Source organism: Chelonia mydas, chromosome 5 (genome assembly GCF_015237465.2).
Source record: "Chelonia mydas isolate rCheMyd1 chromosome 5, rCheMyd1.pri.v2, whole genome shotgun sequence".
NCBI lineage: Eukaryota > Metazoa > Chordata > Testudines > Cheloniidae > Chelonia > Chelonia mydas.
Genome location: NC_051245.2, coordinates 116,900,948 through 117,045,126, shown reverse-complemented (window position 1 = coordinate 117,045,126; position 144,179 = coordinate 116,900,948). Strand labels below are relative to the sequence as shown.

Here is a 144,179-nt window from a genome sequence, read left to right as displayed (position 1 = left end):
TGCAACTGGCCACAGAGGTAAAGAGAGAAGTAAACAAAGGCCCCACTTATTGTCATTCTCAACACATCTGATCACTCTGCTTCTGAAGCGATTGAGCTTTAGAAGCAGAGTGATCAGATGTGCTGGGAATGATAGCATGGACAGTCAAAACCAGGGGGATCTGTCCAGAGATAGCCATTGGCTATGTCTGATGCTTGTTCTTGCCACTCAGTATGCTGCCTGGAAGTCATATTGCGACTCCTTAGGGGAACTATCCAAGCGGGGGTGCCTGGAGCTGAGACAATGGCTTGCACTACTTGCCTGAGAAAGGATTAGAGGATCAGGTCATACATAGATGTCATCCAATAAATAGGAAGACATTTATATTTCGATTTCAGCATGTCCATTTTTTCATGGCACAGCAGCAGAAGAGGAAAATATAACAACAGGATAGGGAAAACTCCTAGCACAGCAATAACATGAGCAGATGACTGGAAAAAAAGTCAAGGAAATACACAATTAGCATGCAGCTCCTCACATTCATATTGATGGCTCCCCACAGTCCTGCTCATTTTTTTTTCCAGCAAGATCATTTCAAGTGGTGGAATCCAGAGAGCAGCTGGCAGCATCTAGTCTGATTCACATGCCCTCAGATGCAACAGGCAGGTTTATAGCTAAACCAGTGTCCTTTGAAGATTAACGGTATTTGTCCAAAAGCATCTTGACAGGCTCAGCAGCTGAGTGAGATGGAACTTTCTGCTTGACAGTTCTCACCATCATCAAATATGTGGATCACGATTCTAACATATCATGTCTCAGACCACAGTCCGAGTTTCTTTCCTTTGACGTAGGTGGACAGGCATATTAAAATTTCCCACAAATTTCCTCCCGTACGTTGGATTTTTTAGATGTTTTAAAATCTAAATTTGCTCTCTTCATTAAACAAAACACAAAATTCTCCAAATCAATCTTTATTTTGTTTTGGTTTTCTACTAGGGCAGCTATTGTGACAAATCATCCTACTCTTACCTGACATGACTGCTTTTACAAAACTAGTTAGGCATAGTTATTACCAGCATTTAGTTCTATTGCATTACAGCTCCTAGAGGCCCCCATCAAAGATCAGGGCCCTGTTGTTCTAGGGGCTGAACAAACATATAGTAAAGAGACATTCCCTGCCCACAATTAAGGACAAGACGCAACAGGTGGATGAAACAAATGGTAGGAGCAGAGCAGAGAGAATGAGGTCACAAGATGAGCACATTTTCACAGAGACTAGCTTTTGCCGGGGACAGAACAGGAATGGAGTCTTAGAACTTAGTAAGTAATCTAGCTAGGTATGTGTTAGATTATGATTCCTTTAAATGGCTGAGAAAATAGCTGTGCTGAATAGAATGAATATTCCTGTCTTGTGTGTCTTTTTTGTAACTTAAGGTTTTGCCTAGAAGGATTCTCTATGTTTTGAATCTAATTACCCTGTAAGGTATTCACCATCCTGATTTTACAGAGATGATTTTTTTTTTACTTCTATTAAAAGTCTTCTTGTAAGGAAACGGAATACTTTTTCATTGTTCTAAGATCCAAGGGTTTGGGTCTGTGGTCACCTATGCAAATTGGTGAGGATTTTTACCAAACCTTCCCCAGGAAGTGGGGTGCAAGGGTTGGGAGGATTTTGGGGGGAAAGACGTGTCCAAACTACGTTTTCTCAGGAACCCAGATAAAGTTTGGTGGTGGCAGTGGAAGTCCAAGGGTAAAATAGTTTGTGCCTTGGGGAAGTTTTAACCTAAACTAGTAAAAGTAAGCTTAGGGGGTTTTAATGCAGGTCCCCACATCTGTACCCTAGAGTTCAGAGTGGGGAAGGAACCTTGAAGTACTCCTTTTCTTTTTGCGAATACAGACTAACACGGCTGCTACTCTGAAACCTGTACATACCATGTAGATCACCTGCAGCCTCGCTGCCCTCACATGACAGTGTTCTGTAGGTATAACCCATGCTTGGTCGTCCTCTGATGACCAGACCACTTATAGAGGTTTGTATTGATGCCCCAGGTTAGGCTGCCTACAGGGTTGACCCTGCGACTTCTGGATCTAAAAGCATGAACCTCTGTCACTTGAGTTAATCAACCAGGTCTCTTAGCCCAAAGGCAGTAGTGGACTCAGACAACCTCTAAAGGGGGGCTTAAGCCAGTAGAGGGAGACTAAGAGATACACTATATTAGCATAGGTTACACTAGCATCATGGGAGAAGCCAGTCTTAAGGCAGGATTAGGAGGAGAGGAAGATAATGGCTCCACCATTTTTACAGGAACGTGTTCCACCCATAAGGGGTGGCCTGGAAGATAGCATGGAGGTTCTTGAGGGAGAACTAGGCTAATAGGGGGTGACTATTGCAAGAGGCTGATAATGTGATAAGATGTGTACATTTGACCAGTAGGCTGGAGCCAGGCTGTGACGTTCCTTAATAGGGCAACCAAGAAGCTTGTATTTGATGAGGTGGAGCTAGGGGAACCCCTGGAAGGATTGAAAGAGGTGGTGATGTAATTGAAACTGTGAATAAATATCTCAGCATCCACAGGCTTGGGAAAATGTGGAACTCGTACATTGCTCACCAGCCTTTCAGGTACAACAATAAAAAGGCCAAACAATGTTGATGACCCATTGAGGAACTGCACACACTCGCAAGGCTTACCCCGGAACTGGGTGCAATAGAAACCTCTCATCAATAGCATTACACAATGGGAACTGTTTGACCCAGGTCATAGCAAAAGAGCTTTCCAGCAAGTTGGAAAACAATATAAAAGGGGGGGAGTGATGTCATGACTGGGCCCCACACCTGGAAACACCTGAGGAAAAAGACTGAACTGGGGGAAGTAGAAGGGATGTCTAGCCTGTGTATGGAAGCATGATGGACTGTTTGTACTATTTAACAGTGAGTCACTGCTTGATTCAAATCCTATCTAGTATATAAGACTTAGACTGCAATTTTGTTTATTTCTTAGGTAACCATCTTTGATCTGTTTGCTATCACTTGTAATCACTTAAAATCTATTTTCTGTAGTTAATAAATCTGTTATATATTTTTTACCTAAAACAGTGTGGTTCGAGTGAAGTGCTTGGGGAAAAATCTTAGCTCAGGAACGAGAGTTGGTGCACGTTCACTTTCCTTTGTAGAAATGATGGACTGGGTAATAACTCATATATACTGATCAGGCTTTTGACCGGGGCAGGACGGTACAGCTCCGGGGTCCTGGGCTGGGGAGCTAGCTGGAGCCTTTCTATTGTTGCTTCATGAGTGGCTGGCAGAACATTCATGAACACAGCTGGGTGTGGCCCCTGCCAATGGATGTTTGTGTGAGGGCAAGCTTGGAGGGCTTTGCAGCCTGTCACAATGTCACAGTGTGAGAGGAAACCCAGACCGGTAAGACAGAGGGCTCAGTGATACCCCTGGTCCAGGTGGCACCCCGGGATGGGGGGTATCACAGTCTGTCTGTACCAACACCAATATTCTGAGCCTTCCAGTTCCCCTTCGATTACCATTTTAAACCATTCTTTTAAGTATAATAAAAACATATTGCAGGCTAAATCTTGACATGGCAAGTGCCAGCCTGAGAGTGTTTTATCTTTAAACATTACAAACAATATCCTGAATGAGTGGAATGTAAAAAAACAAAAACAAACCGTCTGTCATACTCAGTGAGGTTTTGTGTTTCGCATTTGTCTAGTCATATTTTTATATTTACAAAATACTAATTTTCCGTGCAAATTATATCCTTTGGCTAAATTATAACACGGGATGCCTTAAATACATTGGGATTTAAATATTGCACCGTGTGCTGGTACAGCACCACCATTTTAATGAGGGTTATATGATCAGGAAAGGTCATTAAGAGCATGACTGTCAAAGCGCATGGCATCCAGCTACGCACACAAAATATCAGGTGTGGCTTTGTGCCTAATTGGCATGTGCATAAACCAGGACTGTGCAGGCAAACTGGGGATATGCACATGCAAACAATCAGTTAGACATATTTATGTATGCATGTCCCCAGTTTGCACATACAGCTGTGCTCCCAAGTTAGGTGCAGAATTGCGTATGAATTTCGTGCCCAGTTGTGTTTTTTCATCATTTGAAAACCAGGTTCCAAATGTCATTAAGTGAATCATAGAGGTAAAAGATGGAAAAGCCCTTACAGTTCCTATGAACTGATACCCCTGCCCTCACAGGAATGTCCCTAACAATGCTCAGAACTGGCCACACTCTGGATCTGCTGGTTGGGTTGGGATTGGAGATTGAAGGAACAGATGTTATAGCCACAGCATTGTCCAATCATTGTTTCCTGTGGTTTGAAGTTGGGGCCAGTTTCTCCTGTTGGGGATGAGAATCAGGACCACCTGGCGATGGGGAGGGGGTGGAAAAGGGGAAGTTTGCTCCAGGCTCCCAAAATGACAGAGAGATGGGTAGGCCTAATTTGAGTGAGTCATTGCAACCTGGCTCATGGGTTCACAGCACCACTCAGATTTGCTAGTTCAGGGAGTGACTCACCTAATCTGGCAGGGCCCAGATCCCACCATCATCGCTGCTGGCATCATCTTGCTGGGCCCAAGGCAACCTGCCAAGCCAAGAGCTGGGAAGTAGGAGTGGGATCGCGGGCCAGGGATACCTCTCCCACTCGCAGTGGGGCTGGAGCTCAGGGGGAGGTTGGACTAGAAAAGGTCTCACAGCTGTACTCAGGGTGGAAACCCTCATCCTCTTCGGGATGACAGTGACCCCTCAAGCCTTGGCCTTCTCTGACCCCCCATCTGCTCCCATCTTCTTAACACTTTCATCTCCATGGTAATTTTTTTGGAAGGGTGGGGGCCTCCATTTCAGATTTTGTCCCAGGCCCCCCAAAACTTCTGTGCAGCTCTGCTGGGGATCTGTTTGGGGCTGGGGATCTCATACAGCCCGAGTGCTCCCAGACAGCAGTTAGGATGAATAGCATGTGGCCAACAGGCCTATAATCTATCAATGGCTGAGCGCAACGTCATAATGATCTCTTGTCCTGGTAGCATGACCCACAGGCTCCCTTTTCCACAGCTACATTCTCGCAGCCCACAGCAGCTTATGGATGACCTGTAAAAGATACAGCCGGAGGGAAGGCAGGAGTGGTGGAGAGAGAAGCCTCCTGGGGAAGCTGAATGGTTGGTGGTCAGAAAGATTTTCACAAGTCCCTGACCTTGGAATTCATCTCCCATCTTAGTCCAGAACAGCCTGAATTGCTCTACCTTCTGGCTACTTGCAAAGCCCGTATCTCAGGGCAGGGTTTTGTGGCCAGCTGGGTGTCCTTTAGGAATTGGCACAGTGCAGTGATTTTCGTATAGGCTGGGGATAGTGATGCTATTTTAGTTTGCCCTGGTTTTAGTGAGCAAAGACAGCGGGTGAAATCCGGGCCCAACTGAAGTCAATGGGAGTTTATCCAGACTTCAAGGGGGTCAAGATTTTACCTTGTCTTCCTAATTGATTGCACAGTTGCAGAGTGTGGGATTTTCAAATGTCCTCAGCATGGACCTAAATCTGCTCCCAGTGATGTCAGTGGGTGTTTGACCATTTAGCTTCAGGGGAGCAGAGTTAGTTTGAGCTGAGCGCTCGAGAGCCAACGGATGGACGTTTTGTGATTGTTTAAATCCAGATAAATACATTTTCTAATAGAATGTTTTAGCTGCTTTGAAATACTCAAAGCAACAGCACCTCCACCATTAATGTAGGGATATCACTCCACAGTTTAGCAGACCTGGCAGTCAGGAATGTTTTAATAATCAGCCTCAATGTTCCCTCTCTTAACTTCACCCTCCTATTTATAGCCTCCCCTTTCCACTCTCCAAATAACTCCTCCTGCCCTGGTATTTACACCCTTCAGTCATTGTGTATGCTGTCATGCATGTCCTCTCCAGAGTCATTCCACAGCAAAGCTTTACTTAATCCTATAATCTGCCATCATTATTCAATCCCTTCCATTCACAAACGATAGGAAATGGTCAAATTATGCAGGTAATTGGAGACAGCACTCAAGTGTTTGTGCTGATATCTGATGGATCATGTTCTGAAGGGCCTTCAGCAGCGCTGCCCCAGTTGGCAAGGTTTTTTCTATCCCCCATGGCAGAATGCAGTGTTTATTTCTTTAGAAGTCCAAAGAGGTGAAAGGTCAATGAGCAACTCTGGATTTTTAGCACTTCTACCTTAGCTGGAGCTGGAGGAGGTGCTTTAAGAGCAGACCATGAGGTGGGCTTTTTCCTGTGACTGACAGGCATTTGGTCAGGCAGGTCAGGAATGTTAGCTATTTGCAAAGGGCCTCCATGGCTGGAATTTCGAGCATTCTCCAGCGGAGGAAGAAAGTTACATTTGGCCAGCAACACACAAGCCAAAAACTTCCTTCATATTTTCAGCAGCACGGATAACCAAACTCCTATACGTCCCTGAAGCTTCCCTTCCTAAGGCCTCTATTTATCATAAACATGACAACACAGTGAAGATTTTTGCACGTGAGTGCATGGGAGACGAGTGAATCAGCACATCATCAGCTGTGCAAACTTTATCAAATGCCTTATGGGAAGAGCCCATCATAAAATTGCACCAGAGACTGTCTGGAAACAGGTGTTCTGCAACAACATTGCAAGGGCAACAAGGTTGTCTTACACAGGGTGGTCCTTAGGAGTAAACCACCAGGCAGTGGCGGACATGAAGGTAAAAAAAGGGGTGGGGCGGGAGAAAGAGTGGCAAGTTATTCCCTAATCTTTAAAGGGGTTAATGCTGTGGATTCAGTGTGAGTTGAGCACAATAAGCATCTTGCAAAATCAAGCCCTTAGACAACACTTACAAGGGGGAAAAAAAAACTAATTCCAAGGACAGTTATACAAGGGCAGTACATAAAAGGCCAAATCCTACTCCTAAATCTGATTTAGGGCCCAAAATTAAGAGAGGTAAATTCCAGATTTATAGTTTAAAATCAACTCTTATCTAAGTATAGTTGCCATCCAATAGTTGTGCATGTTGTAATACACCATACGTTCGATACTTTCCAGGGCAGAGTGAGTTCAGAGAGTAAATGGCAGCCTTAATGCCAAGCGCCTTTGGGTAAAATCGTAACCCCATTTCAGCCAATGGGAGTTTTACCATGGTCTTCAAAAAGAGCAGAGTCAGGATCCTGGTTTTAGTTATGGAGGTGTAAATCTGGAGTGACTCCACTGACTGCAGTGAGGTTACTCTACATTTATACCTGTGTACATGAGCCAAGAATCTGGTCATTAATGTTATTTTTATATTTCATATTCTTGGTTTTTAGGCAGTGCAAATAAAATATCACAAAGAGACACGGCTCCTGGGATTAAAAGCCTTTGACGTTGGTCATTGATTTAAATCCAGCCCAGTGTAGCGCCATCTCAAGGCCTATGGGAAAAGAGTTGATGGCCCACTTTAGTTAGAATCATAGAATATCAGGCTTGGAAGGGACTTCAGGAGGTCATCTAGTCAAACCCCCTGCTCAAAGCAGGACCGATCCCCAATTTTTGCCCCAGATCCCTAAATGGCCCCCTCAAGGATTGAACTCACAACCCTGGGTTTAGCAGGCCAGTGCTCAAACCACTGAGCTATCCCTCCCCCACAAGTTAGTGGACAGAAAACGGAATTACCACCTTAGCTGAGCACTAAATGGACCCCTATAGCAGTCGTGATGGAGACACGAAGGACAGCATGGACATAGGGAAGGAACTAACCTCGAAGTCAGAACATCTCTGCAGGTCAGGACAGAAGTGCATTGTGAAGAAGCTTGCCTTGCTGGTCCTGGGCTGAATTGGTCTGTGGATAATTAGTGGGAAGACCAAAATTCATGAAAGCACAAGCAGCAATCACTCTCCTAACAAAGGGCAGCACCCTCAGTTTGCCTTTCTTAAAGTGTCTGGTGCACTTAAAAAGCCTGAGAGCAAAATTCTGCTCTTGCCTCAGCATTTTGATTATTGATCCAGGTCGTCTGATCTTTAACGACTTGAAAATGCTCACTGCTGCTGAGCAGACTGGGTTTTTTTTTTTTCTTTTTACAAGAGTGCAAAGAGAGATTTGGAAAAGACCAGAATAAAATGGTTTCCTCTCATGTTGGAATGATTGGACTGACTCGGGGAAGGAGGCAGAGGGGTGGAAGGATACGGCGTACTTTACCACCAATTCTAATTCAGCTCATGTTGGCCAACATTTGTTACCACTTGATGGCTGATCATAGGCCGGTACAAAGTGAGTTTGTTGGTCTCGGTCCCATCGTCTGCTGAGAGGCATCAGTTAAACCATCACCACCACAACCACCATTATTCGTGGATCCCCCTAGCCGAGGAGGCTAAGGACTGAGTGGGCACAGAGGCTGAACCATCCCTTCTCCCTCAGTGCCATGGAGGAGATATATTGCCCAGCAGCATGGGGAAATGTGCGCTGCCACACACTATGCTGCGTCTGACCTGTGGCTGACCAGATGATTCTAATCTCCAGTAACGTCAGAGAGACTAACACCTTTCCCCTACCATAGGGCCTCAATTCAAAGCCCTTTCAAGTCCTTGGGCATCTTTCCTCTGCCTTCAGGGTTTTGAATCAGGCCTGCCATCCCATTCAATTAAAAAAATCAAAATCTTTTCAAAACTATGTAAATGAGAAGACTCACAGGTGGGCTGAGACCTGGTAGTCCAGATTTTAGTCCCCTTGCATTAAAACGCCTGCTCTAGAAACAAAGCCCCTCAAACACCGAGTTTGCCACTCTGAGGCTTTTGATTATAGTAGCACGGCCAGGTGCTGTGATGCTAAGGCCTTTTTTCTTGTTCCTAGGCTTGCCTGTGTGAAGCCTGTGTTGCTTTGTGGCCTGTCCGTAAATAATGGCATGGATGCACAGTAATACTGCTGACTTCAGCGGTTGCACTCCAAATTTCTGGTCCCTCCAGTGCTGCTGTACTGTAGACTGATTGTCTTAATGAAATGCCTGCACTGTATGCCTTGCATACCAATCATACTCGCCTGGCTCCACAGAAGAAATGGGGAACACATTTCCATACAGCACAAAGAGGGAAAACAAAACAGGAAACACAGGGCTGGCAGCCTGACAGCTTAGGCTGCATCCTACACAATGCCCAATAGAAAACACCCCACAACAACTTGGCAGCTGGCTAGTGGAGGGCTGCTTTGATATGGTAACCAGAGTCCTTATCTTCCTCAAGGCTGAAGGTTTCATAGTGGAGTCTGTGAAGGCTCTCTCTTCCCATGTATGAAATGAACATGCCTGTTACAGAAAACTAGGGACCATAGCTTGGTGATGCTTTACACTAAATGGACATGGATTAATAATCCCATCTGACAACCACGTGTCTAGGTAAAGAATTCACTGCACTAGATGCCAAAGAAAGGCCTCAATAATTCACTGCTTGCAAAGTCCTTCGGGTCTACAGCACATGTTAGGGCTTTATTATTCTGTTCCTTCCCTTACTGTGCTGTCAGGGCAAATTCCCTCCTCCCTCCTCTTGTATTTCTACAGCCATGGCACCGGGGAATCATAATGAAAACAGACCTCAGGACTGGAGGCTGTTCTCAGACCTTCCATCTTCTTTCTCATGAACTGAAACGAGAATGTGTCTGGCTGAATAACTAATACAAACCTTCTTATGGAAAATACAGCACTCTTATTGCAGGGAACTGATTTAGGGCCCAATTTGCACAGGAGCTCAGCAACTGCAGCCTCTTTGACTTCAAGGGGAGTTTGAGTGCTCTACCCTTTCAAAAATCGAGCCCTCACGTTAGATCCTGCATGGTGCTGAGCAGTCTGGCCACTATCTAGCAAAACATCTGCTTAACTTGAAACACGTGCATAGTCCCATTGAAATCAATGGGAGCACACGTGTTTCTAGTTGCTTTGCTGGATCAGGGGCCTAATGCTGGCGAATCTTCAGACATATCACAGTTAAAGCAGAAAGCCATTTACTTTTCATGTTTTTATTTTTTTCACCCTGACATCTGCCAACAGTGAAAGCTGTTTATGTTTCACCCTCTTCCTAGATCATCATATTTTGAGCCCTGACCAAATTCCAGTCGGTAATTTCATTCTGCTTTCCTATAAACACTGTCCTGTGTAGCTTCAGTTGCATATAGCATCTGTGTCTTTTTGCCATGTAGTGCTGCAGTGTGCAGTGAAGTGGTTGCTGTCTTACACCCCAGAGGTGGCTGCATTTTTGAGGTGGGTAAAGGGATCTTTAGGTTATTATCTGTATTACAGGGGCACATTAGAGATCACTTCCACGAGCAAGATTCATTCATCATTCTGAAGTCTCTACAAACACATAATAAAACACAGTCCCTGCCATGAAGAAATAATAATAATCCAGATAGACAAGATAGGCAAAGGGTGGGAGAACAGAAATACTACCTCCCCTTTCAAAGGGGGAAACATAGATAATGTGCTTTCAAGGACACACAGAAAGTCTGTAGCAGAGCCAGGAATAAAACCTATATCTCCTGAGTCTTAGTCCAGTGGATTAACCATTCGCGCATCATTCCTCTCTACAGCTGAGCCCTAATGTTAGTTGAATGGGAATGGGTCTACGGGTTAAAAGCAGTATTATAAGTGACTGGTTAATTTTAGTGCTGCCAAACTCCCGTGTAAAAGTGCTATATTCTGTCTGTGCAAATTATTATTATTCCTTGTGCTATTATTACAGCATGTGAAGTCCAAATGTTTGTAACATCACGATCATTTCTATAGCATCAGAATGCAGTGCCAGAAAGGGCTGGTTAGTAGGGAGGGGGAATAGGCCCATGGAGGATCTGCATTGCAAAGGAGAGTATTTGGGAGGAATCTAAACTGGGGAGTAAGCATCTTGGGGGTGCACTTGGGAGCAGTTTGCCTGAGGGTCTGGATGGGGAGAGAAGCATGTCTTCTGTGGCCTATGCTTGTAACACACCAACCTGAACTGGGACCCTGCCAGCGAGCCCACGTCTGGCAAGGCTGTAAATCGTTCAGCAATCTAGAAGTACCAGAACTAGGAGAGCAGGGGGGCTTGGCACCCCCATAATGGAAATATTGTGAGGGCTCCAGCCCCCGCAAACTCATGCAGTCCTGCGGGAGGGAGACAGAAATGAGAACGGGACCCAGAGGGGCTGGACCAGTTGCTGCCGGGCCCAGGATTGGGCCAGGGAGGAGGAAGACGGACCCAGAGTGGATTGAACAGGCCCAGGAACAGATAGGATCCCCTGGTACCTTCATTCTCAGCCAGGAGCCAGCTCTCCCCTGACAAGGCTGTCATCACTCCCCTTACTATCTCTCTGTGTCCCCATTCTCAGGGACCGTCTGCCCTCTCCTAGCAAACTTACAGCACAATTCTGGTCTGTAAAGCAGGACTGCCACTGGGCTGGGGGTAAATAAGATCAGGATCAGGTTAGGGCTGGTAGAGAAACCACAACTAGAGGGAAACCCACCTGGTTTTGGGTTTCATTACAAAGGCTCATTCAGCTTAACTGATGAATGATGGGACCTGCCTTGTTTTGCCCTCATATGCTTGAGTTGCACACAACATTAGCTAATGAAATCATGGTTTTCTTTATTAAAATCACACACACGTGTCATTATTAGTTCATAGCAAACCACATGGGGCTTCACAGTAAATTTATGCTCAGTATGATTTTTTCCTCACTGCTAATGAAAAGCACACTCTTGTGTTTGGAACATTTCCATATTTTTGGACAATAGAGTTACTCACTGAAGGTGGAAATGGACAGCGAGGTTGCTTTAAACATTAACATTACTAGTAAAGCCACTTACTCCATAGAGGTTTCAGAGTAGCAGCCGTGTTAGTCTGTATTCGCAAAAAGAAAAGGAGTACTTGTGGCACCTTAGAGACAGTGGCTGGATCTCTTGATGATTACCTGTTCTGTTCATTCCCTCTGGGGCACCTGGCATTGGCCAACGTCAGAAGACAGGATACTGGGCTAGATTGATCTTTGGTCTGACCGAGTATGGCCGTTCTTATGTTCTTAAGTCCTATATAGCCAAGGCAGTGTATACTTTTACCATGTGCTCGTTGGCTGATGTAATCAAGGATGAGGAGTCTAGGCTACAACTCACCACTTAACACATGTTAAAAGCATACACTGTCTTGTGTACACTTGACTTTTAGACCAGGCTAACTCACACCTTCTAACAACAGAACTTTACATCCTAGTCAAAACAAACCTGTAGGAACATACTGGGCCAGATCCTCAACTAGTATAAATATTTAACGCCTTTAAAATCTCTGGAATTACATTGATTTACACCAGTGGATGAGCGAGTTCACAAGGTTTACAATTTGCTTACAGAAAAGTAAGAGCAGGAAAATAAATTGTGTAACTCCACTCGGTTACACACCACTCTTAGCTCTGTCACAAAACTCCTGTGTCTTTAACAACCACAACTGCATTTGCAACAGGGGTCAAAGGCACCTTCCAAAGCACAAACACTGGCTGCTGTTTTGCAATCTGAATTCCCTAATGATAGAAATGTAGCTCTATCTCTGTCTTCCCACATCCCAAGCAACATGCTTTAGCTTCCCCTTCCATGGCTGTTGCAACAGTGCAAATATGAGACATGTGAATGAAATCCGTCTAATTCTATTCCGTTATCTGACATCACTTTGGAAATCAAAGGTCAGATTCAGAAGCCAAGGGAGCCTATTCTCAAAGTCTGCAACCTTTCTAGAATAGTATGTCATTCACTAAAAGTTAGACCATCTTCTAAGGACAGCCATAAAATAAAGAACTTTGCTTTCTTCTGAACCTTTTTGGGTTTCCAGAATCAAACCTTTTGTACAATTTCAGAGCACTTAATTACGTTCAGTGGGTGGTTCATTCAATGGCTGGTTTCAGCCCAGCTCCCACAAAAAATCATATATATTTTGAGATTTTTATATTTTGCCTATACATTGTTAAATGCTTATCCTGTGAACATTCATGATGTTTTGCTGAGTGAAATGGGCATGATTATCTTTCCACCAAAGGCAGCCCGGTTGCACCAATATTGAATTTAATTACCTAGAAACAGTCAATAACTGGAGTAGTCATTTCCTGCTGGCCTCTACCAATCTCAAGTAGTAGGGTGGATGCAACCAAGGCTCTCCTCATTCCAGGAGAAAGTAAGCAAGCATAGAGCACCCTGTTACACCCTGAGTACCCACAAAATCATAAAAAACTCTAAATGTTCTTACTCCCCTGCATGTGTGTCATCATCCAGCTTTTAGCCATCCTTTGAGCCTCATTTCTTCATCTATCAAAGGGAGATATTAATTCTTCTCTAGCTGACAGGAGAATAATGAGAATGAGCTGGATAGTACTTGTAAATGCTTTGAGATCTTCAGGTGAAAAGCATAAGAGAAGGCCAAGCTGCATAAGAAGAAATAGTCTATTGGGCCAGAAAGTTTGTATTTTATAGGTTATTTATTGGTCCAATAAAAGGGACCACATTATCTACCTTGTAGTATATAGATAGAGGGTCGTATCCTTTTAAATGGCTCATGAACCCTCTAACTGTGCTCACCATAGTCTGTGTTTTAGAAGCTGCCAGAAACCAGCCAGGGCTGCAGTGGGTTGTGTATAATTAATAAACACCACTATTTGGAACCCAGCTGTGGTGGTCTGGTTCCTTCAGGTTGCTGTTGCCATGAATACCACACCATAAACCCTTTTTCTCAAGGCCTGATGTTCATTGCAGAAGGTTCCTTTATTGAGGAGGCCTACAGTAGTCGTGAAAGGGTGTGATATTTAAATAGTCACATTCCACACCCTACATCCTGCTGGTAGAACTCTCTTGATTTTAATTTTGATTAATAAACAGGTTTACGCATTCATCCGTATGGCTTTAGACTGACAGCTATTTTTGCAAATCGCTTAAATATGAGTTACGAAGCATACGAATGGCAGAGCCTGTTCCTTAAGTGCGTGCCAGCGAGCTAGTTGGGAATCTGTAAATCGTCGGGAAAAAAGTATGCAGGGTCACCAGATAGCTGAACCAAATATCACTTAATTCATGTAAACAATTCTGGCCACTTAAGATGAATTAAGTCTTGCCCTCTGGGGGTCACCCCATGAAAACAAGAGAGTATAAAGTAAACTGGATATGAACAGCATGATATTTATCAGCAGTAATGATCCTCTGGATTTTGCTGATATGGACTAGTTTATATCAAACCAGTGTTTTACATTCCTAGCTTCCCCCTTATCAGTCAAAGTAAATAATCTTCACTCAGTAACCTGTGAAAACCTTTATTTTAAAAGGGATGATTTCCACAGATCCTTCCTTCATCTCCCGGCAGTGGAAGTAACACAACTCATTTTTCCCTGCCCACCCCCAAATCTCAGGTGTCTGGATCATGGCCTACTGTTCAGAGAATATTGCTACCCTTCTCCTCACATGCACACAGGAGTGCGAACACATGCCCCCCTCACCTGTAGCTGGGTCGGTAATTGTTGTTATATAGCAGCAGTGCCTAGTGGACGTAACTGTGCTAGGTGCTGTCCATACATGTACCGTACAAATAGAGGAGCTTGCAATCTGGATAGTTAAGAGAAGCAAAGGGTGGGAAGGAAAACAGAGGCACTGAGAGGTGAAGTGATTTGGCCAAGATTATAGCAGGTCAGTGGCAGAGGTGGGAATAAAATCCAGCGTGAAAACCTTGCCTCCTTGAAGTCAATGGCAAAACTCCTACTGACTTCAGTAGGCCCAGGATTTTAGCCCAGATCTCTTAAATCCCAGTGCAGTAACCTATCCATTAGGTAATGCTGCCTCCCATCAGTATTTATTTAGACTGGGATTTTCAAACTGCCTAGCACTGGCCTAACTCAGCTCCCACTGAAGTCAGTGGGTAACTCTGTGCCCAGGGAAGTCAACCATTTAGCAGAGGTGGGCCATCACTTGGCCCTTTTGAAAACCTCACCCTCCGCCTTCCTCTGTGGCTCCTTCTTCTTAAGGCCCCCTTCAAACACTCCTTACCCAAGCCACATTCCAACTGACTTCGTAGTGGTGAGTCTCCCCACCCCAGGTCAGTCATTTTTAAGCCTTGAGCCACCTTGAGTCAGGAAGCTGTATGTTTTCTTAATGTGCCTCTTTAAGAAATGCCATCTGAGGTAGGCTGCTTGCTCGCGGGATAGTGCATTAGCTCGTATCTGATGCTGGCATCTCCCCCGACACAAGAATTTTTAAACAAATTAAGTGTCGTCTGCTAGCGTCCAGCAACAGCCCCAACTCAACCCTCATTGTTAACAAATGGCAGAGAGGTCTAGAAGGCAACAGCAGCTGGAATGGCTCAAACTCATGCACGTTTTTGAGCAACTCCCTTGAATTGCCAAGTGTGTATAGATATAAAAGATCCTGAGACGACACTTGAGGAGAAGAGAAAAAATTGCAAGCTTTTTAACAACAGGGAAGAACAAGCCATCCCAATACCCAGAAACTGGGACGCTGGGACAATCAGAGCAATGAAAAAGCACAGGGTTTCAAGCTTTTCAGCATCCTTCAATTAGGTAGTGGTAAAGTGCCACCTATTTAAAAGTAGTTGAACTTCATGTTAAATGTGGGTGGGAAAAGGGAAGGCTTCTCCTTGTTTAAATTGGCTCTTTGAGCTCTTAATAAATGAAGTGCACCTAAAACAACACAGTCTTTTAGCCTCCATCTGGAAAAAGCCATACCATGCAATGGGCATTATTCCTTTTGAAAACAAAAAGCCTTCTCTGAACTTGTCAGAAACCCCCTGAAGAAATCACCATCGAAGCTCTGCGTGAAAGGGTTTCAGTCCTCTCTCTTTCTTTAATTTTTCCCTTCCCCGTCTCCTGATTTCTCAAATCACTCCATTTCACTGAGTGTTCCAGAGAGTCCCATGCAAGGCTGTAGGCAGCTCAATGTTCAGCTCTGAGCAGCTGATAATGAAGAATTATGTAGACAACATGGGGGGAGTTCGGAGAAGAGCAACAAAAATGATTAAAGGGCTGGAGGATTCTTATGAGGGAAAAGTAAAAGAGCTATATCAGGGGTGGGCAAACTTTTTGGGCTGAGGGCCACATCAGGATTCCAAAACTGTATGGAAGGCTGGGTAGGGAAGGCTGTGCCTCCCCAAACAGCCTGATCCCCGCCCCCTCCCACTTCCTGCCCCCCTCAGAATCTCTGACCCATCCAACCCCCCCCCCCCCCGAGCTCCTTGTCCCCGACTGTCCCCTCCTGGTACCCCCCCACCCCTAAATGCCCCCCCTGGTACCCCAGCCCCTATCCAACCCCCCCTGCTCCCTGTCCCCTGACTGCCCCGACCCCCTGACAGGACCCCTGGAACTCCCACGCCTATCCAACCCCCATGTTCCCCATCCCCTGACCACCACCCCCTGAACCTCTGCCCCATCCAACTGCCCCCTGCTCCCTGTCCCCTGACTGCCCCCCAAAACTCCCCGCCCCCTTACGATGCTGCTCAGAGCAGTGCCGGCATCTGCGCCGCCCGGCTGGAGCTCACAGCCCTGCCGCCCAGAGCGCTGGTGGCATGACAAGCTGAGGCTGCAGGGGAGGGGCCGGGGGCTAGCCTCCGTGGCCGGGAGCTCAAGGGCCGGGCAGGACGGTCCCAAAGGCTGGATGTGGCCCGCGGGCCGCAGTTTGCCCACCTCTGAGCTACATAGGTGGCTTGCTTGGGCAAGCGATGAATAGAGAACATGCCAGCCATGTAGCACACAGATATCTGAAGGGCAAACACACCCAGGAAGGGAAAGAATTAGACAGGACAGTGCTAGGCAGTATAATTAAGATCTCATCTACACGATGTTAAAGCCCCATGGTCATTTGTGAAATACTGTGTCCACGCATAGGCCACAAGTGATCTGACAACCAGTTAGAACAGACTGATTTTCAACTGGTTTAACAACGGGTTAAACCTAAAAAGTTCAACTTGAACCAGTTTAGTGTCAGTGTCCATGCAGAGTACCAGGCGGCTGAAACAGTGCAACTAGTCCTCCCACTCCTGTCCCGCGGTGGGGCAATCTCCCAGCATGCAACGTATCCCTGCTCAATGGAATCCTCACCCAACTGCTGAGGGCAGGAGACAGAACTAACAAGGAACTGAACTCACTCCCACAAGAGAGAAAAATGGCCACAGGCATCATCACTTTCAGAACGAAATGTATGTGGACACAAACACCTCCCCCCGCACTTAGGTTCATCTCAATGAGCTCTCCCTCGTATAGATTGGGAGAAGCTGAGATACTACAGAGCTGGGGGCCCTGCATACCTCGACAGATAGATCTGTCTCTTTCCACGCAGGTGGTCTCCCTTCTCTCTCTCTCTTTCCTCACAGTAGGGCCAGCTTTCAAGGAGCTCCCTCACAATGGTTTCTGTTGCTCACACAACCATGCTGTTGTCCAGAGCCAGGCTAAGGATTTTGGGGAGAGCTAGTAAGAGGATCCATGGGGGTATATGTCATAGGTAATGGACTCATTTTACAAAGAGCAGACGTGAAGGTTGCCCTTGGCCACCTGCTGCAGAATCAGAATCAGCTGCGTGTTCTTTTTTACACCTAGCATAAGATTTACCTTTCCAAGGCTATCTGCGTATGCACTTATTTGCTCTAAAAGCTGAAAATCTTCATTCTGTTCCTCCAGGTCAAGGGCCTGTGGCCACAAGCTTCATGGGCCCTAAGAAGAGTTGTGCCCAAGATTCTCCCTGCCCTTGTCTTCTCCTTCCACCCTCTGCTTTCCCCATCTCTGTCTGGCTCCCCCTTAATTTCCCCCATCTGCTAGTCTCCTATTTAACCACCCGTCCCAGCCCCCAGGGGATTGGGACTGCAGGACTGATCATATAGCTGCTGCTTGGCACCTCTGGGCCACCTAAGAGACTTCCTCCACTCAGCACAAGTCTGTCACCTCAACTTTTCCTGCTCTGAGACACACACAATGGGAGCTGGAGGGGAAGCCAAGCTGGGTGAGAGCTCTGGGTGACAGGCTGGCTGGCCAAGAGGAGGAGGAGGAAAGGGAGCCTCAGCTGCTGGCCTCTCGCCTGCCAGTCTCCAGGAAGCAAAAATTTACAAAAAAATATCATAAAATGTTGGCAGCCAGCCAAGAAAAGCCAGAATTATATGGGCAGCAAGCCAGGGAACAACAGGAATGAGAGGGTCTGGCCAAATGCCACAGGTTAGACAGGTCTTCCATAGGAAACCATCCTGCACCAGCAAACAGATGGAGCAAATAGATGACCTAGTAAGTCTTTGCAGCCCTAACTTTATGATTCTCAGGTCCTTCTTCTCTTACGTTAAATAGATGGCACAGCACCTCCCTGTTCTCCAGACTTGGGCCCTGCACCAAATGGGCAGACTTCTGAGAACCCATGAAGCTCATTGCAGAATCTGGGCCTTAGTATCTAAACTCTAGACCAGTGGTTCTCAACCTATTTACCATTGTGGGCTGCATATGCAGCCCAGAATGTGTTATATGGACCGCATCCAATACTACCTGTATGGCCCTGGGGATGTCACATGGGCCGCAGCTCTGTGCTGATTGGGCAGCAGGTTGAGAACCACTGCTCTAGCCTACTTCTCCAAATTATTGTTCAGTTTGGTGCCTAGTGCACGCCTAGCCTGCACGCCCTGCATCACTGCACATGTTGTTTATTCAGTGTTAACAGACTTCAATATAAATAGTCCGACTTCCCCAGAAAATGGTTATCCAGGTCTAAAAGAAATCCCAGAAGTACCACAATGTTTTCATGAGGCTTGATTTGTACAGTAATTGTTTATGTTGGCTTCCTGCTCGTTATGTCACGGCAAGGCAAGCTTTATGAAGCCTCTTTACGTTGCGCTCGACATGTCATGGAGGCTCCGTCGTTAAACTTTAAATATTACATATAAAGGACTTTTGGGGAAAAAATTGAGATTGTGCCTATTTTGCATCTTTATGAGGTGTTAAAAAAGCGTGAGAGGATTTTTTTCCCAGGCATGTCAACTCTGGTTTTGCTGAAGGACTCAGCTCACAGTATATAGAATGTTAGCTTTCTACCTTAATTGAAGGCCTTGGGTAGGTTGCTGATTCTTTAACAAAGACCTTTTTTGCACGAGTGTTAACTAGTCAAAGTTAAACAGAGGTTAAAAACAAACAAAAAAGGGTTTTAAGCAATCTGAGGGCTGAACTACTCACAAACGGGCACTAAAATAACTAAATCAGTTTTAGTCCACTCTCTTTCTTATTGTGGTGCAAGTCTGTGTGTAGACACGCTGATTTTGGAATCTAAGTGTCCTATTTCAGTTTAGTTTTAGCTGATATTTTATCTACTTCATCCAAATCAAAATGGGACACACATTCTGACATGGGAGTCTACACACAGACTTGCACCACAATAGTAGAAGATAACTGAAATTGATTTAGTAATTGTGTGTCTGTATAGAAGGCCCAAGTAAAAATCCCATCCCTTCTCAACTGCTTAACTTTCTCTCCCAGCTGTTCTAATGCCATCATTTCACAAGCTCTTCTGTCATCATAGTGTGTCTTAGATTGTAAGCTTGTTGCGGGGTGTGTGTTTGTACAGGACCTAGCACAATGGGGTCCTTGTCCATGACTGGAAATGTTAGGTACTATGTAATGCAAATAATAAACAAAAGGCTAAATTTCTATTGTGAAAATCTAGCCGAAAAAATCCCAACCACTATCAGGCCGCCTTTACAAATGACAGAGCAGGAATAGAAAGCACATGCCTAATTCTTTCCCCCATGCTTAAAAAACTCAACGCTATGTAACCAAGCCTACCATTATGCTCGCGTAACTCTCATTTACGCATTGTGGCTCTCTATCCCCCTTTCATGGCTGGACCACATAGTGAGATTTATGAGTCTGCTACTGGCAGTGAGCTAACAGAGCTGGGTTTTCTTAGCTCAGGCAGTAGAGGCCTGTGGTTTTAGAGCCACAGGTTCTGAGTTTGATCCCCCCCGTACCAACAACCCACCTGGGGCATCACGATACACTTGCACCCAGGTAACCCCTTCAGAGGCACGAAGACCACCTGAGATTAAAATGCTACAATCATGGATTTAAGCAGCCCAGAATAAGGGCCAACAGGGGTTTGACAGTCTGGAAGAGGAAAGAGAATACAGAGCTACACTCAATGCCAAAAACGAAAACATTTAAACTGGCTTTGATTTTAATATGATTCACCAGAAATAAACATCCCACAATACTGCTAAATCATCCCGGGGCTCCAAAAAGCAAGTGGATTGCCCGGGGGAATGGAGCTGATTGCACCTATATGCAGACATATTTGTAACAAATTGTCCCCACAGGAGAGCTCCCCTAAAAGGTCTTCTCACATACTTCATATTATACATGCCAAACACTTCCCTATAGTAGGTATAATCTATAAACCTGTATCTGAACTTGACATACCATTAATTTGCCAAGTAGTGTTGGCTCCATCCGTAGTTAAGAGTTATGAGAATGTACTTTCATTTAATTAGGGGGAAAAATAACTAGATTCCCTAGTCTCCCACATATACACCTCTCCTTACAAGGAGTTTATTACAGGCAGGGAGGGAACATGTTGTGGGAGCCTCTTGTTAAAGTGTTGGCAGCACCGTCACTGGTCTGGATTTACTTAGGACGATGTAGCAGACAATATGATGGTTTAAGATCACAATATATTTGTCCAGCTCTATTTTTATATTGTAGGGGTTTTTTCCTGGTAGCTTTAGAAATACTTATGAGGATGAGCAACTGTGTCTAAAAGCCCGTAAACGAAGAAAAGGAGAGGAAGGGATATATCGTATGACAAGGCATCGTCTCTGAACGTGAGGTAGCTGAGCACTTGAAAAGACTTTTGTGACGCTTTAGAAGGACTTTCTTCTAAAACTGGACAGCTGAATTAACTCGTAAAAACTGGATGCAGTGGTTGGAAATTGAGTAGATTGTAATGGTAGGTAGCCTCAATTACATAGACTAATCCCTAACGGCAGGATTGGAAGACTAAAATGCGATGCTGGGAGGCTCCATTAGTATTTATATAAAGCTTTGACCGTCTCTTAGCTCTTGTCTACGCTGCAATGGATAATCGTGTTTTAGCACATGGTAAACACCACTCTTGTCGATTTTACGTAGACAAGGAACAAACATGTGTCACTAGTTGTGTTTCACCCTAAACAACACTTGGCATTTCTTCAGTGCCTTTATTAAGGACTTATCTACACTACAATTTGCAATCTCATTAGTTAATGTGCTAAAATATTATTACAAATTCTAGTGTAAACAATCCTTTAATAAAGACACTAAAAGGATGCAAAGTATTTCATTTATATAAATGTAATTCATTATGTCAATAATGCAACATGTAAAGAATGAAAATAGTTTTAAGGCAACGTCACCACATTTTATGATTAGAATGGACAAAACAGAGTTCTAGGTACAAAGCACCTTCATGGCTTGGCTAAGGGTAATGTCCTAGGGTAATAAGTCTTTCCTAACTGTATCTTGTATTATTCTCATATATTTCAAGGAATTTGTGTGCGAGCGCGTTTAAACCTCTCAAAACTATGGTGTCCCCTTTAACATCACTCGAGAACTTTTGTGCACATAATTTTATCGAAAAATTGTTTTAGGCGGCGTTCAGATAGGATGGTGCTGCGAGCCCTACAAATATAGTTGAGAGAGATATCTACTCCCTCTTGATAGCTGTACATGCTTCAACAAACATTTAAAACACAGTGCTGGTCAATATTGTTTGAAGTTTATGCAGATATTTTACGAATAAACTATTGGCTCTTTGATGTGCAAATTACCTTGCCTTTAAATCGGAGAACTTTTGATGGGGAAGAATTCCCTACAGCCTCTTTGCCTTTTGAAATGCCTTGTGCCTGCGCTTAGCTCTACTGACCAATAACTGGCTGGGATGCCTGTTTGTAGATGTGACCCCAGGCACTGAACTCTAGATCCAGATCTGAACTTTAAGTGTAATTTGGATTTGTGGTTTTAGTGATAGGAGCCAGTCGTAAAGTTCAGCTCTGTTCCAAACTTCATTACACTCTGCTCTGGGTTTTCAGGTTAGGCACATCTCTAGTTATTACAGAATCTGAGCTCTTCAATGGATATCGGAGGTCACTGATCAAGAGGCAGGGTTCACAACAAAAGAGATGCTGCAGCTAGAACACGATGTAGATTTGTGTTTTTACAAACTATAAATTTGTACAATTAATAGCTTCAGAAAAATTTCCCTGCCTCATCATGAAAGTATATATCAAGACAGCTGCAGCTATCCACTCCATCTAGAGTAAAAACAGGGAACATGGAACACAATAGAGGTAAGGAAGCTAAACATTCAGTGAATGTTCTGTTTTTTTATCTTGCAAAGAAATCTGTGGCACCCCCAAGAATGCCCTAACTCAGGGGTTCTCAAACTTCATTGCACTGTGACCCCCTTCTAACAAAAATTACTACACGATCCCAAGGGCTTCAGCCCCGGGCAGAGGGCCTGTAACCTGAGCCCCGGGCAGTGGGACTCAGGCTTTGGCTTCAGCCCCAGGCCCCAGCAAGTCTAACGCTAGCCCTGGCGACCCCATTAAAACAGGGTCGTGACCCACTTTGGGGTCCTGACCCACAGGTTGAGAACTGCTGCTAACTATTTCCATTTGTCCACAGAGAACTCTGATGCTAGGGCTGCTGCCAAATAACTGAACTGGGAAAAACATTTTGGTTATTGACATGCAAATGACCTCATCAAACATTTCACCTCATTAAAGAACTCCCATGCTTACAACTGTCTGAGCAAACACCACCACATTTGAACTTGGGAAATATTTGCTTGAGCGAGACATACAAGTATGTTAATTATGTTGGGAGAAACTTTGGAATTTTAAAAAGTCTCCCAAACCCTTTTATAGGATTCCTAGAACCATTGTTGAAAAAAAATTATTTAGCACTGTATTTTAACACAACTGGAGACAATTACACAACCGCCTAAAGAAACTGAGAAATCCAAATGACAGATTTCTTGGTTTCTCTGCCAAAATAAGTGACATGAGAACCATCAGAGACAGGAGGTTGAAAGAATCATTCTCTTCCAAACTCTTGTTTTCATTTCCTTTGCTTATGGCAGCTGTGATTACATTAGCTTCCAAAAGAACTAGGCAGTTGGCAATTCAGAGTTCTCAAGGATATAGGACGGTAATTTCATTAACATACAGCACCAATTACATTTTTAAAAAGCCACGTGCTCAGTTCCTCCAGTGGAATCTTATAAAATAAGTTTTGCACTCTATTAACTTTAAGCAAACCGCTGTAGTTCACCTTTACGTAGTGAAAAGCCACCTGTGTAACAAGTGCTCCTGGATTAATCTCTTTGATGCATGAGATGTAATTGCTGTTTCAAGTTCAAAAATTCTAGCTTCCAGCATTGGCTAGCGTCACTCTGGAAATGGACACTGGTTAGAGGACGTAGGTGGTGACTTCTGCCCATTGTACCAGCAATTAAAATCTACATAGGGACCATCACTTGACGAAGAAATAGAAACATCACAAAACATTCATCATGCACGCTAGGCTTGTCAACCCTTCTGTCTTTTGCAAACGATTCTTGCTGATTCAATTTTTCCCATACCTTTTCCAAAACTTTCAGTCACCCACATTTTAAAATATTTGGGGGGGATGAGAGGTGTTTGCTGCTGTCTTCTGGACCTCATTCTGGGACTAGAGTTGGCTGTTTCATCAATCGGCTGATCCCTTTTCCCTTCCTTCCATGACAACCCACCAACTTTGAATTTCCACCATCAGTCCTACCGACTCCCACATGTGACATCAGAAATGCCTGCAGGAAAGGAGGAAAACCACTATTATACCCAGATAGTGCGGTGCCCCCCATTTCGCTGCAGGAGACACTGGAAGCTGGGAAGACTCTTCAAGTGCTGAGTCCTCTATCATGCCTACCTCCTCACTAAAGCAACCAGCAGAAGGGAAAGCAGATCTGGGAGCCAGGAGAACAGAGATGACATCCTCCCCAAACCTATTCCCCTCTTTGGGGAATCACCCTTGTTCTCTGAGCACTGACAGGCATGCACACCAAACATTGTACACTCATTGAGAAAATTTTATTAGTGGCTTAGCGTGGAGGGTCTTTTCCCCCCGTTAAGTTCAAACAGCCCATCTTCTAGTTCTCATTGTAGTTACATGCGTGAAAAATCATGAGTTCATTGGTTCTCAACCTCAGAAAAGAATATAGCTGTATGTGTTTTGTACAAAGTACGCGTAAATACCCGTCCCTTGTTTAACTGACGCATGATCCCTGGACACCTTCTCTAAGCCCACCTGCCCGCTCTCATCTCCCCCACTTTCACATTGCCCCTGCATACCTGCTAAACATTACAGGTGAAAATCCTGGCTCCACTGAAGTCAATGGCAAAACTCCCATTGATTTCACACACACTGGCAACTTTACGCTCTCTCTGCCTCCTTGGTGCTGAATTCCCTTTTTCAGGAATCCTTCTTAAATCTACATACTCTATCCACCTCTGCACAATAGCCTCATGACAGTATTCCAACACCTGTTACGTAACATTCCAGAGCTTTACACTGACTGATAAACCTCAAGCAAGTTATTATTTAGGCATCTAACAACATGGAAAACCGCCTCTCATGAACTTTACTTATGGTCCATTACATTGTTATGCACACTTGGGCGCACACACACAAACAAGTAATTTGGCATACAAAGGTCCCAAGTTCTTTAATACAAAGATCTCTTCTTCACTAAAATTTATTTGATGGCAGACCATGGATTTTCATTAGTATTTAATAATTCATACGAGTTTATATTTGGACAGGTGGTATCTCTTCTTAAAAGTAGCCATGTATGAGATGTCCAGATATTTGGCTGGCTTAACATAATGGAGGTTTCAGTTGTTTGACAGATTATATATTTGGTCTCATTAAAAAAATTAAATTGTACCTTAGCTCCAAGTAACTACTGTTGATGAGATGAAGGGTAAATAATTGTTTAGATACCCTCAAAAATGTCTCTCTCTCAGTGCAAAAAAAAAAAAAAAAAAAGATTTCTTTTTTTAAAAAAATGTTTACAAAGTACGCTATATTATGCATTAAAAAAATCCCTTTGCATTCCACAATGAATGAGGAAAAACACTCCAACACCATAAATACATCTTACAACACACTCTTGTGCTTCAGTTTAGCCTCACGACTGTGTCTCTTTTAGAGCATTAAAGACATATCCTACGTTAAGGAGCTGACCATGAATAAACTTGGGACCTCTTGTGTATGTTACCTATTTCAAGACCACACTTCAAAAAAGAAAGTTAACTACCTTGTGACTAGAGTACTGTTTATTTCATAATCTAAACAAACACTGTAATACAGTCTATGCTTTTCTACTTTCCTGTGGACATTACAATGAGCATCTTTTTCCTAATTAAAATAATCCACCAACACAGAGAACAAGTGTGCTCTCACACCAGTGAAGAAGGTAGGAAGAGTCAGGATTTCCATCATTTTCCCGTGGCCTGTATTAGAAAAATATTTTTGTTTTGTTGTAGTTATGGTATCGTAGCTAAGAATACAAAGACTACAGCATGTTTTTTTCTCCCTGCACAGTTAATGTCCATCACAAGCATGCGGATGGTGATAAATATTAAGTGTCTATTAAATGAAATGCGTTCTTTTTTTAAAAACAAGACTAAGGGTCTACATGTAAATGCAGTGAAGCAGGTATACGCTTAATTAATCGGAGTTGATTTCAACTGGCACCAAGACAAAGCATATTCTGACAGTCTAGTTAGTGTAGTCTAAATAAGACTTTCCTAGTGCTACTTATGAATTCCATTGCAAGGCATCGGCTTTCTACTTTCAGAAAGTATAAGAAAGGACGAGGGCTATAGCATGGCCAGTTCTGCATACATGGTTGGTGTTGTGCGTGGGTGCGTTTTCTGGAAAAAAAAAAAAAAAAAAAAAGAGTTCTGTAGTCCATTAGTATTTAAAAATGTCTTGTGAGTTTGTTACTTTCCTTGTGCCCAGCCCTCTCTATGTGGTTTTCAAGCCTGTTATTGTTCGTCCATCAATAAAAATTCTCGGCGGTTCTTTTTGATCTTTCAGTTCCTTTTTAAACCACGGAATGATCATTACTGTGTACTCCAGCCAAGATGGTGTGATTGAGCGACGAAGCAGAGCGGTCAGAACCCTCGGTGGGGCCGTTGGCACTCTCACTGCGCTGACAGCAGAGGATCTGTTTGAAGGTAGCACTCATCTCCTTGTCCCGGTAGGAGTAGATGATGGGGTTCATGGCAGAGTTGAATTCAGCAAGTAGCAGGAAGAATTTTTCATAGGCCAGGACATTACACTGAGGACAGCAAACATCAAGGAGCAACAAGACTAATCCTGGGGTCCAGCAGATTATAAAAGCACCTAGTGAGAAAGAAAAATCAAATATCAATGCTTTAATCACATAAAAGGCTGTGCAAATGATCTGACCAAAAGCAGCAATGTTTAATTTTATTTTTCTACGATAAATATACTCCCAGCAATGATTTCTGAGAGGTTTCTCTCTTAAAATCTGAAAATAACGTTTTCTGGCAGCACTTCAAACCAGAAGAAGAGCCTCCCCTCCCCTTTAAATATCCCCTCCTTGGCAAATATATTTCCATTTAAAGGTGATAATGAGGAGCATTTTTCCACTTCAGCTAGAGACCTTTGATTAAATCTTGCTCTGGGGAGACAATGCTGCAATTTACTTCACAAGCTAACAACAACAAAGACAACCCTTCTGTTAGCACTGTGAATGAAGCAGCAGAAAGAGAGAAGCGATGCAGGGAGTAATTCTCAAGGAAAAGAATTTGTTTGGGTCCTGCTAATCCATTTCAGGCCCATTATGTAACAGAAAGTACTAAACATGCCCTCTGTGCACTGAAAGGTAGTCGGTCAAAGGGCTTTATTTCCTTTCTTAGAGCTCTCTTCAGCAGAAATTCAGAAGCTCCTAAGGCTTCAGTAGCACGATTGCCAAAGAATCTTGCATTGATTAAAACACTTTTTCTCCCCCCCCCCCCCCACTTGCAGAACAGAGTGTGGGTAAAGCTCAGAACAAAATTCTGTATTTAAGTGCAGGGATGAAATCAAGTAGCTATTATCTTAATAGGGACAGTGAGTTTAGGTATGGCACTCTCTTACTGAGCACTTCAAGATGCTTCCAATATATACATAGAAGAGGAAGTTCTGACATGAAAATATTTGACAGAGAAAATGGGGGGATTTCAATGCTCCTGAGATTTGCTGGACTGACATCAATGGAAAAATAACGTCCCTGCGTATAGACATATTTAGCACAGCAATGACAATACAAGCTTCCGTATATCGCCCTGCACATTCTATTCTGTTTAGGTTCTTATACTGCAGCCATCACTATGGTATCTGTTAGCGTACCCCCATTGTGACTGGAGGGGTCAACTCAAGGGGGAAAATAGTTTACTATGCATGGCCCGTTCATCCCACAACCTCTTTGCTGTGTCCGCCAAGAAGGTGTCAGTTATTCTCACCTATGGCAAATGGTGGTTTTGTGCAATTTGGACACCTTTCCATTGGGAAACAGATAGGCCATCAAACTCATTTCACACAGGCCATTGTTCAGCCATAGACCTTGCTCCAACAGAATGAAGGCCCCAGAACACTTATGCGAAGACTCAGGGTTGCACTGTTCTCTTGTTACCTACTTTTATAGACATGCTTGTATGCTCGGTGCCTCTGGGTGAAATCTCAATTATCTTTTTTCAAAATGGTTGAGTAAATAAATGCCATGCACTGACTGCACTATCCCCAGATCAATCCAAAGCAACACCACAATTTAAAGGAACTTTCAGACACCATTCCTCCGCAGGCACCTCCCATTCAAACTTCACCGAAAGACTGAGGCAAAGGCAACCTTCATAGCCCGAAGAATCACTGATGTCCGGGGTGACATGGAATGACTTCCAGGTCTGACAAATGGAGGGAGGACTGTAAAAGGAAGAAGGTCAGAATGGATACTCAAAGAGCATGGGTGAAAGGGCACTGCATCCACCAAGAGGATTTTAGTGTTGGTTTTTTTTCAGGGAACGGGTGCTTTGCAAATATTGTGGCTATGCATAACAATAAAGTAGCCATGAGACCTTATTTCTCCACCTGTTGTAGCTCTTACATGATGCATCTGGTCTAGGATTCAAATGAAATATCTTTGTGGCAGAGACTGTCTCGCTCCATGTTTTGAAAATACCTAGCACGTTTACAGGTTTCAGAGTATCAGCCGTGTTAGTCTGTATCCGCAAAAAGAAAAGGAGTACTTGTGGCACCTTAGAGACTTGTTAGAACATTTAGGGGGCTATCACAACAAGCAAAAATCATCATCATCATAAATCTGTCTTCTTAAAGAATAGGAAACAAAGGGTAGGAATAAATGGTCAGTTTTCAGCATGGTAAATAGCGGTGTCCCCCAGGGGTCTGTACTGGGACCAGTCCTTTATTCAACATATTCATAAATGATCTGGAAAAAGGGGTAAACAGTGAGGTGGCAAAATTTGCAGATGATACAAAACTACTTAAGATAGTTAAGTCCCAGGCAGACTGCGAAGAGCTACAAAAGGATCTCTCAAGACTAGTGACTGTGTGATAAAATGGCAGATGAAATTCAAGGTTGATAAGTGCAATGTTATGCACATTGGAAAACATAATCCCAACTATACATATAAAATGATGGGGTCTAAATTAGCTGTTACCACTCAAGAAAGAGATTTTGGAGTCACTGTGGACAGTTCTCTGAAAACATCCACTCAATGTGCAGCGGCAGTCAAAAAAGTGAACAGAATGTTGGGAATCATTAAGAAAGGGATAGATAAGATGACGGATAATATCATACTGCCTCTATATAAATCCACAGTATGCCCACATCTTGAATACTGCGTGCAGATGTGGTCGCCCCATCTCAAAAAAGATCTATTGGAATTGGAAAAGGTTCAGAAAAGGGCAACAAAAATGATTAGTATTGAATGGTTGCCATATGAGGAGAGATTAATAAGACTGGGACTTTTCAGCTTTGAAAAGAGACTACTAAGGGAGGGGGATATGATAGAGGTCTATAAAATCATGACCGGTATGGAGAAAGTAAATAAGGAAATGTTATTTACTCCTTCTCATAACACAAGAACTAGGGGGCACCAAATGAAATTAATAGGCAACAAACAAAAGGAAGTATTTTTTCCACACAAAGGATGTTGTGAAGGCCAAGACTATAACAGGGTTCAAAAAAGAACTGGATAAGTTCATGGAGGATAGGTCCATCAATGACAATTAGCAGAAGCTGGGAATGGGCGACAGGGGATGGATCAGTTGAGGAGTACCTGTTCTGTTCATTCCCTCTGGGGCACTTGGCATTGGCCACTGTTAGAAGACAGGATACTGGGCTACATGGACCTTTGGTCTGACCCAGTATGTCCGTTCTTATGTATGTTCCACTATCTGTGCTGTTGTATGTTCCAAATTTGGAATGGCTTGGGTAAATATGACATAACTGATTTACAAACAGTGAACAATTATGCACAACAGATGAACGGTACCAAACATTTAACTGTGATAGAATTTTTTTTTCCAAAGACATGCCTCATGAGAATAAACCCTTTGAGAAGATGGCATACAACACTATTAGCTGCTTGGACTCAGAGGGAACATAGTCTCCTACTGTTAATGTTTGGAATATCAACAAGAAAAAAATGTATAATATGAGTAAGAACAAGATTATGTCATGGAGGTCAGAGATTCCATGACTTTCAGAGACCTCTGTGACATTTTCCACTTCAGCCCCAGCACGGTGGGGCCCCCGCAGTTCTCAGCCACGGAGGGCAGCAGGGGGCCTGGAGCTCTCAACCACTGTGGTGGTGGGTGCTGGACCTCCCCCATTCAGCAGGGCTTGGGCTCTCATTCCCTTTCTCTGGCTGCAGTTGTCCCCCCGTCAATCCTTCCCCGCTATTATTTTTAGTAAAAGTCACAGACAGTTTGCGGGCTTCCATGAATTTTGGTTTACTGCCTGCAACTTATCCGTTACTTTTACTAAAAATATCTGTGACAAAATATCAACCATAATTATGAGAAGATACTGCAGGAGTGAAGTACAGAACATAAAGGACCATCCTGAAATAAAGTGATGTTTATTTAGGTCTCTGCTTCAATGCAAGACGTATAGTAGTCTCATTCACACTTTACATCAACCAGTCACAATCTGTCAGTTTGGTCAATCATTGACGAGAGTCTATTTTTCCTCTACCCATATATGTGGTCTTCAACCAATGGCTTTGCTTACACTAACAATGTGAGAGCCAATGAAAGAACAAGAGGCCCTCTTCTGAAGAAACAGACATCGCTGGAAGTAGATCTGACAAGTGTGATTGAGAAAAGAGAACACATTTTCAGGTTGATGGATTTTGGGGTTTGTTTGTTTTTTAAGCAAAAGCAGACACATTGCAGATCCAAAACCAAATGAAGGTAAATGGACTTCAAGCCATTACCCCAGCATGCACAAGTCAGGCTTTCTGCAAGGGAAGAGCACTTGGTCTAGTTTTACTCGAGTTTCACAGATGTTTTTATTGCAGTTACAGTGTGAAAACAGAGCCCTGTTTTAGCTGGAAACCTGTCCAGTACCAACTGCAATATAATGTTGTATTAAGCTTCACTTTGATGAGATTATTGGAAACTCAGAGACTACTTGTTCCCTTAGAGCTCAAGTGAGCCCAGCCCTGTAACAGACTATTCCAAGCTAGTCCCACCTGTGGCACTGGCTTCCCCGGACAAAGGAGGGGCAGTGCCAACGTAGCTGGCCCTGAGTGGGAGAGAACATATGACACCAAAGAGTGGTGCACGTGTCACATTCCTCCTCTGCTTGTAGTCAACACACCCAAGAACTCCCAATGGGCTGCTGTGTCTCTCTGCTGCCCCCTACTGCTCTGGTTTTAAGCCACAAAACAGCCTCAAGCCTTCACATTGTCCCACAGTAACCCACACGCCAAAGAGTTACGTGCTAATTTTTAAGTTACCAGACTGAACGGCAACTCTTTTAAAAGTTCTCCAATTAGCAGATGATGCATTTCCTAATTAGCGCTCTTTGCCCTTTTGCCTAAAATGGGATAAGATTACATTTATTCCATGAACATTCATTTTCTCCTACTTTACAACTGCAACATAAAATAGAAGGTGTCTGATCCCTGCCAAGTCACGCACCACGGTGATTTGCCTATTCCCAGTTTTCCAAGCTCAACAATTCCCCTGCTCCTCCCCCCTTAAACCGGAGAGGAATATCAGCACTTCTTGCGAATATAAAAATAAAGTGTGTTTCGCTTGGACAAGAAAACAACGAGGCAAAGCCTGAAGGAATGAAAGAGACCAAGGTAATAAAATCTGAAAGAAAGACAGGAGGAAGGAAAGGGAAGTTATTGCACAGCTCTGATAAGATGTGATGTATTCTGAAGCACTCACTTCCTCCTGTTTAACCATATAATTCCCCCCCTACATACTCCCCTCTGTCCCAGGCCTGGCTGCAGCATTGCATTCACCATTTGCAAGCAATGCCTTTAACCTCGTCATGCCTGGTTCCTCATTTGAAAACTGGGGTGAATATTACTCATATTGTAAAGTCTCACTTGGACTGGAAGCTGTCTGGGCAGGGAGGTCTTTTTGTTTTGTGTTTTCACAGCTCCTAGCACAATGGGATCCTGGTCCAGGATTAGGACTTCCTAGGCACGACCCGTAAAACAAACGAATAATAGTAGTGATACGTACGCAGCCAGGAAAAGTGCTTATTTACCTATAAACTACTGTAAGTCCTCTGTATTATTAGTTACTCCACATTAGTCCTTCCATAAATATGTCCATCCAACTCTCCCATGCACAGGACTGTCCTCTCCCAAACTCCTCCCCACTTTTGTCCCCCTCCACTACGCCAGTCTCCGCTGCCCCGCTCTCCAGCCGGTCTCTCCTCCTGTTCCCATCGGCCTGGGCAGCTGCCTCTCTTGAGTCCACTCCCTACTCTGTTGGAGACATTGAGACCTAGGGCTAGGAGAAGAGGAGCGCTGCAGCTGTGAGGAGGATACTGGGTGTTGCAGCTGCAGGGGAAGAAGTGTCGCAGCACTTGGTTGGTGGCGGAAAATGCAGGGTCGGGAGACTTTTGGGGTGGGAAGGGCAGGAGTGGAGAAACCCCTGCGCAGTGGTGGGAATGCTGCCTGGGAATGATGTGAAAGTGAATTGGGATGTAGCATCCTGTAGAGGACAGGAAAAAAAATGATTGCATTAAAATTAGCCCCAGACTAGCAGTACCCATACACTTGCAGGAGGGGTTACACTGCACTTGGTTAGAGCTGTCACTCAGGGCCAGGGGTAGCAGGAAGCATCTCCGGAAAACCACCTTAATTGAGCAAAATAAAGGCAGAAACGAGGCTCAGAAAGATCAAATCCTATAGGAGTCAAAGCGTGGTCAAACAGAGCAACAGGGATAGCGTCCATACTGCATGACAATTTCTAGGATTTTAGTCATGACAAATGCTAAATAGCTAAGTATGATTAATTTCTCCATAGGGAAAACTGTTAGCTCCAGTAACTTGGAATGCAGCTAATTAGCCACGAGACAGCCACATGGTTTTCATGCCTTTGATATCAGTAAGCTTCCTTAGGCTGCAATTCTCGTGTGTGTAGCATGAAGAGCTAAACTCCCAATTAATTACATTAGCATTTATTTACAGCTTATTGTCTTTTTCCATTAATACAAAATTCAGAAGGTTCATTCTAAGTTGAATATTATTATCTGTAACAAGTAATAGTGAATACAGTTAATGGTTCTGCAAATATACAGAATAGGAGTAATTTTTCTTCTATTTCTAGCCAGATATGACGCTCCCTGATTTTCTCCAAAATGGCTAAGGTATCACCCAAAACTCTCAGCTCAAGAACAAATAGTTATTACTATGAGTTTGAAGCTTTGGTTGGAAATTTTGAGTCAGGTTTTTTCACATAGTTTTTATTTCAATTTCTAAAATGTGCCTGTCTGAAACTCAAGCTCCATGAAGATATTTTTTAAAAAGGCCAAGTTCTAACCAACCCAATTCAGCTCTTCACAACTCATCACAACAAAAGCTCTGCCCTTCCACTGACTCCCTCAGAAAATGTCTAGGGAAAAAGATGTTCCCTTACAAAATACACAGAAAGTCAACAAACTCAGGCTTCAGCAGAGCAAAGGGGAAGCAAGTTCCAGATTTCAAATCCCTCCTCTCAGAATGAGCTAGCCGATAAACATATGTAGGGACAGTGGCTTTGTTGAACACAGGGCAAAAGAATTTTACCTAGCAGTAAATGCCATCACAACATGCCAACAGTTTCTGCCACTTTCAGAGAGTTCATCTGAGCAAGCTGACCCTCTGGTATGCATTGCTGAACAAATATGGAATAAGAAATGTGTTCCTGCATGAGCGTGACACTATTGTACACCAACACAGCAGTGTTTTGTTGAAAGCATGGTTGTGCTCTGACCTATATACATTGTACTGTATGCTCTGCTGCAAGTTCCCACCAGTTGTTTTTTTAATTAAATGCTTCGATTGTATGCAAGAGGCAAACGTGATCTGTAACCGTTACAATGAAATCAGAAAAAACATGCCATATTCATCCCACCATAAAACAGTATGTACATATTGTAAGAGAGTTCAGAGCAGGAGAACCAAAGCTAAGAGAGGAAGTGATACACCACGGAATGAGGGAAAGATGGCGTTCAGAAGGTAGCATGCCAGACAGAATACCACAAAGAGCCATGAATTGGTCATCCTACCGCATCAGTGTTTCCAGCAACATTTCACCAGGCCAGCCATTGGAACTCCCTATAGACATCACCATTCCAGAGTCACCTGTAAAATCCTGGTTCCATTCAAGTCAATAGCAAAACTCCCATTGCGTTCCATAAGGCCAGAATTTCCCCTCAAATATCACCACATTTGCTGCATTTTTCGGTCCATTTGCGAAAAGAATTTTCAATAAATTGTGTCTACCAAGATTACATCCCTCTCCTTCCTGAACCCCTGTCTCTTTTTGATTCTTTCTTCAGATTGTTGGGATGTTGCGTTTGATCCATTTTCATACAATGTAATACCCAGATTACCTGTTATGCAGACATCCCAACTTTTCCCAGTATTTCTTTCCCCTCCCTTAGGGAATAAAGCACATGTCTGCTTTGATATCTGTTGCCATCTGACGCTGATCATTTAGGCATAGAATTTGTTCAGATTTTAGCAATGTGTGTGTGTCTCTCTCTCTCCCGTCAACAAATTACCCTCTCTCCTCGGACCGTGGCTGTTCTCCTCTTGAGCCACTTCCACACTTCAACATTCTAATGACTTAGTATCTTGTGAAAACATCCTTCATGCTCTGCCTTTGCTCTGTTTGTGCTGGGAACCAGTGCAAACATCTACTGACCTCACAGGGCTGACTTCCTCCCTGGGCTTGCGATTTAATATCTCACCTTTGTCTTCCTTACCATTTAGTTCTTTTTTTAAAAAAAAATCACTCCATCTTTCCACATTATTGAAGTTTCTAGCATGCTGTTACAGTAGATATTTCTAGGGGGCATGCAGGATTCTTTGGCATATGTTAATCTTTGAACTCTTTTTCTGTTCTCTACCTACATCAATGTCATCACATGTTCTAAACCATTTATAATTCATAATATATGTGTACGTGATTTTCACTTCCTCACTATATTCTTTAGGTTGAGTGCATAATTTTAAAATCTTAAAAAATTAAAATAAAAAAATTTAAAAAGTGTATATGTTGCTAGTTCTTTTTGCTTTTGGTTATGCTTCCTACAGTTCTACACTTTAGAAAGTGACTTTTTCTGAAGTATTATTCTCATTCCTTAACTTCCTCCATCCTCCTAGTATCTCCTCTGCTGGTTCCTCATCGCCATCCAATTACCTGCTTAACTGCTCAATAGAAGTGTGAAGCTGTCCTGCGGTAGCTCAAGAACCACTCACAGGGCAGACTGTTAGGAAACATGACAAAACCCCCAAACTGGTTGTGAGTTCTATTTGCACCAACCAATCATCAAGAGTAAACTCCGCAAGTACTTACACACAGACAGTCCCCTTGGGTACTCCCCAGTCTCGCCATCCAGATAAGCATACCTTTGTGACAGATGGTCCCTTACATCAAAGACCAGAGCAATACTCAGGTTACTCCCAGTCCCAAAAGTAGCAGTCACTCACCCCAGGTAAATTACACCTTTGATATCATACAAAAGACACTGCTTGTAGCCAACGCTATAATAAACTATTTAAAATTTATTACTAGGAAAAGGAAATAAGACAGTTATTGACAAGGTTAAAGCAGGTAAGCAGATACACAAATGAGCTACAATCTTAAGTCTGAAAAGGTAATAGAAGCTTCTATAATAAGCAAGCTCTAGATTTCTTTTGGGGCCAACCCAGAGTCCAAGCAGCATAGAGATACAGTTCCTTCTTGTTAAGGTTTTTATTCGTTCCCTCCCATGTACTCTGAACTGTGAACTCAGCAGATGGGAGGAATTCACTTGCATGACTCTTTCATGGGGTGTGTGGAGGGAATAGCTGAAACACAAAGCCTTCTATCCTTTTTAATGTCCCACTATAGTCCATCTGGCGCTGATGGCCTTTTCCTGTTGGGAAGGACGTAACATCTTCTGCTGGAGATCAGCATTTCACACTAGTTAATCTCTCTCTCCTGTCTGGTGATAGTTACAGAGGCTTACGATACAAATGATTAAATATTACCTTACAATACGGAATACAGATGTTGATGAATGCATGAAGCAACTCACAAGCATTCAATGAACACTAAACACATTCTTATAATCTTAGTGCCTATTTGAAGAATACTAACACACAGGTGGGCAAGACTGATTCCAACTATGTATTTGCCAGCGTTCAGCTGAGACCTGGGGACCTTGGCATGAGCCGACACCTAGTTTGCCAGCAGCATAAGATTTACCACTCTAGCCAGCCACTTCGGCTGCTTTGTCCATCATTATCTACCCAGAACTAAACGTGTCACTGACAGTATTTCTGAAAAACAAAAAACTCTTCACAGTTAATCCTTCATCTTATTTAATGTTTCCATCTCTATTGCAGGTCTCGGCACATGCAGTTTCTTGACACTAATGTCACTGGCTTTAACATGAATCAAAACAACTTTTTCCTTCCTGGCTCTTGTTAGAAGTTTGTGCACCCCGGGAGCAATGTCTCCTACACTGGCATCCAGAAAGCACCAACTTCTAGAGAAGTTGCAACGTTCCCGATGGCAAGGAATTCTATCCTAAACTAGTGAGGAAAAACCTATTGAAATCTGTTGTATTCCTTCACATTTAGTGCACTGTAATGGAAGACAATCAAAATGTTCCAGAGAAAAGACTGCATTTGCCCGTGATCGCTAGTGAGTATGAGTCACAACTGCACAGTGCGCTAATTAACATCACAGGGCACATCTTGAACAGGACGTAGCATGCAGGGTTCATCACCTAAATTCTTCACCACAGTCTTTTCTCTCCTCTTCAAAAGAGCAGCAAAATCTGTGCCCTCTTCAGATTTTTCGTGCTAAACTCTTTTTGGGCAACTACACTGCTTGGTTTGCTATGCCAACTTGGTCACCACATTGTTGTTCTACCCACAGCTGAGCTCCAGTTTTCCACTACATTATAGACTGCATGTTTGTCATGTTTTTGGCATAGTTGCTTCACTTTTTAAGAGAAAGAAAGAAAGAGGAAGAGAAAGAGAAAGAAATAAATGGCAGTTTTCCCCCCAAGAAGATTGGCAAGTGACAATTTATACTGTGGGAAAACCAATCCTAGTTTGAGCATAAGCTTTTGTGAGCTACAGCTCACTTCATCGGCTGCATACTGTGGAAAGTGTAGAAGATCTTTTTATATACACACAAAGCATGAAAAAGTACCTCCTCCCACCCCACTCTCCTGCTGGTAATGATAATAATGGGGGGTGAGAAAACCTGGATTTGTGCTGGAAATGGCCCAACTTGATTATCATACACATTGTAAGGAGAGTGATCACTTTAGATAAGCTATTACCAGCAGGAGAGTGGGGTGGGAGGAGGTATTTTTTCATGCTTTGTGTGTATATAAAAAGATCTTCTACACTTTCCACAGTATGCATCCGATGAAGTGAGCTGTAGCTCATGCAAGCTTATGCTCAAATAAATTGGTTAGTCTCGAAGGTGCCACAAGTACTCCTTTTCTTTTTGCGAATACAGACTAACACGGCTGTTACTCTGAAACCAATCCTAGTTTGTTAGCAGCACATGAGGTCTAGGAAAAACACAACATACACATAGTGAGTCTGCTATAGTCTCAGACTAATACACAAGCAAGTTTGCTCTGGAAGACTTGGCTTGATGGCAATCTTTCCACTGACAGTTGGATAAAGCCCTAGAACAGTCCTATTGTTTAAATAGCAGTTATGTGCACATGTGTTGTCTGTGGCTTCCTTATATCTAATGCTTGCAAATCACCAAACGCCCCTTCGTTTTCGATTTAGAGTTAAGAGCTCTTGAAACATCTCATAGCAACAGCTAAAACCCAGGAAAATATGAAGAGAAAAAAGAAAACGGGAGGCAGTGGGGATGCAAAGAGCAAGACTGATCACCTTATCTCTAAGTTGTGGGTTCAATTCCAGCACCAGCGCCGACTGAGAGCCGCTGATGTCTGCTAGCTGTTTAGTAGCCACGTGAAATAAATGTGAGGGTCTCTGTCCCAATTGTAAGGGACCATCTCCTCCATCAGACTTGACTGACTGACTGAGACACTCCTACAAGAGAAGCCAAAGACTGAAGGGACACGGAAGTAAACCATACAGGTTTCCAATTATAATAGAGTTTTTTAAATTAAGGAGCACACAAAAGTCCTGCGTTTCACATATACAGTGTAAGTTATTTATTAAAAGGCATTCTTCGGGATTGGTGCATGAAATCTCCTTTCCTTGAACAACAGTAAAATCTTGGGCTGAAACAATTTAGCAACATGCATTTAACATCTCTTAAATTAAAGATCTGAAGGGAAAAAAAATAATTCACCATTAATCCAATAACTGAATTAGTGAGATTCATGAATAAGTGAGTTCATTTTTTCCCTAAAGGAAGACAGTAAACTGTTTATCTATAGAAAAGCATTTTAAACAAAACAGGAAATCATTAAGTGACAATGGTCAAGATTTTGGCTGGTTTCTAAACCAGAAAGTTATGGGAAGCTAATGTATGAATGAGGTCCAGCTGTTCCCAAGGAAATTTAAATATTTTTCCCCTCCATAAAATAAAATGACAGTTCCCGAGCCTCACCCTTGCCAAAAACTTGACACAAACAGGAAGTTTTGGTGTCTATCATCATCTTGCAAAGTTAAATAATGGCCTTAGCGCTCCTAAGGGGGCACAACGGGTGACACAACCTCGCCTGTAATAGCAACTTGGCTGGAATTGGGTGCATAAAATATCGTCGATGACAGGGTCTTGCAGAGTCCGACCTTTGCGGTACTTGTGCCATTGGCACAGACCTATGTACTACTGTGTTACACATTGGACAAGGGTCAAGGAAAAGCAGATGATGATTAAAGGAATTCAGATTTGGGGAGAGCTGGAAGGAGGAGAAGATATTTTCAGTGCATACATCCCCTCCCACCTGCAGCTTTTTAGGCTGGATTTGACTATTTGTTGGCAGCTGGACTACACAAATTTATAGCTTATGGCTATCGCTGGATGTTATTTGCTTTAATTTTTTGAAAGAAACTGGCCACCCAAAAAGTGAAGTAATTAATATTAGTTGGTCTGAAGCAGATGCTTAGAAGACTATGTAATCCCCCCCTTTCCTCCCTGGGTTACTTGGGAGCCAGCAACACTCACCTGCGTGACTGGGCGCCTGATGTTGTTGACATTAAAAGAGATCCTGAGTATACCAGTGGTGATGTTGGATAGGTGAGAATCCTTTATCTACCCCTCTGCTGCAGTTCCTTTACTCCTAAAGGAATTTACAATTGGCGGTGCCTCCCTCTGGCTGGTCCCTGTACACACTCAAGGGTGTGCCTCGGGAACCTCCAGGAATAAACCTATACTAACAACCACCACCTGTGGCATGGGTCTAACTCAAATACCAATTATAAATAATATACATCCCATATACTTAAATTAGAGTTAACACACCTTTACCTAACAACAAAGTTACGGGTATAACCGACTAAGATTAAATGTCACTATTAATTTAAATCCACAGAGGGCAGTTGAATAAAACCAATTAACAAATATATTATACAGTAATAAATGAAACTTATCTAACTGGCATTTACACAGCCACTCTTTACCCCACCCCGGAGTGTAAACTCCTCTGGATTTCAAGTCCTAGGCGCTTGCGTGGGCATGCTGGAAGATCTGCAGCTGGAGACGGCACTCAGTTAGTTAGTTCTGTGGATCAGTCCAGCCAAGGCAACAAGCTGCACAACCCCACTGACGATTGGAGCCAGCCCCACCAAATGTCAGCAGCTCTGGGTCCTGGTTCGGTGTGATGATCACTCTGCCTCTCCTCAGACTCAGTCTCTCTGCTGTGCCCCTCCCCTTGCAAGTACTTGCCCAAACCAGAGTGGGGGTTACTCCCAGCCCTTCACTCAGTCAGCTCCAGGCACAGCAATAGTCTCTGCCCTGGCTCCAGAGAAGCCACCAACCACCTATGAAGCTCCCTGCTCAATCAAGGCCCCTACAGGCTCTTGACAGCAGCTTCTGGCTTCCTAGCAGCAGCTCCTGGTATGGACAGAGCTCCACACCAGCAATCTGGCTCCTTTCCCAAAATTGAGCCCATTGCCTGCTCTCCTTGCACTCCTTGGAAGAGCAAGCATCTCACTTTTTCCCCAAGGCATCATGGGAGTTGTGGTCTCTAAGTCTAGATTGCAGCACACAGGATCTTCCCAACTGGAACACTCCCAATAAAGTTCAGAGGCCCCTCTAGTAAAGGGGGCCTAGAACTACTATGTCCAAGATTTTTTAAAATGACTAATGAGTTTGAGGTGCCAACTTGAGAGACCTTAAAAGGACCGCCTTTTCCAAAAGTGCTGAGCATCCACTCTATGAGAATCCGGCCTCTTTAGAGATACCTCTAGTCGGACATTCAAAAACGTAGGTACACAGAATCACTAGGCAAGTTTGAAGATCTGGCCATATTTTTCTAAGCAGAAGCACTTAGCCACGTAGGTCTTTTTTATGTAAGGCATTAAGCGCACCTGAACTTATACTGGGAATTTTAAAAGTAATTTCGCTGTTACGAATTTCTTTGACACTTGGTGCCCCTTTAATTTTTAAAAAAGCCATTCTGAACCTTGCTACAGCAGTAGACATGCTTATGCAAACACGAGGGCTCACCACAAGAGGTCATCTGAGGCACAGAGTGGACAATTGGCACGCTGAATGAAGCCGCTTACAAACCAGACTTCGTGAGCACCTGAGTCTGCAATGTATATTTAACACATTGAAGACTTTGGTGTTTCCTTACTACCACACATATTGCAGTTTTTAATCACAGAAAATTATTTCATGCTGAAGTTGAAAGAACTTTCTTTTAAAAATGTCCTACCCCTTCCTCTCCCCGCTTCTAGTATTTTGGTACTTCTCCAAGTTCAATCACAATGCTACATTTAAACAATATGGTTTGTTTAATATCTTTTCAATGTGATTTCTTTTGTTGTTAAAGTCCTTAAGCATTACTTGTATTATGATTGGATCAGCTCCAACTGCAACGTAAGTTTCTGACAAAATGATGTGTGTATGAAGTTTAAATGTTAGGAGCTGATGTGATCCCACTATAAGTAGGATGAAATTACTAGTGATAGCAGAAATAGAGTTATTAGAAACTCTTGGTTTCCTTAAGAGAGCTAAATTTGCTTCTAACTTAACACACTTCTGGAAGCCACTCAGACATTATAGCCATGAGGATAGTATAAAATCTGAACAGAACAGAATAAGAATCTAAGACAGATAATTGCAATGATCAGATTCAATTCAAATTCCAAATCAACTCTGAGCAATGCAGATGTGTTTTCTCCCATCTAGTTATAGTTTAATGGTATCCAATTATGGCTAGGTAGTTAAGGAACGATCATAATCTTTTAAAGTAATTAACAGATCAACCCAACTACATTAAAGACTGAATTTTGATCTATAAAACACTGACAGCTGCACTCCCCTGGCGCAATATAGATCAATACACCCAGAATGAAACACACAAGAGCTGGGGACAAAGCACTCTCAGCCAAGGGGATCTGGTTATGGAACAAACTTCCAGGGGAGATAAGGAAAATCCTGAGTCTGACTGTCTTTTTTGCAGGAAACACTGCAATACCTTCCTGTCTGAAGAGGCCTTTTCCACTATAAGAATGAGACTCAGCTATCAAACCCCCTTCTGCCTCTAAAGGTATGTCTACACTGGCAAGTTTCTGTGCCACAAGTTATACCACTTCTATCAAAATGCTGGAATTAAACTGCTGTTGCGTGTCCATACTGTGCTTCTCGTGACGCTGGAGGCGCATCCACATTAGCAGCTCTTGCAACGGCAAAGACAGCAGTGCATGATGGTAGGTATCCCCCTGTGCAACTGGCTGCAGGGTGCTTTGGGAAGGGTTTGCAATGCCTCGTGGGACAGGCACAGTGTCACATAATGCAGGTTTCCCAGTCCCATTGTTCCATGGGCATCCTACTACATTATCAGCAGCTTTTCAACTGAAGGTGGGGGCGGGAAGGAAGAGTTTGTGACAGGGAGTGCGTGTGTGTATGTGTGTGGAGCGGGGGAGAGAGACAGTATGTTTTGAGGGGACAGAGTGTGTCAGCGTGCTGTCTTGTAAGTTCAGACAGCGGCAGGAAGCAACCAGTCCTCAGGCAGGGGGAAGGGGAACCACACACACACACACACACACACACCCTGCCTCTGTGTTCAACAGCACCAGCATTCCACATCAATGGTTTGCTTTGTGTCCCGGAGCGGATCAGCACAGCACACAAGGGCTGTCAGAAATGGTGCTTTGAAAGGAGAGGGGCATGTGTCTCCAGGGCAGCCGAGTTCCAAACAATGAGCAGAGCGGTCACTTGAGGCATTATGGGACAGCTCCAGAGGCCAAGTACAGCCCAGAAAGCAACCAAGTGTCTACACTGGCAATAGAGCGCTGGAGCCTCGTCGAGGTGGGTTTTTGCAGCGCTGCAACTGAGGAGTTGCTGAGCACAAAGTGGCTTGGCAGTGTGCACACGTCTGCAGTTTGAGCGCAAACAGCTGCTTTACTGCGCAGGAACTTGCCAGCGTAGACCAGCCCTGAGCCCCTATCAACCAAAAAACAAAGTTATCCTGAAACCAATAAACCTTCGATGAAAAAGTTAATTAATGAAAACTAACTAACTAAACAAACCAACACACCCCGCAAACCTTACCTCCTCAAACAGAATTTTTACCCTGAATAGGGAGAGGTGCCAGAGACTCCATGAAGTCTGCCAGGGACCTCACTATTGCTATCAACGTTATGTTGAAGACTGTCAGATACTATGGTAATTGGCAGGAGTATAAAACCCTCAGACAAAAGGCAGATAGTTATAACTCCATTTAGTCACAGAAGAAAGTCATTGGAAAGGGCACCCAAACTTTGCTCAAATGAGCGCTATACTGGCAACTTGTCCGAAGTCCAAAGGTGAAGTACAAATATGCATGAAATGGAGCAGAGCAAGTTTAATTCTACGTACATTGGATCTAGGTGGCCTAGATCAGGTTGAACCATAATATGCTGGAAAATGTAGCCTCCAGCCTGGACTTCCGTATTCAAGATGACATGAACACAGAACTTTGGGGAGTGTATTTAGCTTATACCTAACATTTCGACTGTCTTTGCTTCATAGTTTCCATAGCTCCTTCAAGTTTTCCTGGGATTCAGCTAACTGGCAGTGTCCGGACAAGCTCCCTTTACTACCAGGGAAATTAAAAGCAACAGAAACAGCCAGATGACATGCACTGGAGATGCTGTACCACTACATATCAGTTAACAGAGGTTTAATTCATTTAAACTTCTATCTGTTGTAGATAATTCTCGGCTTTCACTGGTGTAGACATGTAACAAATCCACTGAATCTAACAGAGTTCCTTCAGATTCACAACGTGTAAGATATGAACACCTGGCTCAAGGAGTTGAATTCCTTTTCATGTTGCTAATCAATCTGCATGCACAATATACATACACCTAGGCCTCTCTTGGGTCACTCGGCAATGTGTTCTCATATTCTAAATCCACCGGTCAGTAAAAAACAAAACACTCTCACACTGAGAATAGCATTTGCCTTTCAGCTGTGGACATTACCACAGTCTTCAAGTCATCATGATACTGCTAAAAACCTATATATAAATAGGTGTGATAAATGAAGGGGGGAGGGGTAAGCTCCCTTTTATGCACACCCAGCCAGCCAGCAGCTATAAAATCCCTCTTAGTAGCTGTTCTCTAATTGCTCAACCTGTAAAGGGTTAAAAAGTCTCACTGCTATGCATAGGTTAAGAGGAAGTGAGTGGACACCTGGCCAAAAGAGCCAATGGGAAGGCTAGAACTTTTTAAATGGAGAAAAGACTCCCCTTTTGTCTGTCTGTCTGTCTGTTGTTCTCCCGGGAAGAGGCGGACAGGGCAGCAGTTATGCTGTGAGAAGCTTGGGGCCAGGTATGAAAAATCATCAGTATCAGATGAAACTACAAGAAACTACTCATTTAAAACCCTAGATGTGTAAGTAAATCAGGAAATGTCTAAGACGACATGATTAGGTTTCTCTCTTATTTCTTTATGGCTTGAGGATTCCTCTGTGCTAACCCCAGGTGCCTTTGTTTTGCTTGTAACCATTAAGATGGACCTCAAGGAAGTTATTCTTGGTGCTTAATCCTTGTAGTTACTCTTTTAAAATCTAGCAATAGCCTGAGTTCCCAAATGTATTTTCTTCTTTTTAAAAAAATAAAAATATAATTTACCTTTTTAAAGAACATAACTGGATTTTTGTGTCTTAAGAGGTCTGGGCACATGTTTAATTAGCTGGTGGCAACAGCTGATTTCCTTTTTTCTTCCCCCTTTCTCAGCTCTTCCCTGTGGGGGGCGGGGGAGAGGAAGGGTGAAAGGGCTTGAGGGTACCCCACAGGAAGGAATTCCCAAGTGCGCCTTCCTGGGCTCTCAAAGGGGTTCTGCGCTTGGATGGTAGCGGCATCTACCCATCCAAGGTCAGAGAAAAGCTGTAACCTTGGGAGTTTAATATAAGCCTGGAGTGGCCAGTATTAATTTTTAAAATCCTTGCAGGCCCCCAGCTTCTGCACTCGAAGTGCCAGAGTGGGGAATCCACCTTGACAATAGCCTTTTGATAATCATGACGAAGGGCAGTGGTGTTAATATTTGGAAGGCTGCTCGGTCTGCATATTTTTGACAATATGACTATTTTAACCTTTGATTCCCTGTTTGCCGCAGGCACGAAGAAAGACTAGGGTTGGGCTGTGGTAGAAAGGAATCAAAAACTAGTGCTGACTCAGTCTTCTTTCTCAGTACAACAGTCATTCTAATCTAGTAGTAAAAACACAGTAGTACAGCAGATGATTGAAACACTAGCAGGGCAATACTGGGTTTATTCCCCACCAAGAGTGTTCCTGACAACCTAGAGGACGCTGAAAACTGCAGTCCACTATCCATAGAACAGGTAAGGAAGGGAGCAGCAATGCTGCAACCTTTCCTACAGAGCTCTGTCACTTGTCTCAACTTTGTCCTGGAGGTTCCTTTGCTCGGGATGAAAAGAGACTGCTGCCTCCAGGCCCACTGGATTCTCCAATAAGATCAATTATTGGCACGAAGGTGCCAATTATTGTCCACTGGGATTCAGACTAGACTGAGATCACTTATTTCGCATAGGTCACTCAGGAACTCTCAGATGGTAATAAGTTATGGTTACTACTAACTTCCAACGCCCTTATTCGCCCTAGGAGTTCTGTGATCCTGCTTTCTCATGAGAATAACTCAAAAGCTGCTTATTTTGCTGACTTCCCACTTGCCATGGATTTTAGTCCTCAATGGAGGACACGTGCCTTTGACATGTGTATAAGAAATGTACTTCAGAAATTTTAATTTTAAGTGTTTCTAACATTCTCTGCTGTGTTTGGATATCAAGGTGTTGAGACATATTTTACACAATGTACTGAGATGTAAACTCCAGAAGGATTGAGCTGGTATGGTAAATCCCATGTCCTAATAATTCATTCCCTTTATAAATATGCTACAATAATATTTTACCATTTCCTAGTGACATGAATGACGATCATGCAGATGTGTCAGATATTACATTAAGGCCCCCCAGTCCAAACACGCTGAGGGCGGGCGGGCACACACACACACACACACACCTATGAAACACCAGGAATGCCAGTGAGTGCATAGGGGATGGCAAAATACTGGCAACCAACAAACCCTTTAATTTCTGCTGCATGGTTCCTGCATTTTTCAAATCAGCTCTTATTGATTCTGCACACTATACCCACCAGCTGAAGTCTAAAACTATTTGCATGACCTACAACTGTGATAATCCACACTGATCATCCTCTTCTAACTAGATTATATCTGATCCATGGAAGGAGCAGTGCTTTGGCGATACCCACGGAATTGCCAACCCCATTAAGTTGCAGAAGTAATTGCAGAATTTAACTGTTCTGATAGTCACAACGGAATTACAAGAGAAACCACCCTCAAAGTTATTTCAGTACTAGTAGCAGAAAGCTCATGCTGTCTCACAACTATAATTCACAAAATCATGTGTGTAAAAAATGGCTGAGAACTTAAAAAGTGGAAGATAACAGAACACAAATCCCAGCGATGACTCAACCTGGTGATATTCTAGACAAAGAGCTCTCAAATATGCGTCTACCTTTTCCCAGTTACTCCACAGTGACTGAAGAAGAGCTCTGGGTAAGCTCCAAAGCGTGTCTCTCTCACCAACAGAAGTTGGTCCAATAAAAGATATTACCTCACCCACCTTGTCTCAGATATTTGAGGCATTCAATTCTAAAATTATTCTAGCATTTTTCAGGGCTTCAGCATGTCTGATGGGGCCACGCTCTGTTGGGGTGTTGGGGCAGATAATACAACCTGGTCAGGGGAGGTATTTCCTTTCCCTATTAGCTCCAGCCATATTTGGTTGTTCTCATCAGCAAAGCTTGCGCTGACAGCTCTTCACAGTGGTTGATGGGTCTGATGTCTGGGCTATGCAACTGGGGTTGACTAGCTGGTTGGTTCGTTATGCAAAACAGCTCTGCTGCACTGAGTGAGGAGGAGAAAGCTCACTGTGTATCCTGTACTGCAGTCTTATAACAATTGCTTGTGAAGCTAGTGGATGGATTCAGAAGTTTTTTTGTGGCACTGGAGCTGTATCTTTCTGCCTGTTCACCTGAGGGGGTTACGGTGCAAGGAAGTGGACAGTTTAACATCCCTGCTGGACTTGTGTCTGCTCTCACACGGCCAGATAGGAATAGTGGTCACACACACTATTTCCTGCTCAACTCAGAAGAGTGCCTCATCCGTCAGTTGCCGCTCTAGCCACTGGATCTATCTGTTTGTCAGCTCCAGGCTAGACTATTGTAATCCACTACATTTGGGCAGATTGCAGAGGCCACCTGGATGTTAAAGCACCCGGCACCCCACCTACTAACTTTCACAGAGCCGTGGCATGGTCTTACCAGTGCTTCATGCTCTACGCTGGCTGACTATTGACTGAGTCCATTTAAAGATCCTGTTCATTTATAAATCCTTAAGTGGCCTAAGGCCTGGTTACCTCAACAGCTGCCTCTTGTTCTGCATCATGGAATGGTCCCTGTATTCATCAGGGACATTGTGTTAAGAGCTCTCATAGTATGGGAGGAGAGCTTTTCCGGTTCGCGACCTGCCGCTGTGGAACTGACTTCTGAACCTGAGTTTTACTACCTTTCAGACATGTTGCATGATACCCTTCTTCCTGCAAATGATTGCCCAACGGATAGGCAGGGCCCATGATTGCACTTGGGTCTGATTCTTCGAATAAGAGAACATGATGGAGGATAGGAGGCACAAGAGCGACGCTCCCACAGAGGGACGTCTCTTGCTTAAGAATAAACGTAGGAAGGGAACGCCCAGAGTTACTGCAGTGATGGGGACCTTAGAAATGCGTCCAGTATAACCAGTGAAAAACAAAACAAGAAAGTATCAGACACACTACAGTTGTGAAAAATAAATGAACAAAGTATGTGCTGATATATATATATTTTAAGTTGTGCTTGCAGTTATGACTAGTTCAGTAATTCACAGAAGGTCTGGAAGACTTTTATTCAGTAGAAACTCACTTGCACTAAGGGATCAAAACAAGAAAAGAAATGGCTTTGTCTGCAAAGCTGGTATATACTAAGATTATACCATGAACAACAAATACACGGATGGATTGCCATATGTGCTATCAATTTATATAAGTAACCAACGGGCTTCTCTCTTCTGAGTATACAGGGGAGTATGCACCAAACTCTTGCAGCATTCGTATTGCTAGAACAGATCTGGCTAAATGTTTAGAGAAGGTACTTCTTAAAAAATAAATCTCAAGATTTATGGAAAAAATGAGTGAAGCATCAAGTACATCTGTAACAAAGGAGGTAAAAAGTCATTACCCAAACAGAAGTTATATGATCGTCTCTGAAAAGCTAGTTAAGAGCTGCTACCTGCTTAGCATTTTTCCTGGCTGTACATCATGCATTTTTTGATGAGTACCAATAAAAAACAGGTCCGTCCTATGCAGCTATTGTCACAAGAGGATGAGCTGTCTTCCTGTGCTGAGTATATATATAACCACAATTTACAAAGCTGAGAAAGCACAGTGTCAGGTAACATCTGCTGACAAACTGATTCCTGATCAAAACAGCACTTTTACAGTGTTTCTGGGATACTCCCATGTACAGTTAAAGGGACTAGCAACGTGTTAACTCGGGGGAAGGGGAAGAGTATGAGTTAAGGAATCAGAATCCCCAAGCATTTTGTATCCTTGTCTGTGGCTCATTTAACAAATGTTACTTTTGACATCTATTTGACCATAGCATTGGTAATTAATTAATGACAGAGGATTTATTTTTTTAATTGAAGACTTCGTAGCTGTTTTTCAGTGGTGCAAAAACTCTCTTTATTAACACCAAGAAAAGTGCTGGCACTCCCTGAGCATCATACTGAAATACCACCCAGGCAAAACTCCAGCATGTGTGAGCAGAGGTGGAAGACAGGAAACCTCCTCCACTTAAAGCACACTCAAGAGAAGACAGGAAGTGAGCTAAGCATCCCACTGGGTTCTAGAAGAAGAGCCAGGCTAGCCAATCCTGCATCTCTTCATGGCATCTTGTTGTTCTTTCGGGGTACTTTCAGTTACATGTGACTAGTCCAGAAGGAACCTAATAAAACCAAGACCGTCTAATCCAAAAACTCATTCAGCTTGGAGATAGCTATTATAAACAGAGGACGTAAAGATGACCAGTTCTCTGCAGTGGACTCAGGTCTGTTTCAACAACAACAACAAAATAATCACTAATTCTATGCAAGTTTGAAAATAAAAAAAATATGTTTTAATAACCCCAGAGCAAAATGACAAAAGATCTAACCTGCAGCAACACTAAACCTACATTGTATTTTCTTTTTTTATACAGATTGCCATTCTCTCTTTCATTTGTTTTGAACAACGCACCCTTCCCTGTCCATGCTAGACTAGATTGTTATACAAAGGTCCCCTCTACATTGTACAAAATACTACATGCAATGCCCTTGCTACAACATGCTAATCCCCTGACAGGGTTAAAAATCACAGGTTTGTTTTGTGGTGTGGACAGGGACTTAATTTACATAGTTTTCCTGAGCCTTTCTTCAGCCTTGAGCTACAACAGGGAAGTAGTTCAGCAGAGGAACAAAGCATGCAAGACTGAACTGGATTTCAACCATGTTGTAACTAAATCTCCACACATGGTAATTTCTACAGTGTAACTGCGTCCAAAATCTTGTCAAATTATCTTATATTTCCTATGCTTCTACTAGTTACTGGAGTGAGCTCTAGTCCATAAGCCTATTTATCTTGTGGTGTCTTTTTCCAACCCAAAGGAAAGGCAATAAAAGAGCAGGGAGACAACAGCCCTTCCATCTCAGAACCCCGTAATGCTGCTACTTTTCAATATGATTAATTTGTACTTAATTAATTTCTGGAAGCCCAACCAGACAATAAAAACACAATTACCAGAGGTACCACAGAAGTACGAGGCCACTCTTTCACAATATTTGTCTTTAAACTTGTCTAGTTCCCATGAATCTGCTTCCCAAGCTCTTCCCGCGACTGAAGAATCCTAGAGCGGTCTATCAAAATAACCCACCTAAATGCAGATGGCAAAATTCCAGTTGGGTCTGGACCAAGGATAAGGCCAGTATGCTCACTAATGGTGAGGATCCACTCGCAATAACCACCTCTTGAAGGCAGTGCTGATGACATTACCACTAAGTCTGTCGCTGTGGAATGTTGGTCGTGGCAGTGACTGTCCCCTCACCTCCCGCACAAGACCAGTGTACACTGTGAGGGATGCAAGTTTCACCAAGTTTTTTTTAAAAAAAAATCTTCAGAGGTCCAATCTAGCCCACATAAGTCTTCAGCATCTGCTGACTATAACTAAATGTTTGCAATAAACTACGCTAGGAAATGTCTGAGGTGTGTTATTGATAGCTATCATATTAGTACATGATAATGTTTCTGAACCCCAATATTAGCCTGGAAACGCCTCTCTCATTCTAGCAGTTCTTTCAACCACTGGCAACTGCCTATCCTTTGGCAACTAAGTTTTTCATTTGTTTTTTCCACCTCTATTTTTAATGCACTGATTAAAAGTTTATTTCCCAGGGACTTGGAGAGAGAAAATTCCTTTTGAGATTTATTTGAAACTGGTATGTACATGAAGTGGAGGAGTAAGGCTTGAAGCTTTGGGGTTGTAAGAACACAGAACGATACCATGGATTTACTAAGGTAAGCAAATGAATCCTTTGTACTCAGGACAATATATGCTGCATGCCCAACTCTGCATTCTATGCTTTACTGATAAATTCAATGTCCACTCTTTCAAAAGGTGTTTCTATTAAAGACAAATGGGATTGAACCAAATATGGATCTACCCAAAAGCTTTGGGGGTGTTTGGCTCCAGGGTTTTAGTTACAGTAAAAGCCAGTCAATTTCTGGTCCACCTCTAGAGCCAAATTTCACCAAGATTCAGGGGGAGAAATCCTGATGCCAACAAAGTCAATAATTAAACTCCCATTGATATCAATGGGATAGGATTTAATCCAAGGTGTCCAGATCCTGGGTTCAGGCTCATCTGTACTCCTAAAAAGAGGGGGAAATGTTAATATAAGATGTTTTAGAGTATCCTGTACATCTTAGGAAACTAGCTAGTCCTCAGGTGATGGATGGAGTGTTACAGTAGTCAGAATTCATACCTGGAGTGAGTCCTGACTGGTCAGTGTCCCTGGTCTGAGTTTTAGCATGACTAACTTCCCCTGTTGTTGGTGCCTGATTAGTTCCTTGGATTGGGAGCAATCAGGGAGAGGCAGATAACATTGCTCAGACAAATGAAGATTTTAAATTTAGGAAATAAAAAAGTTAATTGGGGGTAAAAATTTCAGAAGTGCCCAAGTCACGAGGAGCCTAAGATTCATTAAAACACAATGGGACATTGGCACTTCTGAAAATTTTATCTTATGTGCGTTCCTGTAATGTTAAAGTCATAGAGCCTGATCTTTCCACTGACTTCAGTGGGCTTTGGATCAAGTTCATAGCACACAATGTTACTACACAGTAATGAGAGAGAGAGCAGGTGGGTTGTTAAGTACCATTTGAAGGGAAAACCAAATGACTCATAAATCATGGTACTGACTGTAAAAAAACAATTACTGTTGATAAGTGCCATTACTTACTAAGGATAAGTAAAGATTTTATCACAGATCTACCTGTACTTCACAAACAGGGGCATTTCTCAGTACTCTGTTGACACAGATTAGTTCAAACTGTGAAGCAATAACTTCATAGTAACAGGCCTTCTTTTGCAACGTCATGGTCTCTTTCACATTTCAGACATGATTATCAGCAAGTTTATGATTCATTTTTAAGAAATAACATTTTGCAGACTGAGAAAAGATGGATCGAGTTATGTTGCCATAACAGTAAGCCCCAAGGAATGATCTGATATGAAAAGTGGCTCTTCGTTCAATTGAGAGCTTTTCAAATATACTGAGGCTATTAAACTACTTTCTTAGCCTGCCAGATTGTATAATTTGATACCACAGTTCATCTTGCACACTTCCATAGCACTGACAGCTACAGATGGCTGAATAGTTATCACTTGATTAATGAATATTTTCACGAATAAAAGAACTAAGAACAGTTCATTACGATGCATATATTGTTCATTATTCACACATACTTAGAACTAAGGCTTAGTGAAAATTTTTGAATCCGCAAAGTTTAACACGAATTTTTACTATTTCAAAATGTGTCACAGACAAAATATTCTTCAATATTCTCCCCATTTAAAAAGTTTAACTCATCCAGTCAGTGAGCGGAAACAATACCATGTAACTTAAGTGTCTGACCAAACACCACACATAATCAATGGCAAGGAATTAAGAGTTAAATTTTCAAAAGTCCCTAAATCTCATTTCCAAAAGAGACATAGGAACCTAAGTGCTGACCTCACTTCTGAAAAAGAAGCTTCAGCTTCTAAATCATTTAGGCGCTTTGAAAATTTTATCCAAAATTAACAGTTTGCAAATAGCCTAGTGGCTGAAAATTATGTATCCAAACTATTCAGCAAATACTTACAAGTAACTAATTAACAGTTAAATTGGTTATTTATATCAGAGACAAGGTGGGTGAGGTAATATCTTTTACTGGACCAACTTCTGTTGGTGAGACCAACAAGCTTTCGAGTTTACACAGAGCTCTTCTTCTGGTCTGGGAATTAGGCCCTTAGATCAGAATTAGTTCATGAACCATTTGTTAAAGGGCTGAATCCATAATGGCTATTATTGATCTCGATCAGCTCTACTGTTATCTTAAACTTCATTTGTTTTATGGACAGTGAACAAAATAGGTTATCAAAAGCAGTTACAATATAGCAAATACTGTCAAAGAGCCAGCCCTTCTTCCAGCAGTCACACTCCATGCTTATTCAATCTTGAATGTGAAGAAAGAAATGCAGGGATATTTATGTCCATAATAAAGTTTTGCAACAAGTCAGCTATGTTTCATTTTATAAAACAGGCTCAGAATTACTGAGCACTGCCAGGATAAAAACCCAGGTAAAATTTGGCATCCAAGTCCGGCTCGTAGGCTCCGAGACCCTTGAGATTGGGCCCACTGAAACAGGAGAATGCGGAGTCTGAGCTGAAAGGTGCTGACTGTAATGCTCTGCAGTATCTCCTGATAATCAGTTCTTCCGCTTACCATCCAGCATCTGTGCAAGGTCCGAAAAGCGTAACTCTTGCCCGCCATCTGAATGGGAGCAAGGTCACGAAGATAAGGTTAAAAATAAACAAGGGAGTGGAGATGTGAACAAGGAAAAAACGGTAGAGAATAAAACCAAAGAAAGAAAAGTCACGTGGGGCAAAACATGAATCACTGCTGTATTCTCTGGAATGTGTTTAAGAGGTCACATTTTCCTAAGTACACACAGCTTTACATACACCACTTATGCTTATGTGGCAGGTCAGGAAAAGCGATATTGAACTTGTGAAAGCCTTCTGCTCATTAAAAATCGCATCACAACAAGATGGTGTGAATTTAGTGTTAGTGAATTTGCTGGATTTACAGTAATGGAGGCTGAAGTCCTCTAGCTACAGAACAACAAACTAATAAACTGGGAGTGATCAATTTATTTTTATATATTTTTAAATGGACACCTCTACCACTACAAACTGCCCTGACCACACCATATAGCCATCAATGGTAAAAACTTTCAGTCATTACTAACTGGGATTGAAGCTAAGAAATCTTATTTCATGCAGACCACCAAATAGCCAGCAGCAGATAAATTTCTGGTCACCATTAACTCAGTCATTCTTATTTAGAGATACAAGGCCCTATAGCCCAATAACCAACATGCAGAGCTATCTAGTCTGCTGTGATTGCTGTCTGGCTTGTAGCATCAATTTAAAAGGACTCTTTCAGAAATGAATTTATGTGTTAAGTCATTTTTAAACGGAAAGTGGTGTAACTCTACACTCAATTAGAAAGTAATAGTTGGTCTGTCAGGCTGGCCATTTACATCACAAAGGGAACAGGAAAGTCCTCCATGGCCTGTGCTTTTAGCCTATGACTCAGCAGTCCACCTCTGATTCTGAAGTAAGCACACTTGTTTCTTATAAGTTCATTAACTGGAACAAAGGCCTTCCAGTCTTCGGAAGCGGGGAGGAGTTGGGAGGGTAACACTGCACAACATTCAAAGAAGCTGCCCACTCAGAACTAACTAGGATATTTTCATTCTATTCAATTAGTTTCATACAATGATCATTTTCAAAATAATTTACATGCTATTTATCTTTATAGTGTGGATTAATTCCCTGAGCTGGTATACACAGACCAAGTTAAGTCCTGCAGAAGAAGGCAGACAATGACACTTGAACGAAAGAGCTACAACTCCAGAAGCACATGTCCTCATTTCCACATGTTCATTACCATCTGTTTAGATGTGTTACATGCAGAGTATCTATACTGAACAACACTATCTCCTCAATAACGAGCCAAGATTACATTCTATAGTTATATATAACTCTGACTGGCTGTTTTACGGACATAAAAGTGCAGAGTTCTTCGTGGAATAATCACATAAGCTCCAGAAGCTATGTACTGTACTGTGAACAAATGCTGATCTCTTGCATATTGTACAAAGTACATACTGTACCACTATCAATGACGTAGGAAAGCACTTTCTGCCCCTCATTTAACAGTATATTTCCTCCTCTGATTAGGAACTAGACTTTTAAGCAAGATGTTTGATTGCTGAGATGTAATTTGGCAGTTTACTGATACACCTTAGTCAGCAGAAATAAAAAGAGATTTGTTTCAGATCATAGAATCTCAGGGTTGGAAGGGAGCTCAGGAGGTCATCTAGTCCAACCCCCTGCTCAAAGCAGGACCAATCCCCAATTTTTGCACCAAAACCCTAAATGGCTCCCTACAAGGATTGAACTCACAACCCTGGGTTTAGCAGGCTAATGCTCAAACCACTGAGCTATCCCTCCCCCCATAGAATATCAGGGTTGGAAGGGAGCTCATAAGGTCATCTAGTCCAACCCCCTGCTCAAAGCAGGACCAATCCCCAATTTTTGCGCCAAATCCCTAAATGGCTCCCTACAAGGATTGAACTCACAACCCTGGGTTTAGCAGGCCAATACTCAAACCACTGAGCTAATGTTTCTTAGTTAACATTTAAGACCGTCAACTTTTAAAAAACATCACTGGACTTCGGTTATTTTTGTTTATGCTTCCCTTTAGAACCATGAAAATAAAATGTCTTCCTTTATGGTCTTGACTACATGGCAGATTTCGATGTGTTTGGGGTATTAACCACTGTTTCTCTCCCCCCTCCCGCCCCCAGCTTGCCTGTTGAGATGTAATGGGGAGATAGGTGACCCTGGTTCTATTCCTAGCTCTGTTGTGAACTGCCTGTGTGACTTGGGGCAAGTCACTTGAAATCAGATTTTGAAAGCCATTTTCTATGCTCATAACATGCAGGTGGAACTCTTTGCAGGCATAATTTTGCCCTCACAATAGCATGCACCTGCAAGTTAGGTCAGATGGAAGTTTCATGTGTTATCTGCACAGTGGCCATATGGAGGCTGAGGCCCTGTCGTGCTAGATGTTGTACAGCACATGGTAAAAAACAATCCCTGAACAAACAAGCGTTTTATTTTATGGCTGCAATTATTTACTCAGATATCAAAATCACCAACATTGCAAAGTAATGCTTCAACCCACTAAATAGACACCCACATGAGCTAAGCTGCAGGTGCAGCATGGAAGCCTAATCACGAGCAGGCTAAATATTTGGCCCTTCATCCCTGGGCTTCAAGTCTCCCATTCTGGATAAGGAGATCGTACTTTGCTGGATGTAGGACTTGCCAAACTAGACTCTCTAGGGCTAAATTCTTGGCTCTGAATCTGCCAGTTTTGTGCAATGGGACTGGTGTAGGGGGTGTAATTTAAAGCACTTCTAAACTGTTCCTACCCCAACCTGGGCTCAACTCATCTGTATAAAGTTTGCCTCCCTCTCCCTCCAATTTTCAAAGTTGTAAACTTTGGAAAACTCAAAGCGTATTTCACACAGCAATGAAAATCTCCAACAAATGTACAGTGTCTTCTTTTGGGAGCAACTGCATGTGAATAAAATATGCACTTGGAATGTGGAAGCTGGGTTGGGATTGTCTGGGGCTCTGTCATAGGAAAATAATAAGTGGAAATTTTACCCTGTAATCTCTGAATTAAAACATCTCTCCCTGCATTGTTGCTACTTCAGAAGAGACCCACCAAGAATCAGTGATACACTGGCCCTCCTCAGTATGAAAGGGCAAAGGCCCAAGTCATAAAAACATAACCTGGCCCATTTCCAGGCAATTCTTACATACTTTACTTGGGGAAGTGTGGAATGCACCTCTTGCCATGTAAATTAGGATTTTTGGCAACCCCTTCAAAGTATTGTTTCCATTTTAAACCAATACCCTGCATTGCACACCCAGTGGGTGGAGAGCTTCAAAGGGGGCAGGTGCAGACAGGAACTGGAGTGGATTAGACTAAAATAGGTCCATGCATACTATCCCTCCATTTTGGAATCTCTCTACTGAATAAAATGCTTGTGATCATGGCATTGCCTCTGCCATACCAGAGAAACCCTCAGCTGAGAGGACGAGTTACCAAACCAGAAATAAAAGGCTTGGAACAAAATTTGCATTTCTTTCTACATGTCCCAACCCTCCTGCCTGTCCAACAAAACAAAACACACACGTCAGCTTAACAATAGAACAAAACAGTAACACACACACACACACACACATCCCACCACAAAAGATAAAAACCAAAAACAAATCCCAGACTCAAAATAAATACTTGCTAAGACCCATGTCTTAGCAGCCCAACAGAATCCTAGGTCTGGCCTTCACCTGCCATTTTTACCGGTAAAATTATGTTAGTTAGGGTGTGATTTTTACCTAATACTGGGAAAAGTCATAGCATGGACACAATTATACTAGAGTAAAGGTGCCCTATATACTGGTATAGCTTATTCCCCTTCCCTTGCAGCAATAAGATATATCGGTATAGAAGTGCTTAGACTGGTGTAACTATGTCCACATTAGGGAGGTTTTGCCATTGTATGGGGGTTTATAAAGTGGTACAACTTTCTAAATTGGATAGGCCTACACTTTTAGCCTGTGCCCTGTTCTCCCTCACCATCCTCTCTGCAGAGGCTAGAATTAAGCTCCTTCTTTATAACCCTTTCACCAGTTAAATTAGAGCAATAAGGTGAAGAAGATACCATTAATATTGAAATGTTCTCATTGTACAGTGAAAGGAAAGAAACATTTCACCATATGTTTATCATACTTCTATGGTCAACTGCCTCATCACCTAAACACTTGCCCAAATGCAGGTATGCATGTCAGTACATTTTCAACTTTTTTTTTAAAAAAAACCCAAAAGCAGACTCTTCAGCACTCCTTGTATATCAATGGGGACAACACAACTTACTTTGTACTTTAGTAATGAGCCAGTCCTTTCATTTTTCACATTGCATGTCAGTGGAAGAGATAAAATGTTTCAAAACACAATTTCCGTTTCTCATTTTTAGGTTCACGTGATTTATAAATCACCGGCTTTTTGTTGTAAATATGTAGCTATCATTCCTAAAATATTATAGTTTCCAGAAATATGTACAGTTATATCCCTATTAAAACGTACATATTTTGACCTGTGTGTTACTTACAAGACTGGCAATGAGCAGTGATCCTGACTCTACATATAAATCTGTTTCTTGGAATGTTAGCACAGCTGCACATCATTTAAGATGACTGTTCCATAGAATTTTCTTCACTTTTTGTTACTGAATTAGGTCCCAGTATTCCAGGACAAATATTAGTGAAAAAAATATGTGCACAATGTCAGTATTCCTGACGTTGCTTTGCTTGGCTACAAAGTGAAAATGCATTCAACTAATTCAGGTTCATACCTAGACCAAGATAGCAATTTGCTATTTGGCTGAATGTTTCTTTTAGATATAGAATTTTTTCAAGTTACCTAATTTAGCTGTGCAAAGTAGTAGCTTCTTATGCGGACATGCAATAGACTTATATAGCACATTCATTTTAAAGGTCTGATAAGAGAACTAATCTTTATTCATTAGATAGCTAAAGAAAGAGTAAAATGCATGAGTTCCAGAAAAAAACATCAAATGAAGAAAAAATAACAAACCTGTATAGAAGAGCAGAGTGGGTGCTGAGACCACATCAAAATCTTAAACGCACAAGCAAAAGAGTGAGTAACAGAAAAAGGAAACTACCAGATCAGAGAAGAGAGGGGGGAAAAGCTATTTTTGCGCCACGAGATAAAAAGCTGCAGGCCAGCAGCCTTTACTACTTCTGAAGGCTGTGATTTCTTTTCTTTAAAAGATCTCTTTCAAAAGAAAGGAGGAAATTACCTCACAAACTTTAATGTATCTTTGCAATTATTCCTGTGTTGTTAATCACATTAATACACACACTGCATACAAGACAGTATCTTTATATAATAAAACAGGGTTGTAGGTTTTTACTCAAATGCAAAGCCTATAATGAAACAGTGAAAGCTGTTCCTTTACACCCCCCCCCCCCCCCGAACTCAATTCTTAGGGTATGTCTACACAGCAACTAGACACCCACGGCTGGCCCACGCCAGCTAACTTGGGCTTGCGGGGCTTGGACTGCGGGGCTGTCTCATTCCTGACTTCTAGGCTCGGGCTGGAAGCTGGGAGGATCCCAGAGCCCGGGCTCCAAACGTGGGGTTTTTCTTTGCTGTACAGATACACCTTTAGAGACCCATTTTCAGTCAGGCTTATTATTACATCTTATGATATTACACTAAAAATACTGATTTCATTTAAAAACAATAGTAATTTACAAAGAATAGATCCTCTCCTCCATTCTGGTTCCCAGAAATTATTTCAACCTACTCCAATGCTCAGCTGTTTCCCTGATAGTACAGTAGTCTGCAGCAGCAAACTGCCCTCTGGATACAAATGGCACATGCCAATTTATGTAGCAAGTTTATATTTTACCTGTCCTAGTTGCAGAACGTAGCTGTTGCTCTGTGAGAGTATTTCTAAGGCACCTATCACCATGGTACTTAAATTTCTCCTTTTCACAGTCACGTTCAATTTCCTGGAATTGATTTTTTTAAATTAATTGCAACTAAATATGCCTTCATTAACTTCCACAGACTCAATATTGCCAACCCTAAACATTCCAAAATCATGGTTCAGGCCTCAAAAATCATACAATTGTCTTTAAAATAATGAGATTTTAAAAAATAATAGATTTGGGATTCTTTTCATTTGCCTTCTGGTTTTTGAATCCTTACGGTTCATACTTTCAAGTTTCTGCAACTATGAGGGATAAAAACTTCCTTTTTTTTTTTTAACGAAAGGTGAGATTTTGATGTATTCATGACTCCAAGAGCTGACCCTTGAAGAAAACCACCAGATCTCACATGACTCGCAATAAAATTGAGACACAGCAACACTGGAACCCTGATTTTGTTGTAATGGTTGCAATGCTAGAATTTGCATTGTTTGAGGTAGTTTTTAAACTTCATAGCAGCAGTAGGACATTACTAGAATCATAGAATCTCAGGGTTGGAAGGGAGCGCAGGAGGTCACCTAGTCCAACCCCCTGCTCAAAGCAGGACCAATCCCCAATTTTTGCCCCAGATCCCTAAATGGCCCCCTCAAGGATTGAACTCACAACCCTGGGTTTAGCAGGCCAATGCTCAAACCACTGAGCTGTCCCTCCCCTTAAACAAGTTAGATTTCAGAGAGAATACACCATTCTCAAAAATGATAAGATATCTAGTGGCTATATGTAACAGCCAATGGTCTACTAGTTATTTCAATAGGCCAATATGTAAACTAACATGTCATGTATTTTGTGGGAGACACATGGGGATGTAAGGTGGGTTTGGCAAACTTTATGCATGTAGGTAATCCTGCAAGTTGTCCTGACTGACAGCTGGCGGTCAACTCACATGAACGAAGACTATTTAGATGAATAGAAGGGTTGTAGGTTCAGCCTCATATTGTTACTAATTATTTGCAATTCAGTAGTGCTGAGGTGCCTTAACTGGGGATCAGGGCCCCAAAGTTCTAGGCAAAACATGTAACAAAAATATGGTCCCTGCCATTAATTGCTTTCAAGCCAAGTATAAGACAAGAGGATAACAGATGGATACAAACAGGTAGGCAGAGCACAGGGGAACAATGAGACCCACCATTATAAACAGTAGGATAAGCAGTATTTTAATGACATCATCGCAGAGGTATTTTTAAGGAGGGATTTGAAGCAGGAAAGCTGATCTATCAGAAAACCCATTTGATATGCCTATAAGAAACATGACTGCACAGAACTGTGAATGTTTCCTAACACTGCTCTGCTGGACTGCAAAGAAAATGTACCTCAGACTGATGACCTGCCACATCCCAAACAAATGCCATCAATTGGAATTAGTTTTACAATGACTCTGAAGCTTTATTTGGAGGACTGTAGGTGTGCTTATTTATTTAGGAAAGAGATCAGTCCAGCAGAGAGGTCTGCGTGAATGCCATCACTGCTTACTATGTTTTCTTTGCAATTTTCTCCAGTCTATGGTGGATTGCACTTTCTAGAGTAGCAGCAGACTCCTGGTCTGACTGACTGTAACCACACACATATATATACATGGTTCATAATTTTTCAGTGAAAGAAAAGCTGTTAAATCAAACATAGGCTGTCAGCTAAGACATAAAGGCATCACTGAGAGATTACTGTGTGTTCATAGTGATTTGTGGATAAAAACCATGGAAGTGTTCCTGTTACCATAAGGGAGTGCCAACACGTCAATCTTTGCATTAACAACCTGCTTTCTCCATCAGCTACTGTATAGTTTTAGGCATACACTCCTTAGTGTTTCCTTTAGCAAACTTTTACCTGTACAAATAGCGTGAATGTCTTGAAAGGGCCTTAAAAAGGGATTACTTGCATAAGTAAGGACTATTGGCAAGAAGATTTGCAGGATAAGGACATGCGTAGCGAGGTTTCCTTGGACTTTTTGTTCTATGTTATTTTTAAGCACATCAAATTTGCAAATATGTTGATAGAAATTTATTTCCGTAGCGAGGTTGAAAAATCAGACATTCACTGATTGTTATCAGTTTCTGCTTAAGTCACGTTTGCAGACTTAAGTTATAGAGTTCACTATCATAGAAACAATACAGTGGTTCCAAAAATTCCAAACACAGATGCTAAAGCCAACATTTTCAAACATGGGTGCATTTAAATCCATATTCTATCTCCTCTTGTGAGAGCAGAAAAAAAACCAGCCACAGACATCAACATCAAATAAGTCTCTCCAATACATTCCTAATTTTAAGTTTAATACTGTACGTACAATGGCCTGTATTCGAAAGCTAACATTTACTGACAATTTCCTATTCTATATGTAGGGAAATACAAAACTGGTATCTGATACTATTCTGTGTACTTCTGCTGGCAAATCTTAACTTTAATAGCCATCACTGTACTAAGGCTATAATGAAAGGAAAAGTTATTTTTGGGTGCATCTACATATTAAAGTATTTTCTTGCTTTGCTGGAAGATCCTACATAAATTACACCTGGAACAGCTGCAAGTATTGTTTACTGTAATGTTTTATTAATAAAAGTGAAACTCTCAGAAGTACACTACTAGAATAAAAATATTTCTCTCTCCGTTTGTGACACTTTGGGCAATACATTTAGAACAAGCCAATTTTCATGACTCGTTTAGCACAAGAATTACACAATTTGACAAAAGTTAATAGCTGACATTTTTATCTAATTTTTTCCCCAGTGTTCTAGTTTTCAGTAAGGTCCTGTGGTTTTAGTTCTGTTTTCTAGTTAAGTTCTCTGAGGTACATGAAGGTCAAATGATTTGTGCAAGTTACAGTATGAGTCAGATTTGGCCTGGACAAGAAACCAAGATCCTCCAAGCTCCCAAACCCTTTGCTTTCAAACCACACGGCCACATGGGAACAAGTTTTCCAAAAATACAGTAGTTTGGATGAAACCATATTACACAAGTGGTATGGGCATCTTTCCTATAGTGTGAATGTCCCCCTTCTGTTTTAACACATCCTATTGCACTGGAACGTTGAGCGTGGGTCATTCTAAGGCCTGAGGTCTAAATCAAAGAATTTTACTTGCGTTCTGAAATAATCACATGTAGATCTTCTTATACCCACTGAATTTCTAGTTATGAAGTTACATACTTGGCCACCCCTTCACAGAATCACAGATCTTCCCATTGCTCACTAAGATCTTTGGGGTAGAGAGATTGTCTCACAAAAAGGTCTCAACCTCTAGTATTGTGGAGGTGTCAAGACTGACAAGTACATCTTTGTATGCAGTATTGTCATAGACCTGATGGTCCTAGGATATTAAAGAGACAAAGAGGGTGAGGATCTTTTCTTGAACCAACTTCCGTTGGGGAGAGAGACAAGTTTTCGAGCTTACAAGAGCAGCTCTGTGTAAGCTCAAAAGCGTCTCTCTCTCACAACAGAAGTTGGTTCAATAAAAGATATTACCTCACCCGCCTTGTCTCTCTAAGTACATCCTTGACTGTAATGCCGCTGAAGGAGAGTAGTTTTCTCAGAACTATTTCATTTCCTTTAGGTGGGGCTTTCAGCAGCTACATTTCACTACTCAGCCAACTGTTCGTTATTTCAACTTTGCCCAGCAGAAAACATTATTTTCTATATTCCAGGTGCAAGGATATGTCCAATACTTTTGTTAATGCATGTGTCATAAATATAAAGGGAAGGGTAAACACCTTTAAAATCCCTCCTGGCCAGAGGAAAAACCCTTTCACCTGTAAAGGGTTAAGAAGCTAGGATAACCTCGCTGGCACCTGACCTAAATGACCAATGGGGAGACAAGATATGTTAAAGCTGGAGGGGGGGAGAAACAAAGTCTCTCTCTGTCTGTGTGTGTGATGCATTTGCTGGGAACAGAAAGGAATGGAGTCTTAGAACTTAGTAAGTAATCTAGCTAGATATGCGTTAGATTCTGTTTGTTTAAATGGCTGAGAAAATAAGCTGCGCCGAATGGAATGTATATTCCTGTTTTTGTGTCTTTTTGTAACTTAAGGTTTTGCCTAGAGGGATTCTCTATGTTTTGAATCTAATTACCCTGTAAGGTATTTACCATCCTGATTTTACAGAGGTGATTCTTTTACTTTTTCTGTAATTAAAATTCTTCTTTTAAGAACCTGATTGCTTTTTTCATTCTTCTTAAGATCCAAGGGTTTGGGTCTGTGTTCACCTATGCAAACTGGTGAGGATTTTTATCAAGCCTTCCCCAGGAAAGGGGGTGTAGGGTTTGGGGAGGATTTTGAGGGGAAAGACGTTTCCAAGCGGGCTCTTTCCCGGTTATATATCTGTTAGACGCTTGGTGGTGGCAGCAATAAAGTCCAAGGGCAAAAGGTAAAATAGTTTGTACCTTGGGGAAGTTTTAACCTAAGCTGGTAAAAATAAGCTTAGGAGGTTTTCATGCAGGTCCCCACATCTGTACCCTAGAGTTCAGAGTGGGGAAGGAACCTTGACAGCATGTTAATTATGCGCACCAGAATAGGGCCAAAGCCTCAATTTTGCTATTTAAAGAAACCCATTGATCCTAAAAAGTGCTTTTAAACTGAGAGTCTCTACAAGTCACTATTCCAAGACTCTTTACCAAGAACTGAACTTGGAGAAAGAGTACAGAACAAGAAGGATTACTCAAGATTCATCTTTATCCCACACATTGCTGAATGCGTCAGAGTTTCCATTTCCCCTCCAATATGTGCCTCCCTACAAAAGGTGTTAATCTGAACTGAATTTAGGAAAAGGTCTTTTATAAATGAGGCATCATTTCCTCCCACTGTAAGGTATTGGCCCTCCCACAGGGATTCCTCCCTCCCCCCAAACATAAGACCACATGCCTCCTTTAGGCCTCCACAGAAGTTTTTCAAACCATAGTCTCAAAGGAACCCAAAAGGAAAATAAATCTGTCCTATTAAGTCAAAGGAGCCAAACTTCCAGATGGTTTCTCCCAGGGCGAAGCCATGAATTCAACAAGGAAATTTAAAATATTTTAGAGAAAAGCTGTTTACTGAAGATGCATCAGTATTACTTGTGGATGTAGTAGATTTCACTGGGAGGGGCAGTAGGGAAAGAAAGAAATATCTTTAGTTTTAAACTGTCCGAACATCAAACCAGAAGTAGAGTTCACAGAAGGGACTTACCACAGCATTTTCTAAACTCGAAGTTCAAATTACAGTCGCTTCAGCTATGTGCGCGAGCATTGGTTTGTTTTTGGAAAACAAAACTGTTGAGAAGCCTCGAGTCAGACATATGCCAACAGTGTCCAATATGTCAATCTCCATTATTTTGAGGATCAAGAAGACCAGTAGAATTCATTTTTATTAAAGTATCATCCTTGACAACCAAACTAGTATTAAATTAGTTATGATAAAGCTGATTTCATGGCGAATAAGAGATAAACGATAATGAGTTGCAAGAAAATAAATTCCATTAGGAGTGCCAATTGAGTCAAATTCAGAGAGATTCTTTATGAAAAGAGTGCATGCAAAAACAGTGTTTTTTCTCAAACCAAAACCAAATCACTAAATGACTTTCAAAACTAAGGTTATTTTTCTGGTAAGGATTTACAGATTTTGGGCCAGATCCTCAGGTCATGCAAGTCTGAATAACTTCACTGACTTGAATGCAGCTATCTAGATTTACAGATGAGAATCTGGACCTATAGTTTGCTGATGCAAGAACTGACTTATCAATTGCATAACACATTTTTTAAATTTCCTATGTATTATAACTGGGTCTAAACCAGTTAGTACAATAGTCAAGATAGATTAAACAGGAAAAAAAATCAGGAAAGATTTTATGCCTGGGCTGGTAAATTATCTGCCTACTCTTTCCATGATGACAGTAATGACAAAAATTCAAGACATGTATGGCAAACTACATGGCAAAGGTATAGCGTAGCTGGATTTTCCTCGTCTATCATCCTCACAAACTGATTGTACTCAACCTTTTATCTAACAATACCCAACATTTTACGCAGGGGACATGCAAAAAAGGGCTGCATTATAAAACTAGCAGTATAGATCATCTTTAATAAAAAAAAAAAAAAAAAAGAACTATAGCAGCTATTTCCTCCAATCAGAGCTTTGGACGTGTGTTAGTATTAAGTCACAATTGCTCTGAAAGTCCTTACGTGAAATCATCAAAAAACCCCAACGAAAATGACATCGAACACAAAAACACAAAGTAAAAACAAAAATCAGACCTCTCAAACATATTTAAAATGCAGAAATCCTTAAGGTATCAAATTTAATTTCACTTTTTCATTCAAATCGTATCTTTGATGGTATAATATAATAGTTATCAGACATGTACCATATCCATCATTTATAACTAATGATTTTACAGTATGTTACAAACTCATTGTTTCTTCATGTATAAATACGTACGGTGTAGTAAGAGAATTTAATCCTATGAAATACATTAGATATGATCAATTTCGTCTATAGATCATCAGCTGCAACTTCCCAGTTTACTTGACCGTGGGCTAAATTCACAGTCTATGCGCTTTTAAAATATACCTATCTAAAAACACCAGGAGACCAAATACTGCTTCTCCTGTTTTAGAACAGAAAGTCATTGATGGCCAGACTCCGATTCCTGATGCCAATTCCTGAGTTTACAGAACTTGTTTTCCCTTTAGGCCTGAATCAACACACAAACAGCATTACCGTGCAGGGTTGGCGAAGGATGAACAAGCCCCTCACATTGAAGAGATTCTACTGTGCTTCCCAATTCCAGGAGCACCCCGGTTCTTAAAGGTGCCCTTTGCAGAGTGGTTGTGGGAAGCAGAGCCCCCCACCAACACCACAACTGCCTTCTCTGTCAACATTAAAAGAAAACCCCTAACAACCCTCCAAATCAGGCCATGCCTGCTAAATAGAACAGTGCTTTAAAGTTAAGAAGAGATACGCATTTTCAATGTTCTCCTGGGGGACACAGATCAGGACCCAGGTCGCACCCTCCAGCAGCACCTGGCTTAGGCCGGGGAAGCTAATGATCCAACCAGTGGACCATATTCAATGATGAATCCTGGTCACGCGCCACCTCAGTCAGAAGAATGATCTCAGGGAAAATGATATTAAGGCTTCAGTGCACTGTGTGTTGACAAACTCTACAGGACCAGGATGAACAGATGAAACCATGAGTTTCCAGTCAACAGGGTGCCACAATTAACCACAGATGCCAAGTTAAATCCCTGCTCTACTAAAAGATCCTGATACTGACGTGTCGCACCGCTACAAAGTAGTGTTTGCTTTCGACCATAGAAATAATGGTCTATTGGCAGGGAAGGTCTGCCAGAGTTTAAGTAAAGCCACATCCAAGCTCTGCCTAGACAATCTTGCCTTCACCTCAGTCCCTGAGTCCACTCACCTGAGAGCTGATGAAATCCAGCTAATAAAAAGTTAGGTCAGCGGCCTTAAGATTTGAGGAAGTAATATACATTCATGAAATGTAAGCATTCACCATCATAAGAGCTGTGTCTATATGCCAGTATGGGGAATTAGCTCATTAAAACTGCTAAATGATATGGGGGTTGCTTTATATTTAATCAACAAACCTCACTAATGTATGACAAAGATGGGCGGACACACTTGTGAGGTGCACTGTATGTCAGTTACAACAGACAGAAAACATACATATTGAAAACATCTTTTAAACAAGTCAGTCTCCACAGTATTGGCTGGTTTTCATCCTACCATGTAACAACTGCATGTCAAAATCAATCAATCACCTGGTTAGGGACAAGTTACTGATAACACAGTGGAGTTTGCTGTAACCAACTGCATATGTCGAGAAGTAGGTGACTTCCTGCTACATTCCTTTAACCAAGCAAAATGAAAATTACCCCCAGCCTGGAGGATTAATTCAGTTCATAAGAGCTCACTATATTACCTTAGTTATTGTCTGCCACATTTCATTTCAGTTTGGTACCCTGCTTGTGAAAGAGTTTCAGAGTCAGTAAAAAGAATTAAAGTCTCTTGTGCAAATCATAACTGTGGCAGGAAAAACACTCCCGTCAACAAGCAGTTCTACCCTTCCAGAAGTTTACCCTGAACTTTCAGATGTTTCCATCACATTTCTCTCTCCATGGCAATGGTGGGGGTGGCCTTTAAAGAAAGTGACACTCTTTTATGGCAAAATGGTTAACAACTAAAATTCATTATAATCCTGCGTCCACCTCTATTTCCAAGTCTTGCAGGTTAAACTAAACTGATGACTCTCACACACTGCCAGTGCCCTTACATTTCAGGGAAAACAAATTGTGCGGGTTTTCCAGTTCCCAAGGAAGTCTAGGTGCAAGCAATCGGGAATTCATTGCTTGCTCCACCTAGGTCACAGAAGGCAGCTACGGAGTTAAAGTCAATATACATAACTAATTCTGGTAAAATAATATTGACAATGTGCAGGGAGGGAGGCTAAAAAAGGAAGGAATAAACCTGTGGCTCTGTTATATGCAACTTTGTCACATTTCTATTATTTAATTGGGAAGAGTTGTTACTATAATTTCAATGACAGACACAAGAGCCCAGTTCTGCAAACTCTGACTACTGGCTGTAGTGTTTGCTCTTTTGAGTAGCCCCACTGACTCCCTCCTATGGAAGCACAGTACCAATACCACAGTGCAGTATGGATAGCCTCTAACGAGGCTGCACACTATAATGTGCGCCATGAATGACCCTCACTATTTGTTCATTTGTATTACCATAGAGCAGCGGTTCTCAAACTGTGGGTTGGGACCCCAAAGCGGGTAGTGACCCCGTTTTAATGGGGTTGCCAAGGCTGGCATTAGATTTGCTGGGGCCCAGGGCCCAAGCCCCCCTGCCTGTGCCCAAAGCCAAATCCCAAGCCCCACCACCCGGGATCGAAGTCCAAGGGCTTTGGCCCTGGGCACCGGGTATCAGGCTTCAGCCCTGGGCAATGGGGCTCACATTCCAGGACCCCTGCCTGGGGCTGAAGCCCTTGGGCTTCAACTTCACACCCCCTGCCCCAGGGTGGCAAGGCTCAGGCTTCATTTCTTCCTCCCCGACCAGGACAGCGGGGCTTGGGCAGGCTCAGGCTTTGGTCCCACCTCCTGGGGTCGTGCAGTGATTTTTGTTGTCAGAAGGGAGTCGCGTTGAGATGAAGTTTGAGAATCTCTGCTATAGAGGCTATGAGAGACAGACAGTCCCTGCCATGAACAGCTAACATTTGAAATAGATAAGACACTTTTTTGCTTAACCTGTGTGTACCCCCATGTTACAGATAGGAAACTGAGAAACAGAGATTTAAGGGCCAGATTTTTAAATGTCTTTAGCCATCTAAATATGCAGATATACCCCAAGTGCTTTTAGGAATTCCACTCACAACCTATCTGTGTACCTAGACACCTAAATAGCATTAAAAAAAATCTGGCGGTAAGTACTTTTTCCAAGGTCACACAAGTACTGTAGTCTAAGATGATGCTCGGATTTGAACTTAGATCTCTGGAGTCCTGGTTCAGAGCTTTAATACCCGTCTTCCTCATATAGCAGTGAATGTTTCCAGCCCTGCATCTGGCTAGTGAAGAAGATTCAGATAACAACTTAACTAAAAACCCAATAGGAAAACTGGTTTAACTTCATCCTCAAAGAGCGTTCGAAGATAAGCAACAAAAGGGAAAAGCTACATGTTTTAAGCTTATTGTATCAGTTCGGTTCTTTCTGCAAATTCCCTTTTCTACTTTAATATAACACTGCAATTATGAAATGCTGTCGGTATGGTTTGAGTCTCAGCCTAACCGAGACCCTGCTTTACGTCTGTGTTTGTTATATGAATCAATTCTGCATAAGCAGAGCAAAAAGGCATGTTATGGAGAAAGAGCTTTATGTTCTTGTTATATTACAGATTTCCAAAGAGGCCTTGTTAAAAGAAAGGCCTCAGCTATGAAATCACTTCCTTCTGTTTAAAATATTTTACTCAAGGGGAAAACATAAACGGGCATGAAAAGCAAAAAAAGAAAAAAAAAATCTAGTTTCTGCTTTGACTCAGTCCCAGGATTCAACACCCTAGCAGCTCTGTGGGATGACGCAGTGTGCCGGCTCCCGACCGCTCCAGCCAGAGCTTCAAGCCCTCTTAGTCATTGGGGAAACAATGAGTCCTCTTATGCAACTCAATTGGATTCCACCCCACACATGTTGACAGCATAGCCATCAGAAGAGGATTCTTTTCCCTCTTGGGTGGCTGTCCACTTGGAGCAAGGCAATGAGATGTGGGGATGGCAGACACTGTTAGGCATTTACTGGGGCTGATAAACAAGAAGTTCTTTTGTTTATCCGCCTCCCCTTGAAACTGCAGTAAGGATGGATGGAAAAGAATTCTACGCTCATGGGCTAACTTCAGAAAGACCAGTTTATGTAAGTTTAGAAATCAATTGAAAGAATCCCTTGTTGACTGACTTATGGGGAGGATATTTATGGATTCAGAGGACTATAAAATAAGATCAACATTACATCTCTTTGCAGTGTTTGTTGATTTATATTTGAGGATTCCTCTAGAGCCCCTTTCCCCCACTCATTTTTCATTCTGATCCTCACCTTACCCTCCCCACATTGCACCAAAGCAGCTCTGTGCTGAGCAAACCCGGTCTTCCAGTTCTAGAGGACTAGCACGCACTAAGTGCATTCTTGAGCCAGCTGCAGGGAATTTCAGGGGAGAAGATCTTTTGAGAATAAAACCAAGGCACTTCCTTTCCCCTCTCTCTGTAGGGGGGCTGAGGTTTGCCTCAGACTTTAATGCACTACATTGCATTGACGGCTAGACCACCAAGAAAGCCCAACTTCTCCTCTTCTGGGTAATGTACTGAGGCAGAAAGAGAAAGCTGATTTGGAAAGAGCCAAGTAGAATAGAGATAAACATTCCATGAGCTTTTCCACACGGGTCTGAAAATATATCTTATCCCATGGCTGGGAAACCAATCCCAGCACAGTTTCCCTACAGTGTACTTGTGCAGTCAGTTTGCTATACAGAAAGACATTTAGAAGCTGCTATAACTGAAATCAAGCTCATTTTGCTCACCATGAACATTTTCAACCAGACCTAAAAGCAGGCCTCTAGAAGTCAAGATTATGTTACCCCCGCACCTTCTCTGGCTCCCCTCCCCCCCGACAGTCTGATTTCTTACTGAGATCCATACTGGTGAATAATATAGTGTGGATATAGAAAGCTAAGCTTTGAAAGTCTCACTGGAAAGCCCAGCTAGAAACTTCCACCTCTATTCATTGTGCTGTGATGGATGAAAGGCATCACTCACTGGCTGATGGATCACCATTAATCCATGCCAACAAATTGTTGTCCCACCATTAAACCATGCCAACAAACTGTTGTCCTTAATACTGAGGAATAACTCATCTGAGAATTAGAGGAAATTAAACCTGAAGGCCAGAGTTCAAATGCATCTGGAGGCCAAAGTGGGAAAGCTAAGTCCATGTTTCATACATAGGCAAGTGCGCTGATTTTCAGAGGGGTTCAGCACCGGTGACTGTACAGGTGGTCAAAGGCTATAAAAACCATGCAACCTAATCAAGGCCCTCATTCAGTAAAGCACTTACATATGTGCTTAAGACCCAATGGGATTTAAGCCAATGCTTAAGTTCTTTGCTGAACTGGGGCCTTGATGGTAACTTTAGAGACCCAAGTTTGAATATGTTGGCCTCAAATACTAATTTTTACTTTTTTTGGTAATCCTTACAGTGGTCATCACTATGAAATCAGCATTTGCAAACCACAGCCACAAAGGCGACAGCTATAATAACTGTGTGGCTCCGGTTGCTGAATGTTGACTTTTAATTGGCTTCTACAGATAAGGAAAATTACTGGAACAGACTGGTCGTCTACCTACTTCAGTCCCTTGGTCCCCACAGCCATCAATGTCCGATACTCCAGAAGAAGCCCCCCAAACATATAGCTAATGGCAAAAATACACCCAGTAGAGTGGTACAGTGAGTTCCTTCCTGACCCCAGCTAGCAGTCAGCCCAATACCCTGGATCATGAGGATTCACAGCCCTTGTAGATTTCATGTAAGCATCTAATCTATTTTTAAAAGGCTACTTCAAGTGCCCTATACTTAATAGCCTGTTACGCACAGGATACACATTTCATAGAAGAGTTGGCCACACAGTAAAACAAACACAGTAAAGTGCTGGAACCTGCGCATTCATTCTTGTTTTTTAAGGAAAGCAATTTTATAAGACTTCTCAAGAAGTGTTTTATGGGACTACAGCCACGTCTACACTGGCACTTATGTCAGCAAAACTTTTGTTGCTCAGGGGTGTGAAAAAAACACTCCCCTGAGCAACACAAGTTTTGCTGGCATAAGCGCTCAGATGAGCATCTGTCACCGACATAGCTACCATTGCTTGTTGGGCCTGCTTTTATTATGCCAACGGGAGAGCTCCCTCCTGTCAGTATACTGCAGGCACACAAGCGCTCTTACAGTGACACATCTGTATTGGTACAGCTGTGCCACTGTAAGCTTGCGAGTGTAGACATGGCCTAAGATTTAGTGCATACAGAGAATATGAGCATCACTGAATGGATGTCAGCACTATTACGGAATCAGTAATGTCAAGTGCAATGAGCCTGTTAAAATTATGTAGCAATCTGCATATGCTAACAATTATTATTCAGAATAACATACCAAGGAGCCATGGTGGTTGTTATTTAAAGATACTAGCAGTGACATTAAATAAGTGTGATTTATGCTAATTAACCTTCTGAGTTTTTTCTACTGTTTTCAGCAATGCCCCAGGAGAAAAGGTCTCTCAGTTTAAGTTCTCAGCTCAGCCTTACTATTAAGGAAAGGCTGTATCTGATACTCAACTCTTCAGCATAAACTTCTGGTTGAACTGCAAGGAGAAAGGAGACGAGTGGAGAGAGATTTCCCCTGACTTTTACCTGCACAGACAATCTTAATCCCAAGCATAATTGGCATTAACTACCACATGAGATTTACTCAGTATTTTTTTACTATTTCAAAGCACGGATAGAAATGCTTACTATTTGCCTGGTTTACGGGATTTAACCAGCCAGCTACATGACAGGAAGTACTTTACTGCGACACAATTGGAAAGAGTGGCAGTTCATCCAAAAGGGAAAATATAGATTTGCTTTCAGAAGATATGCTCAGAGCTGAAGCTTTCTTCTGAACCTCATCTGCCTGCCTGAATTTGGCGAAAGGGAGGTAGGATGGGTAGGATGAGTGGAGCAGGGCAGTCCATGAATCAAGGGAAAAGTTTACCCATTTTATCTTACCCATCTCAAAACAATTTTTTCTACCCTAGAGAGAAAAGCAAAACATGATAATGATGCAAGTAAAGAGACAATACAGTAACATGGATTGTTGGTAAATTTCCAGCTTCTTCTTGCTATGGCACACAGACATTTGCTCCTCTACCGAAGCGTGAGCTAAGTCAGCACACCAACACTTACCTGCTTGTATTGATGAAACTAAAGCACAGATGCTTGCCTCTTGCTCCAAGATGAATCAGTAGGCAGTTAAATATAAACTTCCACCAATTCATGTTAATGTAACTAATAATATAACAAAGATGTCCATGCATTTGAACATTATATAATAGAGATCTGAACCTAGCGAGACACACTTTCACTTCACTTGGTGAGATTTAATAGTTTTTGACAACATCAGTCACTGAACAGAGGGAACGGTTTTGTGCCACAGAAGCAAGTCAAGCATTTGTTACCTGGACTATCTCCAAATACGGCAACGGACACCTGTGAGAGTGCGCCACTTCTTGAGCAACAAGAGAGGGAAAACACAGCGGGGACTTACCTGGGGGATGAAAAGCATGCAGCAAGTAGCAGCTACCTCTATGCCACTTCTGCGCTGCAGCTGCTTAGCTCTGCCAAATACACAGGCCTAGCACCAGGAAGACTCTCGGGGGATAAAGTTTCTTTGAAAGAGGGTATATGTCTGCATGGGGGAGGTTTATAATGGACCAGGAAATGTAAGTGAAGCTCCCCCTGGGGAAGGGACTGTTTCTGCCTTTTGCATATCAGCATTATAATCCATGTCCTGTTTTCCATCGCTCCCTGAAGTGTTCCCCTTAAAAAAATTATATTACCAGGACAGATGTTGAATTATAGAATGATTGAGGTTCAGATATCACTGCCATAAATATGGTAATTGCAAGACTGGTATGAACCCTTGGTGTTCGCTCGCTCATCACTCCCTTTCCCATCCCCCACAAATTTATGCTGTGCCAATGGGAAGGTTGAACATGCATGTTCCAGTTCTCCTCTAGCACTAATGAAATGTTTTATTAACTTACGCTATGGGAAACAGAGAGGAACATTTTTGCTGACGTAGACACTCACCAAGCACAATGACTACGGTCTTCAGAAGACTCATCATGGTGTCCCGATTTCTGCGGGGCCCAGAACTATGTCTGGACATTCTCATAGTCCTTTGGCGGACATACCCAAAGATATGAGCATATAGGACCACCATGACCAAAAAAGTGACCAGGTTGAAAACAGCCCAGAAGACCAAGTAAGAGTCACTATAGAGTGGTGCCATATTGGAGCAGTGAGTGATATCACAGATACAGTTCCAGCCGACACTTGGTATGGCACCCATGACAATGGCCATAGTCCAGATGACAACAATTACTACCACCACTCGTCGGTTGCTCATCCGAGTATGCAGCTGCATTCGGAAGACTGTAATGTGCCTCTCAATAGCAATGGCCAGCAAATTGGCTACAGAGGCCGTCAGGCTAGTGTCAATGAGACCCTGGCGAAGAAGCCAGGTGCTTACAGTCAATCTTCTAGTGTTGGGTCCCGTGTTAAACATTAAGTAAAAGTAGGCCAGCCCTGCAAAGAAGTCCGCAGCAGCTAAGTTGGCCATTAAGTAATAAATAGGAAAGTGGAAGCGGCGGTTGACATAAATAGCCACCATAACCAAGAGGTTGGCCAGCATTATGAAGATACAGACGGTAATACCCAGTCCCATCACAAGCTTGCTGACAGTGTTCCATTCAGTGGCTAAGTATTTTCCACTCCGGTTATAAAAGAAGGCAATGTTTTCATTGTAGTAGCACTGGGGTTCACTCATGACTGTGGACTGAAAAAAAAAAAAAGAGAGAAAACAGACATCAGAACTTAAAGCAGCATTCCAGGGACTGCAAACCTGCCTCTGCAAGTAAGGCACATGCTGAAGCAAGGAAACATGAATAATTCTGCAGACAACATATTTAAATTCATATCCAAGATAACAATACAATTGTTGTTACAATGCTAGAACTGGCAGTCAGACTACAGGGAACCAAAGGTGCTTACATCTTGCCTGTATCCAGTCTTCGGAGGTAGAATTTTTTCTGTGGTAGCTGTAAGCTGCCTAGTAATTCTGACAGCCTGCTACACATACAGTCCTTCTAAAATTAAATCAAGTTTAATACAGACAGTGCTGCCCATGATATGTAATGTGAGAGCTTTAAACAGTATTAAAAGAACCATTAAGTATGTTACTGATACATAAAAATAGACTAGACTGCCTTGGGTAACTGTTACCATTCCTCTTCTTTCAGGGCACCTCCTTTTTAGCATGCATCTCAGCAAGCTCATCACTCAAGTTTTCCAATGGTGACATTCAGTAAAGGCATTCCCCTACCATTCCTTCTGTTCTCTCCAGTATGGAATGCATGAGCTTACTTTAATAGCTGATCTCTGATTGTAAATGTCTTGGTGCAAGGGCTTGTCTACTCCATATCTTTCGTAGTACTCAGTACACTGCCCAAGAAATAAATAAAAACACCACAAACAAAAGCAACAGGCCTGTTATTTTCACTATTTTCCCTCCCCCAATTTTAGTCTAATCAAGTCCCTCAACACCTGGGATTAAATAGCTTAAGCATCACTCCTTGCTCAGGTCTGTGCCTTAAATCAAAGTATCACCCAAGATGGCTTTTTTTTAGTTTGGGGTGAGGTGAAGGAGGCAGGGAATATTCAGAAAGTTTCAAAGCCATACTAATATTAACAGCATCAAGCTTTATTTCTTGATTTCCTGACATTACAGCTGTATCAGGAACCAACTTAGAGATGAATGGTTTTTATCTATTCATTCTCCTTTCAGGATTGCCTTTTGACTGCTTATATGGGCTCAACAAACCAACCCTACACCCTACCAGTATCTTAAAACTTTTCTTAAAACATAAAAAAGGGCACTCTTTCATTAACTAAATTATTTCCTTCCCAAATCATTACACAGGATGGAATTCCCAAAAGGCGAACTCCAGGGTACATACACTTATTTTTATATTATTGTTGCGGCACTACGTAGCACAACTTAAAGATGGTTTTAAAAAATCTTCTATTTATTCACGGTGTCTGACTCTCCGCTCTATTACACTAGTTTTATGCCTGTGGAACTCAACTGACTGCACTGGAATTTCACCTGTGTAAGAATGGGTGGGAATCATGGAGTGGAGAACAAGGCCCACTATTAGAACTGGTCAAAATAAAATAATAATAATAAAAAAATTAATGACAAAATTGTTTATCCTCCTCAAAATAATTCAGAATTTTTCAGCCAGCTCTACTCATTGTGTATAAACCTGTACTTTTAGTATTACTAACCCGTTAGAACTAAGTATGCACACAACTGGGAAACAGAATTGGGGGGTGGAGCGGAGTAAAAACAGCCCCAGAAAGATTTCTTTGGAATTATTAAAAGTTATTTGCACTAATTTTTATTTGTGAAAGTCAACACTATTAGGGCAATTCCTGTAAACCAACATGGCAAAACTTTCCATGTATACACAAAATGTGTTGCAGAGCAGGTAAAACTTAAGTTAAGGAATAAAAGTGTCCTTTTAGTTACAATAATTTTACCCTCCAACCTAAACACTTCTTAGCAGGCTGAGCTTAACTTTTATAACTCTTCAAATAAAGCCCTTTCCTAGACGTTTGGCCTTTAAGTCCTAATTATTTATCAATTAAAATCTCTTATAGAACCCCTCAATTGAATAGGACAACTCGTGTACAGTGGATACCTTCAGTAGGACAGACTTAAGGACATAACACATATGGCTTTAAATTCTTTGTTTAAAGATTGTGAGAGAATAATAGGTCAAGTATAAAAACGCTTGGGAGAGAGGGGAAGTCGTATAGGATTTAATTAGTGAACATTATAAAAAGCTTTGCCAGAATTGGATTATCTGAAAACCAGACTTTTTGCAAATTTTACAGGAGTAAACTGGATGAAGTTCTCTGGCCTGTGTTACGCAGGAGGTCGGACTAGATGATCTAGTGGTGCCTTCTGGTCTTAAATCTATCAATGGATGTTCTCTGTTACATTCATGCACTAAGTTTAGTGGCTGGAATTTCTTTTTCACAGATAGTCAATCCCCATATTTATGGTCTAGCTTCAGTGTTGCCTCTCCGCAACCGATTAGAGAAGCCAGTTTATACTTGCAAATATAGTTCTGAGGACTGCATTTTTGTAGTTGTTCTGCAAAATAGAGCTAGCTTAAAAAATGCAATTCATATAACAGCTGAGTATATAGCATTGTCCCCTTCCTGTCAGAACCCCCACCACGCCATACACCCATAAGCAAGCTATGATAAAATCAATGCATTACAGGTAGCAATGTTAAGTGTAATGTATCTCAGTTATGTATAAAAAGCCAATCACCAAGCCAGCAGGAAATATATATGCACACAATGCATATATGAATATAGGGTATGCTTAAACTAGGATTGGTTAAATTCAGGAATGCTATAGAACTTGAGTATCCTAAAAAGTACCTGACTGTAGAGTCTAATAATACTGAAGACAGTGGGGCACAGTGCTCTACAAACTGCTCTTTCGAGGAGTTTCAAAAAGAAAGAGCTTTGCTTTTCAGTGGATGTTAGTCTAAAGTCTGTAATTGCTGGTAAGAGTCATCTCTATTCCCAAGGGAAAGAAAGGCATTTCTACATCTCAGACATGCAGGTGTTTGCTCTTGAGAAGGAAAAGGGCAATTGATTCATGGCCACTAGTGGAGTTTTAAGAGACCTCAAGAGGAACATCTGGGATACTAATCAGGTGTGGTTTGCTGCCATAGTTCATACAGCTGATCAGCTCTCCTAATTCCAGCACACATCTTTATAGAAGAGTTAACCACCCAACTACTGACGCTGAGATTCCAAGGCAATTCATTTATATACTGAATGGTTCTACACAACAGCTTATGGCCAAGCAATAAAAGAATAGGGGATGTCTTTGGACATCCAAAGTGTTAACCTAACATAATGGCATAAGCAGACAGGCCTGTCCCCAGCTCCTGCCCCTTCAGGAAAGAGGCAGGGAAGTTTATATTTTAATTTCCTGAAGTTTTACTCTCAGCATTTCATAGCCCAGTTAAAAACAGATGTTCAAGGTCCTAAACTTTACCTTATCCATGTAATAGATGATTTTTGCAGAAGTTGATTTAAACTGAATTGCAAATGTTCATCTTAAATACATCTTTATAATGTTCAGGAAATAAGTCTATTATGAAGCATAGATGAGACAAATGAAAGGCAGAAGAGAAGGAAGCCAGACTCAGAGTACCTGGTTAATCACATCAGGCTGAGCTTACTTCTCAAAGAGCCAATTCCTCCCGACAAAATAAAATAAAAGTTTGTTAAGAGACAGTCACATTTGTAAAATTGTATTTATTAAAACAGTATTAGAAATAGTTCTAACCAAAGCAAGACAGGGCCAGGAGATTCAGCACTCAGATTTAATGAATAAAATTCACTCTGCCCCTCTAACCAATGCCCAATCTTCACTCTTGCAGGAAAGCCAACTTTGCACAGGGCTCAAAGATGGCTATTTCCTATCTTTTTTCCTTTAGGCTCATAACTTCCCTTTTTTAAAAACCCCACTAGGGCCAAATCATTGACATTGTCTTGTGACCACCCTGCAGGATATAGTGGGATGGGGAAAGAACATCCTGCCTCAGCTACTCTCCCTCCTCTGCCAGGTGTGTGAAAAACCTGGTATTAAGAGAATTGCAACAGCATCCACTCCATCGCTCTAGGGAATGGCACGGGAACAGCTCAGGGGCTAGCAAAGAGGAGCCAGTGAGTCAAGAGGACCAGGATATCTGAGGTTGGTGAAGATTCCATCACCACCTTTTCTCTTATGGTAGAGAATGTGAGTGAGAGGGGGGTGCTGGCTGGCTGAAGCAGGAACTCGAGAGAAGAGCTCTGGGAATTCACTGCAGCAAGACCGGGTTTTCAGGGTGAAAAACAAATACTGACAAGTTTTCAGACCACTAGCAATTGACTGATATTTTCTAAATGGAGCATACGTTAGCACTGGGAGGGTCTGAAGGGTTAATGGTCACGGTATATAAAGCCTGCTGGGACCTGACAGTTTTCAAAGCTCATTAGTGAACAGCTCTAAAATTAGCTACCCAGCCTACCTAAAAAAGAACACTCAAGTGCGTTATTTTTTTATTTATCATTGTGTAATCTTCAGACCTGGAAAATGGCTCATTCTGGAATTTCCAAATGTTTATTCAATGGTACCTGACGTTTTAAAAGCTGAAAGAATAAAAAAAAAAAGTTTTAAAATCCCCCCCAATAACTTTTTATCAAAAAAGCAAAAAGCTCATCTAGAATTAAAATTAAAAATTCTGCCACATTTTTCTTATGTTGTTAGAAAACATGCAGAAGGGATGAAGGCTTTTTGGTTTTTTTTAAATGTTGAGGGAGGGATCAAGATCATGCGTATAACAAAACATCAAATAAAACTCAACACCTGAAATTTTGCAAAGGGATTCAAGTTGTATGCAGCCTTCCCGAAGCCAATGAAACTCAGAGCAGACTGATTGCTTTTGCAAGATGAGATCTTGACTACCTTGCTTCCTAATTAACAAAGACCCCGGAGAGAAGCAGTAATCTGAGTGCCCTCAGAGAGATCCAGAAGACAGTTTCTTCAGCAGAAATTTAGAGTCAGGAAGGATGTGGGATTCTGTACTGAGAGAGACTTGGATTCACACAGACTATTTACTACAGGAGTTGTCAGGAAAAAAGCACGGCTGCTTTGAATTTAACTACATGACTTTAAATCTACCAATGTACCCGGAAGGCTAGACTTGAGAGACAAACCAGCAATCCCAGCCAGGGGCCCAGAATAAAGGGTAAAAGGTTAGTCAGCATATGAATAATTCCCCACCTATGCCATAATTACAAAACCGTATTTCAGAAAAGTAACATTGCAAGTTGAAAGGGTCTGGTTAGTGGTAAACGCAGAGTTAGAGCACAGACTGAAATGACTCGGCTGCAGAGTGCAAGATAAAAAGGAGGTACAAAAACCAAGTGTAACAAATACTTTTTTTACCCACAAATGTATTCATCAAAATGTATGTTTGAGTAAAGATATTAACCCTTATTTTCAAGTTCCTAAACTTAGAAGAAAGTAAATGCCTTACTGTGAAGTCCATAAAAGAGGGAACGTGGGCACAGAGAGCCTGATTCTCCACTGCCTCACATCATGTGTAGCTATTTACATCTTACAGTAGGAGTGTAAAACATTATCTGGTAGCACTTTACAGACATTTTGCACAGTCATTTTAGTTTGTACTCTAAATCCACATGAGAATCATGCCCAGAACGTCCACAGCCCATGACTGCTAAGACCACCACAAAAACCCAAAAGAACTGTAGGCATCAAGAGATGCACTGAAGGAAAGTCAACACCTTCTTTGGTTTTATAGGTAACCTGCCACATCATGGGGCAGCAATGAACAAGTTTGGCTGCTCACATACATGAATGGGCAGTGCTAATAACCATACTGCTCCTCTCTAAGGGCACGTCCACACGTACCGGTAGATTGGCACTGCAATCGATGCAGCGAGTGTCGATTTAGCAGGTCTGGTGAAGATACGCTAAATCAATGGGAGAGCACTCTCCCGTCGATTTGTGTACTCCACACCTCCCTGAGAAGCATAAGGGAAGTCAATAGGAGACACTCGCCCATCGACACAGCGCAGTGTAGCCACCACGATAAGTGGATCTAACTACGTCGAATTCAGTGACGTTATTCATGTAACTGAAGTTACGTAACTTAGATCAATTTAGTGCGGTCGTGTAGACCAGCCCTTTGGTACATCTACAGTGAAAGTAAAGATGTGATTGTTGCACAGATAGGGATACCTGTGCTAATTTTAACCTAGCTAGCACAGGTAACGATTGTAGTGCAAATGTGGCAGAACAGGCTTCAGTACAAGCTAGTAAGCCCTCTGGGTTGTCTGAGTATGTACAGAGATAATACCTTGTTCCCAGTGAAGTTAACTAGCTCATCTTCCTCTACCAGTCACACAGGTGCTCAGGGAAAGGGCTATGCATTACCTGCTTGAGACACAGAAGAGGGAGAATGTTTCAGTTACGGCAGGGCTCTGGAACCAGTTCACATGTCTGGATTGAACCCCAGCTCAGGGGACTTTTCTGTTACTCCATTTTTTACTTATGTTACATGACTGGTTTTCTGGTTATAAACATTATCCTTTGAAGAAAACCCTGGCTGACTACCTTGGTGCTTTTGTTTCTCCCAAGCCAACCCAACTAATAGTGCAGCAAGTGAAACCTTATACCTTCTTCTGAGGCTCAAAATTCGTATTTCCAAAGTCATATATTTTTGATACACCTTCAAGATGTAAGCTGCGAGTTCTATTAACAATGGTTCTGCCTCTCATTTATACTGCAGCCCTTTTAAAACCCCTCCAACCACGTAAAGAGGTCTCAAAGGGGTGGCAATTCTTATATTTACACCCATGTTAAGGTCCTTTTACATGGCTCTGTCAATGGGAATCAAGCCCAATATCTTTAGTATGCTTTTTGAACAAGTTGTGTTATGGCCCAGTGAAAGCTTGAATGACTATGGAGTGTAGCATCTGTCCTCAATATTGAGCGGTTTATGTGAAAGCGTACCAAAAGAAATGAACAGCCACTGGGGACTCTGCAGAAAGGAACAGTTTTACTACAAGAAAGCATAATTCATTGGAGACACAGATCCTGTTGGAAGCCATGATTACGACCCCCACAGGTTGCCTGTAAAACCAAAGAGGGTACTGACCTTCTTTAATGGTTATTCACTGTAAAGTTATTATGAAGAAAAATTCAAAAATAGTTCCCCTGGAATGAAAAAAGAACAGGCAGCAAGAAGTTTGGCTCTCTGACTCTCAAAATCCCTTTCTTACCAAGGGACGGTTGAACAGACCTAGACTCAGATAAATGGAGTACTGGCAATTTTACTGAAGTTTTGTTTTGAATAGTAAAAGGAATTATGTTTCAGTCAGGTCCAGTTAGCCCTTTAAAACATTACTACCGCATGCTCCCAGTCCCCCTGCAGATACCCTTGCTATCACTGCCAAAAGCATTTCCCTGCCGCCAGGCCAGCAAACAACAAACAACAACACACAAAAAACCCAACTACATATTTGGAATTTGTTGTCCAAGGCAGTTGAGGGAAATGAGAAGCCAAAAAAGTTTAGAAAGATTTCAAAAAGTGACATTTAAAAACAAGCAAACAAGAACACGCTATCACTAAAGCAAGTTCCTTTTCTGACATTTCCAGGCTTCTCAGAAGAATTCTACCCTGGAATGAGGAAAATGTAAAGTTTCTGGTGGTGCTTTCCTTTTGGGAAGTAAAGAGGACTGACAGAATGAGAAGCTCCCTTTTGTCTTAGGTCTGCCTACTGAATGGCTGCTACTGGCTCCTTAATATGCAAGTGGTTTTAGATGAGAACTTAAAATGGAAACCGACATCTTCCAAAAACATGTAATCAGGCTGAGGTACGGGAGAGGGGATGCTATTCTTTCAAGCTCTACTTGCAAAAAGAAGCTCTACTCCCCTAGGATGCCACTCACAGTAAATCATGCAGATGTTCAAAATACGATCACCCCCTTTCTCTGGAATCCTTGAGCTTGTCGCCTCCTTGGAGGGGGTTGAGATATCCCTGGGCTTTGACTCCTTCTTGCACTGGGGGTGAAGGGAGGGGTTTGAGGAGTGAGACAGGGCAGGTGTGGTACTCTTCCAAGACCACTCTTGTGCTACAATACCACTGTCACTCAGTAGGTTGTGCAGGTCTTCATAATACGGTCCTTTATCTTTACATGCTTCGATGAGCAGAGAAATAGTTAACAATGGTAACATTTAAAGTATTGCATTAGGCATCTGAGTTAGTATCTACTGAGATTACTAGTCCAGTCCACGCACAGCTTGTGTCTCAGATTCTGCAAATGAAGGTACACCTCACTGCACCAGCCAGCCTTGAAAATGTGGACCAAATGCACTTCAGCAACCATAACAGCCAGAGACTGACCAACTGTAATGAAAAACCTATATTCTGAAACAAGAAAGCATCATGAAAGAGGTGCCAGCTCACCATTTTCAGATAATGCTGAGCACCCAACCTAAAATGATCAGGCTCCTTTAAAAGACGTCAAGCCAGGCAGCCATAAAATCACTCATTACCACCTTTGGAAATCTTGGCCAGAAAATCTCTGGTGTCATTGGACTGCATTGCACAGCAAGTTGGGATGTTCACTTGGCAACTGCAGGTTTACTGCTCTTATTAAAATATTTGTAATTGCACCAGTTCCCAGAGGCCTCAATCAAGTTCTAGGCCTGATTGTGTTAATTGCTGTACAAACACAGTCTCTGCACTGATGTACTTTGGGATGAAAGAAGCTATCAAAATGCATTCAGAGCTTTCAGTCCATAGTGAACTGCAATGCGTAGACTTTGTGCCCAATCCTATTTATATCAAAATACTGATTGGCTTCCATGGGTGCAAGATTGGTTCTCTACAATAGGATGCTTGGATCACTCTCTACCTCCAAATAAGATACACCTTCCAGCTTTTCTATGCAGTGTACAAGCAAGGTAAGCATATGGGAAAACTTAGCCAGTAAGGAAAATGTTTATTTAGAATTATGTTTACTAGTATAGGACATTTAGCTTGGGGTAGAAAAACAAGTTTTTAAATGGAAATAGTAAGACTACTCAGTATTTACCTCTTGAAATACTTTTTCCTGGCAATATACTGGACCTTTGAGTACACAGACAGCATTGATCAGTCTCTCAGTTTACTTTGCTTTGATGGACTCTTTCATGAAACACGTGTAAACGGAATATATGAAGATGTACATAACAGAACCCCTCTTTTTGGGACACTGGCAACAATGGGCTCTCTATCAGTGACACATTCAAGCCCGACCAACCAGAAGTCCATAAAACACAATGCTATTCTACTCTGTAACCATGAATACATATTTTGAACACTGACCATTTCATTTGTTGCAATGAGAAAGCCACACAGTATTTTAGTTTCCCCTTATGAAATGCCTGTAATTGGGTGGATTCATGTTTATCACTAGTTATTCATTTCCTGGCCTGTCTGACCACTGCGGATTTGCTCTCTCATTCGAAGTACTCAGCGCTACCAGAGATCTGGTTTGGTAATGTCTTTAATCTGTTTACTCACCTGGAGGGGGAAAAATGCTACGTACTTCACTCTGCTCAGTCCTGCAATTGGGAGCCAACCCCAAACCACAGACAATGCTGTTTTGTCTAAGTGGAGGGGACAGTAATAGCTTTGCTGCTCTTTTCTACATTAAGGCTGTCCTCAGGAGTCAATAGTTATGAGCATTAAAACTAAGTCTATTATCAAAACAGACTTCAGCGGGGACGCTGAGAGCGACAGTTCAACAGCCTATCAGGAATAGCCACTGTGGAGGCAGAAGAACCCAAATCATCCTACGACAATCTAGACTAGGGAGATACTAGTAAGATAGTCTCATTAGTTTAAATTACAGCAACGCTTTCCGCTGGAATGAAAAATGTATCAACATTTCTCCCCTCTAATGTTTGTTGTTCATTTTATTCCAACACTGTCAGTGTAATTCCACTGATTGTACTGCAATTAAAGAGTTCAATTAATCACCTTTTCAAAGCTGCTGGCACTACCACTATTTAGCCACATGTCAGTGACTGGAGTTTTCTACTATGCCACATTTGGAAGAAGCAAACCCCAATGCTGTGCATTTCCCCCTTTTCTGAAGCAAACAGTCATTTCACATCACCTACATTAAAGGTCATGATATCTTGACCAAGGATTTCACCTTCACAATGGGCGTAAGGAGTGTAAGGAGGAGGTCGGCATGTCAGCATGTCTTACGGGGTTGTTCAGTATAATGAGACAGGGAAAAGAGCTCAGATTAAGCACATGGAAGAATAAAGCGACAGTGCAAATAGAGGGCTGCTAGAAATGGGACTGAAAATACACAGGTCCAATATCATTGCATTCTCCCTGCCCTTTTCCCCTTCTACTCACTGCCACACTTTTAAAAAGGTACAGCATTAGTACATGGGAATCCAAGTCTCCTCCATGAAGAAGCAGGAACACGTGGAGAGGAGGGGGGAACAGAAACTTATTCCATTTCAAAAAGAGGAGAATTGCTTTCTGAAGACTGGTTTGGCAAGCGCAGAGAGGACAATGAAAGCTGTCTTCTGTACTCCCTTTTAGAGCCATTCCAGCTATTTATTTGTGTGTCTCCATTTACATCTAGAACTAGGTAGCTCTCTTTGGCAAAAATCCTCTGCTGGCAAAATCAAAAATCAAAATATAAACAAAAACACAACAAGAGAACAACAGCCTTTCTAGCGTGTTTGAAGTGCTCGAAGAGCTCTTAGTTCATAATAGCAAATAATTTCTTCTTGAAGCAGTGAAGTGTAAACAGGATGGATCAACTGTTTCTGGCTTCTAATTTCCCACTGTGGGAAAAAAATATAGTAATCTCTCCCTTATCCGCCACCTCATCTTTAAAGGCAACCTTCTAATCACTCTATGCAGTAAATTATCTTATCTAGAACATCATTAGTTATTGTTTCCCCTTGCAAACAATATACAGCCTTCCAGGCATCCTGAAATGCTTCCTCAAGATTCCTGCTGGCCACTCAGTAAAGCTTTCTACCTACTACACTATGAGGCTCCTACAACGTCTCTCTCTGTGTAGCATTTTTGCCTCGATGAAGGTGAGGGGGAAAGATTGGCTGAAAGGAAGGAGGAAAAAGGAGTAGGAGGAAGTCACCCTTTAAAAAAATCAGTCCAAGACTCTGAAGATGAAGAATCATGTTTGTCAAGTGCTGGTTATGTTGTGTCTTTACTACTACTTCAGTGAAGGGGGGTGATTTTTTTACTATTATTATTTGTATTGCAGTAATGCCTCTGAGCCCTAAGCATGAATCCGGATCCCAGTGTGCTAGATGCTGTACAAACACAAAACGAAAAGATGGCCCCCTGTCCCAAAGAACTTACAACCTACGGCTATCCATTTCTGTATGTGGGCAAAGTAACCAACACCCGAGAGATTTATTCTTAGATTCTTTCATCGTTCCAGTGCCTTTCCTTGAAGGATTTGAGAGGTGTTGGTACGTACAGTGAGCAGCTTTAACAGAAGTTATTCGTATTTCCTAGTCACCTCCTTCTCCTAAACTTCATAATCTTCACAAACTTCTAGGACTTAATCTGCATAGCCGTCAGGATGTGCACACATCTTCACGCACAATGTGAGCACAAACTTGAGATGGAGAACATTTTAAGTTACATGCAAGTTTTAACAAAAGGGAGTTAAATTATATTGAACACTGTACTACATATAGTGACAAACCATAACCGTCCTTCCTGATCCACACATAATTTCACATTAAACAAAAGAAAGATTAAAATGGGGCAAAGATTTTAGGCACTGAAGGCAGAGAGGGACATTACTTATTTTGCAAGTTAGTGGTGAATCATATAAGATCACAGAATATCAGGGTTAGAAGGGACCTCAGGAGGTCATCTAGTCCAACCCCCTGCTCAAAGCAGGACCAATCCCCAACTAAATCATCCCAGCCAGGGCTTTATCAAGCCTGACCTTAAAAACTTCTAAGGAAGGAGATTCCACCACCTCCCTAGGTAACGCATTCCAGTGCTTCACCACCCTCCTGGTGAAAAAGTTTTTCCTCATATCCAACCTAAACCTTCCCCACTGCAACTTGAGACCATTACTCCTTGTTCTGTCATCTGCTGCCACTGAGAACAGTCTAGATCCATCCTCTTTGGAACCCCCTTTCAGGTAGCTGAAAGCAGCTATCAAATCCCCCCTCATTCTTCTTTTCCGCATAGTGAATATAAAAAAAAGAGGAGCTAACAGCCATACCAAATTGAATTGCAAAATTAATGTACAGTATGGACAGATTATGGATAATCTATGCTTGTACCAAAGAAAAACTATGGAAAAACGGTGATCTTTTATACTAGTTAAATCTTGACTAACTCTTTAAATTCTGTGTTAAAAGATGTGATAGACCCAAAGAACCTTGTTTGGGGTTAATGTAGGATGATCTTCAGTAAAAAGATACCACTCGAGGATTTCTACTGTTATTCATTATTAATTAACTCCAGCAAAAGTGGCCAATAAGAATATTTCAAATTCTTACAATAAGACTTTTAGAAATAAAATGGCCTAACCATTTGGAAATTAGAAAGACAAGTCCCTACCGTGGAATGTGACTATATCTTTTAAAAATGTATTGGAAAAATAAAAATAAAAACAAAACATCTGAACACATTATGAGTTACTGGAATGAAAAACAAATGGATTCATTTAATGTGTAGAACAGCCTCCTGGAGCAGAGATTGCTTATACTAGGTTTCAATTCTGTGTGAGCAAACTGCCCTGAACATTCACCACCCTTCAGCTATAAATTTTACTCAGATCCCTTAAGCCATGCACCCAAGTACCTAATCATTTTTTATCTGTGGTAACAGTATGCTGGAAGGTGGAAAAGGGTGGTGTACCGAGAACCTGAGACAGCTCAGCAGGGTGAGAGGGCTTATGAAGGGACTCTAGTGAGGCGGTTTTGATCATTCAGAAGACTTCACCAAAGCATCAGAACCTTTGACGGTGCTGAAATTAGTGATGGGCAATTCTCAAAAAGATTAGACAGTCTAGTGCCACCAAACAACTTTTGGAAGCTCATCTGAATTTTCAAAACTTTCAAAAAGCACCTGTTACCCACTCCAGAAAATGTTCAGGAAGGAGATCACCTTACCAACCTTAGTTTTTGGGGTGATACTGAAAGAATTTTACCTCTGGAAGTGCCATCAGGTGCAATTGTAGGCCCCACTCCTGGACAAGGATCTACAAGTGTGGACTCTTGTTCCTACACAGAGACCTACTGAGGTCAGTGGGAATCCATCCATGATTAAGGGACCATGGACCTCCCCGTGCAGGATCAGGGCCATAATGAAAGGATGGGGGTGGGGCAGAGAAGAATTAGATTTGCTCTTTCTAAAATAAATATATCCAGTGTTCTCAATGTATTTCCTAGATAACTGTCCACTGAATGTGAGGAAATCCGATTACATCCATAAATTGAGTTTTCAAAAAGAGGATCAGGAAGTTTTGTTTCATGGTCTCTGTGTGTATATAATGTCTTCTGCAGTTTCCACGATATGCTATGCATCCGATGAAGTGAGCTGTAGCTCACGAAAGCTCATGCTCAAATAAACTGGTTAGTCTCTAAGGTGCCACAAGTACTCCTTTTCTTTTTACGAATACAGACTAACACGGCTGTTACTCTGAAACCTGTCATTTTTTTTAATGTAAATTAAATGTAATCCAGCTCCCGCAGGAGGTAAGCGACCTTATTTCCAAACACAGAAGAAAAAAATCCCTGAAAATGTTGTCTCAATCTCCTCTGCAGCAAAAATGATGTCACCTCTGCTGACTGGACATAATAATATACGCCACAAAAACTATATTTTACTGAAGCATTGGGACTTCCTAGGTAGCCTGGAAGACATTTAAGTTTTATTAGGTTTTAAAGATTTAAAGTGCTTACAGAGAATACAAACAAAATAACAAACAAAGAAAAATCTCTGTGTGTTTAGTTTGCATTAATTGACTTGGTTCTAACCTAATCATCGTTCCCATAAGCCATTTTGGTTCCTTATGCTCATACCGGCTGTAAAAAATAAAATAAAATAAAATAAAAACCACACACACCTTACTTTTGCCTACAAATAGCAGCAATTCAAAATCTCACGTAATAATTTATATTCACTTGTAGTGATCCTGGATGACATAGCGTATTACAAGCTATATGCCAGTTGGTTTACAGTCATTACACATTTTAAATTGACTAGCACCACAATCCTAAAGTCAGATTCATGCAGGTGCACTGATCACAATGGGAATTCATTCAGACACACAAGTCTACCTATCTGGATCTTAATGAAGAATCAGAGTCTAGTTTTGTAATAGTGCTGTGATAAGACAGACATATAAAAAGAGATGAACTCACAAGTGTTTAGAGATTATATCTACACTGTGTGTACACTGCAAAAAAAAAAAAGTGTGTTAACTCGTGTTAACTAACCTGCGGTTTTTTTGTTTGAGGGAGTTTTTTTTGTTTGTTTGTTTTTGCAGTTTAGACATACCCTACACGTGGCTGAATTGTTCTTTTTCTAATGTAGGGGTAGGACAGTCCCTGCTAGCTCATGCAATATTTGGTCAACGTATGTGAATTTAGTAGCAATATTTTGGCCAGTATTTGGTCCTGTGTTTTCTCATTAACAAAAACAAATGGAGAGTAATTGTGTGAGTGAGAGAGAGAGAGAGAGAATGAGCATGCACATGACTGCGCCTAGAACAATTAGGCCCTGATCCCAGTTGGGACCTCAAGGTGTGACTAAAACACAAATAACAGTGGACTGTGAACTAGCTTCTATTAATAAAGTACGGTAGCTACTAACAGAATAGCGTCCCTTCACAAAAAGGACAACATTATGCAATGAATGCCGAGTATATCCAGAGTACAAAACATCAGGAGGAATTCTATCAATGACTTGAAACCAAGCTAGCCAATGATTAGGAATCCAATCTTCACATCTTTCTGTACACAAGTTTGATCAACTCTACTCTACCAGAATTTTGTATTAGTCTACTCACCTCAATTATCTGTGGTAGCGACATCATTGAGGAGGGCACCAAAGCAGACGGCGCTGCCATGGTAGCTCAGCAGATGTTAACTATGTTAGGCCCTTCCTTCACACCTGAAGTATTGACACAGTTGGTCAGATCTCAATCATGCTGGCATCCACTCCTAGAAGGAAGGAAAAAAACCTTTAGATCACCAAGAAAGCCATGTAAGCATAACCACCCAAATACCAAACTGCCTCCAAACCAATCTCCGATTAATTTAATTGCATGGCACAGTTTGCCTATTGGATACATGACCATTTACAGAAGACTTCCAAGAGAAGTTTCAAAGGGCACCTTTGAAAGTTTGGTTCAGGACAATAAAATATTTAACCCAGCCATGTAAAACTAAATTTAAACATACTGAATCCAGCAACATGTTAACAAAAAAATTCCAATGTATGTTTTAAAAGAAATGAGATATCGTGACATACATAGTACCAGCATTATGTGCATGCATTTCTTCACCAGGAAAATTGTTTCAGAAAAATTAGTTTTCAGCTTGAATGATATTAACGATTTCTAAAGTACCAACATGATAAACCAACATTTTATTTTTTTATTTGAAACAAAGATAATATAACTACTCTCAGATCTCTAATTGTAAACCAGAGATGGATCTCTCCTCCCCTCCAAACTGTCTAAATACTGCAGCATGATACAGTATGATCACATTAACTGCATAATTTTTCCCCATCAAAACAGACTAACTACTAGTAGCTTGAGTCTCAACATAACTGATACTCAGTTTTAAAAGCAAAATATGCTTATTCAAGAATGCAATTCAATACTTGAAAATTCCCCAAACTTCTTCAGAAACATCCCAGTGTTATATTTAAAAAAAAAATACAAACATTACTGCTCATTACCCATCTCTAAAGGAGACAGGCATTTGTAGTTAAAGGTAATATAATGATGTCAGCTTTCCTAAGACATGCTGAAATAATTTGGAGGATGAACAGAAGTACAGCAGCCCTTGATAATTTTTAGTTTGCATTCATTCTTTTTTGTTTGTGCTACTTACACCACTCAAACGGTTTTTTGTGAAGTATGATAAATGTATTCCCTTAGGTCACTTATTGGTTAAGGTTCAATTGTTGACTGATTTTTGTTTTATGGGGGGAGAATTTATTCAAACATTTTAACTTTGTCTTCCGTTGCCATAGATATATTCTTTCTAACATCCTCATTTTGTCAGGTATCTCTTATACAGTTTTAGATAATTTATCTGGATAGTTTAATTGAGTGCGTAAAATGATATTTTAAACAAGTCTGCCACTTCAGTAAGTATGCTAAACCATTTCAGAAAACAGCAATGACCCTTTTTCTGGAAAATTTTAAGTCTGGCCTTTTGCTGCCTGTGTCTAGTGTAGACTTGTTGTGTTGTTGATCTTCCAGCCTTGTATTACCTTGTATTGCATTCCAGAAGCAGTAACAATGGTGGAGGCATGAGTGTAGACAAGGCGCTGTCGTTTATACCCCTATGTCATCTCACCCTTATCAGAGCTAGTCCAGATGTCATTCTGGCAAAACTGCCAGCAGCTGCCTGATCCCACCATTGCTACCACTAGTATAGCTAGTAATGCAACAGTAGAGGTTTAAGAAAAAGAAGGGGAACAGACAACACCATTGTGTCTTGGTAATTAATACACATGCATGCAATACAGTTGCAACATTCCATGCATCTGGTACTCTGTGTGAAAGGAATATACTTCAAATGGTCTCTCACTTAAGTTGCGGGTATTTAAAGGTGTACTCAAATGTAGTTTGAGCTACTGGTCTCAGGCAGAGATACACACATTTGTGAACTCTGGGCATGATTATTGCAACTCCTCTATAGAAATGAAGACACATTCTGAGAAAGCTCCCAATGACACAAAACAGAGCGGCCTGTGCGCTTCGGAATAGCACATTGCACCTCCTCAAGCTGTACTGGCTCCCCACTGAACATGAAGTACAGTTCAAAGTCTCAGTCCCGATTAAAGTCCTTCGTAGGATCAACACTAGGTGCCTAAGAGATGTTTTCTTCCTTGGTAACCATGACAACCTCCCACAATGGCTACATGCCACAACTCTCGAACAACATGGGGAGATTCATGGAGTGCCGGAGACAGACCTTTCAGAGGAGCTGGGCCTACATTATGGAACTCACACTCACGGACAGAATGATGGTGCTCAGGACTAAATGCAAAACACACCGACAGCCAATATCTTAGTAAACAACTCAAGACATTTCTTCTACACATTTTGAAGGAGGTAAGGAGAGCGATTGCCTTTACCGCTAGTTCGGTCCTTGCAACATGCTCCGATACTAGGATAATGGTTCAAGACAAATTTGATTACATTAGACATGCCATCGTTAAAGTTTTTCCCACAAACCAAGAACAAAGGTGCAGTAGGAAAACAGATTTGTTAGTCAAATGCAAAAGAGTTCCCTATTCAGGTTGCTTTGGCCGAGGCTATACCAGCTTCTTTGTGTATTTCCCTTCATTACATGTGCAAAAAATGAAATAAAGAACGGTGAAAAGAAATTAAGTTAGTGTGTTCTCTGAAACTAGTTTTAAGATGATCAAATTCCAGTATCTCAACTTTTGAAAATGGAATTTAGCAGTTTCATTCACAAACAAAAATCCCCAGCGTCCCTGTATACTGATATATATTAATGGCCATGGAAAAGATTTAAATGTTTTGTAGGCAAATTTAATGCTGTCCCTACCTAACATTGCCTTTCCTGGAAGACGTTGTGGAAAACTGCTCCCACTGACTGTACTGAACATCCAACAGATATGAAAAAAAGAGTTAATTGGTATTTATCAGACTGAGGCCACAGCGTAGTCATCTAGATCAACCCTGCCAGTAAAAAGAAAAGGAGTACCCTTGGCACCTTAGAGACTAACAAATTTATTTGAGCATAAGCTTTCGTGAGCTACAGCTCACTTCATTGGATGCATGCAGTGGAAAATACAGTGGGGAGATTTTATATACACAGAGAACATGAAACAATGGGTGTTACCATACACACTGTAACGAGAGTGATCAGGTAAGGTGAGCTATTACCAGCAGGAGAGGGGAAAAAAAACAAAAAACCCACAACCTTTTGCAGTGATAGTCAAGGTGGGCCATTTCTAGCAGTTGACAAGAATGTGTGAGGAACGGGGGGGTGGGGGGGGTGAATAAACATTGGGAAATAGTTTTACTTTGTGTAATGACGCATCCACTCCCAGTCTCTATTCAAGCCTAAGTTAACGGTGTCCAGTTTGCAAATTAATTCCAATTCAGCAGTCTCTCATTGGAGTCTGTTTTTGAAGTTTTTTTGTTGAAGAATTGCCACTTTTAGGTCTGTAATCGAGTGACCAGAGAGACTGAAGTGTTCTCCGACTGGTTTTTGAATGTTATGCTCAAATAAATTGGTTAGTCTCTAAGGTGCCACAAGTACTCCTTTTCTTTTTGCGCATACAGACTAACACGGCTGTTACTCTGAAACCTTTTTGAATGTTATAATTATTGACGTCCGATTTGTGTCCATTAATTCTTTTACGTAGAGACTGTCCAGTTTGGCCAATGTACATGGCAGAGGGGCATTGCTGGCACATGATGACATATCACACTGGTAGATGTGTAGGTGAACGAGCCTCTGATAGTGTGGCTGATGTGATTAGACCCTATGATGGTGTCCCCTGAATCAATATGTGGACACAGTTGGCAATGGGCTTTGTTGCAAGGATAGGTTCCTGGGTTAGTGTTTTTGTTGTGTGGTTGCTGGTGAGTATTTGCTTCAGGTTGGGGGGCTTTCTGTAGGCAAGGACTGGCCTATCTCCCAAGATCTGTGAGAGTGATGGGTCGTCCTTCAGGATAGGTTGTAGATCCTTGATGATGCGCTGGAGAGGTTTCAGTTGGGGGCTGAAGGTGACAGCTAGTGGCGTTCTGTTATTTTCTTTGTTGGGCCTGTCCTGTAGTAGGTAACTTCTGGGTACTCTTCTGGCTCTGTCAATCTGTTTCTTCACTTCAGCAGGTGGGTATTGTAGTTGTAAGAACGCTTGATAGAGATCTTGTAGGTGTTTGTCTCCGTCTGAGGGGTTGGAGCAAATGCGGTTGCATCGTAGAGCTTGGCTCTAGACAATGGATCGTGTGCCAGTAAGTTTCCTATTCTTAATTCACTTTCGTCAAAGCCAACATATATTTAGCATGCCAAGTAAGAGCAGATAGTAATGCAGGAAAGCTGTGTTCCACATGCTTCTCTGAGTCAGTCATGTCTTTTTTTGTTTAAGCTCAGTCTCTGCCTGCCATTGTGTAAGGTATTCCTCCCTCTTAAATAGGGTCATCCTAGAAAGCTTGCTTCAGTTTCATACATAGCCCAGCATGCTTACATCACATGTAACTGAAACCGACCATCTTCTATGCACTAGGGTCAGTTTTTCCATCTTCTTTATATAGCTCTCCACTGAGCCCTCTTCTCCCCAGCTTAGCTCCTGCAAGAAATCTTTTCATTCTTTCCACACGGCACTCTGCTCCAGATCTCTGCTACTGTCCTCACACTGAGGAAAAAACATGGGGACCTAGCCTTCCCCAAAAGGCCTTCAGAGGAAACTAAATAACCAAGACAGAGCACTTTAAAACTCCCAAATCCTTCGCAAAACACAGTTTTGGCTATTTTATAACTCTCTGATATTTAGACTAAACAAGGATGCCCTCTGACAAACACAGAAAGCAGATTAACACTGTGTGAATATTAGTGTGCGCTTATTTTATTTTTTACCAAAAGAAACTTCTTTATTTGATTAAACACGAATACGTCAGTAAAGATCTTTTCTAGTCCTTGGCCACTAGCTTCCCCTGCCGCTGGTTTGATAGATTTTATCACTTTCTCTCTAGCCTTGGTAAGCCTAGCGTAAATGCCTCATGAGGTCTTACTACCTTCTCCAAAGACAGCTGGGGATAATGGTCCACACGCACTATATTTTTCCCATTGCTTCTTCTCTTCTCTTTTTATTCCCCAAATGTTGTTACTGTTGGAAAATAGTGGTCAGGCTTCTAATGATAAAAAAAGGGGAGGCTCCGGGCTGGGCCAAGGGGTTTGGCATGTGGGAGGGGACTCCAGGCTGAGGCAGGGGGTTGGGAGTGGGTATGGGCTCTGGGGTGGGGCCAGAAATGAGGGGTTCAGGGTGCAGGAGGGGGATTCAGACTGGGACAGGGATGCGGGCTCTGGGGTGGGGCTGAGGAGGTGGAGTGTGGGAGGGGGTTCTGAGCTTGGTCAGGGGGTTGGGGTGCAGGCTCCAGCAGCAAGTTTGGGTGCTGAAGGGGACTCAGGCTTGGGGCAGGGATGTGGGAGGGTGTGTGTGGTCTGGGAGGGAGTTTGGGGGTGGGGGTGGGCAAGGGGTTGGGGAGCGGGATGGGGCTCAAGCTCCAGGAGGGAGTTTGGGTTTGGGAGGGGGCACGGACTCGACTCACCTCGGGTGGCGCCCCACATGTAGCAACATGTCCCTCACTTCCTAGGCGGAGGCACAGCCAGGCGGCTCGGTACACTGCCGTTGCCTGAAGGCGCTGCCCCTGCAGCTCCCATTGGCCATGGTTCCCGGCCAATGGGAGCTGCACAGCTGGCACTCAGGGCGGGGGCAGTGTGCGGAGCCCCCCTGGCTGGCCCTTCGCCTAGGAGCCAAGGGACACTTTGCCACTTGCGGGGAGCCGTGTGAAGCCAGCTTGGGAGCCTGCCAGACTCGCACCAACCAGACTTTTAATGGCCCAGTCAGCAGTGCTGACCAGAGCTGCCAGGGTCCCCTTTCGACCGGGCATTTCAGTTGAAAACCGGACACCTGGCAACCCTATCTCCTTATACCCACCAGACAGCATCAAAAGACGAAAAAGATTCTGAATCCATTCGTCCTTAAATTGATTATGTTCACTATATCATGTACCAAAGTGAGAGATACAACACAAAAAGCGTAAAACCTATTAAATGCTATCTTAATTTGGTTTTATTTAGAAGTTTAATGCATCTTGGCTCATAACTCCTCGAATGGGGAGAAAGTGGTTATATCTGTTTCCATAAAAACTAACGATTTGTTTTAAGATTTCTCCAAACAAATATAAACTAGAGTTAATTCAAAATTCCTAAACATACTCTGAGGGCACGTCTATTTATTCATTCACTTTGCCATATTTAATCACTTCTACAAACATATAAATTATTTCTCTTAGCAGCTACATTTAACAGCCAAATAAAGAGAAGTATTTTAAGACTCTTTTGGGAATCACTTGCTTAAGCAGCAGAGGGTGCCACCAGATACAACGAGGGCTGTACTAGAATGTGTGTCCCGCGGTGTGAGCGTCTTCATTTGTTACATACCATAGATACTTTGACTAGATGCATCAGAGATACTTTAAAATGTTGAGCACAGCATCAGAGAGGCTACAGGCCTGACCTGCACGATGACAAGTGTCTAGGGCAGGGGTGGGCAAACTTTTTGGCCCGAGGGTCACATCAGTGTTGCAAAACTGTATGGGGGGCTGCGTAGGGAAGGCTGGGCCTCCCCAAACAGCCTGGCCCCTGCCCCATATTCGCCCGCTACCACTCCCCCTCAGAACCCCTAACCCATCCAACCCCCACTGCTCCTTGTCCCCTGACTGCCCCCTCCTGGGACCCCCTGCCCCAAACCACCCTCCCACTCCCTGTCCCCTGACTGCCCTGACCCCTATCCTCACCCCCACCCCCTGACAGGCCCCCCAGGACTCCCACGCGCTATCCAAGCCCCCCTGTTCCCTGACCCTTGACTGCCCCAGAACCTCCACCCCATTCAACTGCCCCCTGCTCCCTGTCCCCTGACTGCCCCCCAGGACCTCCGCCCCAACCGCCCGCTGTCTGCCCCCCGGGACCCCACACCAAATCCCCCCCACCCCGCCGCTCAGAGCGTCAGGAGCTTGCAGCCCCGCCTTCCGCACAGCGGCATAACAGCAGGGGAGGGGCTGGGGGTAAGCCTCCTGGGCCAGGGGCTCAGGGGCTGGGCAGGATGGTCCCACGGGCTGAAGTTTGCCCACCTCTGGTCTAGGGTGACCAGACAGCAAATATGAAAAATTGGGACTGGGGGTGAGGGGTAATAGGAACCTATATAAGAAAAAGACCCAAAAATCGGGACTGTCCCTATAAAATCAGGACATCTGGTCACCCTAAAGTGTCTCCTGACAGATACTCTCTCATTCACTGCATTGGCAGTTGAAAGTGCTCAGTAATATGCAGGAACTAGCCAGGAAAGAGGAGAAGGCAGACCATAAAGAGAACCAAAGAATCAGAGACTTTCTCTGCAAGTGAAAATGGCAAGTGATATGGCTAATTTTTACCACCTGGCGACTTATTTGCAGTGAGCTGTTCAAACATAATATTAAGAGTTGAGAAGTAAAACTGAGACCCCAGGCCTCTACATGGGTTACACTATTATTTTATGGGTTTTTTTTGGCAAACAAGAGTCACTCTAATGCTATGGTCACAGGTACCCATACAATCTCCTCATTCTGAAAGTTTACTTTGCATATGAGACTGAAAAACTAACCAGCACCGTTTTTTATTTGAATTGTATGTCCATATATTAGGGAAACCAGATACATAACCTCATCTTTGAGGACTGAGTTCATTCTACACAAAAGGCACATTTCCAGCTCCCAAAATTTTCTTTTAGAAAATGAAAACTGGAGATGGGTTTTCGAGGCAACAAATTGGACCAAACAGATTTAAATTAGCTTGTAATTTAAAGATAGGTTACAGTGGTTATTTGTATGAGGCATTTAAGGTCTTTTGCAGTTCATACGGACATGGGAATTTGTCCTATAGAAAAAGCAGGGAGTATATAGATTTTAAGTATTTTAAGTAATCGCCAAAACAAATAATGAAACAGTTAAATTAAGTACTATCAATAATTGTATATTACTAATATACTGTAGTATACCACTAAAAATAAGGAAGCGTGAGACACCACTACAGCTCTCTGGTATTCAATTTTGGAGAAGTGAGAAGAGATTGAAAATGTTGAGCTTATACAGCATGAAGATTAGTGAAGAACAGGGTGGTGGTGTTCTGTCGACAGGCAGAATTCTGTTATGATAACTGATGGAAGTATCAGAAGTTATGAAGAGGTTCACATGCCCTGCAGGGGCATCTCCTTGTAGCTAGGTCTGGGAATTAGCTCTGGCCCCATCTGGCGCCTCCTTCCATCGGTTGGTTACTCACGCTGCGGCCCCGTTCTCCCTTTGTAACTCTGCCCTCCGACCAGGTCACTAGATTGTTTATCTGGACGGGTAGGACTAAGTCCCATCGGACAAGCTGTCCATATGCTATTTCAAGCAGTCTTCCGTTCCAATTTTCCACGTCCTGTGCCACTCTCTCAGTGACTGGTAGGGGAACCCAGGCCTGCCTTCTATTCTGGGTTCCAGCCCTGAGGCCCTATGACTAGCAGTTTAATCCCAGACCCTGTTATTTCCCTGGGCTCCTTTCTACCCCTCCTCTCTCTCCTTGCCTATCTCGGAGTTTACCACTGGAGCTTCCTCCACACCCTGTGGCTACTTCACCCCTCTAGGCCTCTTGTAAGACTGCCTAGTCCAGGCAGGATCCAGGGCTTATTCTCCCCTGGCCAACTCCCTTCTCTCTAGGGAATGACTACAGACTTCATACCTGCATCCCCTCTTCTGCTCTCACTTCCTAGCTTTATGGTTCTATCCCAGCTGGGCTTCATCTGTCCTAGGACCTATCAATCCCTGGTTCCCCTCCAGGTGCAGCATTTGAGATTAACTGGCCCCACCTGGCCCACATTAACCTGCTCAGGGCTTGGATGTGGCGTACATCCCATCACAGAAGTATTGCCGTTTACTTCCAGTGTGGTTGTAGCCATTTTGGCTCTAGTATAGAAGAGAGACAAGGTGGGTGAGGTAATATCTTTTAGTGGACCAACTTCTGTTGGTGAGAGAACAACAAGGAGTCTGGTGGCACCTTAAAGACTAACAGATTAATTTGAGCATAAGCTTTCATGGGTAAAAACCTCACTTCTTCAGATGCATGTGTGGATACAGACTAACACGGTTACCCCCTGATACTTGTTGGTGAGAGAGAGGTTTTCGAGCTTACACACACTGAGAAGTTGTTCCAATCAAAGTAAAAAGTAGCCTAGAGCACAATGAACCTCGCCCCAGTCCTCCACTTTCTTCACTGTCTTGCCACTGAATACCAAGTTTCAGAACTCATCTTTTAAGTGATGGGAACAGCATGAGTTACTGGAGGGACTGCCTACCTCTGCGTGACCACGGCCTCCCACAACGGCTGCGTTCCACTGGAGCAATCTAATTGTCAACCTCAGGAGTGAGGCTTGTGTGAGCAGAAGTCAACTTTTAAGAAGATCTGCTCCTTGAAGAGATCAGAATGACCACAAACCTCAATGAATGTGAAGTTAAAAATACCTCCATGTTTCAGAACACGCAGACACCATGTACAAGAAACCAACAGATCAAGGTTCATTCAAAAGTACAAAATACTGAAAAGTGATGGGGACAATGTATTAACCAAAATCACTGATGCATGGAACTCTCTCTTCTCTTAATGTATATATGCACACACACACACAAATAGTGCACGCCCACAGAAAATCCCTGTAATAGAAGGGGCAACAGGATATGAGAAACGGGGTCACATCACCCACAAACATATGTATAGTTTCTGCTGAGTATTTTTTTCATAAAATGCTTATCTGAATTCCTCAACTAGCCTATCACGTGCAGTAAAGGAGAAGTCACTAAAGTAGTAGTAATTAAGCAGCTCATCTGGACTTAACAGCCAAAACCAGTAGAGAACATGTCAGAGCAGCACTAAAACACTGAAATCCCTGTCACAGTCAGATACACATGCACAGATTAACCTAAACCAACAGCCCAAAGCTAGTATCGTGTGTGTTGCTGCAGCAACCTGCACTATTCTGAGTAACTAATTTTTATGTATTATATATAGAACCCTGGTTGGAATCCAGCTGGTGGCCGGATAGGTGGATTTCCCACCGGAGCATTCGCCTAGAACCACACTGCTGTGAGCCCCACCCCTTCATCTTTCATAACATCTTCTAGCTTATGGCATCTGGTAAATTTTTAAAGTGCTGGCTGACAAGAAAAATCTTAAAATCTTTCCAAGTAAAGGTTAAGACAGTTTCTAAGAGCTCTCCAGATTTAACATAAAATAATAGAGCATAAAACCTGAAAATACATAGGAAAACCATTGCACAGACAAATTATAAAGGTCAGATCACAAACTAAGCAGGGGGGAAAAGTCAATACTGCCTGCTTGTACTGTGTCTGACTACTTGACCTGCTTAACAGAACTATTACGGTGAGAAGCTTCTGATAGATTATCAGGTTCTTGAAAGTGCTCCATCTGGAAATTAATAGGTCCATATTAAAAATACTCCACAACTCTGGCTGGATGATATACAATAGGCACTGCTGTAGAAACACACATACACGCACACAAAGTTGATTATGGTCTTGCATCAGTATAAAAATCAGGAATAATTCCATTTAAGTCAATGAAATTACATGGATATAAAATTAGTGAGTTCAGAATCAGGCCCTGAGCCCCTGGGGGAAAAAATAAAGGAAATAGAATCCTCAGACAAAATGTAGTAGAGCAAAAAGGCACAGTGCCAGAAAATGCAATCGCTTATTAAAGAGGAACAAGTCTGAACCACAAAAGGACAAGGGCAGCTTCTTACTAATGAGGTTTTGACAGCTTGCTGTATTACAAGGCATTGAAAGAGTGCCAAGAATTAGTGAGCAGATTCAAACACATCATAACCAAACTATGAAATGGCAGGTGTTTAATACAAATATTGCTCTAATTACGCCTACTGTTTATAGACACAGTTATCTTTACAGTAAACACATCCAGCAAACAGACAACTATATATGGGGAAGTACATAGGTGCCATACATTTAATGATGAAACTGCAGATTATGGAATTTCTTCTGCTTTATGAACATGACTAATCTCTACCAGATGCTATTTGGCCACAAGACAGTATTCAGCATCTAGAAAGCTTCATTTATTTTAAAACTCCAAGAATTGGGTTCGCTAAGATAATTGACACCGTAGTACAGATCTGACATCCACAACACACAAATATCCCTAATGAATAAAGTGCACATCTCTCAAAAAATGTTGTACTTGATCATGTTAATCTCTGGATCGTCTGTCCCAGACTCAACACGAAGAGGAACAAAAGTGTCATTTTTAAAGTTATTTTTAAAAGGTAGAAGAATAGATCTCTGTATAGAAGTAAAGGTGAGGTTGGAAGTACATGGGCAGTGGGACAGCATGTTGTTTGAACTCCACAACTAATTTGTTTGAGACCCTAAGTATATATTTACTTCATTGGAAAGAAGTCGAAGCTGTTATAAGCAGACTCATTAGGCCGAAGGGTAAACTGGGATTTTAGAATTAGTAACTTTTCACTATGCCAGATTCTCTCTTTGATGATCTGCTTCAACCTTGCAGTTTTAAACATTGAACCCAAATCAGAGCTAGGTAAGGAGTACTTGTGGCACCTTAGAGACTAACAAATTTATTAGAGCATAAACTTTCATGAGCTACAGCTCACTTCATCGGATGCATACAGTGGGAAATATAGTGGGGAGATTTTATATACACAGAGAACATGAAACAGTGGGTGTTACCATACACCCTGTAACAAGAGTGACCAGGAAAGGTGAGCTATTACCAGCAGGAGAGCAGGGGGGGAAAAACCTTTTGTAGTGATAATCAAACTGCTGGAAATGGCCCACCTTGATTATCACTATGAAAAGCGAGATCTTTCCAAGGGACAATGGCACATAGACAGACCCTCAGACATGCACCCATGAGCCCTGGATTGTCCTAGAACTCCCTTCCTTAGCTTCTGGTACAGAGGGCCAGGATAGTAGCAACTCACCTCTGCATCTTCTTCCAGACACAGTTTCTTCTGGTGGGCACCCATTGGCTGAAACTATATCCCTTAACCACTCTGTGACTCACTTTCTCCATATCAAAAGTGAGGGGGAGGGTAATAGTACTGCCTGCTATACCGGGGAGTTCTGAAACTTAAATCCTTATTTTTTGGAAAGTTCTTCGAGGTACTCGGATGGAAGGCACAACAGACTTACCAACAACTATGTGCCCCACCTGAAACTGGGTGCATACCCTAATTATTCTTTGTCATTGTGATCCATTTTTTACAAAATATCTAAAACCAAAAGTACATGAGAAGTAAGTCATATTGCTCCCTATATTTAAACAGTATGTGTCACTTTTATTGCATGCTAACTAAATGCACTGTTTCGTGTTTGTGTTTTTATATATGCATTCACAAAGTGAATGTTTTCACTGTTCACTTTAACAATTTTACTGTTTTAATATTACATCTAGGCACCAATGTAATAAAAATTAACACAAAAATACTCAAAAAGAGTGTTTGTTAAAGATATTTATTTTATACACATAAATGTGCATTTGTGGTTGTTTTGTGGGGAGAGGGAAGGAAGAAAGGGTTGCAGTGGTTCCTGGTAGTTTTCTCGAGAATTTTATTTTATCATTTGGTCAATGCAGGCGCTGTTATGTGCTAGCAAACGTCACCATAAAGTATGTAAATACGAAAGAGAGAAAATGGATCTAATTCTGCTCTGTTACAAAAGAGAATCTAGTTTAGTATTATTATATTACAGTCGTGCTACGCACTACTAAAAATTTTAAGCACCTCAAACTACAACCACAAAATGTTGTCCTCTAGCTTCATCATCACAGCATAGACCATGTTACACCAAATTTATGGACAACTAGGTTAAAGTAGCTATAAGAAATTTAACAATATTTCTATTAGACAAGAACACCAAATTGAAACCATTCTTGAAAAAAATGCTTAAGCAATTACTATGTTTTGTTTTTTTGCAAGCGACCAAGGGCAATATTTTTATTAAAGCCACAAGGTCTTTGAAAACAGTGTTTTATTTTCAGGCCAAAAGTCAAACCTGGCAAATGCAGGTGAGAATCTATTGACTTCACTGTGACTTGATCCAGGTCTAAATTTGGCCAATTGTGCAACAGGCATTGGTTACTCTTGTTTTCTATGCAATAATTTACTCCAGTAGTTTACTTCAAACAAACCACTGTATAAATATGGCAACTATTTTTGGTTTTTATGGCTGCACCAGTATTTTAAAAAATGTGGACGCACAATTAGTTTTTATGCCAAAGTAATGTTTTATTAGGAGACATTGTCTTATTTTGTAGCAGTGAGCAGATTGTTGAATCTTGACCTTGAGTTCAGTACATGCTGTACTAAGACAAATACATTTGCAGAAGCTAAACTCATGTGAAACTTTACCAAAATGACCTAGCTAAGCACACTGACTCAACTCAAATTGATTAAACTGTTATGACCCCAAAGATGCATGTTTGTTTATTCCCCCCCCCCCAACCACCACAACCCATTACTCATTCCAGAATGTATTTTGCCTGGAGCTACAATCTAAGATAAACTCCTGCACTCTGCATTCAATTGCGAGGCGATTACAAGGATTACAATACATAATGCCTTTGTTTCAATAATTGGGGGTCTGGATAGCGATAGGAGAAGAGAATGACAAAGAGGAGGGATGCATATACAAAGATATTGATGTGACCAGTTACTAGACAACATCAAATTACTTAGATCTTTTGAGCAAGAGAAAATGTTTGCTGACAACACACATATTTAATGGGAAAATAATCTTTTCAGTTAGTGGAAAAGATCAAAGCTCTTGCAAAGCTATCAAAATGTCCAGAACTGACATATTGCATAAACAGAATTTATAACAGTTAAACGATGAGAATTCAAGTAAATAAAATACATGGCCCCAATCCTGAAAAAAAGTATGAAAGTACTTAATTTAAAGTACACAGACTTCAGTGGGACAACTCACTTGTGTTTGCAGGATTGGGTCTCATTTGTTAACACACTCGGATGTGTCAATCTACCAAGCCAGTGTCAGCCAGCGTTTAGAGACATTTGTTTATAGACAGTTATCTACATTCTCATTTCAGCAAATCACTCTGTTTATCATCATCTATGTGTCTAACAAAAATCAAATTAGTACTTCCTTAATATTAATATCTGTGGCCAGCTCTATGGATGACAGAAATTCTGTAATTTTACCTGATATTCCAGAAATTTGGTTTAGACAACTCCTACAAAATTCTATTCTCCCACAACCCCCAACAAAAAAGGAAAAAATTCATAACGAATTTGGGAGGGCTTCTGAGGACATGAAGTGTCACCTCAGAATAAGAACTTAAACAAATAAACATTTTTTTAAAAAAAAGACCAGGTATCCCTACAATGTATTTTGAAATAGGGAAATCTGTAATATGCTATTTAGAGGAAAAAGGTTTTCAGATCGAATGACAAATCAATATAGACACATTTGAAAGCAGCAAAAAGCAGATTTCACGGAACCTTTGCCAGTTTAAGACGGTGTTAGGGTGGTGTATCAATTCAGGATCAGTGAACAGAGAATTTATTAATTGAAGAGGCCCATTTCTTTCAACTATCTATTCAAGTCTCTTCTGAAATCCCACTTCTGCCATGATACCTAAACAAAATTTGCTGAAGCACAATGGCAAATTTAAAGGGTAATTAGAAATAAACAATTTAGTAGGCTGTATAAAGTAACAACCCTGTCTTACCAAGATGTGGCCAGTCACCAACTGGATCACTTTACTTACACTGTGCACCCCTTGCTCCTCTCCTCTTCAACTTGTGAGCTTCTCTGAGCAGGGACTGTACCTCCTTTTCTATTTAGGATGTGCCTAGAACAGTGTGGTGCTACCAAGTAGAGTTAATAATCCCATGAGAGCTTATTAATGTAGACTGTATTTCAGTGCAGTGAAGAATGAATTAATTTTATTCTATGAACTCTGTTATTCAATTAACTTTGGCCTGAGGGGAAATATTGTTAGCTTGACTCCTTTACCAGACTTCATTATACTGAACATGATAAAGGGATTTTGGCAACCACTGCTATTTCTCTATTAATCACTATTTGAATACATTTTATAGTATTGTAATTAAACCAGTTTAAACAGCAGCAAATCTTCAATTACAGTGCATAACGCAAAAGAAATTCCCTCAAAGCAACGAAGGTAAGAATCTCTTTCAGACATCCACAAGACAGAAGAAACAGGAGTTCTTCTTAGGTTTCAACATGGCGCTGCAACTTTCCGTAAAAGGAAGAGGCAGCTATTAACTGTTCACATGGTTTTGGACACAGCAAATGACACAAGTAACACCACCCTTGCAAGATATGCAATATTACCAGACTTCTCAGATGAAAAACAGCTATATTCTCCCACATAAAATATGTATCCCAGAGCCTTAACTGCCCCTCAATTCTACTGACTGGAAGCATTTTTTATTGGAGTGAACAGAGAGGGGTGGAAAACAAGAGCTGGCTACAGAGGTGCGCATTCTGTTCCCCACTGAGCTTTTACAGATGAATATGGATTCCTGAAGTTTTAATACAAGTTCTCAAAAGTCTGAGCAGGCAGTCCCAGAAAACTGAAAGACAACTCCTTCATCTCCCCTAAAGCAACATGTAATGGAACAGAACTCAGCTGTACGTTGCACATTGAAGAACACCAACACACAACTCCATGATCGCCAGAGTATTCACAACACACTAGCACATCCACCTCTCTCTCACACGCTCCTTTTCTTTCTTTGTTAGCAGCACATCTCAAACACTGAGAGAAAATCATCGGAGGCAAAATACACCGTTTAGACTGGGTTCATATCATATCCCTAAAAATATAAATGGCATTCAAGTGTCTTAAATTAAAGAAGGAGGGGAAGGAGCCAGTCTATACAGTGAAACCTCCTATAAATGTATTCAGTAAAAAACAACAACAACAAAAAACCTTTGGTGGTGGTCTCTGTCCATTTTCCAGAGGACAAATGTCCACATCACAAAAAAACACCAACACCATAACTGGCTCTAAGGAACCGGCAACCTTTATCAAGTCTCAGCAGAGAGGTCAAAGACTGATTGAATAGGCACAGAAACCGAACTACTATCTCACTTCTCCAGGAGTTTCCTCCATGTCATTAAGGCATACTGGCAAGGAATGGGAGGAAGTTTGCTGCATCTCTATTCTAGTTTTGAGGGCTGTCAGTATAGCACCTTTCACAGAAGCAAACTTTACAGAGACAAAATTAAAGGCAGCTCCTAATCAAGATCGCATAATCTGACGTTGCAGCAGAATTTGAAATCCAAACCAATATCCAGCTCCATATTTTGCAAAAAGGCCTCTCTTCCTCTCCTTATAGTGGGATGGAGCAGTTATTTCTTAGCATATAGTCAATTGCATATTTCTTAGTACATAGTTAATTGCCACTTTTCATTTGGTATTAAATAATTACATCTCTCTTTTCAGCTCATTTTATTTAAAAGACAACTTCTCTTGTAAGCAGCATTTTCTCCAACAAAATCAGTCTCTACCCAGATGGGGTTTTGCTTACAAAATTCCTGAGCGGGCACTAGTGAAAGTGGAGGATTTCTGAGAACCATAACAGATTGTGTCTCAGGTCTCTGACTGGTTTTCCCAGTGTGAATTCCATCATGCTTTACTTATTAAAAGACAGGCTTTGAGCTCAGATCAGAGAGAAACAATGGGATGGAATGAAAGGGACGTAAGGGACATCCCCCTTCAAGAGTGACTTCAATTTTACTTGGTTTACTTACTAAAGCACTAGACATTTGACCTCAAAAGTTTCCTTGAAGTCTAAACTGAGGGCCTTCCTTCAATAAAAGTTCTATGTGTTCAAACTCTAGTTAATTAAGGTAAAAGGTCAAAAGCATGTTATTAAAAAAAGAAAATCAGATCAACCTCCTTCACTTCCACCAACCCTGCTGCCCGCATACCGTTCACTCTCAGGGCTCAGAGACAGTTATTAAAAAGGGGCTCTGGTCAAGCTTCCAACTTTCTGTGGATATAAAGGATTTTCAAACCTTTCATTTTCACAAGCATTGTACAAATATTCATCTTCTTAATATAAAAGACAGAGTACTTGTTAAAGCAGATTACCCAGGGTATAACTGCTCTGTGAAGAGACCATCTTCTGTGCCAACCAATTTACCGTTTCTGTACAAATTAACCCCTATATTTAATTTTGTACCATTCACTTTCTAGCCCCTTCTGCATCCCATCACTTGTTCTTTCTTGCTACAAAAGCAGCTTTCCCTAGTTATTTCGTAAACAAAATTTACCCTCACATGCCGTAATATTTTTCCACAACATGACAATCAACAGATGATCTCAGACTGAGGGATGATTTACATCAGTTGCATTCACAGCTCAGCTTTTGCTCAAAAATGACATCAGACAAACCTCTTGAAAAGGACCTTTGTGGCTAATCAAGGAAAGAGCATTGTCCTGGCAATACTGTGCATAGTATAAAACAGCATCTTTTCCTGACCGAATACATTCAGCAACAAGTTTACTACAAACCGGAGAGACTTGTATTTTGAGCAGCCTCCACATATAAGCCGAATAGTTTCACTGACTCTGCAAGGATATTGCTTTGTCTGAACGCAGGCACAATTGACTGTTCCTTCTTTATTGCTGTTGTTCAATTGGTTCTTTAAATAATCATCTGCCATTTATCTGCTAACTTCAACAATGCACCCTAGTACAAACCAGGGGGCCACTGCTAGGAATAGGCTCATTAAAGCCAGTGGGACTATTCATATAAATAAGGGTGTGCAGGACCAGGAATCAGGTTCTCAGAACAATCTCATGTAAGGAGAACACTCTGAAGCAACAGTGAAGAGGTCATTGTATTATGAGAAGAAAACACTATGAAATATCATCTGAGCTATAATTCAAGTATTGTAATGAACTCAAAGAGCCCTCAACATTTAACTCTGTCTTATACAGAAGGCTTTTCCATGTGTCTAATCATTCCGTTCACTAGAGTTACCAATTTTGGTTGGACACATTCCTGGAGATTTCCCTCACATGACATAATCCTTAATTAAAGATTAATCTTTAATTCCTGGACCTTTGGCAACCCTACCATTCACCTGTCTTTGGACCCCCTCTATTTCGTTTGTATCTTTTTAGATAGAGTGACCGCAACTGAATACAGTATTACTTCAGATGTGGGCATACAGCCAATTTATATAATGGCATTGTATTTTGAGCGTGCCTTTCTATCCCCTCTTTTATATAACTTAATGTTTGTTTTGACTGCTTCTGTACATAAAGAGGCTTTCAAAGAGCTATGCATGACGACACCTAGACCTTTCTCCTGAATGGTTTATTTAAAACAATGTTGATTATGAGTAGTTCAAATTACTCCTTTGCATTTGCATTTGTCATTGTCTTCAATGGGAGCAGAAGTAGGTTAACACAGATCACTTTTGAATACCATCCAAGATTTCTGAATTCGATATTTACTGTTTATTAGGACTCTCTGAATGCTTGAAATGAATGTTATTCTTCCTGCAACATGTTAGCATACAATGGTTTGTTTTTGCGGATGATTCATAAGTAAAAGAACACTGGCTCTGCTTTTAAAAAAAAAAAAAAAAAAATCACAGCAGCATTTGGGCAAGGGGATTTACCCTCCCCCAAGAAAAGAATTAGATAGCAAGTGGTATTAAGAAAACAAATCAGAATAGATTTCCTCTTTACATGCCTTGACAATGTTCCTTTAAGATACATGGAAAGTACAAAGAGCACCTTAGAAAAAGGCTATAAATCTTAGTGCTAGCGTGAAATTATCTTAAAAAGTCTCTTCCGAATTATAAAAACATCCCATCATGCGTGCAGTAAGATAAACAATAGCATATCTGATTAAAGAAAATAATTTTCTTGACTGTGCTTTCTGTGTACAAAACAATTATTTCCCTTCCCTTAGGGTATTAAACCAGATTTTTATCTCTAAGAAGTCTATTTCCTCAGTAACAGAAATTCAGACCTGAACAGCACATTTTACCAAGCTCTATGTAGCTTGAGGGTACATTTTGAAAGGACAAACCCAGGGTACTTGATTTGATAAATGACATGAACTCAGAACACAGTTTAGAAAAATGCATTAAACTGCAGCGTCGGACTGAAGACTGAAATCCACTAACCGCTGAATAGGTACAAAATAGGCAACAGCAGTTCAAGTTTCTCCACACTGTCCCAGCGTGCCTGAGCCCTGGCCTTCAGAAATAAAAGGGTCCAAAACAGTCCAATCTCTTTTCCTATTCAGATCTGGATTCTTCAGTTGAAAGAGCCAACATTCAGCTGTCCACAATGACGACCAGGTTCCTATCTCAAGCTGAGTTTCCAGAGTTCAAGTTTTTCCCTCCATTACGCATCTATCAACACTGAACTTTATATACCATTATGTCAGTCATTCATCTAGCTTGGTTAAATCCCTCGTAAGTTCTTCACAGTCTTCTCTGGACTTCACTAATCTAAATAACTGTCATCTCAAATTTTGCTACCTCACTGCTCAACCCTTTTTGCAGATCATTAACAAATACATTAAAAACAGGGGCGCTATCACAAAACCTCAAGGCACCTGGCTGTTAACCTTTTGCTATGATAGAATTGGCCATTTATCCCTATTTCTTTTTTCCTATGCCTTAGCCAGTTTTTGATTATTTACACACAGAGAATGCAAATTTCGGAGAAGCTTATTCCGTGACACTGAAGCGTTTGATTCTGAGCTTCTTAAAAAGGTACTGATGGGCTGTAGTTTACAGGCTTTCTGGACACATACAAAGAGTGTCCAGGTTACAGTATGTTTGGCAATGGGATCTAAAAAGGGGCTAGATCTTGTTGCATCCGATGAAGTGAGCTTTAGCTCATGAAAGCTCATGCTCAAATAAATTTGTTAGTCCCTAAGGTGCCACAAATCCTCCTTTTCTTTTTGTAGATCTTGTTGGTAACTCTAGTATTGTGGTAGCACTTAGGAGCCCCAGTTATGGACCAAGGACCCCCAGTGTGGTCAGTGATGTACAATTATTGTTCAGGCAAACCTTGGATTCAGTTAAGGAAGAATGTCAGATGTCTTAATGTCATATGATGGGTGGCCCTTTCTTCATTTGGGGAGTTCACTTTATCCATCATGTGTTAAGTTCAGGATGGGAAGAGTGAGATCAAAATCCCCTTGTTCATTTAGCAGTGGAGAATAGGAGACTCTCTTTGAATGTCCAGAATATCTTCAGCTTTCATTTTAAAAAATTAGTATTGCACTGGTTCATATGTATAAAGTGGTCTTCAAAGTCTGCACGCTGCTCGAGTGCATTTGCTAATGCTTGGAGCTCTTCCCAAGCAGCTTCAGAAATGCTGGATCTGTATGTTGCCACAGAAAACAGTACTGCACTAGTTCATGCCTGGAGGCTAAAAAAATGTGTTTGCAGTGTTGTAGTCATGTTGGTCCCAAGAGGTTAGAGAAACCAGAGGGATGAGGTAGTAAAGCTTCTGTGTTGCTCAAAAGTTTGTCTCTTTCAACCACAGAAGTTGGCCCAACAAAAAATCTCACCTTACCCACCTTGTCTCTCTAACAAACATTTGGTCAGTTTCAATGTTGCTATTGAGGACTCTGAGGGATGCTGTGAAACAGACAGCCCGCATGTTCTTTGCATTCTGCAGCTTAGGAAATCTTTGAGCTGAGCTCATGTAAATATCAGTTTGGAAGTTAATTTGTCTGAGCGTTTTCTTTCCTCTTGTGAACAGTCCATAAACTGGATGTGACTTTTTTCTTAAAATTAGCTTGTTCACTGTATTATGTTTCTGAGCTTCTTGGTGCACAGGCTGTCTCTTGCTATTTGGAGTGCTCAGCATGACCAACCATGAGTCCTGGATTCAGTCCTCTGGACACTACTGCAATAGAAATACTGGTAAATGGTGAATAGTCTTTCCGAGCCCTATTTTGAGCCTACTGGTTTTCGCAAACTGTTCACATAAATATCTCAATTTACTGTTTGGTCATTTTAATGACATAGTCTGGTTTTTGTCCTGTGCCTGGGTGATCCAGCCACTGCAATTAGTAGGGCCACTGCAATTAGTAGGGCCACTGAATCTCCCCTGGGAGGTGCAGTTTAGGGGAAGAGATATAGCAGGAATGAAGAGGCTTGTGACTTCTTTAGGACAATTAAATATTGTACCTGCTGTATTATGTATAATATAGCCAAATATAATCTATGTATGTCCACTCCAAATTTAAAAGTAGCTAGGCTCCTTAAGTGAAGGAGTGAGAGAAACAGTACAAACCAGACCTATTGGTTGCCTCTCTAGGAAACTTTACAATCAATTTTCTCTTGTCACATGCACAGAAAGTTATTGTGTGAATGTTATTTATATCTCTAATAGTAAATGGTTTTAAAATAAGGTGTTGGAATGCGGACTTCTGATAGGAATATGTCTATTTGTACACATATTTTTGCATGTCTAAAATCTTCTCCCCAAATTTTCATGTGAACAAAAATTCGTCAACAAGATGTTCACAGGAAAAACAAGCAAAGAAGGGTCTGAACATGGTTGGCAGAATTGTGAGTCAGTTTTAGTGAAGGTGCCTGTGAATAGCTCTGAAGAAGCAGTCAGTGAAGGGGAATGGATGGACAGAAAGGTCCCACTTCCCTTCCAGCAGTTAAAAGGAAGGAGGTTAGTTGTGGGACTTGAATTTGATCAGACCCATACCTATTGTGGACTGATCTGGAAGTCTGCACCCCTAACTTTTGGTGGTAGGCTGGTTTGCAGGTATAGATAATTGTGCACATGTGACGGAAGAGGAGAGGGCTTTACTTAGCTACAGTGCTAGTCTTTTCCTACTTGGTAGAACATGTTACTAAGTTGGCTGTAAGCAACTGCAGAATCCAAGTTATTGTGGAACTACAGCCAAGTGGGATGCAGCACTAACTTTGTTTAGGGCATGTCATGCAATAAGTACCAGGCGACTATGGCTATTGTCCGATAAGCCTGAATGCAATGGCATGTGTGTATGTTCCTTTCTGAACACCTCAAAGCAAACAAACAAAAAGCTTGTTTCAGGAAGAAGAGGTACTTGGTAATTTAGACCCCAGTATCCTGTGCAGTGCCCTACTGAAGTCACAGAGGGGATCAGCCTGGGTGCAGTGGGTCAGGCACATAGGTCCATTTTGGGGCCACCTGTGAGTTCCAAAACCAACCGTATGAGGAGATTTTAATTTTCCTTTTGTTCTCTGGATCCCTAGGACTCCTTTGCACTCTGACTGTATCTTCACAATAAAAAAAATATGTTTTACTGGTTTCCCTATAGCGCTTTACATTTACGCTTTTGTTGAGAACTATCATGACATCATTCTGAAGTGTGCGCACGTCTATCTCCATCCATGCAAATGTTCACTGAATCCCATGGGGAGAGTTTGAGGTAACTGCCATTTTAAATATTTGTAGAGAGTTAAAAACAGTTACCGTAGTTGCCCCTGACGTTTTTTTTTAAACCGTTTTACACTTTCTGACCCTTTAAAACGTTTTCCCCTCCTCTCTTGCTGTGTGAAGGACCCAAGCAAACAAGCAGGAACTTATTGACTATACTAGGAAACAGTGAAATCGAATACACAGGTAGTGCTGTCAACTAAAGACTTCTAGTGTTACAAGTAGTGTTGATTTTAAAGATGGCTGTATCCCTCCAATTTACTTTTCTGTCAGACTTATCTTTTTTGAATTCCAGGGAGAGCATCCTCTAAACTTTCTGATCAGAATGCTTGCCAATTCTGTCTATTCTATGGGCTAGGGAATTTTAAAGTTGGTTTATCTAAGAACTAAGATTGCTCAGTTGGGTGTATGCTAAAAAAATAAAGTTATCTTTTTGTTGTTGTTGCATCCTAAATAATTGCACGATTGTGCATAGTCTTCAGCATGTGGTAACTTGTTTTCACACATCAATCACTTGTTAAACTGAGAACTAAAATTAAAGAAATACATGTTCCTCTTTCCAGGACAAGCTTTGGAACTGATCCACATTTAAAAATCCTGAACGCACTGAACGACCAGCATGACCTTCCTGACGATAAAAATGAAAACTGGCCTCCTGCTTCAGCTTTCTAGTAAATGTTGTTGGCAAATGAAAGGTGGGGCACAACTGGCTGAGTCGTGGCATTGAAGAAATTGAGGAAAGCAAAGTATGTGGCAGAGGGGTGGGGGATGGGAAATCATCCCTTTAGACTGCTTTTGATCTTTAAAAAGAAACTAATGTCAGCAACCAGTCTTGATTTTAAGTCTGGTACTATAGCCAGGACTTATTAGTGCCCATCAGGAGCATGTGAGATGAACAGTAATGAAAGTAATGAAGTAATGAAAATTTTAATTTGCAAGCTTTGGGATTTTGGTTGTTCTGGGCCACTTGGTTTGCTGGCCTTGTATTGTGCCAAAGATCAAAGGTATGATCTTCTTTCTGGGTCGCTGCTGTTCATCAGATAAGTTTGTTTGCGGCCTTGGGTGGAGGGAGGGACACGAGAATAGAGAATTTAAACCAGGCTATTAAGATAATTCTTCTTTATTGTCAATTGTTAATTGTTGCCAAACTTTAGCCAGCCTAACTACACAGAATACAGTACTGCAGAGTTACTTAAATGAGCAATTAACTGGACCAATGCAAATGTTAAACTAATATTGCACCCGAAAATATTTTCATATTTCCAGTTTGTTTTAAGAGGCTGATAAAGTTACTGTGTCTGCAATAATGTGAGCCTGAAACCCATTAAACAAAGGTCTTGACAGTCTTCAATGTACAGCTATAGCAGGGAGAGATTGGCAAATGTCTATTTAAGATAACACGAATTAAACTCCCATTTGCACACCATGGTCAGGGTCCATGTAAATCTATATTCAGATGTTACATTTGGGATTTGGCTTGTTTTAATTCTGGACCTCCTTGACTTCAGCAATTCCGATTATTGTATTTTGTGGTAGTTTATTCTGCCTGAAGATTGAACAGCTGTTTTGTGGATGTGGAAGGAGAATGGTGTATTTGCTTTAGCTGTGCCCCCCTCAAGGCTGTTTAGAGAATTGTGATATTCTGTTATCATGCAGATGTAGATATCTAATGAAAAGGATATAATCTGAATGTTTAAATGCAAATTGGCTTCAAAAGAATGTCAGTGAATTGTTCAATTAAGAAAAAGGGCCTCTAACCTATGAAAGAAGCCCGATTTTTTTTTTCCCACTTTCTCTTTTTCTTTGAAAGGTTAGATTAAGAGTGAGTTTGCAAACTTCATATAAACTACTATACGTGTCAGGTATATATACGTGCTTTTTCATACTGAGAAATGTTAGAGAAGGGAAAGAACTTCCTGATCTCTTCCCATTCTCCCTACGTGTAAACATTTTACACCTGGGAGTAAGGGATTTGTTTGCCTTCTGTTGTCTTAACTTTGCATAGAAAGAAATACGGCTAATGGTAATAATTCTCGAGTGCAGTTAGACTCAAAAACTGTAGCTAAAAGTTTGACGTTTTTTCAGTGAATTCTACAGGATGACTATGTTGTGAATAGTATTATTTCATTTATTCTAAATGTACTATTCTTTAAATTGCATTGCATGACTTCTTGTTTTCAGATTATCGGTCAGGATAAAAAGTAGTAACTGATCGATTTTTCCACGGCCTTGCAAACACTTAAGCACATTATTTACTTTATTCTCACAGATATTCACATTGAAGTCAATCAGAGGGAGCAAGAGTGTTACCTGTATGAGCAAAGTTGCACACTTGTTTGAGGCTATGGCTACACTGGCAACAGAACAACGAAACTTTTGTCTTTCAGATGTGTTAAAAAAAACTCTCCCGAAAGACAAAAGTTTTGCTGACGATCAGCGCCGGTGTGAACAGCGCTTTGTTGGCAGGAGCGCTCTCCTGCCGACAAAGCCAACACTGCTTGCTGGGGGTGGAAGTTTTTTGTCAGCAGGAGACCCGACAAACAGCAGCTAAACTGCGCGCCTTTTAGCGGCACGGCTGTATCGACACAGGCGTGTCGCTAAAAGCTGCATAGTGTAGACATAGCTTCAGAGTTTGCAAGACTGGGGCTTTAACTTATGCTGCAGACCTATCTTCAATGAGCTATCCATGGTGACTATGATGAGAATTTCCATCCCTCCCCATCCTCTCCATGTTCCTTCAAATCCAGAGTCCATCAGCAGATACCCGGAGTTCTGATGTGTTTTCAGCGGTTTATTTTGGAAGTATGAGCAGCTTTCAAAAAGTGCCAGAAACTGTTGCAGATTCTGGAAGCAGCATAACACGAAACTGTTGCAGATTCTGGAAGCAGCATAACACGGTGCTGCATTTTTCTGTTTTTATTGGCTTTTATACAAAAACTACCCTTTTTATTTTAAGTTACTAGGCAACCACGGACAAAAGTGACTCCCTTCAATCAGACTGAAGGAAAGATACTTAGTTTCCGGTAATGAAATGCAATCTATGCATTTTGTAAAAAATTCTTAATTGGAGTTCCATCTATGCTGGCAAAACTGTACAGTCTGGTGTCAGTCAAAACCGGCAAACAAACCTTTAAGTGATCCAAAAGATCAGTGTAGATGTTAGTTATACTACGTCTTTCAGGGCAGAGTCCCTGTAGTTAAATCACAATCTCATGGGTTGAGCAGTGTGTGTTGCCTTCTTCCAGTATGGTTGGTTTTTTCTTTCCCTCCTCCCCCTCGTGTTTTCCTGGTGGCTCTTTTTCTTCACACTTATATCTGACTAGCAGTACAACATCAAACAAAAACGTTCATCTTATCTGACTGAATCAGCAATATTTGCACCTCCAATAATGAAATTTAATTTTGTTTAAATGATAGTACGTTAATCGACAGTGAAAAGGACTAGTTTGAAGAACAAGTTAATCTTTCATTGAGTGGTTTCAGAGTAACAGCCGTGTTAGTCTGTATTCGTAAAAAGAAAAGGAGTACTTGTGGGACCTTAGAGACTAACCAGTTTATTTGAGCATGAGCTTTCGTGAGCTACAGCTCACTTCATCTGCATCCAATGAAGTGAGCTGTAGCTCACGAAAGCTCATGCTCAGATAAACTGGTTAGTCTCTAAGGTGCCACAAGTACTCCTTTTCTTTCATTGAGTGTCAGTGAAATATGGGGGAGCATACATTAGAAAAAATCTAGTCCAGGTTAATTATAGCTGAAAGTTGTTCTGAACTGGTAACTTGAGTGATAGCTACTCACACAAGAAGAGAGACTAATACGGCTACTACTCTGAAACAAGAAGAGAGGTAATTCTCAAATTAGTCTTACGTTATTTTGATTTGTGATGCTATTCTAACTGGTTATTTACCCCTCTCCCCCTGCAACCTGTCATGCAAAATCTTTTATACTCTAGTAATTAACATGAAGTGTAGAACTATCAAGTAAACCCTGAAAAATGCTATTAAGTTTAAAGCAATAAACATTACCCCAGGCAATGTAACCAAATTGTCCATTTACATCCTGCATTACAGCTTCCTTACCACATCAAAGCAACACCCCTACCATTTAACACAGCTCATCTCACAACTACTTACACATTGTAAAAACCACACCTAATCTCTCTAATGAATCACTCAACTCCTACCTGTTCCAATGCCTGTGTTGTATGAGAACCACAAACCACCCAAGAAAAACCCAGCTCATATAATTTACCTCTCTGTTCTACTACCCAGACTGTCAAAAGAAGAGTCCCACTGGTCTAGGAAGATACAAATAAAAAAAACCACATTGACTGCTCCTGACCTGAATAACGGACAGATATCATTGGTAAAACAGAATCACAATTTTAAAAAGTTATGTCCCAAGAAAACTTAGCTGATGCAAACTGAAATGCTGTTTTGCTTTTCGTTACCCACAAAATGCAACCATGAGACAATTTGTTAATGCGCCGGCACCGCTGGCTGAATGTAGCAGTAACAGATATATGTACGGAGATTTAACTGCCAAGATCAATCCCTCAGCCCTTCTAGAATTCCCAACTGTGCAGCTAGACCTGAAATTTGCAGGCCTTTGCATTCTTCTGCACCATTGATTTAAATAATTAATATTTGTAGTCTAATAGAACACTCATTCTGGAGGGAAAGGAAAAAATGGACATAACTTCAAACAGTGTAACAACATTAAGTCACCAGTGCCACCACTAAGCCTGCAACGACGGCTCAAAACCAAACTTCAGCAAGGAATTCAATGATTATTGTGCCAGCACCAATGACAGAATACCTTGCCGCTGAATCTACGCATGATAGATCAACTGAAATTCACGTGGAACCTTTACGGATACCTAGGGCCCTACCAAATTCACGGTCCTAGGATTTTAAAAATAGCAAATGTCATGATTTCAGCTATTTAAATCTGAGATTTCACGGTGTTGTAATTGTAGGGGTCCTGACCCAAAAAGGAGTTGTGGGGGGGAGGGTTGCAATACTGCTACCCTTACGTCTGCGCTGCTTTCGGAGCTGGGCGCCCCGCTAACAGCCGCCACTTTCTGGCCGCCCAGCTCTGAAGGCAGTGCAGAAGTAAGAGTGGCAGTATCCCCTAAAATAACCTTGCGACCCCCCTGCAATTCCCTTTTGGGAAACCCTGCAACCCCCCCCAATTTGAGAACCTCTGGTCTCCCTGTGAAATTGGAATAGTGTAGGGTAAAAGCACACAAAAGACCAGGTTTCACAGGGGGAAACCAGATTTCACAGTCAGCGATGCGTTTTCACAGCCGTGAATTTGGTAGGGCCCTAGCGATACCCCATAATAACAGACAGAACAACTTCAAACAAAGAAGCAAGACATGTTATGCCCATATCTTTGTGCAACAGGAGGATGAGCATATTGGTTCTCTTTCATCCCACATGCACACCCCCAAATAAAAGGAGTAGTCAGAGTGAGCTATGCAGTATCAACCAGGCACTTCAGGTATTGGTTACTTATTACTGCAGTTGATATATGTGTTAAGCTCAGTAATATTAAATAGCCACCAATATCTAGTAAGAAATCATAATACATAAGTCTATATTAGGGCTGTCGAGCGATTAAAAGAATTAATCGCACGATTAATCGTGCGGTTAAACAATAACAGAATACCATTTATTTAAATATTTTTGGATGTTTTCTACATTTTCAAATGTATTGATTTCAATTACAATACAGAATACAAAGTGTACAGTGCTCACTTTATATTTATTTTTGATTACAAATATTTGCACTGTAAAAAACAAAAGAAATAGTATTTTTCAATTCACCTAATACAAATACTGTAGTGCAATCTCGGTCATGAAAACTGAACTTACAAATGGAGAATTATGTACAAAAAAAATAACTCTATTCAAAAATAAAACAAATGTAAAACATTAGAGCCTACAAGTCCACTCAATCCTACTTCTTGTTCATACCTTGCAATGCCGGCTACAAAAGTGCCATGCAAACGCCTGTTCTCACTTTCTGGTGACACTGTAAATAAGAAGAAGGCAGCATTATCTCCCGTCAATGTAAACAAACTTGTTTGTCTTAGCGATTGGCTGAACAAGAAGTAGGACTGAGTGGACTTGTAGGCTCTGAAGTTTTACATTGTTTTGTTTTTGAGTGCAGTTATGTAACAAAAAAAAATCTACATTTGCACTCTCACGATAAAGAGATTGCACTACAGTACTTGTATGAGGTGAATTGAAAAATGCTATTTCTTTTGTTTGTCATTTTTACAATGCAAATATTTGTAATCAAAAGTAATATAAAGTGAGCACTATATACTTTATATTCTGTGTTGTAATTGAAATCAATATATTTGAAAATGTAGAAAAATATTTAATAAATTTCAATTGGTATTCTATTGTTTAACAGTGTGATTAAAACTGCGATTAATCGACAGCCCTAGTCTACATATAAAGTGAGGATTGAATCTCTAAGTGCAAAACTCAGTTAACTTGAGCTTACAACCAACATCTCCATAATAAAAACATATAGCCATAGTCTTTTTTTTAATCCAAACAAGAGCCAGCCATCTTCAAATGGCCAATAACTTCCAAGAACAGTCTTTGCTTACTGCTGACATAGGACAGGTTGCCAACACATCATTTTACATGTCCTCCCTAAAAGAAAGAAAGAAAAATACTTAAAAATGGAAGATAGCATGGGTTCCCTTTGCCAAATTTTACCATTGTCTTAAATCTCCAACGTGTTATGCAGAATGGCCTCGATTTTGATTTCAATCCCATTTTTTTGTTGCTTTCTCCTCTGTATATTATAGGATGAGATTTTTTTTCTAGCACACAAAGAAACTAACATATTCATTAAACCATATCTGAAATTCACCCTGTGCAGAGACGACAGGTTTCAGAATAGCAGCCATGTTAGTCTGTATCCGCAAAAAGAAAAGGAGTACTTGTGGCACCTTAGAGACTAACCAATTTATTTGAGCATAAGCTGCTGTAGCTCACGAAAGCTTATGCTCAAATAAATTTGTTCGTCTCTAAGGTGCCACAAATACGCCTTTTCTTCCTGTGCAGAGAGGTTCATACAGCACTTCAGTCCCTTAAATAAGGACTGAGTAGGATTTAAGTGGTGCATAGACCTCCTCTAGCTGTATTTCACTCCACATGATTACCAAGATCATCAGCACCCTTTTCAGTAAGCTTAAAAAAAAACAAAAAAAAACACCGAACCAAAAAAAAAAAAACATTTCAGAGAACTTTGCCTGTTAGTCAGAAATGGAAGCAGAAAGAAGATACTGGACTTGCAAACTTTGTACCAACACATTTTTAATAACGGATAAGATAGCCTCCAGTTTGTATGTAGCACGCCAAATTCAAGCTTAAAATTTTTTCCCCCCAAATGCTTGGTTCTATGATGTTTAAAAATCTTAACATTGGTACAAAACTTTAGTGTACCACTCAATTCTCATTGCTACAGACAGCCCAAACAGCGTTCCCTCTAATATCATGTATAGTCTAATTTTTTGATGTAACTGCAAACTGCTTTCTTGTTCTCTGCTCATAATATTTCCACCGAACAGACCACCTATATAGCTGCTTGCGTGAGAAGCACAGGCTATGAAACTGCAAGGAACAATGCTCAGCCCTGCTTTGCCCTGTATTTCCCCATTAGAAATGGGGTAATTTTAGTCATCCAACTTCCCTGATAATATTTTTAAAAATAAGTGTCTCCACATTTGCCAGTGCAGGATTCTGTCCAGGCCATTCATCCCAAAATTGACCTAAACAGAGTCAGAGGCAACATGGATACCATATCCGCAACAGATGTCTGCGCACGCTGTCCGAAAGAGGTAAAGCGTGCCAACCAACCAGGATCTTTTAACCTGAGCAGACAAGTCTAAGGGTAATGTTTTCTTCTGTCAGAAGTAGAAGAAGAACATTTGTTTTCTTTTTAACAAGAAATTCTTCTTTCCTCTAGAGTAAACACCACTTGAACTAAACTACTCACAGTTTTATACCCACTAATCTAATTGCCTGCATTGTGGAGGTCAAAATGAATGTGGACTTTCTAAGAGGAGGATGCAGGACATACAGCATGATTAGCAAGTTGGTCCATGCATAGCAAACTATCTCTACAGAAACTTCGAATAGGTCATATTGACTTTAGAAAGAATATTGTTCCACCATACAGAAAAGCAGAGCCATCCTGGTCTGAAAATGGAGAAGCCAATTAAGAAAGGAGCACCTATAGACAAATTGTTGTTATACAAAGTAGACTTTTCATGGTCAGGTTACAAATTTGTAAAGTAATAATCGCATTCTCAGAAATATTAGAACATATTTTAATTCTAGAGCATATTCTTCCGCCCACCAATACCCAAGAATCTGGAATTCAGGGATATAGTTAATCAGCTTGGGGCTACTGGTGGGGAGGGTGGGAACGGAAAGGGAGGAGGAATGGGCTGGAGATATTACAGCAGACGTTTTTCAGACTTTTCCCTGTTTCTTCACTAAAAAAAACAAACACACACAAAATACTGGACTGTTTCGTACGTTAACATTTTGTTATAGCACAAGTGCTGAAACAGCGAGAATGTACTGGCAATATTTGCACTTCTTTTAAAGCAGTTATACCAAAAAGATTAACCTAAACAAAACCCAAATCCCTCGAAACACAAACAGCAGTCTTTTTCCTGTGGAGTACTACTTTCCTTTCTGGAAGCAATCTTGCCTTCCTCACCTAAATCCTAACTTGGGGCTTGATCCAAAATCCACTGAAGTCAAGGAGGGTGTTGTCATTGACATTCATGGCCCTTGGATCAAGCCCTTTAAAGTTTCTTAAAATATATATATATATATATGAAAGTTCCCCAGTTACTTGAAAATTTCCAGGACAGTTCTTACACTGCAATACTGTAGAATGTAATGTTTATATAACATTGCCTAATAGCATATACAGACATACTGTTGCAAGACACACATGGTGAAAGTTGTATTTTGACTATTACTTAAAATAGCTCATGAGCAAATTTCTTGGGAAATAATACGGATTTTTTTTATATCATTTAATTCCAACAGCTAAAATGGGTGTGTCAGCCCAGACCTCTTCCATTCAAAAGGGAAATTATAACAACCTGATATTAAAGGGGCCCTTTCAGTTCAAAATCTAGTCAATTAAAAGAAGAGTTTCTGCTAATATCTACAACCACATTTTCCTATTTTTAGAAGTCTTTTTCTCTCCTTTGCTGCTGTTTAAAAGATCCTCACAAACAAGAGCGGAACCTGTGATGGGGCGAGGAGGGGGAGAACAATGAAACTGACTATGGACAAGATGTTAATCCACAAAGTAAACACACTGAAAAGACCAGACTTTTTGTTCAGTTACATGTTTCTTATTTGGGTATTATTTGTCACAACTGCAGTTAAAAATGGCACTTCTGTCTGAAGTTTTTGAATTGACAGTGCCCCTTAAAAATACATACAGCTTTCATTCCCTAAAGAGAAACAGCTGAAGTTGACAAACTCAAATTATATTCTTATTGCCATTTTTCAAAGATACCAGTCCCACTGTGTAACTATTTCATTCCTTGGGCTTCTTCTAGGTGTTCCTGACACACAGAATCAAGTATGTGTGCAAAGTGGACACATGCTTTCTTAAGATCCAAAATACCTTGTGTAGTTTTGTAAAATTATATATATATATATTTACATATAATCAGTCACCATATAGGACTTCTGCATTTACTGCTTGGGCACTGTAATATGGTTTATAAAAAGTTAGCATGGTGACAGGACACCACGTAAAATTGCCCAACCCCCAGCACTTAAGATTTCTGATGGAAATATCTCACATCTGGAAGTTAATGAACAAAACATCTGGGAACTGAAAGAGACAAAATGGTGGAACAATCCCAAGGAGGAAAGCTGCTTAAAGAAATATTATTCTATTGGTTTAAACAAGAGACTTCTATTTAACTTTGGCCACATTAAATTCAATGAAAGATTTCACAAAACCCCTGTTACCTTATGATCAGGCCCTTCTGAAGCAATTCACTCCTCATTAGGATACTCTGAGCTGTTCATCACAACTGTGTTACTGTCTGCCCTATTTAACCCCTATGTATATTTACAGGTTCCAAACAATTTCTCCTTCAACTCTGCATTATAGATTTTCTAACAAGCTTCATCCCTGTGCTGAGAATGCTTTAATAGTTGTCCAATTTTCTCTTTGCATATCTTAGGATGAAAATTATTTTTTATATTTATAATGCACTGCAAAACTTCCCAGTGACAAATATTTCATCTTGACTAGATCTCTTAGCACCTCTTAACATGAGTTAGTTGTTGCCTACTTGCACAGATCACTGGTTCAGTTACTAACCGGACTCAAAAGCTGTTTTTCATTTTTAAGTCATGTGTTTTGAAGTAGAGGGGAAAGGAAATATCACCAGTCACTTTTCTCCTGAAGTTTTTCTTCTGTAACTCTCTCTGTATAGCTGATAATATAAAATGATTCCAAGGAGTCTGTGACTAAGAGTTAAGCACCCAATATCCATTACCCCACCAATGAAAAAATGAATACAAGGGAACAACATCAAATGGCAGAATTCAAAAAGAGGGCTCTCTGAAGTACATTTAAATGTATTTATTTTGGTTAAATGCTAAACAAAACAAAAACCACACGCATACCACCCAAGATCACCAGATCCCTTGAGGCATTAACATGATTTACAGGTTTGTATTACAGTAGAACCTCAGAGTTACAACTACCTGGGGAATGGAGGTTGTTCGTAACTCTGAACAAAACGTTATGGTGGTTCTTTCAAAAGTTGACAACAGAACATTGACTTAATGCAGTTCTGAAAATTTACTATGCAGAAGAAAAATGCTGCTTTCCCTTTATTTTTTAGTAGTTTACATTTAACACTGTACTGTAGTTGCCTTTTTGGAAGGGAGGGAGGTCTCTGCAGCTGCCTGATTGTGTACTTCTTGTTCCAAATGAGCTGTGTGGTTGACTGGTCAGTTCGTAACTCTGAGGTTCTACTGTAAATACAAATCTTAAGTATGGACCTATCAAAGGGGTTATATAATTGTGTATTTATAAATAAAATCACAGTGAACCAGTTCTGTATTGAGATTCCAACTAATGTCAGTACCTAATCCGTTGCTGAAACCACTGGAATATTTCATTTTAATGATACAGTACACTCATGCTAGTAGAAGGCTGCATGGCATGCAATTTTGACTGCCAAATTGAAACATGATTCTCAGACCTTAGTAACTCATTTTAAACCAAATGGGACAACGTAACAAACCTGACTTGGCATGAGAGAGTCTCTTTCTTTCTAAAGATCCGCTCGTTTTCTTTTCCAGTAGTTTCGTCTAGGCGAAGTCAAGTCACAGCCAGCCAAAATTTAGACAAAAAGTTACAGAAAGTATGTCATCTACTGAAGCTCAGAAGCCATATTTTCTCAAACTTTTAAAAGATTATAGCAGTGAGGGAAAAATATCAAGACAGTTTCTACTTCTCAATCAACAGAAACCATGGATCTTTGTAGGAAAAGTCAGGGGATGTAAGAAAACTAGAGAAAGGCTCCATGATTAAAGGCTGGAGCTTGCATATGAGAAAGACAGCTCATATCAATGGGAGTTTGGGGAGGAGAAATATTGATAGAAGAGCTATCAAAAGAATCTTCTATTGAATTTCCAGGCAGAGAAGTTTCCAAGTCACCACAAAAAGCAGGAGAAAAGTAGAAAGGGGGAAAATAATGGGAGGGAAAGGAACAGAAGAGGTCTCTCCATCTCCTGTTTCACTCTGGTTCTACTCTCTCTTTCTTCTCCTTTCGTTTAACTTCAACCCGTTTGTCCTCAAACTTTCCTACAGCTCCCTGTTCTCTCTAACTTGTTCATACGTCTGCATTCCCATCTGCTCTTCATTCACTGCACTATAGTCCCTCCTCTTGTCCTTTTACAAGTTCCACTAGAACATTCAGACTGTAGCTGATAATGTTGGCAACAGGGTCTCGGTCTCTATTGAGCCAGCTTTTCTTTTAAGTGACTGATAGGAAAAAAAAGGTGGCAACCACTGAAGTAGGACTTTTCAGTGTGTGTCTGGTATAAAGAAATCCAGGGACATTGCATGGAAAAGCTGGATTGGTCCTAAGTAAATCAATGCTGGCAGCACTATTAATGTCCATTAATCAAAGAAACCATCATGACTTATTCCAGGCAGATTTTTAACTGTTTTGACCATTATGTTAGTCGAGAAGAAACAAGACTGGTATAGCAAGATTGCCCATTAAACATGATTAGTGGCAAGCTATTTACAAGACAACACACTATATAACATACACAGAGAGTAATAGGTGATAGGCACAAACACCATGCTGTCTATATTCATACATACATGCACCAATAAATTAAGCAGACCAAAGACTGAGATACCAAAATAGAGAACACACATATTTGTTTTAAGAGTGTATGGATCAAGAACCATGCCGGTAGAATCTGGTCTGTCAAGGTCTCAGCAACATGGGTCACAGCCCTGCCCGGGGACAGGAGAGATCCAGGCAGTGAAAGGGTTAACCATTAAGAGCTGGCGCGCCTCACCTGTATCGACCACCTCAGCCAGGATGGAAGTACTAAGCCTAGGGCAGCTTCACTCTTGGGCATCACGGGCCATATGGCATCAAGGCAAAGACACAAAATAAACTCTGAGCCATATCCCTCCAGCGCAGCAAGCCTCTACCAATTCCAGCCTCCAACTCAAACCTAGGTCCCGCCCCTCCCTTGGATCTCCCTTGGCCGCTCGGAGCCCAGCTGCGGCTGGGATTACGAAAGGGGAATAACGCAGTGAACAAAAAAAAAAAAAAAAAAGAATTAAGCTCAGCCCTTAGGATCGGCTCCGGGACGCGAGGCAGCGACCCAAACGGGGAAAGCCACGTTCCTAGACAGAACCCAGCGGCCGAGAACCCGCCAAGCGCCACCCGCCTGGAAGCCAACACGCGACCGGGTGGATTTCCACAGCCCGCCGGCGGCGTGGGGCGAGCCCCGCTTCCTCCCTTACCCTTGGACCCGGCGGCGAGACCCGCCCACGTGGAGCCCAGGCGCGCAAAAGCCGCCGGCGGTGAAAGGCTGGCGGGGTCTGGGCAGCCGCGGCTCCTCGTTCCCCAGCACGGAGGGGCGAGGGGACCCGCGGGTGACCAGAGGTCCCGGTGTTATAGGGACAGTTCCGATAATATTTGGGGCTTTGTCTTATTTAGGCGCCTATTCCTCCCCCCCACCCCCGACGCACACCTACACCCCCACCCGCTGTCCGGTCACCCGAGGGGAACCCCCCCACCCCCAAAAGCCATCGCTGGCTTGCACAGCTGCTGGGGTGGGGGGTTAGGGTCAGACCCTGGAGCGGGGTTTGCTCCGACCTGATGCGAAGAGGAGCGGCTGGAGAAGGGGGGGGGACGGAGATTAAAAGCAGCGGCTGCCCAGGGCGCAGAAAGGCGCGTTACGGACGGACGGACAGAGGCAAACCCGGACAGGCTCCCCGCGGTTACCTGGGCTGGCCGAGCTCGCCTCCTCCTGCAGACGGCCGGCCGGCCGGACCCCGTCCCACGCGGGGCAGAGAGACCCAGCGGGCGCCGCTCCGCCTGCAGCCCGCCCGGTGCCGGAGTCCCGCTGCAGAGCCCAGCCCGCTCACTCTGCGGCGGGAGAGCCGCGCGGGGGGCGCGCCCAGGCGGGCTGCAGCGCCAGCGCCATCCTCCGCCTCCTCCCACCCCGCCGGGCGCCGCGAGTGGGGCAGCGGCTCTGAGCGCGCGGGGCTGCGCTGCGCGGGGCTGCGCTGCGCCGGGGCAGTGGGGCGCCGCCTGCTGCAGGGCCGGGGGGGGGGGGGTGCACGGAGAGCGCCCCCCTCCTCCGCCCTCCGGCCGCCGCAGGCGTCACCCTGCCCGCCCCCGCGATCTGCCCTGCCCCGCACGCCCCCTCCGCCTGCCCCCGCGATCTGCCCTGCCCCGCACGCCCCCCCTGCCTGCCCCCGCGATCTGCCCTGCCCCGCACGTCCCCCTCCGCCTGCTCCCGTGATCTGCCCTGCCCCGCACGCCCCCCTCTGCCTGCTCCCGCAATCTGCCGTGCCCCACCTGCTCCGCACGTCCCCCTCCGCCTGCCCCCGCGATCTGCCCTGCCCCGCACGCCCCCTCTGCCTGCCCCCGCGATCTACCCTGCCCCGCACGCCTCCTCCGCCTGTCCCCGCGATCTGCCGTGCCCCGCACGCCCCCTCCGCCTGCCCCCGCGATCTACCCTGCCCCGCACGCCTCCTCCGCCTGTCCCCGCGATCTGCCGTGCCCCGCCTGCCCCCCTCCGGCTGCCCCCGCGATCTGCCCTGCCCCGCACGCCCCCCTCCGCCTGCCCCCGCGATCTGCCCTGCCCCGCACGCCTCCTCCGCCTGCCCCCGCGATCTGCCCTGCCCCGCACGCCCCCCTCTGCCTGCTCCCGCGATCTGCCCCGCTCCGCACGCCCCCCTCCGCCTGCCCCCGCGATCTGCCGTGCCCCGCCTGCCCCCCTCCGGCTGCCCCCGCGATCTGCCCCGCTCCGCACACCCCCTCCGCCTGCTCCCGCGATCTGCCCTGCCCCGCACGCCCCCCTCCGCCTGCCCCCGCGATCTGCCCTGCCCCGCACGCCTCCTCCGCCTGCCCCCGCGATCTGCCCTGCCCCACCTGCCCCGCACGCCCCCCTCCGGCTGCCCCCGCGATCTGCCCTGCCCCGCCTGCCCCCCTCCCCGCTGCCTCCGCGATCTGCCCTGCCCCGGCTGCCGCATCTCCCCACGTACCCCCTCCATCTGCCCCCTCTACCCCACATCTACCCCATCTGCCCCCCGCGCTTGGGCCCTGCTCCGCATGCCCCCCCCCCAGCTGCCCCCGCGCTCCTGCCTTGCCCCGCACCCACCTCCAGCCGCTCCCGCACTCGGGCCCTGCCCCCACGTGACCCGCACCCCCCCCCCCCACAGCTGTCCCTGTGCTCGTATCCTCCCCCCACCTGTCCCGCACACCCCATCTCCCCACGTATCCCGTCCATCTGTCCCCCCCCCCCCCCCGTGGTCGTGCCCTTCCCCCAACCTGGCCCCCACATCCGACCCCCTCATGCCACTTCCACACACCCCTCCAGCTGCCTTCCTGCTCATGCCCCTCCCCCATCTGCCTCCCACATCCCACCCCCATGCCCCGCCTCCTCTCCACCTGCCTCACACACCCCTACAGCTGCCCCCGTGCTCGTGCCCCTCCTTTCCTCCTCCCCCACACATCCCACCCCCATGCTGATTCCCCTCCTGCACCCATACCCCTCCAGCTGCCCCTGTCCCCATGCCCCACACACCCCTCCCTCTGCCCAGTCCCTCTTCCCCACCTGCCTCCACCCCACCCCCATGTTCATACCCCTTCTCCCCACCGGTCCCCTAGCTCCCGTGGTATTTCCTTCTCCTGGCTCCATCCCCACCCCTGTTTTGTCTCCCTGATTGTCCCATTCAGCAAATCTCTGTGCCCTGTGTCTGGCCTTCTCTCCTCTCATTCACTCGCCAGTTCTCCCTTTTCCTATTTAGCACCTGTATTTATTAAACCCAGCATCCCGATCTGCCCAGATCCCATTCATCGCCCCACTCTCCTATCCACGTGCATATAGTTTCCCAGGACTCAGGGTTTCATTCAGTTCTTCCAGGTCTCTTTCTCCCCCCGCCAGTCATTGCAGCCTTCATGGATAGCAAACACTATAGCTAAGGCTGAGTCTGTCACCCCGGGATTGGTGAGGGGAAGAGTTTCCTGAAATCCATGCAAAAGCTGCTGGTTTCATGATCATTACATTGTGGGTGGGGGAGCACTTGCTTTATAAATCCAATCGCCTATGATGTCCTCCTGTCCTCTGATTATTAATAAAGACTTCGGTTTTTCTCCACAGACTTTTCTGCCATTTATCTCCTTGCCTTTCCCCTTCTTCACAACATGAAAGCCTCCTCTGCTTCCCTCCCTTTCCATTCATTCCTCTGCCTTATTTCATGTAACTCAGCAGTCTCCTCCTGTCTGTAACTCTCCCCTGCTTTTCACAAACATGCTACCTATTTAGTCTTATAATAACCACATTCTCTTTCTCCATCCTGGCATCCCTGGGCTTCATGAATCCCTAAATCCCTTTCCTTGCGAGTGGATTCCAGTTCCTTACCCAGCCACAAAAAAGTCAAGTTTTCAAGTCAAGTGTAGTTCAATCTGGATGTATGATATCAACAGATTAAACCTTTAGGTGCATTATTTGTATACATCTTACAAGGATCTCTTGCAAGGACCAGTTGCAATTGAGCCCACTGCATATTGTCTTCTAGATACAGCTTTTTCCATGTACCCTTGAGAGGTACATGCTATGAAATAATGAATCCTGCTTGCCGATTGTATTCAAAAATGTATTAGAGCAACACCCAATCGTTAGGAGTTCTGTCAGCATATCATTACAAACTCCAGGCCTGAGTCTCCTGGCAGTTACATCAGTGTAAAGGAAGAGTAACGACATTATTACAAAGTTTCAATCGTTCATACAACTGGTGTTAATCAGAGAAGAATTACATTCTTTGTTTTTAGTTGGGGGGGGGGAACCTAAGTTATTTTAAACTGATACAGGCTGATTTTTTCTCTCAATATTAGCATTCATGTACTATCTACATGATAGATAAGGCTAAGAGTTTAAGAGTTTACACCTCACCCCATTTTCGGCATGTGTGACTTTATAGAGTGGGTGTTGTGGCCATTGGGGGCCAGGGGTTGATGAGGGTAAAACCGCCCACTTCACAAAGTGGCTGCATACATGAAAGGGGGCGTCAGGGCTGCTACTGTAGTTAAGAGCTAATAGAGATTCTACTGTCCTTCTAAAGCTACAGGGGACCACATTATTTGTGATCCATATGAAGAGAGCATATGAGGATAATGTATCTTCAGTGCACCAATAGGATTATCAATTTGCCAAAGTCAGGAAACTCAGAGTTCAAGTTTTCAGGTGGACCTCAGCGACACTTGTAAATGTTCGTGTGTGAAAGGCAGGTGCAGGGTGTGATCCATCCACCTTCTGTCAAAGCATGGCCCAAGGTATGTGTTTGTTGGGGGTTGAGCCATGATGGAACTGGTTTAGCAGTCGAGAGTGGAAGGTGAAGAGGAGATATTCAGCAAAGTTGTGTTTCCGGTTTGTATTTCAGAGTGTGTAGGTTTGCATGCATCTGACATTCAAAGCAGAATTTGGAGTTGCTAAACCTGTATACAAATTCAGGCCTTAACCCAGGCAATCAAAAATGGATCAGGTTTTGCACAGCTCTGTTTATTTGCACAATGGATCATTTGAAATTAGAGCCTTTTTATGACTTGACACGCTATTATTTCAGCTCTGTATGCTACATAAAAGAGGTTAAACGTTTCCACTGTGCAGACTTTTTTACCATAAGCTTTTACTATCAAATAACTTATTTGTATTGCAGTGGCATCTAGGGGCCCCAGTCATGGACCAGGGCTCTACTGTGCTATATAATGGAAAGAGAGCCCCTGCCCCAGAATTTATAATCTGGTGGCTGCAATGATGTAGTTCTCTTTGGAAAGATTCTATAGCTTTAAGAGATATTCCTTACACTTGAAAGAAGGAATACAGACAAAATCAAACATACACTATAAAGTATATCAAAGCCTTGTCATGAAGAAAATATTTCTTATTGTGTTTCCAAAGGAAGCAGAAGACAATACCACTAACTATCCTTAAATTACATCCCTGTTTGTGCACTATCAATATAATAGTACCCACTAGACTCAATGGATACTGATGACTGTCATGTAACAGGGTATTGCTGTTACAAAGATCATCAATATCAACATGAGCAGATCTCTGAATGTAATAGCTGGTTAACTCTTTGTTGTTAGGCATTAGGAAGAACTCAGCATTGTTGGTGTATCAAAAATAGCAATTTAAATTTTTAAACAAAATTGCACATCTAATTCACAGACTGATATACTGCTACTGAGCATGCACATTGGGTATCTCGATGGTGAAAAGACCAGTTACATGTTTACCTGGCTGTTTGCATGCAGAAATACCTGACTTGCACATGCAGCCATGCTAACTCCTGTGCATAAAATCAGAATTCAATGACACACCGTGACAGACTGTACCCCTATGTCTATCCTTTTCACAAGACTATGATAAATTTTGTACAAAATATGTCTTATGAGGTATCATTTAAAACTCATAATCTGCTGAACATTATTGTCCCAGTAAAATATGTGTAGCAACCCTGCATGTAAAGTTATAAGATTCTACTGCATAACATTGCTGTGATATGTTCCAAAGTTAGAGAAGCAGGCCCAAACCAGTTTTTCAGAGACAAAATACCCCCACCAGGTATCAGCATAATCAAATGGAATATCATGGACTATCACCCAGCTAAGCGGCCATTGTTTGGCAAGAAGAAGGGGGTGAGCAAGAACTTTTCATATTGGCAATGGAACAGCTGGGGTTTTCCATGTGAACATTCTGGCTGTCACCTGAACCCCAGCTGGAGGTAATCCTCAAAGAGGCGAGAAGGGTATAAGAATGAGAAACAGATGCTCCCAAATCACCTCTATCCCCTCATCTCTACTCACGACACCAACAATATTTGAAAGACGAAGGAAGCATTACTGAACTGTGTGTGTGTGTGCGCGCGTGTGTGTGTTGGTGTGTCCTGTCTGAAGCAATCCAGCCAGACTGCTGTAAGCTTATGGTGAGAAAAAACTTTTTTGCTTTAAGTTCACTTAGCTTGTTAAGTTACGTGTTGGTTACAAAGAAAATAAAAGGTAAAAGGCAAACTAATTCTGATTTTTATACCTCATTACTTGCAATCACTTAAAAACTATCTTTCTGTAGTTAATAAACTTGTTTTATTGTTTTGTCTAAACCAGCGTGTGTTTGGATTGAAGAAGTATTTTTGAACCTCCGCTTGAGATAACATGATTTGTGCATATTGTTTTCCATTGATGAAATGACAGACTTTCTATGATCTTGTATTGGCCAGAGGGAGGGAGCTGGGCAATACAAGATGCACATTTCTGAGAACTAGTCTGGGACTGGAAGTTTTCTGGTGTCATCCTGTATGTAATTCATGAATGACTGGCCAGAGCATTCATCTAATTCAGCTGGGAGTGATTTTGCATGCTAGAGGCTACGTGTAAACTGGCAAGGAGTGATTGTACTCACTGCGAAGCAGTGTAAAAGGCACCCCAGATTGGGGAATTGAGGGGACATAGCTGTTCAGCAGTCCAGATTGTACCCTGGGTGGGGTAATATCACACATACACATGCTTTTTTTGTGTGTGACCTTAGGGGTCCTGCCCTGAAAATCCAAAAATGATTTCCTCAACATTATAATATTTTAAAACTCCTTAATAGTAAAGATGATCTTGTGTCGGGGGTAACACAAAGGATGAGATAGCACAGCTACCTTCTGTCATGTGAGGGATCTGGAGCCTTGATTCTGCAGTCAGAGTTGGATGGGACTCTTTGCAGGGGTATAGTTGCTTGGCCTATGTTTGCAAGCAAGCCAGCCTGGAGCTGCCACTTCTTAACAATCATGAAGATGATCACATGGAGTGGGAGGGATGTGCTAGTCTAATTTGTTCTTCAGCTCTCTGGCAGCTGTCTCTAAGAGTTTGTCTTCATGGCAAAAAAAACGGGGGGCATGCATTCTTAATTTGGGTTAGCTAATTAGAGTTAAAACAGTGAAGAAAGACACAGCAGCTCTTCTTTTAACTCAAGTTAGCAGCTGGAAATAACACCCATAGTGGACCCGAGGTTGAATTTGAGCTAGTAACCCGAGTTAAAAGTCAACGTACTGTGTCTTCATTGCTATTTTAACCCCAATCAGCTAACCTGGGTTAGCTACCCCAAGTGAAGGTTAACCCTTTTTTTCCCTCCCAGTTAAGACATACCTTAAGTGACAGTCTCATGGGAGCCTGGCTGACCTTGCTGTACTTCCAGGCAAGTACAACAGGGGCAGGGGATGGAGCTACATAACGAAAACGACACATATTGAAAGTAAGGTGGCCACTGCCACATCTCCAGAATATCAGACATTCCAGTACTTCCGGGAACAGCGTGGGCCCACCCTGCCAGTGTGACCTCACACTCACAGAGGATGCCATTTTGAAGAGCGCATGAGGTCATGTCGGTGGGGGCAGATCTACATGCTCTTCAAAATGGTGTTCCCTGTCCACAATTCTGGACAAAAACACGTCTGGTTTTGTCTCAGTACCACACAGGGGACAAAACTATAGAAAAAGAGGACTGTCCAGCTTACAATGGGACAAATGGCTTGCCTAATTGAAAGGATAGAAGTTCAAATCCTTTTCTTGGGAAAGGTGATGGCCTCTGTGGTTAAACCAGCAGTGATCTTTCAATTACCATTAAATCTACTATAAATTTCAGACATACTTACTCGGTATTGTAACAGTGACTTGTTATTTATCCATATATCAGATAATCAGATAACAATTGTTCACGCTGGCTGTAACCATGAAAGAAATGAGATCTTCACTGAGTCTTAGGAACAGGCAGACATTTAATACCAAGAGAACACCAGACGTCTGGAGCGTATTTACAAAATCATGTACAGATGTACTGAATATGATTAAATATGGAAGCAGTTTCTCACATCTAAAAGCCTGGAAAAATACGTATTTCAATAATATGCTATCTAAATTCTATGCTCCTATTTTTGTAAGTAGATTTAAATCATAAGTACCCTTTACCTGTACACACATACAAACATATTTATATTTAATTCTTAGAACTGATACACTTTCAGCACTTCTGGAAAATTAGTCATGAAAATCTAATAGAGGCTAGGCAGCTAATCCCCCTTCATCATGAGCTTGAAAAATTATTCAAATGCTTTTGATTTAAACTGAACAAACAAATCCAGGAAATTCAGAATTAAGATGGAAAGTCTGGTGTCTGCCCACTCATTTGTTTATGTATAATAATAAAGAGTTCTTTTAACAGTGGATGATTTCACATAGGATTTGCGATGTGCTATCTTCAGGTGCAACAGGTCTTGTTAAGGAAAAAAATTCAGCCTCAATTGGGTTTTTTATGCTTCAGGTCAGACCACAAATATTTTTTCTTTAATAAAGCAATAAGAAAATCCCAAACCTTAAGAAATGTCTGAGGTGAGCACCACCACAATTAACTGCACTACAAAAATATTTTAAGTGGACATTGTTTAGCTGAACAAATGAAAGGGCCTTAAAAATCAACAACTCTGAAAATATTGTAATTTCTCAAACCAAGGCAGCTCAGCATTGTCACAGCATGTGTTATGCAGTGTAGCTATGACTCATGCAGAATACTGTAAACGCTTTTCAGGGCTTGATATTTTATCCACTATATATATTTAAGTCCAGAATGTTAGTTACCAATTGTAAGTTCTGTAAGGTCTGTATGTTAAGACAGATCTGAGTAAATAACAATGGTAGCTGATATCCTGTGAATACTTACTCCTAGAAGAAGCTTTACGCAGATGGGAAGTGCCATTGAAGGAAAGCCAGGGTTTCAATGCAGAGTATTTGCCTAGTACCTTTTCCCAGTTGCTGACTTTCACATGGTAAATAACCACCCCGACTTTCACAATAAGTGAAAAAACAAGCTAATCCCATTTTAAAACAAGGCCAGAACAAGCCAGTCCCAAAGAACCCCAACACTCTATGTGACTAGATCCCCCTGGCCTGCAGTCTGGGACTGTGGTGGGCCCAATGTGCACTCCTGACTCTCTCCTCCCCTTGCCCTGGCTTGCTGGGAGCTGATCAAAAAAAAAAAAAAAAAAAAAAAAGAAGAAGCAACAAGCTTCAAACCAGACAAGCTACAAGCCAACAAGCAACTCACCAGCCAATTAAGCCAAAAACAAGCCCAATTTCTCCTTTTTTTTCATGGGTTTGGCATGTTTGTACCTTTCCCAGCTGACTCTGTATGGCTTCCTGCAACAGTTTTAAAGAAACAGTACAACACAGCCTCACAGTTCAGCAGATCCTCCAAAAATCTATAAAGATTTCAAGTCAAGAAACAGTTTTCTATGCAGGGTCCCTCTCTGGCATGGAGCCGCACCTTCTCCCTGGTCAGGTCTACCAAAGTTGGTTTCCTTCTGTAGAGTATTCATACCCTAAATAGTTAACAGTATTGTATTGCAGTGTTGACCAAGTGAGTATTATATAGCAGACCTGAAGAAGAGCTCTGTCTTCCAAAATCTTCTCTCTTTCACCAACAGCTGTTGGTCCAATAACAGATATTACCTCCCCCACCTTGGGTCTCTCCAGGGTATGTCTACACTACGAAAGTAGGTCGAATTTATAGAAGTTGATTTTTTAGAAGGCAATTTTATACAGTCAATTGTGTGTGTCCCCACACTAATGCACTAAGCACATTAAGTCAGCGGAGTGCGTCCGCAGTACCGAGGCTAGCATCAAGTTTTGGAGCGTTGCACTGTGAGTAGCCATCCCACAGTTCCCGCAGTCTCCGCTGCCCCTTGGAATTCTGGGTTAAGCTCCCAATGCCTGATGGGGCAAAAACATAGTCGCAGGTGGTTTTGGGTACATGTCATCAGTTGCCCCTCCCTCCGTGAAAGCAACGGCAGACAATCGTTTCACGCCTTTTTTCCGTGCGGGCGCCATACTGCTTTCAGCAGACGGTGCAGCAGGACTGCTAACAGTCATCATCATCCACCGCTTCCTCTGCCACTCTGCTCTCCAGATGCTATGAATCCACCTCGTAGGTCCTCTGTATGACCGTCATCCTCCACCGCTTCCACTGGCACTCTGCTCTCCTGCTCTCCTGGTGGTCTCGCAGGGCCGCTTCTGCTGCAACTCTGCTTAGCTGTTCTTGTCTCGCCACAGCACGGCAAGCGTGTAGCCAGCTCAGCTGTTGTGTCCTGGCAGCAGACGGTGCAGTAGGTCTGCAAAACTGGTCATCCAACCACCGCTTCCCCTGCAACTCTGCTCTCCTGCAGACGCCATACCACGGCAAGCATGGAGCCCGCTCAGATCACCGCAGCAGTTATGAGCATTGTAAACACCTCGCGCATTATCATGCAGTATATGCAGAACCAGAACCTGCAAAAGCAGGCGAAGAGGAATGGCAGCGCAGGGACGAGCGTGATGAGGACATGGACACAGACTTCTCTCAAAGCACAGGCCCTGGAAATTTGGCCATCCTGGTGGCAATAGGGCAGGCTCATGCTGTGGAATGCTGATTCTGGGCTCGGGAAACAAGCACAGAGTGGTGGGACCACATAGTGTTGCGGGTCTGGGATGATTTCCAGTGGCTGCAAAACTTTCGCATGCGTAAGGGCACTTTCATGGAACTTTGTGACTTGCTTTCCCCGCCCTGAAGCGCAAGAATACCAAGATGAGAGCAGCCCTCACAGTTCACAAGCGAGTGGCAATAGCCTTCTGGAAGCTTGCAACGCCAGACAGCTATGGGTCAGTCGGGAATCAATTTGGAGTGGGCAAATCTACCGTGGGAGCTGCTGTGATCCATGTAGCCAATGCAATCACTGAGCTGCTGCTATCAAGAGTAGTGACTCTGGGAAATGTGCAGGTCATAGTGGATGGCTTTGCTGCAATGGGATTCCCTAACTGTGGTGGGGCGATAGACAGAACCCATATCCCTATCTTGGGACCAGAGCACCAAGGCAGCCAGTACATAAACCGAAAGGGGTACTTTTCAATGGTGCTGCAAGCACTGGTGGATCACAAGGGACGTTTCACCAACGTCAATGTGGGATGGCCGGGAAAGGTACATGACACTCGCATCTTCAGGAACTCTGGTCTGTTTCAACAGCTGCAGCAAGGGACTTACTTTCCAGACCAGAAAATAACCATTGGGGATGTTGAAACGCCTATAGTTATCTGTGGGGACCCACCCTACTCATTAATGCCATGGCTCATGAAGCCATCCACAGGCAGCCTGGACAGTAGTCAGGAGCTGTTCAACTATAGGCTGAGCAAGTGCAGAATGGTGGTAGGATGTGCATTTGAGTGTTTAAAAGTGCGCTGGTGCAGTTTACTGACTCGGTTAGACCTCAGCGAAACCAATATTTCCATTGTTATTACTGCTTGCTGTGTGCTCCACAATATCTGTGAGAGTAAGGGGGAGATGTTTATGGTGGGGTGGGAAGTTGAGGCAAATTGCCTGGCCGCTGATTACGCACAGCCAGACACCAGGGCGGTTAGAAGAGCACAGCAGGGTGTGCTGCGCATCAGAGAAGCTTTGAAAACCAGTTTCATGGCTGACCAGGCTATGGTGTGACATTTCTGTTTGTTTCTCCTTGATTAAAACCGGCCCCCTGGGTTCACTCTACTTCCCTGTAAACCAACTGCCCTCCCCTCCCCCCTTCGATCACCACTTGCAGAGGCAATGAAGTCATTGTTGTTTGAAATTCATGCATTCTTTATTAATTCATCACACTAATAGGGGGATAACTGCCAAGGTAGCCCAGGAGGGATAGGGGAGGAGGGAAGCACCGGGTGGCGTGGTGGATGAGGGGAGGAGGGAAGGACAAGGCCACACTGCACTTCAAAACTTATTGAATGCCAGCCTTCTGTTGCTTGGGCAGTCCTCTGGGGTGGAGTGGTTGGGTGCCTGGAGCTCCCCCGCCCTGCGTTCTTGGGTGTCTGGGTGAGGAGGTATGGAACTTGGGGAGGAGGGTGGTTGGTTACACAGGGGCTGCAGTGGTGGTCTGTGCCTTTCCTGCAGCTCAACCATATGCCGGAGCATATCAGTTTGATCCTCCAGTAGCCTCAGCATTTCATCCTGCCTCCTCTCATCACACTGCTGCCACCTCTCCTGTTACTCCAGCCATCTATCCTCTCGCGCGTCCCTCCTGTCCTCACGTTCATTTTGTGCTTTCCTGGACTCTTCCATTGTCTGCCTACATGCATTCTGCTGGGCTCTTTCAGTGCGGGAGGACTGCATGAGCTCAGAGAACATTTCATCGCGAGTGCATTTTTTTCGCCTTCTTATCTGCGCTAGCCTCTGGGACGGAGATGCTAGTCACAGCGTTGAAACATTTGCAGCTGCGGGAGGAAAAAAAAGGGAGATTAAAATTGAAAAAGACACATTGGCCATTTAAAAAGAGGGGCTGATGTTTTTGGGTTAACGTGCAGCACAAACCCAATTAAACCCTCCCCACACCCAATTCTCTGAGATGATCGCTTCACCCGTCCCCCCACCACGTGGCTAGCAGCGGGGATGATTTCTTTTTAGCCACAGGCAAACAGCCCAGCAGGAACGGCCCCCTCTGATGTCCCCTTAATAAAATTGCCCTATTTCAACCAGGTGACCATGAATGATATCACTCTCCTGAGGATAACACAGAGAGATAAAGAATGGATGTTGCTTGAATGCCAGCAATCACTGGGACCACACGCTGCCATGCTTTCTTATGCAATGATTTCAGACTACGTGCTACTGGCCTGCCATGGTAAAGTGTCCTACCAAGGAGGATGCAATAAGGCTGCCCTCCCCAGAAACCTTTTGCAAAGGCTTTGGGAGTGCCTTCAGGACAGCTTCATTGAGATGTTCCTGGAGGATTTCCGCCCCATCCCCGGACACATTAACAGACTTTTCCAGTAGCTGTACTGGCCGTGAATGCATCCCAAGTCTTTAGGGCAAATTAGTCACTAAACATGCTTGTTTATAAACCGTGTATTATATTTACAAAGATACACTCACCAGAGGTGCCTTCTCCACCTTCAAGGTCCGGCAGCCCAGGTTGGGAGGGTATTGGATCCAGGGTGATAAATAGTTCCTGGCTGTTGGGGAGAACGGTTTCTCCGCTTGCTTGGTGTGCGCTATCTTCAACCTCCCCCTCCTCATCATCTTCCTCATCCCCAAAATCCTCATCCCTGTTGCATGAGACTCCCCCCTTGCAGGAGTCCACGTACAGGGGTAGGACAGTGGTAGGGGCACCCCCTAGAATTGCATGCAGCTCATCATGGAAGCGGCATGTCTGGGGCTCTGACCCTGAGTGGGTGTTTGCCTCTTGGGTTTTTTGGTAGGCTTGCCTAAGCTCCTTAAGTTTCATGCGGCACTGCTGCGGGTCCCTGTGATAGCCTCTGTCCTTTATGCCCTTGGAGATTTTTTCAAATATTTTGGCATTTCGTCTTTTGGAACGGAGTTCTGATAGCATGGATTCGTCTTCCCATACAGCGATCAGATCCAGTACCTCCCGTTTGGTCCATGCTGGAGCTCTTTTGAGATTCTGGGCCTCCATGGTCACCTCTGCTGATGAGCTCGCCACACTGGCCAAACAGGAAATGAAATTCCAAAGTTTGTGGGGCTTTTCCTGTCTACCTGGCCAGTGCATCCGAGTTGAGAGTGCTGTCCAGCGCGGTCACAATGGAGCACTCTGGGATAGCTCCCGGAGGCCAATACCGTCGAATTGCATCCACACTACCTCAAATTTGACCCAGCGATGTTGATGTCAGCCCTAATCCCCTTGTTGGGGAGGAGTGCAGAAATCGAATTTAAGAGCCCATTAAGATGACAAAAAATGGCTTCGTTGTGTGGATGGGTGCAGGGTTAAATCAATCTAACGCTGCTACATTTGACCTAAACTCATAGTGTAGACCAGGGCCTAGTATTGTGTTGCCCTGGTAACCCAGTCCTGGACTCTTACAGACTTCCTGCCGCACTCAGCCTGTACAGTGGAGGATAATGAGACTAGAAGCAACTTTGTGTATCTTTGTCATCGTTTCTGAATTTTGAACGTTATACCTTCTGCCCACACAGGCAGAGGACGTGCCAGAAACTGATCACTGTCAGGTTGTGAGAGGCTAGCATTGGAGTAGCATCATTCTAAATAACTAAAATGCCTATTTTTTAAAATGGTGTTTTGTGTTCATTGCTACTGCCACAAGGCTACCTTGGTATCATAGGCACCAATGTCTGTGCAGTTCCATGCGCAACATTTTATGCAAATTATCTTCTGACATGCAAATGAGTTCATTAAATATGTTGCATCTCCACATACAGTTTGCATAGGGCCAGAGACTTCAGCTGAAGGTCTTTAGTTTCTGTCTCAAACAGTGGTGAGGGTCAGACATAGAGCAGCACAAAACTTGACGGCTGTGGAAGATGGGTGCAGCTGGTGAGTGGCTGTGGTGAGCAGATGGGGGCTGTGGACAGCAGGGGAAGCCAGGACAGCTGTGTTTGTCGGGGTGTCTGGGCAGTTGTCGGAGGGGCTGGGTGGCTGGGGAAAGCTGAATCTGAAGGTGTCCAGGGAGGGAAGGCTGGAGGTAAGCTTAGCGGCTGGGGAAAGCTGAGGCTAGAGGTCTGGGTGGGTAGAGGGAGCTGGGTTTGTGTGGGGTTGCTGGGAGGGCATCTGGGATAAGAAAAAAAAAAGAACTGATGGAGGAACTAGGGGACAGGATTAATTGCTGGACAGGTGACAGGCAGATGTGAGGGTGAGAGCTCCTGCAGCAGAGACCAAAATCACCTTATCCAGTACATGTGGGAGAGTGGGCAACACTGTCACATGCACACACCCTGGGGATGGGCAAGGCACGGGTAGTTCAAAAATCAAGATACAGACCTAAAAAACACAATGCAATTTTTTTTTAAAGTGGGGCATCAGTTTTTGGGCCAATCTCATGATTTTGCGGGGTCCGACTCAGGATTTTTGATCTCTTGAAGTTGGCAAGACTGACGTCCGTACTGGATGCAGACATGACAGTGGGAAGCTGGTTGTTTACACAAATAGTTTCAGAGCTGAAAAGGCCATTAGCATATTCCTTCTTTGTTAGCATTTCAGCTGTTTGGGGGTTTTATTTAATTCATTCATTTATTATTATTATTATTATTATTATTAGAAAACTGTGTGTGAGAGTGAGAGATGCAGAGAGAGAGAGAGAGAGCAAGTGAGCAGGCGTGTGCATGTTTTGGGAGTGAAGCCAGGATGTTGTTCTGACCAGATTCTCAGACAATCAAGCACAGGCCCTGCTGTCAAACATTCTTCCTTGCAGACTGCAGCTGCAGAGAATGATTGCAACCTCCCAGGGGAAGAAGGGAGGCTAGCATTGCCCCTGAAGAAGAACAGCACCGGCTGGGAAGTTGGTGCAGTGGCTGGAGAAGTGCCGCTTTATCATAACCCCTCAGGAGCCTCCTTAGTGCGTGTGATTTGGAGCTCCAACAATAACGCAAAGCTGATCTCCCATGAGGATTGCTTGTTGGCCCATGGAACGGTAACCTGTGCCTTCTATGGTGAATCTGGGCCCATTGTCTATATTTTAATTTTTTTAAATGGTATTTGGACTGAAAACTGTGTGCTGTTTCACCACAGCGAGAGAGTTCTCAACAACTGACATACACACACCCCTTTTCAGAAAAAAGGTTTTATATGGAGAAGTCTGAAAGATCCTTCTCTCCTGTACATAAAGCCCCACACATGCTTTTGTGATGACTTTGTTTAAATTCCAGCTTTTTAAAGCGTTGTGAGCTAAGCGCCAGTTGGGTAACTAAAATAGGTGCAAGTGACATGTTTACCCCTGGCTGCTAACAAAACGTTAGAAGATGTGCAATAGTATTTACTCTCAATTATTAAATATTATTTTCATTGAAGTGAATTTTGCTACGCTGGACAGCAAGGACCCCTCCCCCGCACAAGACTAATAAATGTTCAGCTCTTTTTCTTTTCCTTCTCCTACAGCTTGATCCTGAGAAGTGTTGAGCACCCTCCATTATCACTGAATTCAGTGGGAGAACACCTCACAGGATCTGCAAGGCTCAAGCGTCTGAAACTTCAACCATATAAAATAGTGGAAAAGGAGGCCTGTAACATTAGCCAACTACAAAGGGTTTGGATACATTTAGTTAATGAAAGCCTTTGCTTGGAGGTAAGATTGGGAGATGTATGTCTGCAAAATAACAGCCCCAACAAGGAACATATGAATGCCAGATGGCTGGAGCTGTTCCATTAATGAACTGATGTTTTCATTGTTTTGAATATGATTGTGTAGCTCTCTGCGTATAATGATTTGATTGCAGCATTAAAAACTTTGGATAACTTTCCCATAATTATTCAGTTCTATGCATGTGAAAGAGGGTATGCCTGCGAGCCTTGTTTTCCATTGGTCTCAATGGGACCAGCAGGTGCTCAGCACCTCTGGAAATCAGGCCAATGCATATATATGTCATGCAGTTTTCTAATGGATGCAGAGCCAAAGAACAATGGTTTCTTTTCAAGTATGGGCTAAATTCACTCGTGGTATAACTCAGTTAAACGCAGGGATGAATATGACCCTATTTGTTCAGAGAGGAATATATTTGGGGAAATCTCATCTGGATATGACAGTGTCTCTCAAGTGCCTTACAAGATTACTTCACAGAACATCTCATTTACCCAGAATACAGTTTGCTTAAATGTATTTCTTATTAAGGAACTCACTAGTCATAATTAATCAGTGTCCAGCTAAACCTCGCCTCAGGTACCATTTGCCCAAACATGCTCCCCACTTGCACAACTCCACACATATTCACTTTCAGCTTGGACCCACAATGGCACAAGCCCCCTTCTTCCCAATCACACTCAAATGCAGAGCTGTCACTGTGACCTCATACATTTTCTTATTCACAAACAATATATAATAGACTAACGCTGCACTTCTGTCTATATCCGTGAGATATCTTAATCTTGCTGTGGTTCAGCCAGGATCCCCGGGCCTAAGCAGACCTATTGGACTGGGACTCCTGCTGGGCAAACTGGGGAGAAGGGTCCTGGATGTGTAGGAACTTGCAGGAGAAGAGGACAGCAAAGCTCCCTGCTGGCACCCTGGCTTTCTACGCACACCTATGCCCAACCTGACTGGAGTTCAAATCCCTGACGCCTAGTAGGGAAGTTCTGGTCCCCAGCTCCACTCCAATCCTCAGTCCATCTTGTTCATGCCTGGGAGACAGAAGATTAGGAAAGATGGAGGTAGGAGCCTGGGAAGAGGGAGCTGGGCTGCTCACTGGGGCCAGGGAAACGCAGCAGGGAGCCCTATTGCCCACCTCTGCTTCCCAGGACTGAGGACATCTGGACCTTCCCATCATTTATTTCCTCCCCGCTTGTGTGGGATGTGCTAAACTTGACAGAAAGAGTCCCAGTTCCACAGAGCTGGTACAATCTCTCAGAGCAGGGCCTCTCTTTGAGGAGACACAGCAGGTTCATCGGAGGGAGCAGAGGTGCTCATGGTCCTTCTCTGGAGAACTGCCTGCCCTTCTCCCTGGCCCCTCTGGGTAACAGAACATGGGAGCAGGGAGTGGGCGCAGCTGCAGTGAAATCTGCTGTAGAAGCTGCGCCAGCAGCTCTCTTCTCTAGAGGGCCTGATGTGGTTTGCTCAGAAGGAGTCCCAGTCTGATGGACTCTACCTGGTATTTATATGATTGTAGCATCTAATCAGGGCCCCAGGGCCCAATTGTGCGAGGTGCAGATCAAAAAGACAGTCCAAAGAATTTACAATCTCGCTAGGGGAGACAAGAGATGCAGACGTAAAGATAGACAGGGGAGTGCAATGAAACAATATCCGTCGGCCGATCAGCAGCAGTCTAACCTTTACGTTTTTTGTAGGCGTTATGACAAAGTGGACTCTCATTGTAGAAGGTTACCTTATCTGAGAGAAGCTGTTACTACTGCTGGCTGGGACTGTAGGGCTGTTAGGGGGAGCAGCGGCTAAAAGATTCTAGTGTGGAAACCAGAGAGGGGAACATAGGGCAGGAGGGCTAAGGCAGCAGCCACGGAGAAGGAAAGTTCTCGGGGAAGATTCAGTGCTTCGCCCACCTCCATGGGGGCAAATATCACAGTTATGAAGCAGAAGCACAATAACCACTGTTTAATTATTTAAAAGCCGCCTTCCGCCTCGGTGCAGTTTTCAGTGTGTGATGTCTAACACTCTTATAGAAGAAGCCTGAAAGGAAAGTTAGAATGTTGGTGGAAATGACAAAAGGAAGTGATTTTAAATCTTCCAGATCTGTGCCTCTCAAGAGCGTGAAAAATACCCAAAGAGTTAAATGTCGTTATCCTCCTTAACACAGTCACATTTGGGACTGATCTCTGAATATCCATGTTTGATTAAGGGATTTACACCCTGCTTTAAGTTGAAAACTAAACACAGCTTTACTTATAGAGCTTTTTAAAAAGTATATTTTATTTGCTACTTTTCTTAACTGTGACAGCACTCTTAGCAAAATAAGAGCCCCTTATGCTTAGAAATGTGTATTCTGATTGGCTACCAGTATGAAATGAACACAGTGTTGCTGTTCAATCAAATAAATTCATGCTTCCCTTTCAGCTGCCGAGTTAGACATTTCCACTTGCCCCAAGTAATGAAGAAAGTGTAGGCAGTCATCTCAGCCCCTTTCATTAATAATTAAAGGCCCTTGTCTCCTGCAATTAACTATTACCTTTCAGTTATGAATGACTGTATTTGCAAACCCACAGATATTATTGTTTTCTGCACTTGCTTATGTGCGCGCCTAAGGTACTGCCTAAGAGCAAGATTAGAGTATGATAGGGAACAGCTAGAGAGCTATTTGTTTCAATAGCAGAGGGATATTTACTTTGCTTGTGTTCTTTGGGGCTATGTTATATAGGGGGCCAGATTCTTAGCCAGTGTAAATTGAAGTATCCCCCTTGCCTTTGAGTTATGCCAATTTACACAAGCTGAAAATCTGGCCCAGTATTGGATCAACCCAATTTATGTTTTAAGCCTCTCTTTGCTTTCCCCACATCTGCGTTTTGATCAAGGCCACAAATTCCCTCCTTGTACACTTAGGCAGCTTTGAAAATAACCACCCCCCCCCCACCACCTTTCTTTTAATGGGAATTGGCTGTCCAAATTGCAGGGGCCATTCTAACACTCCCTGCTTTAATTCTTTCAGACATAGTTGGCCTGATTCTGATCATACTAATACTGATGGAAATCAGAAGTAATTTGATTTTTTTTATCAATCGAGTTGCACCATAAAACTTGTAGACACAAGATCAGAATTTGGATTTCTGCTTTATCCTAACCATGTCATGTAAGAATAAAGACAAAGTAGAGAATATTTCTTACAATAAGGATAATATATAAGGATCTCGGAGGCTTGTTCCTATAGTTTCATCAGATAGAGACGATGGATTTTCCTGTGGTTAAGGCACTTACCTGGGCCTTAGGAAACCTGGATTCAATGACAAACTCCCATCAGTCTCCTGATGATTTCAAATTAAGGCTGGGTGCTTTTTTAGAAGATGCACTTTAATCAGACAGAAGTATTGAACTCAGTAAAAGGATAACTGGGTGAAATGCTATGGCCTGTCTTATGCAGAAGGTCTGACTAGATGATATAATGATCCCTTCTGGCCTTAAAAATCTATGACCAATTAGCATTGGCATGATTCTAGGCCAGCCTGGTGTGGAAATTTATCATCTGTTCGGAAGAGATGACCAACAGTGATTAGAGGAAAAATGTAGTTCCGAGAGAGGGCATTGACCTTTGCACCACCTACCACCATTGTGCTGAGTATAGAGATTCTTACACATTCAGAGAAAAGACGAATAATTAGAAACATTGGCTGGGTCAGTTGAATTTATCTCCTACTGACTTCAGGACACTGTTTGGGATTAGTAGAACAAGAAAGGTATTACTTTGATTGGAGAACTGAATCAAAATCAGCAAATTTTACATTAATTATTATTATTATTATTATTTTACTTAGAACAACTCCTAGATTTTCAGGATGGAATCACAGCTAAGACCTTGGAAGTAAGGATAATTAGCCAAAACTCAACTAAACACTACCATTTTGATACAATAGAAAAATGCAGCCAGATATTTGGCTACTTCAATAAAGCTGCATGGTTATTGAGAGACTGATTTTGGCACATACAGTTAGTGATGGTTAATAACAAGATAGAGCAGCAAAGAATGTTCTGTTCCCCCCTCTTATAGTACACATTGTATCTTTTGCTCACAGAAGAGCATGAGACAGGTTTCAGTCAACACCTTTCTGACATAAACAGAGCCCAAATTGAGAAGCTGTCCCCTTTATCCCCCTCCAGCAAGACACACAAGAGTCTGTTCTTTTGTAGGTCTGTATAGCCTAT

At 42.4% G+C, this 144,179-nt stretch overlaps 1 protein-coding gene across 8 annotated transcripts; it reads right to left on the bottom strand.

Moving 5' to 3' along the window:
• Positions 1–24,068: 24,068 nt before the first annotated feature.
• On the bottom strand, positions 24,069–124,847 carry LPAR1 (lysophosphatidic acid receptor 1). 8 transcript variants are annotated; one of them, XM_043546981.1, is made up of 5 exons: positions 123,637–124,024; positions 122,343–122,409; positions 88,540–88,693; positions 72,882–73,629; positions 24,069–26,410 (listed from the first exon to the last, which is right to left on the bottom strand). In XM_043546981.1, the coding sequence occupies exons 3-5, from the start codon at positions 88,597–88,599 to the stop codon at positions 26,109–26,111; spliced, it is 1,110 nt and encodes a 369-aa protein (XP_043402916.1). In that variant the 5' UTR covers positions 88,600–88,693; positions 122,343–122,409; positions 123,637–124,024; the 3' UTR covers positions 24,069–26,108. The 8 variants fall into 8 exon arrangements, with proteins under 8 accessions (XP_043402916.1, XP_037758040.1, XP_037758039.1 ...); XM_037902112.2 differs by lacking the exons at positions 122,343–122,409; positions 123,637–124,024 and adding exons at positions 116,992–117,049; positions 117,639–117,679; XM_037902111.2 differs by lacking the exons at positions 122,343–122,409; positions 123,637–124,024 and adding an exon at positions 124,578–124,847.
• Positions 124,848–144,179: the final 19,332 nt, after the last annotated feature.

Coding starts and splice junctions, on each gene's coding strand:
- LPAR1 (XM_037902111.2), bottom strand. CDS start 88,599: ATGGCAGCGCCGTCTGCTTTGGTGCCCTCCTCAATGATGTCGCTACCA. Junction 73,630..88,539: donor CGCTACCACAGATAATTGAG/GTGAGTAGACTA, acceptor TTTTTTTTTCAG/TCCACAGTCATGAGTGAACC. Junction 26,411..72,881: donor GACCGTAGTCATTGTGCTTG/GTGAGTGTCTAC, acceptor CTTTCTCACTAG/GTGCTTTTATAATCTGCTGG.